Genomic DNA, 144,179 nt, shown 5'->3' with positions numbered 1-144,179 from the left:
ATGCCAGAATTGACTATAATTGGATGAGCTGGTATTGCTAGAGAGCAAGAGGGAATGGCAAATGCCAAATTATCATATCTAAAATGTCAACACTTGTGGCTAATTCATTAGCTGGTAAATGAGCTAGTTAGTCAGAGTTTTTCAAAGTAAGTATACATCTATACATACAAGAGCTGACTGGCGTTGTTTATTCTTTTACCTAAAGTAACTAAAAGTGTTCGTTGAATGAATTGGATTTGAGCCTACTAGCCCAAATCCTGCATACATTTTGCTAAAATATAAATGAAAAAACACTAGATTGGAACTTATGGTAAACGTTTGTGTGCAGACTTCTTGATCTGCCAGTGAGACCACTAAACCCCAAAGAGAGAAATGTCATATTTCAGATTTTTGACATGAAATAATTGGCAAAAGCTACCATGGCAGAGTGGTTAAGTTCAGTAACTGAATTAGTAATATGCACCTCAAACATTCCCTTATCATACACAAAGTTTTAAGACACAATGGGTACTTTAAAAAAAAAAAAAGAAACCTTACAAAGTTGTCATGACTAGAACAATAAGCTATAGAGACCCAAACTGTTGTTTGTAACAGGGTTTAAACATGTTGAATTCTGCTGTAAAGTTTAGCATTTTAAAATGGACCCTAATGGGGATTAGCTAACTTTTGGAGCCAGCCTCAAGTGGCCACTCAGGGAACTGCAGTCTTTGGCACACAAGGATCGGCTCAGTTTTTTTTTTTTGTGTCCCAGAGGTTGCCGTTTGGTAGCATCACAGCAGCTGTCAGGCGGCATGTTTTTCTGGTCAAACAAGTGCTCTGCTGGCTCCCTGTTTACAGGAGAGCCGGTCAACAGGAGTCAAGGAGGTGAATCGGAGGTTGACTGGCGCCCTGCTTCACTGGACAGACTCAGTTTAACAAGGTCTCTGTCAATAGCCATGACAAGCTACAAGCGACGTTTCTGCACTCATGACTGCACCGGGGAAGCCGTATACTGAAGCTCATTGGCCAGGGCATAACACTTACAATTCCCACTGGGCCTACACAGGAGGTTACAGTGTGTCATAAAATACAGAGGTAAAAAATAAGAGGAATGAGGTGAAGGTAAGAGAGGAAATGCATCAATAATGATGGATAAGGGTAAGACAGAGTCAAACAGCTTGACACTCCTCTGAAATAAACAAACTAGCAGGCTTTATGCACTCTGAAAATGATAAAAGCATGCATCAAACAGGATTTCAGTCATTTCAACTGAAGCCCACACAACACGATTCATCACTGTCACATACTGGAGAAAAACAGCAGTAAGCTATTCCCTTCAAATGTGCCCATCCCTGTTGTGAGTGCTTACTGTGTCAAGATTGATGTAAGAAAATTGAATTTAAAAGAATCAATATGCGTTTTGGAGCAGAAACAATTAGTCAGTTAGACCATTAGGGAGTCAACAGGAGGAATAATTGGCAGATATTTTGATTATTAATTAATCATAAATTCATTTTACGAGCCAAATGTCATACATCCCCTGGTTATAGCTTCACGGTTGTTTTCTGTGTCTTATTTAAAACATAATGGAATACTTCGAGTGAAATAAAACGGTGATTTTTCAATCGCTCAATTATAATAATGCAGTTTAAATAATTACATTGAGCTCTTAAACTTAGTGAGTAAATGTTTTGCCTAGAGAGACTGCCATTGATTTAATGTATCCGAGTTTTCCTTTGTGCAGATATGGGAGTCTGTAATTGAAACTACACCTGTCATACTTGTCTGGACAATGTGGCATATATATGAGACTCAAGAGGTGGAATAAATGTTGTTTGGTGTAAAATTCATGTTGACCTTTATGAAGCATGAGTCTTTCTTTTGGCTTTCATTTTTTATTTGTAGAATAAATAGGCACAAGACACCAGTGGGTACATTTTGATCGCCTTCAAATATAAAACAGTCGCCATGATAGAGATTCTTCCCTAACTGTGACATTGGGTTGCATTCGCTGTGTCTGGAACAAAAGCACGTTTGCACGGATAATGATCCCATTCTTCATCTTAAAGCAGACTTATGATTCAGAAATATTGCCTGACAACAGCCTGCATTATGGTCCCCCCCTCCCTCAAGCAACGTCTCTTCAGCTGTGGTTTCTGTCTGATCAATGTGTGATCTTAGCGACTCCATCTCTTTCTAATTAAGATATTTTACTGTGTTCTCCTCATGGATTTTTTTCAGAAAGGTCACGCTGACTGTTTTCCCATTTAGGGGAACCCCAAGGCATTCAAACAGCGCTTGTTTGTCAAGACGACGACTATCCACCCAGTGTCTCTCTATTACATAAAATGTCAGCGACTGATGACATCAGGGGTTTGGAGATTTGAAGATTTTGGCGTTGGCCGCGCTCAACCCTGCTCCAACTCCATCAGACTCACTTACCGGCTTAATCACCTCATGTTTCATCAGAGCTTTCAGACGGGACAAATGGTCGCCATAAAACACAGGGAAACAAATTAACCACTGGTGTCAAGATTTTAATGGTTCCAATTAGTCAACACTTTGGGGAATGTGCATTATTAAGAGCGATCGCGTCCCGCTTCCAATCGCTAAATTCCACCTAGTTTGAAGTTGTTGAAACAAATGTGTCAGACAGTTTTTACACCTGTCCTCCAGGTTTAGCTTCACTGTAACCAGTGTTGATGAAGTACACGATACATGATCTCAGAGCAGGGTACTCAATCAGACAAACATTGCAACTCAAGGAACACACACCTCCATTGCCAAGAAAACCACACAGGCTCATCCTGTTTACATGTCGAAAAGGATGGCAGCTAAATTTCCCAAAAAATATGTATTTTAGTCAAACATATTTTCTTCCTTGTGGTTCTCTCCTCTTATGTGTTGCCCGTTTGTAAACAAACTAACAGAAGCTGAGCCAACTGGATAGCAATACTCCAAACTTAAACTTTTTAGAGCTTTTGGTTTCTTCCAACTTGCTATCAGTACGGAGGGTTGTGTTTTGAATACACATCCTCAGCAGCTCCTGACTGATTTGTTCCCAGATTACATCCTCTTGGAACGTTATTCTTTTGGCACGGTTTCTCTTTCCTGCAGTGGTCGGGTTCCAGACGGAGACAGTAACCAATCAGCCTCCCTTTGCAGGTTTCCACGGAGAGTGAAGCCAGCCAGAACCATCGTGTGTTTCACTGAAATGTAATTGTGACATCACTTTTTAACATGGGTTTTACAGCCACCCTTGCATTTTTTTTTTTAAAGATTAATGGGTCATGGTAAGGACTGTCAGTTGTATGAAGCAACGGACTAGAGAAACTGGTAATAAGATCTTATTATGGCACTAGATCAGGGGCAGAGGACCACCAAAGTTCATGAGAACCATGAAAGTCTCCACATAATTCTATTCACATCCTAAGAGGAGCTCAAACCTCAGTAGGATCTAACCTCTGGGAGCCAGGAATGTGGTAAACAAACATTTGTCCCAAATCCATCTATCAGAAGAGATACTGTTCTGGAAACATGAAAAATTACTCATGCTGGTTAATAAACACTTCAAGGCCTCATCAAAGTCAGATTCATCCTTTTGGGACCAGGAATGATGAAGAAAACTTGTTATTAAAATCCATCCATCTTCTATATAATTCACAGTTTTCAACCTTATTGTGGAGCTGGAGGAAGAGTCCGGGCAGCTTGAATGTCAGAACAAATCAAATAGCTTCGTAGATATTTCAATCTGGACCAAAGTGATGGACTGTTTAATGCCAACAACTTGCCTTCTCGACAGCATCTAGCTGCAGGCGAGGCTATCGATGTCAAAGTAGTAAGCTATGAAAAAGGATGGAAGCAGTTTGTTTCTGTTAGTAAATTTGAAGAAAACACTAACATTATGCCTTCACTGTAAATTATGATATTTATAAAGAAAAGGGAAAGGAAAGAACAGAACAACTTCAAATTATAACCTTGAAGCATTCATAACAAGAATAAGAAAAAGAAAAAAGCAATCTAATACAGTTCATCAGGTAAATAAACTAAATGCATTCACTTCAGAGATCAAATGTTTAGCATAAATAATAGTCACTACTTAATTGCCATCTTATGTAACAACTGATTAAGACCTGTACTGTATTTTTTTTGCAATACATTCTCATACATGGTTAAGCTATCATTGACACGTGTTAGCAGAATACAAAGAACTAAAGCTGCACATGCAATTCAGCAAAATGGCGCTGTAGTAACACAAGAACTGTTCTTTAAATGGCTAAAAAGGCAAGCATCTGACTAAGCCTTCCTTCAGATTGTCAGAAAAGATGTTCACTCACATGTTGTCTTAAGGCTAAATTTAGGCGAAGAGCAACACCTTGCACCTCCATCTGCTCCCCATTCTTTTTCACCTCTGAACACACCACGGCTCATGGAGCTCTACACTGCACGCAAGAGGGGTCAGCTGAGGACCTTTCCTTCCCCTTCTTTCCCCTTCGTTTTTCTATAAGAGGAGGCTTGCCAACTTCCTGTGTCACGTAGAGGGGTGAGGTGCTTCTCTCCATTCCAAAAAACTACCCCCCATCCTATAAGCCCAGTCCAACAACCTTTCTTATTTAAATCTCTCTGCCAAAATGTCAAGAAAATGGGGAATAGACGAAGGGCAGAGGAGACAGTAAGCAAAAGTGTGTGAGCGTCCAATCATGCATATTCGCTGTCTGAGCCCGCATATGAACATTTGTATTTGTGTCTCAGAGTGCTGGCATGTTAGCGTGCCAGCAGGAGACATGGTAAGTGAGATTTAAGTAACACCGCAGAGAGACAGAAGCTGAGGAAGAGACTTAAAAGCACCGCAGACGCCGCTGCTGCTGCTGCTGCTGAAGGTGTTCATCTGTGTGTGAATGATAGAACGCTTGTGTCGCTCATCGTCTTTCTGCTCACGGCCGCGGTTAATTATTCACTGGGGTTGTGCTGCAGAGATGAACTGAGGGGCTCTGGGATAAAGGCACTGGAGGAGGAAGATGAAATTATAAAATCCTAATGACGGAACTCTGGCTGAATGGTAATTTCTTAAATTGATTTTGAAGAGGTGCCCAGACAGAAGTGGCATGGAGAGACATTTAGATGGGGTGAGAGAAAGGACTCCTCTTTCTCTCTTTCTCTCTCTCTCTCTCTCTCTCTCTCTCTGGACATGTTCCAAACCTTTTCACCTCTGGCCTGATCTTTCCTGTTTGTCCCATACTTAAGCTTCACGGCCACACGTCTGTCCTTTCGTTTCAATCTCTTCTACTTAACCTCAACTTCATATCTTCTCGTTCTACCTTTTCTCTTCATTTACCTTCGTGATGTGATTATCTTTTGAAAGACGATCTCATTTCCTTCTGTAATAATATATGTAAAAGGTTTTAAAGGTGACCAGCAAAATGGTTTCTTTAAAATGAGAATATAATGTGGACCAGTAAAGTGAAATGAGCATAAACGCTTAAGGGAAAGGAAATAGAGGTTGACATCTGATGGCCAACGGATTAAAACCAAGGACAAATGTGCAGCAAATGAAAAGTTGTGCAGCTAGAAATGGTAAATCCCATTATGTTTATTCTAATAAGTATTGTGTCATGGGGATTGGGGGTTCGATCCCCAGCTCCTGCAGCCAAATGTCCGATGTATCCTTGGGCAAGACACATAACCCCAAATTGCTCACGCTGCTTCATCGGCGGTGTATGCCTGTGTATGAACGGGATTACTTACTTCTGATGGTCACTTTACATAGCAGCCTCTGCCATCAGTTTGTGAATGTGTAGGTGTGACCTGCGGTGTGAGTAGTCAGAAGACTAGAAAAGCACTATACAAGCTCAGATCCATTAACCATTTACCATGATTTCTTAGATTACTGAAAGCATGTATCCTTTCCTACTTACTCTTAACGTCATAAGAATTAACTGCTTAAATAATTACATATATATACTTTTTAAAGTTATTTTCTGGCCTTTATAGGATAGGACAGCTAAAGAGAGACAGGAAATGTTGGGAGAAGAGAATGAAGGATGACATGCAGCAAAGATCGGAGGTCAGATTGGAACCCACAGCCGATAGGGCGCGCAGTATAACACAGGCTAACAACAAATAGGACCCATAGATATGAATTAATGGAGAGATGTCAGAGTATTGGGGCTGCACAGAGCAGCACCCTGAACAGCTGGGCGCTCGGTACACTGCTCAGGGGCACCTCAGCAGTGCCCAGTAAGTGAACTGGCAACTCTCCAGCAACCATTCCATACGTCCCTACCCAAGTCCCTGAGCTTCTGCTACCAAGAGATGTAAATGTGCTTCCTCTTAAAGTTCTCTCCCAGCAAATTCAAGGGAACCTTAAAAATTCTGTTTGTTCACAAACTATTTATACGAAATGTGAGAAGTGTTGGTGGGTTTGGAAGAACATATGCTAACAGAACCACATCCAAACACCAACATGTACGGACAAAAGTTTGGTGTAAATCTTTTTGTCATAGTCCTGGAAATGAGGCAAACCTTGAAGAACTTTTCTTTTACTAAACAAATGAACTAGAAATATGAAAACTAATGAGGTCGTTTTTTCTATTAAAGAAATTCTCTCTTTGCTTTAACAAATTATTGAACAGAATATGCGTTTTCAATTTTCAGCTAGTTTCTTCAATGGTTTATCCTCTTTGTCACATAAATCAAATAAATGTTGCGTCACCTTTGTATGCTGCAGTATAATAGCATAGCTAAACCAGCTCATATTCTGTGGTTGGTTACACTTGTGGATTCAAATGTTGCATTAAACATGTCTTAGTTCAGACGCCTCTCTGAAACGCTTGTGTGCATCCCTGCATACCAATGCGCTCCGCTTTCTTTCCATTTCAAACCCTATACATTCCACTTTTTATCATTTCAGTTTGAGCACAGCAGTAGCCTCAAGGGTATATGCACAGTCTAACCATCAATAGAATCGGCGAGAAAAAAAGCTGAAAGGAGGGTTCAATGCAAAGTATTCTCCTCTGACTCAAAAGCTACAGTTCTATTGCCACTGAGCAAAGCACTTAACCTTCAGCTGCTCCAGAGGAGCTCTGTGGATCTGTTCTGATGGATCAGAGGAAACTGAGTTTATTTGAATTAATCTGTTTCACTTCCTCTCTTGTTTACCCCACCTATGCAGGTAAAGAACATTCACAAAAATTATGAAACATAAAACAACATTTATTTGATCCTCTCTCTACTCCTTCAAGCCCCTTTTTTAGTGTTTCATACACTCCTCATGCTCTGCCTCTTTCCTCGTCCTCTGTGGACACCACGCCATCATGGTCTGACCTGTTACCCGGTTATCCAAAAGAGAGTGAAAGGCTCAGTGATTGACAGAGATAAGGCCTCTAATTAGAAGCAGTGATTGGGGGCTCTGGAGGGGGCTTAACTTCCTGGCAGGCAGAGACAGAGACGTATCCAGGGCGCGCAACCCCACCACAATTAGATACACACATCTGCTATCAGCGATCAGCTCAGTGTCCCTGGAACGGAGAAGTTCTTGCAGCATGTTGCCTGTCAATGTCATTCATTGTCCCTTTATTTCCTCCCTGGTACAACCCGCCGCCGCCCAAAACCCCCGATGGAGTGTGAAGATACAGAGAGTGCCACGCTGGCACAGTGCAAAAACAAAAGTGTGAGACTGGTCTGGCTATGTGCAGTAACAAACAGACAGACATAGACAGATACACACACACACACACACACACACACACACACACACAGCCTGATGAATATTCATTCAGCGTCTCAAGCAGGAATGAAGGAAGACAGAGAGAGGCACAAACACAGCCATGCATATTGCTTATCGTGCACATACATGTGCAGTCATGACTGGATGCACTGAGGGCTGCACTGTGTTACTTTTTAAAGCTTGAAAAGGATAAAAACAGGAATATGTCATTCTTTGGATACGTGGTTAAAGTAGATAGGGGTGTTTTCCTTCTAATCACACTGCAACTGACTAACTGGATAAGTCAGTTCCTCACTTGAGCCAACCAAGTTAAAAAAAAAAAAGTCTAGATCGCCACCTCCACCCACATCTTCTGTATACACTCACATTTCACATACCATTAGCATGCAACAGCTTGACTCAGTGTTCTTCCTGCAGGAAGAATTTACAGTGCGGAGGTGCGATCAGGCTGCAGAGATTTTACAGCCTGGGCAAAATGTCACATCATCTCAGCACTAAGTTTTATGACCCTAATCTGGACGACTGACACAGACGCATTACCCACTAGCATGTTCAAAGTGGAATAATAGTACATTATGACACATGAGCGCATACATCACCGGGGTTCTTTGCAGCTGGAGTGTGTTGTCGGATAGAGCCAATTTATGAGCCGATACGTCTGCAGACTAATTCCAAATATGAGGGCGCCGTCATTTGAATAATCTACACTGAGGGAGCGGAGGGCTAAGGGATATTTAACTTGATGAATAAGCCGGAGCTGCACAACTTCTGCTATCTGCTGAGGTCTTAAATCTAGAGTGCTATCCAGAGGTAACGGGGTGAGACTGTGGATGGAAGGAGTCCATGTTGGTGCGAGGCTTTTAGAAAGAGAGAAGGGACAAAAGGTCAGACAGTTAAGAGTGAGGAAGAAGTTCAGGAGGGAGGCACAGGGGGCCAGTTATGCATAGACTCCAGCTAAAGAGATGTCTCCACAGAGACGTGCAGTGAAAAGACAAATTAGTCCAAGAACAGGCATAATCCGTGTCTGTGAAACTGGCCACGAGTGTTTTCTCTCCAGGGAGCCAGGTCTTCATTACAGCCCTGTTCTTCAATATCACACCTTAGTCTCTGCCAGGAAACTGGTCTCCTCAGCAACAGAGGAATTTGGTTTTGAAATGCTGTTTAAAAAAAAAAAAAAGTCCTCTGCTCTTTCAGCCTCCTCTGTGCATCCCTATTTTAAGCCATTACAAAACTAGAAATATTGCCCTGCTGGTATTCGCTTCTAGTTCAGATCCACGTCTGTCTGGACTCATTATGTACATGCAGGGAAGAATTTTGAAGGAACTTCATAAAAGATATGGTGTTGGGATTTCTTTTTTACAAGCAAAAGTGTGAATCCAGGGGGAAACCTGCTGCAGTTGCTGAAAGACTTTGTTCTTCTGTCTTGCTCCTAAACTGGAGCCCATTGTAATGAAAGAGTACGGACAGAGGATCTGTTTTTTTTTGTATAGATTGACAGATTGTGACTAATCTTTCATTCATGATGCAAGGCCATTCAAATGAAAATCGATTTGACTTATTTTGATGAGCTTTTTTGTTCCTTCATATATCTCAAGGTGTCATAGGTGAAATAGGGTAAGTAGGGCTGCAGAGGGAGAAAGAAAAAACATTGTTTTATGAAAATGTTGAACTTAGGTTTTAGTTGACTATTCTTTAAATAAGTATAAAAGTGTTTCAGAGTGAGGGTGACAAGGAGAAAGAGAGTGAGAGAGCGAGATAGCTTTTTGAATGAGAAAGAGTGAGAGAGTGTGCCATTACTTTCTTTATAATTATAATAATAAGTATTCCTATAGAACTTTTCAATACTGGTAACAAAGTGCTTCACAGTGTGCAATAAAAGCAAACAGACATAGAGAATTAAAAAATAGAACTAAAGGTACATCAGGAAATAAAATCACAGAGTAAAATCTTTGTGGTAAAAGATTGTCTTGAGTAAAGTAATAAAACGAGGGACTGATTGTGCTGAAGTCTGATCTCCTGAAGTCTGAGAAGTGGAAGAACAAGGAACAAGAAGTTCATCTGATGATCTGTCTTACTGTAACTCCCAGTGAAGTTTGTGCTCAACATTGCAGACTGCAGTCTCTGCTAACAGACTAATGCTGTCTAATAGAAACAGCTCTAACATGCATATCCTCCTGTGACCCTGTATAGAATCAATGTATCCTCACTGTTCATTATTTATAAGCTGCTCATAGGCCACGTCTGTGTGAACGTTCAGTGTGAAGTTGGCTGTCGGTTGAATTGTACAATAATCTCAAAGTGGTATGAGATGCTGTTAATAATTTCAGTCGGCCTTTTAATAATCCTAAATAATCAAATGAATTAATCAAATATGAATTTGCAATTCGTGCAGCAGAGCATGATGTAAATACTAGTGTTGTAGTTCTCGAAATCGTTCTAGGTCTGAAGACCGATTTGAGACCACTTTTTGAAGGTCTCAGTCTCGTCTCTGGTTGTTTTTAAACGCAAACTGAAGACCTGCCTTTTTAATCTGGCTTTAAATTAGGAGTTATTTTACTGCTTTTATTTTTTCCTTCATCATTGTTTTTACATTTCTTTTATCTCTTGTTTTTATTTTGTTTGATTTAAAGTCAGTACTAAAATGTCTATTCTTTGTATTTGACATTCTTTGTGTTTTAATTATGTTCTTTTGTGAAGCACTTCGGGCTGTATGTTTTTATATATGAAAGGTGCTATATGAATAAAGCTGAGTTGAGTTGAGTCTCGAGACTGGGCGGACTCTGGATTTTAAATAAAGACCAGTCACAACCACCAGTGATTGGTTATTTATCCACATCATTACTGTAATAAGAAGGAAAACACACATTTCTAAAATAATTAATAACTTCAATTCATATGAAGTTTGATTTTTGTCCCCCGGTTAACACCTTCCCGGTGTTACGGTCTAAGTAAGTGACACACCCGCTGCACACAAAATGATTCTATTTCTGTGATATTTATAGTCTTGGTCTGTCTTGCCTTGGACTTGGTCTCAAACCCTAAATGTATTGGTCTCGTCGAGCACTCTGGTCTCCTGTACGTCTTGGTCTCGGTTAGTACACTAGTACATAATGACCTCTCTCCACACCCCAAACTATGACTGACTTCCAGCACCCCTGCAAGGTGTGCAAGATTATTAGAGTCAAAGTGAGTCAAAGTTGACCTTTTAGCATTCGATGTGAAATATTGTCCTTTTTATCCTATTGGATATGAATGTGGAATTCTTACATGCAGAGCGTATATATTCTTGTCTTGTGGCCAAAACATTGGTTTTTGAAGTTCACCGTGTCCTTTAGCCATAGAGTTGTAATAATCTCACACCTGAGGATGTTTGTGGCAAATTTAAAGACATTTCCTGAAGGTGTACCTGAGACATCACAATGATGAAAATGTGTGGCACAAGCACAGCAACAAAAAAAAAAACATTTCCCTGTTGAGAAGTTTAAATTGTGAATCAAACCACTTGGCCTTCATCTCTTGCTGTGTAAATATTATCAGTGTGAGCGTAGCCTTGAATAAATGACCTTGAGCGCGGCGCACACTGTGACTGCTCAGAATAATGAGAGGGAGCAGAAGAAGAAGATTGTAGATCTATGTGTGGGGTGAGGAGGGCAGAGTCATATCCCCTCAGTGCAGGTCAGACAAGCTCAGTGAAATAAGGAAGAAATCAGGACAGCAGCAGAGACGTGGAGGCAGAGAGCAAGACAGGAGAGGAGGAGAGGAAGCTGTGTGCTCAGTCAAGGAGAGAAATGAAAAAAATTGGAGCATTTCCCCCTCGTGGATACTCAGCATTTATGACCAGATGGAGAGGAGACATATAGAAGAAAACAGACAGTTTGTGCTCTCTTAATGCTTGTGTTTGTATTTGTCACTCTCCCTGTCTGCTACACTCAGCAGCTTTAGAGTTAGGCTCCTCTCTTTAGCATTTTAGGCTAAATCCCTTCCTCTGCTGCTTTCCAGCTCACACGAGTCATCTGAGTCCAAGTGAGGGAGCACTGAGGGACAGTAAATAAAAAAACAACAGCACACATCCAGACCGCTGATCGGGGAACATAGAACTAGCTCCCAATTAATGGTAAACTTTTATTTTGCCTGAATAGTTATAGAGAGACAAAATCACATCGATTTTGAAAGGCTTGGTGCAGTTCGCTATTGCAAGAAAATGTAACTTTGTATATTTGAAAATTTTAAACATCACACAATAATGTTGTTATTTGTCCTCAGGGTCAATATTTCCAACTAAAGTTGCCAAAAATTAACGTTAATACTGAACGACTCGTGGTGTACAACAAAGGATTACATTAAGTTCCAACCATAGACTGATGGACAACATGACAGCTGCGTATAAGTGAGGCCAAAACATGTGAAGCTCCTCCTACTGACTTGATACAGTATAGGTCATAAAGCCCGCCTACTCTATGTTAACAAATGTGACATGGTTCAAACTATAGAACTAAAAAACCCTTCAAATAAATCATTCTCAAACGCTTCTGTCTTTAAAGTCAGTTTTTGTCATTCGGATTCATGTCCAAGTTTGTCTTTTTCTGTGAATTTTAGTTTTAAGTGATTAGTATGTGATGCTACAGAGAAGGGTTTAAAGCAGGTGGAAGGCAAGAGTCATTCAACTGATCAATTGATAAACGTGAGTGTCTGCTTTAAACCGACAGAAGAATCCGTTCCACTGTAGACTGTACTGTCTGACCCTAACCGTAAGTTAAATGTTTTTAGGAAGACAAAACCATGGCAGAGCCTTCTGTGCAACTCTGGCTCCAAATGATGTCACCAGTCTAATACGGTATGTCAGCACCCGTCATGGCAGCATTTGGGCTTCGCTTTGTTTTACAACGGGGTGAGGTGGAGACACGTCGTCCATCTTCATATACAGTTCTAACATTTTCTTTATTCCTGCTTAACAAGATCTACAAATTACAATTATTATGGGCATGATTGTGGTTATCACAAGTAACCTGTGATTCGGATATTGTTGGGGTTTGGTAAGGTTAGGACAAGATTAATTCACATTAATTCTACAGTTAACAGCCAATGTCAGACTTGTCTCATGATATGTCCTGTGAATGTCAATGTCACAAGTCCTTTAATTACATTAAAACCAATAAGTCTCTGTTGACCTATGCATGCAAATAATGCTTGTCATATTAGACAGAAAAAGAGGAAAAAGAGAGCGAGAGAGAAAGTCCACACAGAAAGGAGGTCAGGGTTGATGGATAGGTAAAGACAACATAAGGTAGTATAACTTATTTACCTAACTTAACTTTTTTCTTTCACCCATTCAAACACCTACTGTTACAGAACATTAACCTTGTGTTATTCTATCTTCCAGTGATAAAAATAGTAACCTGTACCTGTGAATTTTAAGGTCATCAGACACATTAGTAACCCCGATAAGGAAAGTCTGAATTTGTCCCTCCTGCACATCATGAAATGCAACGTTAAATGACACTTTAAGTTCCAACACATGACGTGGGAACTGTCCTCTTCTTAATCCTTACTTTGGATAATGTTGTAAAAGCAGGTGCCACAGGTTAGCCATGCCTTATAACTATGTACAAACACTAAACCTTTTCTCTGTATCTCACTAAAGGGGACAGTATACCTCTGGATTGGCACTAAACTTCAGCATTTGGTGAAAATCAGGAGGTGAAAAGTGCCTTTTCTTTGGGATTGTATCTGTAAAAGCCAGTAAAAAATTTGAGCAGCTCGTGTTTTGACAAATATAAAATAACATTATACTTGTTAGAAACCAGAAATAGAAGTTCTTTTTCCACAGATTTTTAAGCACAAAATAAAGTCAAACCTCACGGGAATGGTAGTTGTTGAATTCAAACATTTTTAAGGCATTTTACTTATACTGCTGAGATTCCTCACGGGGCCTGTTTTCAGGTGTGCCCAAAGAGGAAATGAGGCTTCGATTATTTTGAGGCATTTGTTTTTATCATGTGTACGAGTTATAATTAAATACGAACTTTGCATTTCCGAAATTAACTACATAGAAAGTCTAAAATCTGTACCCTGTAGTCTTCTTTTCTCCCTCCTCATTGGCTCATCCTCTCCGTGTCTCTCTGCCCGTCTGTGTTGACCTCATTAACTCCAAGACAGAGACAGATCTGCACTGCATCACACATGTACAGCCGACGACAGTTTAATAAAAGTTTCAGCACTTGCAGTATTTTGGATCTAAAATTATCCTCCTGCAAAGTGAATAAAGCAGATCTGTGAAGGTCTCATTATTATAATTGGGGAGCTCTAGCACGATCTGAATTAGGAGAGTTACTTCTGTGATGCTTTTTTTTTTTTTTTTAGGCTTTCTACTCCTCTTCTCTTGTCAAGACTCATTTTATATCTCCAACTTTTCGGCTATTGTGATAATTTAAAGCGTTGCATGAGATATGCCGAGGCGCTGGAGTCTCATAGAATCTACAACTGGGAGGAAGAGAGAAGGCGGAGTATTTATGAATGGTCTCTCACAGCGGGGGAGAGATGAACTGTTGGATTTTCCCTGCTCTCATTTCTTCGCCTCCTCTCCGTCTTCTCTGTCTCTCAGCCCCCACCCTGAGTCAGTGTGAGGCATCCTGCTGTACGTGACATTCAGCCTCAGTGTGAAAATCAGCAGATGGGTAATTTTTGTTTGTATGCTTAGCGCGGCTGTGCATGTTTCTGCCTGTGTATGAAAGAGAGAGAGAGTGGGTGAGAGGGAGCTAAGGAGCAGAGAATAATTCATGACCGCTGTACCCTATAATTAGCAAAAACTAAATTGCATGTCAATGTAGGAGGCAGTTAAATCGAGCTCCGCGCCTGTCAGAGGACATTAAAAACCTCAGAAAGAACTACAGTAGCATGGCGAGAGTGTATTTCCTCTGACTCTCACTCCCTCTCAAAAAAGGACCGCTAAAATAGGAGCCTTTGGCCTGAAAGATTTTAGAGACAGTTTTGCCGGGACCAAAAAGCGGCAATAACTCGCTGATGAATTGTTAATTCTCAATTACTTTTTGGCTTTTAATCTGTTAATAAAGGTGACAGCACAGCCCCAAAGGCAGAATCACATTTAGAAACACAGCACTTTCTGAAAAAAGACAGCAGATTGCGGTTTTTAATTCTTCCTCTATTCACTTTGCTGCCTATGAAGGTCCAGGCTACCCCGAGGTCTGTGTGCATGTGTGTGTGTGTGTGTGTGTGTGTGTGTGTGTGTACATCAGTGCAACACTTCCACAGATGGATGCTGTTCTCATTTGCAAAGCCTGACAGCGGTTGGCTGATTGATCAGATTGACTTTTTAGCTGACAACAACCCCCCGGAGCTAAATCTCAGTCTATGAGTAAGGATGGGACAGATTTTTTTTCCCTCCACTGTTCAAATCAATTTTATGATGCAGTGTCCACGATACGACTCAAGCACCATTAGATACAATAAAATTAAACAATGCACAACAACAAAAGAGTCAAAGATTGCTCATCAATTTAGGCACAACAATGAATGATTCTATTGTTGTGACTAAATTGATGAGCAATCTTTGAGTGTTGTTCTCTTTATAAAGACGGGCTTCGTTTTGTACAGCTGGACTGAAGAACATATGAAGTCTTTATATTAAGGGCTGGATCAATGACAGAGAGTAATCCAACAGATCATACATGTACTGAGGCTGAATTGAAAGGTTTTGATTTTGTACATAAATACTTAAAAAAAATATATTTAGTTACATTCAAATCTCACAGGAATACTAATTCACTCCAAGCTACCTCCACGAAACTTGATCCATCATTGTTTGTTGTAAATGCAACTTTGATTTAGCCTGCGTCCAGCCCGAAAAATAAACAATCCAATGAGCACTATGGAGGGGAGGGGGGGGTGTAACGATTCACCAATAAGCACCACAGGTGGGACTAATAACATCGACAAGTTGTTGGCATACGTTATCAAGATTGCTGCTTGGACATCCAAGGTCTGATTAAAAAATTGATTGATTGATTTTATGTGAATTTACTTTTTTAAAAGATGTATTTTTAATCTTTTTATGCCTTTATTTTAGAGTTAGGACACTGGATAGAGTCAGAAACCAGGGAGAGAGAGAGAGAAGGGGAATGATATGCTGGAAAAGAGCCACAGGTTGGATTTGAACCTGGTGTCAGAACTTCTCTGAACATTTGACGCGTGCGCTAACCGCTACTGGTGACCAAGCATTTGATATATATGTAAACAGACATCACACTGTGATTTACATTTTTAACCACACTAAAGGAAGAGTAGGTCACCATAGGGTAAACTGAACCACAAAATTAGTTAAAGAGTTTTTTTTAAGCTGGTTATGAAATTAATACTAATGCCTATTAATGACCTGCAAGAGCAATCCAGACCATCAGTGAGTAGATTGTTAATTTCTATACAGTTATCGTAAATGTCTGAAAGTGCTGCCGCGGGGTAGGTGTCAGAAGAAATACTTCACTGCGTCAAAGCAGTCTATCTTTTTTAATACATTTTCAATGCAGACTTTCTGAATAAGTGATCCATTTAAGTGTTAAAAGAAAGCTGGAGATTTGTTGTTAAAATCACTACTTGTACCTGCATCGACAACTTTGTCCAGAAATCAACACAAACTGTTTGGAAAGATCTGAACATTAGCGTTGAAATGGAAACAATGTCACAAGTTTACATTATTTTTTTGCGATCAGGGAAACTTAAATTTGGATTTTTTATGTTTAAAACACTTAAATGTCTCTCTGATTAGCATGTCACAGTTTATCCCATTAACTTATAATGGCTGAAAGAATCCAAAAATGTCATGTTTTATGTGGGAGATGAGGTAAGCTAATTATTTTTTTGTGATTATTCAATTATACACGTACACACAGAATCAGTGTGTAAAAGTGTTTTTAAGCCCTTTGGTGCAAATAATCACGTTTTTATAATTCAACATGTGAAGTCATGAAGCCAGATCAACACATTTAGATGCTCACCGTGTCTTAAACTCGTTGCATCTTAAGCTTGGGGACAAAAAGGTGACCTTGGCTTGGTCTCCTTCCTGACTGAACATACATTTAATATTCATTTTACAAACTGTCTTTTTTTAAATGTTAGGGTTCGTTGTTTTTGTTTAAAATACATCTCCTCTCTGTATTTTTTGTCTCTAACTGTTCCCTGTCACATAATTAAAACCTCAGATGTGAATCGTCTATCCTAATGGCTTCTCAGCATTGTGGATTATTTGTAAATCAATGCGTAGCCTTGTTTGAAGAGCATGACACAACAGAAGTTTATTAGTGTGCCCCATCTGCTCAGGGGGGGCCTCCGAAGGGCTGTTTGCATCACACATCCTGATGTTCATGTCAAGCACTGACGCGGGGCTTCAAATCTTTCTAATTGATGGGAGGCTGCCTGCATGAAAAGTGGCAGAATATGCTATTAGCTTTAAGTGGATGTCAGTGGTACTCCATGAGTTTATCAAAGACCATTGTGTAAGGTCTTAATGGAGGACTAGTTCTTGGACTGTACAGAATGTTAAATGAATCAATGCAACATTAATATTAATGAATGGTGCAAGTGAGCCATTTAATGACTCAATAAAGGGACATTTACCATGATAATTCATTTTCACTAACATGGTTATTTTCTTTTATTGGACATAAGGAAAAACCAGACTGCTACTGTAATTGTCACTAAGTGTCTGTTATGGATGGATAACTTGACACTCTGGCTCTAAGAACACCCAACACAGATCACACACACTATCATGCACAGCTGATTTGTAGGACAGCTATCTTACAGCGTTGGTGCAGAAAACCTAAGGTGTCTCCAAATTTCTGATGTTGGTGCTTCAGTTTGAGGAATTGTACCAAATAGAAGAAATCAATTTATTACTCCATCGTTCACTTCATAGTTGACTTTACTGAGCAGTTAAGCCCATGCCTCGATAATTGCTCTTTCAATTGCGGGAGGTGTTGAGATTGGATGTGGTGCATAAATTATACAGTAAGAATATAGACATTTAAATGAAGTAGCAGATATTACATCTGAAGCGTTGTATAATAGGGGCTCGGTTCTGACTTTATACATTTTCAAATGAACTGTTCTGTACATGATAAAAGTCTGAGTTGTCCCCCAAAAGATGCAACAAAACTTAAAAAAAAAAAAAAGATGTCAGCAAAGATGTCAATTTGAGTCTCTCACTTGGGGCACAGGTCAGGGGTCTGTTAACTTGGTGCAGAAGCTTGGGGTGAAGAGGGGATGCAAAAATCTGCCAAAGCAGAAGGAATATATCTTCCAACATAACCATGGCTGTATTATTTCCATGTTCTTTGCTGTCTTTCTAGCCACTGGTTAACCTAGTTTCAGAAAACACCTGGGTTTTGTTTGTGTGTGTGGGGGGGGGGGGGGGGGGGGGGTGAATCGCCCACGTCTTCACTGTGAACACTGAAGTTCAAGAGTTCTGCTTGGAGTCACAGAGGCCACACTGGCTGTTTACGGTCAGTAAAAAGCTTCCATAATGTGAGCTTGCTGCTTTTTAAACATAATTATTTGCTCTTTATTCCTACACTTTAAATTCTTCACATGCAAAAGGATGATAATTAGCAGTCTCAGAAACAAAAAGTTGCTCATTAATTGTTGAGCGATGCGTTAAAGAGTGTATTATTTACATATTGTGTCTGTTTGGCTGCTGGTTAGTCACTGGAACGCCTACAGTCAGAAATCAGCACGCAATTGTTTGGAGTTTGTGAGAACCCTGCACCTTCACAGTAACAACAGGATATTTAAATATATCAGTGCAGTCACTTGGGATAAATAAGTAATTAGTCTGAGGTCGCTTATTGTGTTTGGAGTAAGTTGTGGCTCCTGGAGGTGGAGTTCAAGTACCTTGGGATCCTGTCTGCAGGTGAGAAAATATCTAGTGTGTGATTAAATTGGGATTGGTGCAGTGTCAGCTGGAATGAAGGTGTTTTTCTCCTCCGCCTATGTGCAGAAGATGGAGCTAAACAGGAAGTAAAGGCTCTCAATTTACCAGACAATCTTCCATCAACTGTTAAAGGGATTGTTACCAGAAGAAAAATCTCACTGGTGCAAGCAGTCGAGAGTTAGGGCAAGGATTTTAGAAATCAAGAAGAAGCTTGGAGAAGACATGCTTTCCTTTGCCTCAAAAGTAGCCTGCTAAGATGGTTCAGGTATCGGATTAGGATGCCTCCTATAGGTGCCCCCTTTGTGGTTGTTACATGGTCATGTCTAAACAGCAGGAAACCCCTGGGAAGACTTCGTTTGCTTTAGGGATCACAAATCTGAACTGGTCAGTGAAGACCTCAGGGAACCCCAGAGAGGAAGCAGGAACATGCTGCTAGGGAAACAAACACGGACAGACGGGAGGAGGAAATTACAAACAGGCTGATCAATGAACACAAGAATGATTGAATTAATGGATAGAGACATGAATGGATGGATGGATGGAAGGATGGATGGATAGGTGAGTGGATGGATGGAATGGATGGACAGATGGATAGAATGGCTGGATGGATGGATAGAATGGATGGACAGATGGATGGATGGATGGAATGGATAAATGTATGGATGGATGATAGAATGGATGGACAGATGGATGGATGGATGGAATGGATGAATGTATGGATGGATGATAGAATGGATGGACAGATGGATGGATGGATGGAATGGATGAATGTATGGATGGATGATAGAATGGATGAATGTATGGATGGATGGATAGAATGGATGGATGGATAGAATGGATGGACAGATGGATGGATGGATAGAATGGATGAATGTATGGATGGATGGATAGATAGAATGGATGGAATGGATGAATGTATGGATGGATGATAGAATGGATGGACAGATGGATGGATGGATAGAATGGATGAATGTATGGATGGATGGATAGAATGGATGAATGTATGGATGGATGGATAGAATGGATGGATGGATAGATAGAATGGATGGATGGATAGAATGGATGGACAGATGGATGGATGGATAGATAGAATGGATGGATGGATAGATTGAATGGATGGATGGATAGAATGGATGGACAGATGGATGGATGGATAGAATGGATGGACAGATGGATGGATGGATAGAATGGATGAATGTATGGATGGATGGATAGAATGGATGAATGTATGGATGGATGGATGGATAGATAGAATGGATAGAATGGATGAATGTATGGATGGATGGATAGAATGGATGGATGGATAGATAGAATGGATGGATGGATAGAATGGATGGACAGATGGATGGATGGATAGAATGGATGGACAGATGGATGGATGGATGGATAGAATGGATGGACAGATGGATGGATGGATAGAATGGATGGACAGATGGATGGATAGATAGAATGGATGGATGGATAGAATGGATGGATGGATGGATGGATGGATGGATAGAATGGATGGATGAAATGGATGGATGGATAGATAGAATGGATGGACAGATGGATGGATGGATAGAATGGATGGACAGATGGATGGATGGATGGATGGATGAAATGGATGGATGGATAGATAGAATGGATGGACAGATGGATTTACAGATGGATAGATGTAGTAGTTATAAATGGAATATTTTTTCAGTTACATGCTCATCACTGCTGTGGTTGAATGTGTACCTCTAAGAGCTGGACAGCTACTGCCACACACTTACAACACAGACAAATGATTCCATCAACATCCTTCAGCGTTCAAAACTGCACACTGCAGAGCAGCTTAACGACAAGATGCTAAAAGCTCCCACAGTCTGTTCACAATGACACAGCCAATTACTGCCAGTTAAACCTTAGGAGACAATAATTAGGACAAGGCCTAAAGGTCTAACGGAGTATACACATTCTGTTGATGACAACAAACAACCAAGAAGAAAATCATCACAGTCAGATAATTATTCTGGTTTTGGGGGAGTTCCAGTGAGTAAATACAAATTTCATGAATCCTTCTTGAGATTCAAAGCACTTCTAAACTTCAGAGTTACACCCAGCCAAACCTCCACAGAAGCGTTTGCCAAGAAATTCGACACTCCTCAGCGAGTTGAACAGCAAACAATTGTCTAATCCTGAGTGAAATATTGTTTTCCATTTCATTATCATACAAAGCAGGTGTCGCCGTAAGAAAACACCTTGCCCGAGAGACGCATTGAAATTTTTGCGACGTTTTTCTCAAATACCCCGGTTTTATTTCAAAGACGGCGCATGAACAGAATCTGACAAAGACCCTCATTCGCTGGCAAACAGCTCCACTTAAATAAATGATCTGATTCTTTATTTTTTAAAACCCATCATCCTTCAAACGAGGAACATTTCTCACACCATCAATAGAATCTCTGCACTCGCTTTACGGAAAATAACTTTAACACTGGCTGTAAGATGAAATGACTTGTTGAAAGGGACGTTTTTCCCTCAATCCGTCTGTTTTTTTTACTCTCATCATAAATCCCTGGCTGGTAATACTTAAATCTGTTTCCTCTGCAAAGCTTTCCGTTTTTTAACTCCCAGCTCATTAGCGACACTTCAAATCCTCACAGCATCGCATCTCTTTTGCCTTTTATTCAATCACGTGGAACAGCAACCCCTGCTCTCCTGCATCAATCCCTCTCCCTCTCCGTCTTATCTCCTTTCTCTTTTTCTCAAGATGCCTTTCTCTCTGGGGGACCGTGCATGAAGGTGACTGGTGTTGCCCTTTTACCTGCCAGTGCACATCTGTTTTATGCAAATTTGGAACAGTTGGCCGCGTGGGTTTTTAATGACAATATGAAACTAAGTTAATCTTGCTGGATAAACATTACCTGGAAGAACCTGGAGCATTCTTTCTGCCTATTAGTTCATCCCACACCCAGGAAATATTTTTGCAGAAATGATGAATACTGAGTAGGATCTATGAGGTTTTGATGTCTCTGGGAAAATCATTTTACCCTAAAATGGGATGGAAAGTCAACAGAAAGGAGCCGTGACTAGAATGAGGTATTGATGCCACCTCCCATCCTTTAGGGGGGATAGATTAGAAATGGCTACAGCGAGCGATGCAGGGGGAAGTGCAGTGCAGGGCGACAGAGAGAGTTTAGGAAAGAGGATGAGAAGGGGAGAAGGGTTGGTTATTGACAAAAAGATTAAATGGATCTCCCTGTAAAACCAGTGGTGGAAAATCTAACAACTCTAACAACGGTGCATGTGTGAATGGCGAGTTTTCATGACACAGCTGTAAAGATTTGGGGTTATGGTAATCACTTCAGCACTTTAAGCTCTTTTGTGGCCTTCAATTTAAAAAATTAAAGGGGCGTCCAACAATCACCCGGAGGGACATTCCAATTACCAGTGTGAGTTATACTATGTGCTTTAAGGTGTTTTTTTCAACAGAGAGGATTAAAAGAAAGCTTCACTTAACAAGTCAGGACTTTCTAACTGTTGCAACGTGTTTAGGTCACTCAAGTAAAAAGCTGTGGACAAAGAAGCTTAAAGTTTTATTTGGGGCATGTCTCACTAATTCATCTGGGAATTTTGATGAAAGTCAAAAATAAGGAGAGGGTTTTTTCCAGGTTATGTTTGGTTTATCTCAGATGTTGTTGACTTCTGAAATTGTGTCAGGTTTCCTTTTACAGGAGCAGGTTCACACAGATGGCAGCAATGGCAGTGTTCCCTCTTTTTTTCCTCTCAAAAAATATTAAAAAGGAATCTTCATAGCACACCACGAGAGCATGAATCATCTAAACCCTCATATGGAATTGGCAGAACATCATACCTTGAACTTCAAAGCTGCATTAATCTATATTTGTACAAGGAAAATGGCTCCATAAACCCAATGTACACTTCTTGTCCTACACTGAAGAGCAGACAGACACAGTTAGCGTCTAGCTGGTGAATTTAGTGGCGCATTAAGCAGCTAAAGAGCCAAAACATTTCCCTCAGGAGTTGGTGGAAAAGTGAAAAAAAAAAAGTGTTAAAAGGATAGTGAAGTTCTTCATGTGGGAAGAATCATTATTAAAAAATTAAGTCTAATGGTGCTAGAGGTCTGTTGAATGTGGAAAAAGGCAACTAAACTTTTTTTTCTACATGTCTTATTTAAGAATATGTCTGTTTGTTTACAGCTTTCTCCACCCACACATGGCTTAAAATATCTCCTGATGCCACCTTAAAGCCTTCAGAAAGTAATTACAGCTTTCACTTCCTTCCTTCTTTTTTTTTCCCCTTTTCATGCCCGTTTATTAAAACTGCCTGTGCTACACAGACAGCAATAGTGAAATAAAAACTTTCTTTTTTTTTTGGTCCCAAAAACATAGAATCTCATTCAAAGTCACAATGACATTTGAATAACACAAATTAGGAAATAAATAAAAACAGTCCTGGAACGTGACCTTGATCTCTAGAGTATGCCATACGCTTTCATTTGTCTAGAAAGTGAAAGAATGTTTGAAAAGAACATTTAATATTATTGTCGTTTTGAGCAGCCTTTCACAAATAACTTTCCCAGAAGCCCACTGTCCATCGAGTTTAAAGCCACAAGAATATGGCAGAATATGGTCCAATTGTTGGCGGCCTTTAAAGGTGGATCTTGGGGTTGCAGGTATAAAAGTTAGAACTCACTGAAAACGTATGTGAACTACGTTTCTAAGAAACAAAAATAAATCATTTTTCACCCTTGATGAAATCATAAAGGGTTCAAAATTCAATTGCGTGTGCTGTGGCAGATACTCATTGATTCTCACAGAGGTGAGAGATGAAAAGAACCTCTCATCGAGCGATTGCACTGAATTACAGAAGCTAATGGAACAGTTGCGAGATGCCCTCAGTGATGTCAGGAGTCGATGCATTGACTTTATATTTTGATTTCACCCTTTTTTTCAAGCATTGCGAGAAACTTTGAAATGAAATGTAAACTTTTCCATTGCCGCTCGTTGAGGGAGATGTTTGGAAAACGGCGCTTTAAGGGTGAGCGGTCTCATCATGTGTATTTATTTTGCGACTAGTCGTCTTCGCCCCCCTGTGTCACTGACTAACTGCCGGGTTGGGATGTCAGAGGACTGCTCTTCACTTTGATGATGACTCACTGTGGCACGCTGCCTTTGATCCACTCCCCGGCTTTGTGAATAAAGAATACTCTTTGATTGACGCCACGCACATTATGGCCGTTTGAGAGTTGGCAGGGGAGAAAAAGACACGTCTGTCATGTTGAAAAAGGGGGGGGGGGCGCCCTGGTCTCTGCTGCTGAGGGCCAACATGGAGGCGATGCACTCTGTAAGCTCCTTTCAACATCTAACCCAATACGAGGGCCCATTATCCCATCTCCTGCATAGCATCTATGTAGCCCTTGTCGTGTGCTGTGCCGTTTTGTTTGATTTCAGCAGCGTTTGATCAACACCCACGGCTATTTAAAAAGCACAGACTGAGCTGAATGCAGATTGGGTTAGTTACAGTTATGTGCTGAAATGAACCTTCAGTGCTTATCAAGCAGGCGATGTGACAGAGCGCCGGTCTGCCTTAATCAAGCATAATGGGTTATAAAATGCGTTTAAACCTCCTGCTACAAAACACGGCCCGCTTCTTAGTCTCACATTCTCCTCCGCACTCCAACCCTGTGCAACCCTAAAGGCGGCATCCAGTATATTATGCAGGATAACAAGAATAAAGGAATTTAAAAAAAACATAAAGAAACCTGCGTACTTTGTCTAAGAGAAGTGTGTACCTTTGAATCGCAATAAATATGTGAAAGGGACTAAGCCTGTCAGAATGAATGACAAAAAGATGCAAAATCGGCGTGTTTAGAATTCCAACAAGCAGCGCACTGATCCTTTAGATACAGTAGATATGTAGATATGCACTGTGAATAATGCACCGCAGACGAGGCTAAGCCCTACGGGGGCAGCTGAGTCTGGTGGTTTTAATACGTTAAGGAAAATGTGCTGAGCGCCTCGGCAATGTCACACACATTCATCAGTGCGACGAGGGGGAATCAAGCTGACGTCTTTGGATACGGGCAGATTTGTTATGTGAGGGATGTGTGTTAACATGCATTCAGGGGTTTAGGAGAATAATGCAGTGCAATGTTATGATCAGTGCAGGTGGTGTGGAATCAGGAAGTGAAAGACGGGATACAAACGTGACCTGTAGATCCCGTCAGCAGAGTTTCAGGGGAGGAATGAGCTTGTGCCGTTGTGTGTGTGTGTGTGCGAGCTTCTCCAACATGCACATGTGATTTTCCATATGTGAGCGTACAAGTGTTTGTTCGCCTGAGCTGTGCTGAGCTTTACTCCGTGTGCTGGGAGAATTCAAAGCAATCTGCCACCTCTCCTGAAACTAGCCAAGCGCCGACTGTAACACAAAGGGCCGCACGGAACACCTGCCGAGATGATGGAGATGGCGGACAGCCAAGGCGACATACGGCTTTCATCCTGGCCCTAATGAAGACAACCTGACGTAAACATCGGACAAAACGGACCGCTCCGGAGACCGGCGCCGTCCCACCGCAGCGTCGCTGACATTGACGGAAACATTTGATCAAAGCCGGGGCGGTGTTGAGGCAGGAGAAATGAGGGGGAAAAAAAAAAAAAAAGAAGTGTGAAAGGAATGCAGAGTTGGGGCTGTATGGGATACATTTAATGCATAACAATATGGCTTCCCGAAAGCAACAACATTCCAGCGTTCTTTGAAGCTTTTTCGCGGTAACAGAAAGCATTCACAGTTGCCGGATGAAATGATTCCGTTGGTGTAAACAAGTGCGCGCTCAAAGTGTATGAAGTGTCAGAACATCTTAGTGTAAAAGAGAAAGGCTTCTTGAAGCTGAGGAAGACGTAACTCTCCTTAAGCTCTGAGACGGTGTCAAAAAGACAAACATCAGACGCAGGAACAGGAGTAATTAAGATAAGCCCGTGCTTTAAAGGGAACTGTTTTTGTACATATTCTAAAGCTACACCTGGGAACAGCAGTCATTTTACACTTGACTGGAGTTTGTTTGTGGTAGAACGTAGTGCCAGAGTTTTTCACTTTCTTATTCATTGGTCTGAATTATCTCTAAAAGAAGAATCTGCAAAACAAACAAACAAAACTTGCAGAAATGTTACGCGGGCCTCAACCTTCGTCCTCTTGGGGATCCATGTGTGGAGCCCTGTGGCCACTGAGAGAGCCAAACTGTTAATACAACTGTCCGCCAAGGAAGCTGTGGCTGTTTAGAGGGATAATAACTTGGACCGCAGACGCAGTAATAGCCTCCCTCTGAGAAGAAATGTTGCACTGCCAGTTCACAGCCCTCCATGTTGTCTATTTATAGTGCAACATAATTAATATGCTGTAATTGTTGCCAATGAGCAAAAGCCGGAAAAATGTACAGAGGCAATCCAGAGAGGTTCAGTGCTCCTACAGGAACACACACACAAAAAGAGAAAAAGTCAAGCAAAGATGTAAAACGATAGTCGACACGGCTGTCACATCACATATCGGCGGACACTTCTTTTCCTTTCTTTTCTCTTTTTTTTTTTCTGCGGCGACACCGAGGGCTAATCTCCAGCCGGGGGGGGTGATACATTATAAATGCTGAAGCAGAATATGCAAAAACAGAGCGGTGCATTTCTGTCATGATTTCACACTGACAAAGGCACTTTTCTACTCTACATGACAGAGAGGATTAATAATCATCCATTACTGTCAGAGTTCATCAGCTTTCCTTTTTGGTACGGCGGCCCAATCGCACGGCAGATCCGTGTTTCGTTAGCTGATGTCGTATAACTCCTGGGAGGTTCAAACCATCCAATTTAGCCGCTTTCGTATTATCACGCCGGCTGTAATCCGTTCATTAGGGAAACAATCTGAAAGTCTTTTTTGATAATTAATGGCATTTAAATAATGATGTGATGTACTGTATATGTGGGAGCAGCCTCCCTTATAGCATGTTAATGATCCACAGCATTCCGCTAATCAGTCAATTAATCACCATCTTATGAATTTAATCTCTTACTTAGGCTCTGTTCTACATAATGGGGTTTAAACATTCAAATCCATGCTTGGATTACAAATGAGGCTCATTCTGATGCAATGCTCTTCTCTCTATTGACAGGCTTTGATTTGAGATGTTATTAGAGATGTTTCATTTCTTCTTCAAACACACGAGGATGTGTCTGCATGACTTCGGGAAATGCTTCCATTGAACTTTCGAAGAGTTGTTGTTTTTGTCTATCCTTCAGGATGCAAAAAGAGATCATATTCTTCAGGGTGGTATTTTCTGATGAAAAAAAGAAAAAACTCTCCACAATCTCTGGATCGCCTTAAAAAAAAAGCTCCGAAGCCCATTTTTTTCCTTTGATGAATTCACACAGCGCGTTTGAAAACAAACTAATGTTTATTTATCACATACTTAAGAGCTCACTTAGTCGGAAGGGGAGTGAAAAGAAGATTTCGGTTGGGATGAATAAAGAGCGGTGGATTGGTTTTTGGAAATATTCTAATCAATAGCACTCAGGGTGAGCCGTTTATTTGTTAAAAGGATCAGTAAATTGCACAAGCGAATTCAAACCATAGGCATTTAGATTCAGAAAAGGACACTGCTGGGGACAATTTTACAGCTGCAATATTTATTTTTTTGTTGTTTGATCTGAAAAATCTATTTTTTTTTTACAAAGTCCCCCCTTTTAAGAGCAAAAAGTTTTGCTAACTGCAGAAATATATTTTTTTTTCAGTGACCAATATGCTAAAACTTACTTTTAATGGTTGGACTCTGTTAATATATATATCTATATATATATATTTTTTTTTTTAACCAAAAACAATAGCTGACCTTGCACTGCAGGGACCACAACATCTACACCCCCACATGTGTGATTTCTCTTTTAATTCATTTGATCTGTACTGAAATCAAGTTTTGAACTTTTAGAGTGAAAATGGACCAGACCAGATCTGGTTGGCTCCAGTTACTTCCTAAAGATTTTGCTATAGTTGCCCAGCAACAGGTTGCTGCCATTAAACTGTTCAGCACAAAATGTCTAATTTAATGGATATGCAGCCATCTCTTACAATGTGCAGCATCCTCAAACATTAACAGTAATGTTTACAATGTTCCTGTTTGTCACACAGCCGTCATTTGGCCTGTTCAGAACAAAGCGACTAGAGGAAACTCATCAGGATAGACACCTTATTCTGAAATCTGGACTCCACACCAGCTACTTGTTTCCCTTTTTTCTAAACATTTATCATTTCATACATTCATTATTTGGGCACAAGAACAAACCGCTGTAGCCAATTAGCGCAGATACACACTTCAATTTATTTTTATTTTTTACATAGAACAACTATAGAAATGAAGTTAATTCAACGTTAAACATTAGTTACCAACGTTAGTTGGGAAGAAATTTACTGAAGTATTATAAACCATTTTAGCTTCATGAGGAACGTGAAGTAAAAGTTGGTGAGCTTCAATGTAGTCTGCAACATATTCACTTTGACAGATGTCCTTTTGAGCTCATCAGCCGCAATAAAGCCGAAGTCATCTGGAGAAGCTGAACTAGCACATACGTGGATATTTGCTTCAGATTAGAGAAATGTCAGCGTTATGTGGGCTTGGAAAAAAGTCACTGATGTGGAAATCTGCAATGTCAGATTGCTCCCAGATATCATCAGATACTAGCTGGCTGCTGCATTCTGTCGTACCACAAATGCTAGAAACTAGCTGTACAGTCTCAGTACCAGCGTCACGCTCAGCATGAGCTTCACTGCAAAGTTTCTTATTTCCTAAAGCCTTCAAAATGTTCAATTGTTTGAATTTCTCCTTTACTATGCTACTTAAATTATTCCCAACACACACAAAGAACATAGCTAACTTCACAGTGGTGTCAGAAATGTTTTACAGTAACCCTTAACCTTTTCTAACACCAATCATTTGCCTTCAGATGTATTTGTATCATGACATTGGTGAGTGGAAGGGACCATAGACCGCAACTCGAGAACAGAACAGAGGAAAGAAAGTAAAAGAATGAAACACAGGATCTGTCAATAGCATAGTTTTGTTTTCATATAAAGTTATACCACAGTGCATACAGTATTTATGTCAAAAACCTTTCTTGTTTCAGCTGCTCAGTGACTGTACTGAGCTAAAACTCAAAAATATTTGCGCTCCTGTTATCTTATTACATGAACTGAGCAGTTTTATTTGTTAGCTAATTTGTATTGAATGCTAACATTAGCTTAATTAAGCTGTTAATTATTTATTCTCAATAAAAGTGAAATTAACGACCGGGATTTAATTCTGCATAATTATCAAATAGGATATAAACAATGTACAATTTGAATACCCTGAGCAACCCAGAGTTTCTTCTCATAAATGGCTAATTACAGTGATGTTTATTATAACTAAAAGATTTATTAAGTGACTCTAGATTGCCTGTAGGCGTGCATGTGGATATGAGTGTGGCTGGTTGTTTGTCTCTATATGTCAGCCCTGTGATTGGCTGGTGAACAGTCCAGGGTGTACCCCGCCTCTCGCCAAATGACCGCTGGGATCCGCTCCGGCCCCCTGCAACCCGAACGGGAAAAGCGGTAAAGATAATGGATGGATTTCTTTAGCAGTGATAAAGCACTAGATTTCCGTTTTTAGTGATTCGGCTACATTATCAGAAGGCGGTATTATTTTCTTGTCACAGACATTATAACAAAAAGTGAAAGTTATTGTCAAGGAGAGCACTATTCAGCCCACGAAGGATGATGAATTAAGAGCTCTGAAGGGAGCTCTCCAATGTGTGTGTGTGGGGGGGGGGGGGAGACATGACATTGTCACTGTCATTTTGTTCTTTTATGAGATAGAGATTTTCAAGAGATGACAGGAAATGAGAGGGAGAGAGATAAGACTCGACGTGTATCAAAAGGTCCCTTCATGCTCCGTGTATGTTGCTTTGATTTTGTCCCTCTTTTTTTTTAATCTGTCTTTTCTCCGTGCAGCATCTTAATGAAAAAAGGTATGATAAGTCACGGGGGTTCCTCTTTAAGAAGGATTTTTGATTTTTATACATACTGAAGGCTTTTAACTTGTCAGGTTTTTTTGGGTTTTTTTTAGATATTTTCAGACATACTGAAATAATCCTTGGCAAACCAGGCATAACCGTTCTCAGCTTTGTGGGGAGCTAGACTAAACATTATTAATTCCTGTCTGGATCTGTGCGTCAGCTTAGATTACCCTCATTGTTGGAGTGGTAGAATATTTTTGGGATGGCTACATACCTTCGAGGCAGACGTTTCATGGTCACTTGCTTCAGCAGTCCGGTTATTTAAAAAAACACTGCAGTGCTCTCTGAATGCTACTCATATCTGGAATTGAAACGTAGCTCAGCTGACAGAAACACTAATGTGATTTATTTGCGTTCTGCTTGGAGGGCTCAGTGACAGGAGGAGCAGACGGAAACGCACTGAACATCACAGAGTGACGGATAAATTGTAGTTTCTGCAAAAGCTCACTATAACCACACTAAGGGAGCAGCTTTTTCCCCCAATTAACACATGTCCCTTCCTGTTGCCCAGCCTTGATTTCTCTATAAGTTAACATTTTGACATGCTGAGTTATTTATTGATGAGGCCGGTGCACAAGGTGGTGGGGCTCCTGCTGGCGAGTCAAGCGCTCAGCGTCTGTGCAGTTTTTTTTTTTGAATCTTTAATATTTTAGTAAGTGCTGTAAACGTCCCACCAGACTGTTGATGAGATGAACTTTCTGACCCAACCCGTCACACGCTTCAAAACACACACCAGCAGGAACGCTTGAACAGGTCGAAGCAGAAACACCTTGAGACGTTGGACAGAAATAGACCGTAGCTGGAGACTGTGGATTTAGCTTAAACAGCAAAAAAAAACAGGCAGGTTGTGATTATAATCAAAATACACTTTAACAAGTTTTGAATACTGTTAACACCTGAGGGAGACTCAGGTTTTTAACACTTAATTAAAAAGAGCTGCCCTATATTCCTCCTGTAAATATATTGCGTTAATACTGCAATCATAACTTCATTGTTTCAGATTAGAAAGTGTCATATCGAACCAGTAAATGTTCAAGAAGAGAACTATTACCCATTCCAATTTACACTCGCCTGAGAAGAGAAAAGTAGTGCCAAGCAATGCAGAAAAAGGAAAAGGTGCAAGGCAGTTAGCTGCTTTATGACACTTTAAAATTGGATTCTACAATTTCTGGTCATAAATCCTGTATTAATTTAACTCCCTAAATTAAACTACGGGGTGTTATGGCTCCAAATATGCAGAATATAATAACGTTACCACTGGAGCATATTAAGTCGTGAATCCAGATATCTTGTGACACATCTCAGACAACAGAGAGGTAATGACATCCTGAAGCAGTCTTACTCTAACATGTGCAATATGTTCTGCCCTATCAATAGTGCACGAGGCTTTTATTTGAGCCAAGCTGACACATTACTTGGCTCCTCATATGTGAAGGGCCGTTGGCAATGAAAACTGTGTTATATGGCCCAGTAGTGCTGACAGGTTTCTTTCTCCCTCTCATCTGCCCTCCCCCTCCTCTCCCCTCTTTATTTCTCCCTCTTCCAGGCTGTGGAGAGGCCGGCACGTGGCAGGAGGCGAAAGGGGGGGAAGGATGGATCTTCAGCTCGGTGTGAGAGCCTCCCCCCAGGGAAGCCGGCGTCGGACGCAAGGCCTCATGGGCCGTTGACCTGCTGTCTCTGTGATTTATGGCGGCTGGGGGCCTCTGGCCACTGCAGACTGCTCTCCTCTCTCTCCTCCGTTTCCCGTCATACACACCGCAGGAGTGCAAGGAGCCACACACACTGCGCCACTGTCTACAGGACGATCCGAAGAGGGATTCCTCGCACATGCTGAGCTGCAGCGCCGCCGCGGCTTTGGACACCGCCTCGTACAAAAATAAACACCCTCATAAACATTTCTACACTGCAACAGCGTGTCCTGTAATCCCATCACATGTACATTAGACCCGAGCGAGTGTTCTCCAATCTGACTGTGTGTGGATTACTATCAGTTATGGTGTGTCAGCTGTTGAGCCCTCGGTGTGGCTGCTGCTCGTGAGCAGAGGCGGATCAATGGAAGTGCGCTGAGTAACGACGTGATGTTCCTGTTTCCACGTGGTCTGAGAGCAATCAGCAGCTGACTCCACACACTGCTCTGCTTCGACGCAACAACCGGGACTCTCATCGCCGTGACTTTTTGTATTGTTTCTTTATCTGCTGGACAAAATTTCTCGTGGACTGCACAGCTGGCAGCCGGGAAAGTTTTTTTTTTTTGCCTGAGCGAGTTGCTTTGCACACCCTCTGGACTAGTGTTTCTTTTTAAAAGCTGGGGACTGTGAGTGAGAGCCAGACGGTGCCCTCACCATGGTGTTACCGCCCCCAGACAAACGCCACGTGTGCCTCACCACCATCGTCATCATGACCAGCATGGCCTTCATGGATGCCTACCTGGTGGAGCAGAACCAGGGTCCCAGGAAGATCGGGGTTTGTATCATAGTGCTGGTGGGGGATGTCTGCTTCCTCATCGTCTTGCGGTATGTTGCCGTGTGGGTCGGCGCCGAGGTGCGTACGGCCCGGAGAGGATACGCCATGATCCTTTGGTTTCTGTACATCTTCGTCCTGGAGATCAAGCTCTACTTCGTCTTCCAGAATTGCAAGGCCGACAGGAAGAGTTTGGAGACGGTAGCCCGGAAGGCATTGACGTTGTTATTATCTGTGTGTGTACCGGGCTTGTACTTGGTTCTAGTCGCTCTGGATAGTATGGAATATGTGAGAACTTTTCGAAAGAAGGAGGACATGAGAAGTCGTCTCTTCTGGGTGGCACTGGACCTGCTGGATCTGCTGGATATCCAGGCCAACCTGTGGGAGCCCCAGCGGACAGGCCTGCCCATCTGGGCCGAGGGTCTAATGTTCTTCTACTGCTACATCCTGCTGCTTATCCTGCCCTGCGTGTCACTCAGCGAGATCAGCATGCAGGGAGAACACATGACACCCCAAAAGATGATGCTGTACCCAGTCCTGAGCCTGGTCACCATAAACGTGGTCACCATCCTTATACGAGGCGTAAACATGATTCTGTTTCAGGACAGCCGGGTTTCAACTATATTTGTTGGTAAAAACGTGGTCGCCATCGCTACCAAGGCGTCCACCTTCCTGGAGTACCGCAGACAGGTGAAGGAGTTCCCCCACCCGCAGAACGCGATGGCGCTCGAGCTGCAGCAGAACTCTGTGAGCCACACGCAGCCGCTGCCAAATGCCACCAGTTTGCCACATGAACCTTCGCCCGCTCAGGACGTCATCGACACATGACCGCCAGCACTGGACTGAGCCCCATTAGAAAAGTGACTGCTTTTTATGTCAGCTTCAGGAGTGGAGGTAGATAGAGAAATCAGCTGCATGACAGGATGATATTCTGCTCTTGTCATGCCCACATGAACTGCTGTGAAACCATAAAAGAGATTTTCAGCATCACCTGCCTGTCAGAACACACTGTAAACCTACACTTCACTCTCGAGTGCAGCGTGCAGACTGTAGAAAATCAAGTCAAAAGGTTTTTAAGTGTGCTGTTGTGTTTTTAATTGTTTCCAACGTTTTAAAAGTTCAAAATTTTAGTAAGAGACAATCTCCGCACTGCGCAGACTGCTGACATTATGTTTGTGTAAAATGGACAGTTGGTTCCCCCTTGGTGAGTATCTTGTAATTTTTTTAAAGGTCACATTTTTAACAGTGCATCTGTGGCATTTCCTTTGAATTCCAGCACCAAAGGACAGAGCACTCAGCATGAAGCACTGACGGAGACGAGGAGCAGAGAGTGACACGGGTCAGTCATGGGGGGCCTGACTGTGCCGGGCTAGAGCAGGGGTGGTGTCAGAAGAATGCTTATCTGTCTGTGTCTGGGTTCTGCTGAGAAACGAGCTCAGTGGAAGCTGCTGCCTCGGTCAGTGTGGCGCTTTACGACCAAAGGTCTGATTAAAGCACCAGAGCTCAGCACTATACCATCTACTGCAGGCATCCAAGCGTATGTTTTACCGTCTGTGTGTGTGTGTGTGTGTGTGTGTGTGTGTGTGTGTGTGTGTGTGTGTGTGTGTGTGTGTGTGTCTATGTGTGTGTCTCTACGAGCACCCACACTAGTCTTGAGAGAACGAATGCCTACAAAGCGTAGGGGTTCACCACAGGAGGTTTAGGCTATTTCACGTTGTTTTGGAGCAAGCAGGAGTGGTTGATGTGTGTAGTGACTTGCAAATGACAAAAATATATGTTGAAAAAAAAAAAAATCAATATGATGGAGGTAAGATACTTTTTGTTTCCTGTACTGTACATTCCTCTAAAAATAGCTCAAAACCTCGAAGTCAGAGAATGCAGAGATCAGAGTCCAGAGAGCACCTCGCTGAAGAATTGACACAAAAATAAACACATAAAGACAAAAATATACAAACAGAAAATACTTTTTCTGATTATATTCAGTTTATTATTATCATTATTATAATTCTGTATATTCTTTACTTGTTGGAGGCAAATGATGTTTTAATAAAAGTATTATTACAAGAACAACAGAGAGTGGGGGTTCTTTTTTTTTTTTTAAATTGGTCATGGTTGAGTAAATGTCATCTTTAGCTGAATTAAAAAGCATCTGATGCTATTTTTGCAACAACAGCTGCAACATGACAGAAAAGCAGCTTCTGTGATGTTTTGCATAGAAGGTTTCACACAGCACATAAATATTCAGGCTGAGCAGCCTCCTTCTGGACTCCGGCGTTAGTTTTTTTTTGGTTTTTTTACCCCTCAGGCTACCGCTTTTGGGGAAAGCAAGCAGAGAATTTCTGTTTAAAATATGATGAGATGTATGAATCTCTTCTCAGACTGTTTCTCCATTTTTCCTCCCAATTCTTTTTTTTTTATCATCACCACATTTTTTTCTGTGTCACTGCGTATCTTCTCTGCACTTTTCTGTTATCAGTTACCAACTCCAAACACAGCCGCTCCTTTTTTTTTTTTTTTTTTTTTTCACCCCTAGAGAATTCTATGTACCCGTTCAAAGTGATGTGCCGGGGTCAGCCATATGGTTGAAGTCACTTTATTGTCCTCAGGTTAACGAATGTCAACTGCTGATCTCAGCTCACAGACAAGCACCCTCAGACCCTGAACAGCCCGACTCCATTAACAATAACTGTCAGCCGCAGAGTGATGAACAGGCTAAGGATTACAAGCGAGAGATGTTTCCTTTTTTTTTTGCTTTACGTAAGCAGTTTACAAAGATCATCGTGATGTCATTCATGGTTCTTAAAATATGGCAACGCCAATTCTACTTGAAAAACAGCAGCTTCTTCAAACTGAGCGGACTATAAAAAGGCTAGGACAAACCAGAGTGCTCATTTCATTTACATAAAAAGGTAAACATGAGGTCATTCAATAATTTTCTTAAAGCTGTGATTAATGTAAGTTATTCTCATTTGCAGAGGCAAAACTTCTTCTTGCATTGTGCTGCAGTATCCTGACAGCCATGTATGGTGTTGTTATTTTTTTTCATGTAGATTTGGGTAAAATTGTGCTTGGTTGGCGAATTCTTTCAGTCAGAATAAGTTTTTTTGCAAAATGTGCTGAATAAAACGAGAAATACACAAATACTGAGTCAACAAATGAAACTACACATACACATCGAGTTACTGACTTCAGTTCAGTTCCTACACTTTCTCTGGAGTTGCTTCAAGCTCATCAAACAAGCGATCGTTTAACTGGGCGGGTTGGGATCAGTTCAGGGCCTCCAGTATCTGTACAAATCCTTCTCTTGGAATCTCTTCTGTAGAAACATATTGATTGTTCTTGCCAGTGGAGCATTAAATATTTCTGAGGAGGATCTCCGCGGGCATATCCAGTTCATTCTGGTTGGCAGTTTCCAGTTCAGCTCCTGTCTTACAGTAATAGTCCACTATAGACCTAATTATAGAGTTGTACGATAGAAAAATATTGAGTAACTTTGACAGTGTAGTTTCTGTGCGGTTTGCAGGCGATTTCCTGCTGCAGAATTATTTTCCATACTGATAACTATGAGGAACTCCATGACTGTAGAAAGTTGTTATATGGATTTTTTTCATCCAACTACATTTATTTATGTGTTACCTTTACTGTAAACAGTTGAGAGTATGAGAACATCATCAAAGAGGCGAACAGAGAGCATTGATTTTAAATAGTTATTTAAGGGTCATCCTGGTTGAAGGTTATGATTCTTATTAAAAAGTAATGACAATGTACTCACCACATGAATTACTCTTTAAATGGCAGGATCACTGAAAAAGGGTAAGAGGAAAGAGGATGGTCACAACATACACATTTCAGAGAAAACATCACATTGTACTAACAGAGTTTGGTTTTTCTGTGCCTGACTTTTGGTTTCTTTCCTTTCATTTAAAACAGAAAAATGTATAGAATTCTTCCTTTTTGGCTTGTTTACAGCCAGCCTGGTCATCTGAATGTTTTTCTCCGGGCAGAAACAGGAATATATTTACATATGATCAGATTTCTGCTTTAATCTGGTGAGTTTTTCTCATTAAAAATAATAAGAACAAAACTACAGAAATAAAACCAAAGTGACGATAATTTGGTGTAATGAATCGTAAACCAATGGAAAGATGATTGTTGTAGAAATATATACAGTATCATGCTTTGATCCCTGGGCTGCAGGGGCGTTTTCAGAGAGTGTCCAGGGGTGACATGGGCCCCCCTAGAAATATGATTGGCCACCCAAGGTGCCACCCCAAACATCATGAACTGTGATTGGCAATTTGCCCTGTCAGAGGCGGGACTTATGTTAAAATCAACTAGTAAGTAACTTTTTGCAAAGGCTGCCAGTAGTTTTCTTTATATAACAGTATAGCATTTTTTCTTTTGTTTGTACTTTAAATAAAATAAAAATGTGCACATCTATTTCATTAGACAGGTTCATAGGAAAGTAATGCACGCTGTCTTACCTGCAATGAAATAACTGGCAATGTGTCGTGCCCAAAACTTTGCAAGTAATGCCGTGCAAGAGTTTTTTTTAAGTACTTTAAATTGTGAATTGAACATACATCTTCTTTTTGGGGTCATTATAAATTAAGCTAATGTTGCCGTTATATTTTTTTTTAGATATAAGTAGATATAATTGGTGAAGTTAAAAAGGATAAATAATTTACATGTATTTGTGTGTGTTTGTGCACACATCACACTTCAGGGCACCCCTTCAAGTCAGTTCCCCAGTTGGGCCACCCCAGTCAAAAGAAGGTTTGACACGCCCCCGCTGGACTGCAATAGAATTCTGTTCATAAAGCATTACTCTGCCTAAATCCGCTTTTAATTCAAAAATATATATATACATCGTCTTGCTGTCAATCACGAATAAGTATCTCTCCATAAATCACCCCTCAACATTTTGTCACCTTGCTGACTCCCCTGTCACATCCAGGTCTCTATATTTAGAGCCTCCTTGTTAGGTGGGGACAGCAGTTAATCTAGATTCCACTCAACGCAACATAAACAGTAGATTAGAAAAAATCTAATTACACACCTCATGCACCGCAAAAATGATTTGTTAAATGTAAATGGGCAATAACTCGTAAATGTTGAAATGACACTTGGCGTTATGTTTTGACTCTAACAGAACATGGAGGCAGCATTGTGATGTGACACAGAGCGAGTATTTGGAGCCTGTGTTGACAGCTAATGGCCTGGTTGGCTCTCTGCAACATCTCACATTATTAAATCTCTCTTGTGCTGCCCAAACAGGGCACTCAGCAGATTTTTCTTTTCAAAGAATAGGAATAGAGATCCAACATTTAATGAAAAATGCTCCCACTCCCTGTATGAATAACAGCCACAGAATCACTCCTTGGTATTCTTTTAAAATCTTTTTGGCTGAGAAAGGGACCAAATCCCCGTTGTCGTCTGAATCACAGCTCATTGTTAGGCTTACAGCATTAGCCACTATGCTGTGAATAAATCTTGTCAGCCCAAGTGGTTGAAAAGGGGGGGGGGGGGGGGACTAAATGGCTAACTTGGGAACAGAATAAATGACCTGTGGCTGCCTGTGCAACAGATCACCTTTCTGAGACACTGCGAGCGAGGGATTCATCCATAAATCAGCAGAAATGTGAATCAGCTCCCTCTATATGTAATAAGTCGGTAAAAGTTATTTTCCCCTTACTGCCCCAGAGTTACTGTGTATCCATGACTTCCAGGAGCACTTATTGTGAGCATAATTAATTAGAAACAATCAAATGAAGGTGGTGTTTACACTATTACAGACTCCCTTTGCCCACATTTGGATTTGCTGACTTGTAGGAGTTTGTCCACTCAGTTACTGCCTCTGCTTCACACTTGTTAGTAAATGTCTCTGTTCCCTGGCTGTAATCACACTGTTGGCTACACATCATTTCAACTGTACTACCATGGACCGCGCACAGTAATCTATATGGAAATCGCTCTTTGACGGAGCGTCTATCACAAAACCGCAACACATTTGTTCAGCGGATGCCACGGTTTAGAAACAGTATCCTTCCGTCAGAAAAAGTTACATTTCTGCAGCCAAATGTTTCCACTTTCACGGCTCTACGTGACAATTACTTTAGAGCAGAGGTTCAGAGAGAACCAGACATCAAACAAGAAATGTAGTGTTGCAAGAGTGAGTGAGTTAGCTTGCTACAGCTCAAGCCCTGTTATCTTTAACCTACATTAGTTCACAATGCAGCATTTAAAGTATTCAACTGAAACATAAAAAGAACGCTGAATTACCCAACTGCAGTTTCTCATTGCTAAGTTACCATAGCTGTACAGATCACTGAATAACTGACACTGAAGAGAATTTTAAAATATGTAGATTTTTAGGCAGGGTCGAGTCCCAAGAAGGTTTTTTTTTAAGTGTCTTTGAACAGATTGATAAACATTTAATATTAAAACTAGGCGAGGGAAAGTTGTTCTCACATAAAGTTAAGCATTTTGAGATGTTGCAAAATCACAAAATCTTAAAAATGAAGAAATATGTCACGCAAAAGCAGAGGAAGAACAAATTATTCAGCTAATGCATTCATCTTAGTTCAGTAAATGATTCCCTTTATTGTTTGTTTTTTTGCTCTCTCTTATCCTGAGCAGAGGTCATCAACAAGACTTATTGAAAACACCTGTGTGTGTATGTGCTGGGCCTTGCTCCACCAAAAATGGCTAAAGCAGCTAACTTTCAAATAATAATCAAGCAGTGGTGTCTTCGCATTTCTGTGCAGATTGAACAAATGAGAAACATGTATTGACCCCTATGTTTTTTAAATGCTAGTCAGGAGAAATCCAAGCTAGGTGTTGCTTCCTGTTATTCTAGGCTAGCTAAGCTAATTGCAAGCTAGCTCCTACTCCACACACACGCAGACACACACGTCAAGTTGTCAGACAAAGTTAGCTACTATCTCGCTAACAGAATGGAGCACTAGACGCTAAAGGGTCTGATATTTCCCCCTTAGAGTTAAGAGGAAATCCCAGCAAAGCTAAAAGAAAAGTGAATACTGGACTTACATTTGTCAGACGGACAGAAACATGGCTCCACATGAATGCTAATTTTACTTCCTGGTTGCTTCATCTGTACCTAGCATATCAGGTGATAATAAATCCACCTGTGAATATCCTGACAGTCACTGCACCTTAGTGATTATAAAAAATGATGACTGAAGCTTTAAACATCCTTGCAAGTAGTATCAGGTACAAAGACAACAAATCGCACAGTGGTGTAGAGACGTGTCACATTAAGAAAATATACATCAACTTAGAAACATAAAATAATACATAGCAAGAAAAAAAGATTATAAAAAGTATGTATACTGTCTTTAAACAGCAGTGATTCAATGTTGAATCACTGCAAGTTTTACGAAATGTGCTTAACTTACAAAGGACGATGTATGCCATTTTAATTATGAATAAAATTCCACTGAATTATGCTCAAGACACGGACAGGAAACCAAGCAATGTGTCTGAGTCAGCTTTACTGTTTCAATTTAAGATTAGATCTGATTCTAAGTGCAAATCTATATTTCAGGCTATACAATAAATGCAAACCTTGGATTCTTTCCAACACTAATGTGTTCTTCCTTGTGATGATGAATGTCTGTGGAATGGCCCAACAAAAGTCAACACTACGCTCAATGATCTATGGCACACTGCACATCCTCTCTTTAGCCTTGATTAAAGGGCTCCATGCATGAGTCAGTTATCAGAACTATCTGTCTCCATTGCACACTGTTAGCTTCACCAGGATTGACTGCTTATTATTCATACATACAGAAGATAAGAAGGTGTTGTGTTACCTCCATGAACCGGACAGAGTGTGCAGAATGGATTAATCACTGAGCCACAAAGCACAGGGGAGCTGAGTGTCATAAACTTGTATAGGCATAAATGAAAGCTGAGCGTGCATCGTGCTGAAAAGTCCCCCTGTTAGTTGTGAAAACAGCTGACTGTCCTCTGAGTTTTAGACTTCATTTCTAGGCTGTTTTTAAAGAGGCTTCATTATAGCCTAAGGTGCTTAAAAATACCTCTAAACCGCCAGTGACCGCAGGTACCAGCTCTGATAATGTCATGGTCTTCATCATTATTCAGTTTATTTTAATATAATCTAGTTGTAAAAAAAATCCAGAGGTTTTAAATACCAAGAAAAGGTCACAGAGCACTACTACTACTGTTCAGTACGAAACTTTGAATAGACTCAGCCGGTGGATTTGATGGTGAATGACAGATTTGAAATGATCTGCTTAGAAAAGAAAAAGAAATTGAGAAAGATCAAAGGTTAAAGGTCCCATATTATGCTTTTTCTGTTTTTATATGCTCTGTAGTGTGTTTTCCAAGTGTCCTGTGCATGTTTAGGCACATCTATGTGCAAAAATTCAAAGTCCGCGGAAACGTGGCTTCTCCTACCTCCTCCTGTTAGCTGTAGCATTAGCTGCATGTAACGCTCGGTTCTAGCCCCCCTCGATAAAAATGTGTCAGTGCGACGTCATTGTCAGTGTGAGATCACTGATCTAAGCCCATTGGCTCATTGTGGCAAGCCCTGCAGCTCATGTTGAAATTTCCGAGAAGCGGGCTGAGCAACTGACCAATAACGACAGAGCAGATCGGCAGACCAATCAGAGCAGACTTGGCTCACGTGGGGTCTAACAGTGTGGGCTCAACAGAGTGACGGACTCAGAGCGTAGAGGGAGCAAGGAGGAGCAGTACATGAAAACAGACACTTTTTTCTAACTTTAGCTATTGTGAATGTACAAAAGTAGGTACATAGATTAAATATACAAACCCCAAAAATGGCATAATATGGGCTCTTTAAGTTTAGAATCTTGCAAATAAAGATTTCCACATTTCACTTAGCTCTCACTTTGTTTTTTCTTCTTTAGAGGACCTGCCTTATTCAAAATCCCATATACATCCATAGTTATTCAATTAGCTTCAAATCCAACCCCACAATATACTGTTACATGATTAAAAACTTTCATTTAAATCACTTATAATGTCTTGAAAAAATATGGACAATATTTTTAAAGAAGTTAAGTTTGTCTCTTTAGACAAAATGTGTGCTACATGATGGTTGGAAGATATTGCTTCACACAAGCCAAAGCTGTTTTGAAATACTAATTTCACAAAAACTTTTACTCACAAGTCCAAGACCTTTGAGGGAAGCATGTCATCGACTAGACAGACTTTGGCCAACCAAGCATAAAGTTGACTTCAACATGATGTTGACTGCACCAAAGAAAAAGATAGAACAGACTGCAGAATAACTTAGGTAGTAGAAAATTGTCTCATCAATTGATTACTGAAAGAGCCCTAGACTAAAGCCTCTGCTAAAAGGAACTGTTGACATTTATTGTCAAGACTTAGGTGTCACATAATATGCAAGATACACTTAACCATGTTTTTCTAACACTAATATGTTTCCCTAGCCTGTCTACAAACCCACCAATCTCTGTCTTTTGCCTGCACCACTTTTCAGAAAATGTGTGCTCAAAGAGGCCGTTTTGAGATTTCCCTTCATGACATCACAAAGGGCAGTAACCCCTCCCCCAGGTAGTTGACACTCCCCCAGCTAGGTGATATCCTGCCCTCTGAGTCTGCCTTCTCAATGTAAACAATCAGGCATGGGGTGAGAGAGCCATGCCAGAGAGGGGCGTGGTCAGACTCAGCTCATTTACATTTAAAGCTACAGACACAGAAGCGGCCTGTTTTGAGCAGGGCTGATATGGAGGGGTTTATAGGTATTATAAAATAAAGGGTCCGAGTGGGGTTTTGGCAAGAAACGTCACAGACATGTTTTGGGGATCTCTGAGACTTATTTAAACTTGTTGTAAAGGAGGATAATATGTCACCTTTAAAAAAGTCACACATAGATACACAAAAACAGGATGGCAAAGATGTAGAAACAATAACAAAGATAAACAATTTTCAGAAAGACTTTAAAAGAGACACATAACAACTTCAAAGAGGCACATGTGACCATACAAAAGAGACACATAACAACTTCAAGAGGCACATGTGACCATACAAAAGAGACACAGAACAACTTCAAGAGGCACATTTGACCTTACAAAAGAGACACATAACAACTTCAAAGTGACACATATGACCATAAAAAAGTGGCACTGAAATGATATGCAAACATAAAAGGGAAAAGAAAAACAACCACAAAGAGACAGAAGAAAACATGAAGAAACACAACAAATTCAAAGAAATATAAGACAACCATAACTGTATAACAAAAAACAAGGCTTAGTATCAGTAACAAACAATTACAAAGAGACATATATGACTACAAAGACACACAAAACGACAACATATAGATACAAAACAACTACAAAGATAAACAAATCAACAATAATGGGACCCAAAATGGCTGCAGATGATCTGAAGGTCATAAGGGCCTTTTACAATGTGCTCAAAGTACAATCATCTCATCTCATTAACCATCCATAATTTGGTCTTTAGAAAATATTATCCTGGTTTGCCAGGACACAGTCTCAGGGAGGATATTTTGCTGTTTATTTGTTTTTATTTGTTTGATTTGTCCAAAACATATTTGTCATTGCTGTGAGGATTATAATCATTTTCCATTCATTTCCACAGAACTTGGTCTGAGGCAGAAATCTCAGCGAAATAGATCTCAAACACAGTCAGAGTTCACGAGATAATGCCAGACTGCTACAGACGAAGCTAATCCAGACCAGTGGTTAAAGACACAGGGTCAATACACACCTTGTGTTCAGCAGAACAGGATGCCCTTATGAGGCGGGTACAGCAAGAAGCAGCAACCCAGTTCCCACACCATCCATCACTGCAGTGTAGCAATTTACACATACAGCAGACTTACAAAAGAATACTGCAAAGGCACAAACTAGGAAACAAAATGTCCCCAAACTGCATCTGTGGGGGCGGTAGGGCGAACAGATAAACAACTTTTCAAAGCAGGATTACGGTGATGTGTTTGCCGAGGCCAGGATGCGTGGGCCTTGTCTCTATATGTGGCACAACAAACAGTGGAGGAGAATAAGCCGGCGTTCACGAGAGACCCGCAGTAGCTGCCCAAACGGGCTTGTTAGGGGGGCAGAAGAACTCATCAATGAACAAGATCAGGGCTGACAGAGGCGCTTGTTAACTGGTGCACGGCAGCCAAGACAGTGGCTCATTAGGGAGAAGAACCAGTAGCCTGCATGGGCCATGCTGGTCTCACCAGATGGCTTCCTGTCTGCTGTCTGATGGAGGATATGGACGTCCATCATTAACAAATCATGTGCAGTGTGTTTTTTTTGTGTGTGTAGAAAATCTTATAGGAAGCATTTAATCCTGTCCTGGTTTGACTCTGTCACAGTTTGATGTTTGAAACTTTAAATCATACACTGCCCCAGTCTTATTCACATGGGTAAAAGAGCTCCATTTTCATTCCATCCTGAGCTTTAGCAAAGTTTCTCTCTGACACAGGGATATGAATCCTGTTGCAACATTGCCCCCTACTGGTGTTAGTAGCTATACATTTTTTTTTTTTTAAATCCACATGGATGGAGGCTAGATGAAATCACAACATGCATTCTCCAAACACTTCCCCCTCAGTGGACTCTTCACATGTTGCCAGCCGTCACTATAAATAACAAATTGTTTGCAATCACTGTGTCTGGATAAGAAGCCTGCAGCGCTCTCCAGCTTGATTATCACACAAGGCAAGTTTCCACGAAGGACCAATAAATCATTATTCATCATTCTCTGAGGGGGAAGCACACACCATTGCCGCAGAATCATAAGTGGTACTCGTTCATTTTAGATATTCTTTTCAGGGATGCTTCAAACAAACAGCAGATGATTTATTTACCATCTAATTTTGCCCATACCTCCAAAATTAAAAGTATTGTTGCATGGTGTATCTCTGTGAGCATTGACTGAGATTGAAATGCATGATGCAGTAACTTTAATTAAAAATCATTACATCTTTTAATGAAGGAAAATTAGGCTAGCAGAATAAAAAGAAAAGAAAAGGAAGGATGCTATAAAGTAAGTATGATATGGCCAGAGTTTTTAGAGAGGAGATAAAATACTTTTCTTAGAATGCTTTATTCACAGCTGATGCAACAGGGAAGCCTTGAGGAGTACATCAAACTCATTAACTTAACCTTAAGGGTCATTTCACCAAGAACGATTAATTACATATCTTAAACTGCTCATATCAAAACTGTTAAAGCAGCACTTTGTCATTTGGCTCCTGCTTAAAGGGAAGAAACACTTTGAGTCAGCAAAACTGAATTTGTCCTCCAGTGTTTCACTTTGTAAATTAATTCTGACAGTAATGAATTTGAATAAATTACAGATAAGACCATTTTTAGTACATCCTATTTGTGGAAGGTAATTAAACACTGTTGACTTGTTCTTTATATAGAAGTTGAAATAACCCCTAACTACTCTTACCCAACCATAACCTTAATCCCTTCCCCTAACTGTGACCCAAACTCAACCCTAACTCCAGCCCTAAACCTCATTGTCACTCTAAATGGTAAGTCCAACCCTAACACCATAACCCCAACCCCACTTATCCTACCCCTGAACCATTAAAGACAGTGCGAGGAGCTCAGACAGCAGGAGGGAGCTCGGAGTGGAGCCGCTGCTTCACAATGAAAAGGACCAGTTGAGGTGATTCTTTCATCTGATTATGATTCCTCCTTGGAGCTCCCTTAGGAGCTTTTATTTGACCCAGAACTCACTGGAGGGATTTTATATTTAATCTTACCTGGGAACGCCTCGGAATTCCCCAGGAGGGGCAAGAATACGTTGCTGGCGAGAGGGACATCTGGGTCAACTTGCTTAGCCTGCTGCCAAGGGATATACTGGAGAGAAGGGAATAGATAGGATAAACCCAACACAACACTACCCAGAGACCATTACCCCCGGCCCTAACCCCCCTTTAGCCCCGGCCCTAAGCCATTATCCCTAACTGTCAAACCTCACCCAAATCACAAGCCCTGAAAGCTACAACCCACAAATTAAACCATCTCCTATCCACAAGCCTTTGCCCGAACTCCCCTGCATCTCCAGTGTGATGTTGGCCTGTTTATTCAGTAATAAATCTGTTAATGGAAAACCTCTCTGTGACTATCTTTTTCTCTCATCTTAGTTAATTGAGAAAATGGATGCTTGACACCACCCTATTAATAAGACTTCAATCACTCTACACACAAATCGTGTGTGCTCTAATGTGACTTAGATCATCTTTGATGTGTGTGTGTGTGTGTGTGTCACCATGTAATCTGATTTTATTCATTCAGACCTGGACCGCTTTCATAGGTGGTCCGTAATCAGGTACTAGTCTGGCTTTAGCTGAATGACCTCAGCTTGAATAATCGTATTGGAATATGTTCAACTTTTCCATCACTACAGTTCAATATTTGGCTCAACTATGTGCCAAAATACGCCGTGAAAGGTTAGCCTTGACATTACAAAAATGTGTTTGGGTTACAACATTTTAATTATGCACACACACGCCTAAGTACACGAGCAGCAGCAGCCATTGCTATTCACAAGCTATGGTTAAAAAATGGGAAAGGAATGTGAACAGCAGGTTGTCATTTTGATGTTGTCAAAATTAGATTTGCACATCCTTAATAAAACCATGTTCAAGCATGACTGGGAAATGTATACAAAGGTATTTTAACAAGTGTGTAGGCATATTCTGATAGGATTTTATCAGTGAAATGTATGTTAATTTTTAAAAGCAATTAATCACTTTTTTCATGTGGGTCCTGGGAGGGCTCACATTTCTTATACAAGTAGGGGGGGGGGGGCCTCCAAAGAAAATGATGGGAGGTTGGGAACCACTGGCCTAGAGGTTTGGTCGCGCCCCATGTGTGGAGGGTGTGGTCCAACCTGTGGCTTATTTCCCCTCCATATTGTTCCCCATTATCTCTCACCTGTTTCTTACTTTGTCCACCATCCTATCATATCAAATTAAAATCTTAAAATGGGTCTAATACGAGCTAAACAAAAAAGCAGATACGGGTCACTGTTGGGGAGTCTAGATGTAGCCCAAGAATCAGGATCTCCTGTCCTCTGCGCTCCAATTTTGACCACTTTTTGAGAATCTTTCTCAGGCCACACTAAAATAACAAAAAGAAGATGTCAGCAGAATGGTCTGCCTAATTAGTATCCTACTTGTCCTGCGAAAAAATGCAATGTTTAAATAAAATAGAGTCTTAATCTCAAAATGAATCCTACTTTTAATAAATTTAGGGCTGTAAAACTGACATTTTTCTGCTTCTGATACTCTAGTACCACTGGGTATCCTACTGTTAAACTTAAATACAGAGCCAAATGACCCTCATAATCCCTTTCAAACATCAGTAGATGCTGTGAAAAACAAGACGGCACGAGCAACAGATACATGTACAAATGGCTTGATTTAATTTATGTATTTCACAAACAATCCAAGAACTTATGAGACAAGTGTACAGGAATTATTTTGCCATTTTATTTTTTTTCTTCACATTATTGCTTTACAGTAAAATGCATTGGTTGGATATGTCCAGTATAGCAAGACAATACATTCATATACGTTATACAGATGTCCTCAGTAATGTTTTTATAGTAACTAACTTTACATTAAATATATTTTTTAATCATTTATTATTCTTGACAAACAACTCCCACGTCACATTGAGCTCACAGTGCATCAGGTCGCATTCAATCAAGAAATACACACCAGTCTTCTCGTGTTCAATTGCCATTTCTAACTTGTGTTTTCTAAAGTGTGTGCGCTTATTTTGTACACAGGATTTTCCATACAATCTGAATTAATGCAGAGCTACGACAAGTATGGCATCTTTTTTTTTTTCCTCTTTCAAAAAAAGTGTCTTGGTTACAAAGATGCGAGTCAGACAACCGTTGAGAATGTAGTCAAGATGAGGACAAGAAAAAGAGGAGCGGTTGTTTTGTTTCCCCCCCTGCTGCGGTGTTCCCTGTCAAACCTGGCAATCGGGACATGACCACACAGAGCAACAACAAAAGTATACACCGAAATAAATTTAAAACCGTAACACCGCACATTCTGAATCAACTCAGGAGCAGTACAGACCTTCCTCCTTTGACAAAAAAAACAGCATCCAAATGTAGTTTCTGTCCGCACAGAAAGCCCACTGAAAAGGTTCAAAGGGAGGAAGGGTGATGTACAAGGATGTCCCTGTGTGGTCACCTCCATCCAGTAAACACAGCCCTGATAGAGTAGCAGCTTAAGGGGGTCCATCTTTTTTTTCTTTTTTTTTTCTTTTTAATTCCTTGAAGTCTGCTCTCACCCAGGTCCTTTGAAAAAAGTAACAACGTCCCGAGGGCGGTGTATGAAAACCGTCCCTCCATCCGTGTGTTCCCTGCTGCCCCTCTGCGCCATCAGCTCGGGTTGGTGGAGAGTTAATGCCCTTGTGCAAGAGGGGACAAGAGTCGAGAAAGAGGAGAAAAAAGGGAGTGTGTGTGCAGGAGGAGAAATCAGACTTCCCTCAAAGTCACTGTTCCAGAAAAAAAAAAAGTCTGTGCTTTGGGCTCAGTTCCTCAGCTGTCCCAAACACACACACCTGTGAGCTCACACATCAAGTACTACTAGACAAACCGACGTCACATCTCCGCGGGATCCCCCGTCTTTTTATGGCGACCTTGCAGGGGGACCTTCTTTCACATAGAATTCTTTAAATCGAGATTGCATATACAAGTGCCTGCTGCCGACAGCGCGGCAGAGGAATATTTTAAACACGTAAAACACTCCCCACGCAACAGAAAAATGTCCGTTCGTAGTCTCTGCACCTCAGTTGTTGACTCCTCGCAGGCATTTTTGCATGATGTCAAATGTCTGGATTGCAGTGTAGCTCGTAGCTGCCGATTTTTGTAAAAGTGGGCCAGGCGCTTTTTTTCGTGGAGACGCCCTGAAGCCCTCAGCCTTTTTTTTTTTTTTTTTTTTCCCTCTTTTCTTCCCGCTGTGCTGTGGAGGGAGCTGCGTTTAAAAGTCCCAGCATGCACTGCAGACAGAGGCGGGGTGTGCTCATGGTGTTAACGAGGTTCCAGTCTGTTCAAAAAGCCCGGAGTGAGAAATACGAAGCGAGGGGCCCATTCCACACACACACACACACACACACACACAATGTTCTCACTCTGTCCCTCACACACACACACACACACACACATATACACTGAAAATACACACGCACAGAAGGAAGCACTAGTTGATTCAGAATGAGAGGACGGCTGTTAAAGTGCAATATCTACATGTAACTCAAAATCACGAGACCATCACCATCGACACCTCCTGGAGTTGTCCATCTCCGAGTTTCCCTGATAACCGACGGCTGTGGTTGGCACCCCTGGCCTGGGTAGAAAGGCTGCAGTGCCCCCTACCGGCCAGAGAGTGTTATAGCAGACAGTGTTGAGAACCGTCCGGTTTCTTTGCATTTTGTTTGTCAAACAACTTCCTCCGTTCTGCGAGCTGTCTCAAGACGAGAACAGACCACCTGATGATGACAGAAAAAAATCGGATGCGTCCAATAGATCTGGAGCCAGTTTGTTTCTCTTTCTTCTTCTGAAGTTGTGCGAAGGGAAAAGTGGACTGACCCATCACTGAAAAGAAATGCTGGAGTGTAAGTCACCACAACCAGCCAGACACCTCTGAGTGGTCAAATCTCTTTACAGCACAAAGCAAGAAAAAGCATTTCCATGTGCAATTTGTTTCAGTGAAAAAAAAAAACAAACAGGCAATGTCTTATATTTGCAACAAGCTCTCCTCCGTATTTCATACTAGACAAAACCTTGTTTTGAAAAAATAAATACAAAAGAAACAAAAGAAAGGTGTTCACATTGTGCCGTGCTGCATATGCGTAACACCCTCACAGTCGACTGATCCGGACTGTGATACTTCAGACACAAAGTGTCACAAAAGTGTCTTTTTTTTTAAGAAAACAAAGCAGATTTGATCAAGCAGATGAGGGTTGAGAAAGAGGGGGGGGGGGGGGGGGGAGTGAAGAGAAGCGCTAACAGTTTCTGCTCCCTGATGCCAAAGGCCATGCAAGGGGGCGTTGGGTCCAGGCTGGAGAAGGGGAGCTGCCGAGGACAAAACCCTCCTCCAAAATAAACATCAGTGTGTTCTTTTTCTTTGGGTGCTGGGGAACTTTTGGGAATGATTTCAAGGAGAGTTCTCTCTATGTGGAAGTTTTGGTTGGAGTCATGAGATTTTTTTTTCTTCTTCAAAGACTCTGGTTTGGTTTGTGGAAAAAAAGCTTTGGAAAAAAATGGCAGATGGTAATCTACAATGTGAAAACAGTGAAAACACACACCTACACTCAACAGGGGCACTTATGATTCTGGAGGTCCCCGACATCTAAAGGCATGCTAGATGGGTAGAAAGTTAACAGGCCCACAGAGGAAATAAAGACTTTACTGCAATAACAGGCAATGCCCCAAATAGTGGGCATTAAGGACTGGCACTGTGTGACAAGAGGACAAATCAGAGATGTAGAACAGAGTCCACTCTTACAGCCTATACTGCCTCTTGAGAAAATGAGTCATACTCAAGACAAAAAAAAAAGGAATTACAGGAGAGAGAGAGAGAGCGAGCGTAAGGGGGGAGAAAGAGAGTCTCCCAATAGGTCCGGTCTTATTGAAAAAAAATAATATTTGGGGTTTCCTATGGGGGGAGTTGAGGTTTTGGTATCCGAGGCATGCTGCTGTGCTCTAATCTTCCATGCACATGGGCAGGTTGACAAAGGTGAAGACGTTGTACTCGATCATGACGGAGAAGCAGAGGAAGACTGCGTACAGGGTGAGGACGTACACACCCAGCTTACAGTCCAGCCGCCATTTGTTCAGGTGGATTCCCAAAACCTGAAAAAAATATAGATATATTAGAATGGCTTGTGTAGAGTCTACAATATTTCATATGTCAACTTTATGAGCACTGGCTTGAGTTAAAAGAAGAGAGAGGTACACAAACAAAGAAGAATTGAAGGCTGCACCCAATGATTTAAATCACTTGTTTTACTTTTCTGAATTGCAAAGAACTTTTTTACTTCTTTACATCCAAAATACAAATTTTGTACAAATGCTGCCTTACAAAAGAGGCTATTTCATCCCTTCCCCTTCACCGATATCGATATTGAGGGGAGAAAAAAATCCTATACCGATATCTTTCTAAGATCTATGTTCAACCTGTAGAGATGTCTATGTAGAGATAGACATAGATATACACATTTATTGCATTGATTGCTCAAATGTGGATCAAACACTTGTGGAAAAGATATATATAATAAGAAGACGAGACGGGCACTCAACTAGAAAGTAACTGCGCATTTACGTGCATCTCTGGAGAGTGATAATGCTTGGTGTGATACATATAGCACCCTCTGCTGGTGAAATAATTGCCAGTGTAATACAACAATGCCAAAAGTGAAATGCTATTTGACTTGTGAATAAATCGAGTGATTTTGGCGCTTATCCACGATCAAATTAGCCGATGCTGATAGCTGCTAATATATCGGTTGGGCTCTGGTGAATACACAACAGCATTGTGTTCACCTTTTTATGGTGCACTGTCTGTCACTGATCTGTGTGGTTGGTCAAAAAAAAAAAAAGACAAAAAATATGAGCTCCAGGCCCTTAACTGCATGTTGTCAACAAAAAGAAATGCCTTCAACTGGAGTTAAAAAAAACTGATGATAGCAGCCGATATCGATGTTGAACCGATGCGTTGGTGCATGCCTGAAAAAAAAAAGTTCCAACTAGTCTCACTTCTACCATCTGCATGGAAACTTGTGTATTCAAGGGAGTTGTTCCACTTTGACTCCAATAAAAATGTAATTGTCTTTATCTGCTCACATTTTCATCAATTATTAAAAGCAGTAAGGCAAACCAACTCTTGTTCTGTTTATTCTGTAATTAAAAATGTATCACTTCAGAGGAAATTTCGTGCTGAGACTCCCGCTGTTTACAAAACCGAATTTCAACATTTTGATGAACCAATTATATAACTCAGTTCAGTCAGTGTTGCGTAACGGTGCAGCAATCAGTGGCGAGAGCTGACAAACTGAGATGTAAGCACTGCTGGTTTCACTTTCAAGACGTATGGGTACACTTGTAGCAGTGTTATCTTTCCAGTGCAGCGTAAACATCATCGACTTTTTTCCCTCACCGTGAGGGCCACAGAGCCCAGCAGCAGCACCACGGAGTACACCAAACCCCGACTGTTGATCATCACCTGCAACAGACAACACATACAACAATTCCACCTGCAGCTCCACAAACCTTATCGTTCAGGCCCAGAGAGAAAAAAAAAAAAAAAAAGGAGGAACTGGATGTTTCCAACGTGACAAAATCTGATCTCTTGTATAAAAAAAGCTCCCTACCTCCGACCCATAGCTGACGCACATGGTCTGTATCGCCCAGGGAACCCCCAGTCCCACCAGAATATCGAACACATTACTGCCGATAGTGTTGGACACCGCCATGTCTCCCAAACCTGCGAAGAAACACAAGTAGTTATTAGAAATGCAACTGTTCCAGAATAAAGATTAACTTTTTTATAGTTATAGTCTTATGATATCCAAATTGGCGTTCACCTTATTCCACGGGGAAAGCAGTGACACAGGACTACATCGTCTATAAACAGCTCTGTTTATAGTGCTCAGTAGGACATCTCTACAACATGTTAAACTCTTTGCACTTGGGAGATAACATATTTCTACACTGGACTTGGACAACTTTATGAAGTGCACCTTTGTTTATATGAATGTGTTCAGGTTTTATCAATTGTAGCAAAAATGTAGACGATTAAGTGCACATGGCTTACAATGCAACTTTACATATAGACAACATAAATGCATCATCGTATGAAAATCTGTAAACCCACTCAACATCGACTAATTTTACCAGAAACATCCAAACACTGCATCAGTGCTTATAGTGTTGGTTCGATCCATTAATAGAACTGAAGACGTTCTAGTGTAAGTGGTTTAAACCGTGTACCCCCTTGAGCTCTACATTCACAGCAGACTCTCTGATGTGTCATCGATCCAAACAATTGAATCCAAATCCCAAAATATTTCAGAGCAAAGGTTACCTTGCCGAGCCACGATGAGACTGGCTATGCAGTCCGGGACGCTGGTGCCTGCTGCCAGGAAAGTGATGCCCATGATGACGTCAGGGATCCCCAGAGTGTAGCCGATTATAGTCACCTAAGAGAAATGTCACAGATCAAAAATAGCCTACTCCGTGAGAGAGAGAGCATTTAAAAGTCACATTTGTACCAAATGGAAAAGTAAATAATCAACCAAGATTACAAAATTATGTTGTTTATTTCCTGCATTGCATTACCTGCTCACTTACAGGATAGTTAGCTTTAGTTTCTTTTAGAGACAGTGGTTTTTATTTGGCGTCGCTGTTGCCTACAGGCGGTGCTTTGTTAACAAAACCCTTAAGTGGTAAACATATATTTTAAACCATCTTACAAGTTCAACTGTTCATGCTACTCCTAGTTTGGAAACAAAAGAAAATCATAAAGGAAGCAAGAAGGCCACAAGAGGAAGAATAGGTAATGTTGGTGAAAAATCTGAATACAGGGGGCTTGTCGATTGCCTAGTGGTTAATTTGTGCCCCCATGTACAGCGGCTACAGTCCTCAAAAAGCGGCCACTGACCTGTGACTCCTTTGCACGTGTCATTCCCCACACTCTCTCTCTCTGATTTTTTGACTCTAGCCACTGACCTATCTCTCAACAGAGGTATAAAAAGCCCCCAAATGAATCTTTAAAAATGCATTCATTAATAGCATAATAGTTTTAAAAAATTGTTTTTATTAATTTCCTACTATTATCCTCTACATGGATCTTCAAGAGGAAGGTCACATTGGGGGACATTGATAGTATTTTGCCTGTGAGCCTACAGACCCTGTGTATGAACATCCATGAGGAATCACTAAGATTTCTAAGATATTTTTTAATACTGCATCTCTTTATGACAGCACAAATCCTACCTACTACTAATTTAATTCATTTAATTTGACAAGAGACCATGTACATTATTAAACATACATGTCGCATTGTACCAGAGTTAGCTTAAAGAGCTAGTTTACATCTGCAGTTAAATATCTAAATCATTCAACATGAAAAAAGATGTGTCGGAATATAGAAATAGTAACCCTGAATGATTTTTCCAGACACTCTGACTTTCAGGTGTTCCCTTGGACAATCCTTTCAGCACTCTCTGACTCACAAATAAATACTAAGAGGTGTTCTGGTAAATGGTTTCTCTGACAATCTAATAAAAGGATTGCTTTCTGCACACATAAATAACACTCACCATCCAGACCATTAGGTAGGAGAAGACGGCGATCCAGACGGTGGACAGGAGGAAGGAGAACATGAAGTATTTCTCCCAGCGCGGCTTGGCGCAGTTTGGGACGGTAAAGAACAGCAACAGGAGCAGAGGCCACGAGAGGAGCCACTTCAGCTTACTGCCGATCCCCCCTGAGACACAAACACATGTTAGCACCGACTTGCTTAGCCTCTTCAGTTCTTCTTTTCATTACCAGATATCTTTTATTACACATTTCAAACACAGAGTATGCTTGATCTCTAAACAATAATGGGAAAATGTGGAATACTGTGATGACACATTTTAAGTCTAATTTTTGTAGGCTTTTGAACACAACACTGAACCATAGTTTCTGGTCTTTAATCATTATTGTCAGCATATTTTTTCATGACAAACATTCTCTGTAGGCTCTTGTACATGTGAGCGATACAGCAGTATTTTATGCAACTGGATTGCTTTTGTTATTCTCAAGCATCTTTGTGTATAGTAAGAGCCCACTACTTATACATTCATATTTTATGAAGCCATTAAATTATGTAAGCAAGGACTTCAATAACTACAAAGGCTGTGAGTAACAACAGTATACAGAGGGATGTTGGATGCATTTGTATGTTTATCTTTAAGTTGCATGATGTTTCAAAATTAAATATTTTATTGGTAGAGTGTTTTTGCCCTGTATCTATCACTGTGTGCAGAATGACATACAGTCCCCATTTAGTATCACATGACTCGCGTACTTGGAATATGAAAAGGTGAGATGGTGTCGTTCTCCTCCGGCTCGGTGGGTTTGTCCTCTGGCACGTTTCCGTTCTCGATTTCCACCTTCCCGTCAACCACTTGTGTCTCCACTCCGTTGGCGGCTTGGACCAACTTCTGGCGCTTTCAGAAAAAAATAAACTAAGTCAAAGGGCACATGACCAGACGCGTTTTCTAGTGTAGCTGCTGCTGTGTTTTTTTTAAGAATACTTCTTGCTCGTGCAGTCACAAATGAAAAACACAAACAACATGTCTGCTGTGTAGCGGAGATAAGGAGACTCTTATGGGCTCATGAGAACCTCTTCACATACAGCAGTAGCAGTCAAATCCTCTAACTGGAGAAACAACGTACCTCTGTAATGATGAGACGACTGGCCATGCGCAGACGGGTCTTGGGTCCAAAATGGCTGGTGACCATGACGCGGAGGCCGGCTTCTGGGAACCTGAACTTGGAGGGGCTGGCGTTCATGATCTCGTCCACCATCACGACCGATCCGCGGCTGTAAGCTTTGGTGGGCTTGACTGGAGGGTGGCGGGAGATTATACAAATACAAAACATAGAGAGAATAAATGGACTGTGGATCCACCTTCATGATCACTAGACAAAAAAGTAGAACTACATTTTTATTCATTTCTGTTAATGTCATGCATTTAATACAAGTGCACACCCTCTTAATAGTGTTGTAATTTGTTATCAATTTGTGCACCCTGGAGACCCCTTACAGTGCAAAAATAAACTCACCAGGACTAAACAAAGACCATTTTAAAGATGTGTGTAGGCATCAATAGCTCCTCCTTACTCTACAATAAATGTCTCCAGTGTTATTCTGTCTTCCCTAGCGCTACACTTTCAAGGTCCAAGCTCCTTAAGAATACTAATGGAAGCTGAACTAGAGCAATTTGTCACCATGTCAGAGTTAAAGCTGCACCAGGCAATACCTTACGACAACACACACAATTCCCATTACCTCCCCCATCGCCACGAAGCCTCAGTGTGGTCAGTTCATTGACTTCAAAAAGTGAGCAAAAGCATCTCCTGAATGTTTCTTCATAACAAGTCGGAATGCGTTTTTCCATAGCTCCAGATTTGTACACCTTTTGTGTCTTTAAACTCCATGTGACCTGAAAGTTGATGTTGGTTGTTGTCACAGAGATCATCATACAAGTTTAGACCATTTTAACTCCAGTATCTTATAAGATAGTGTCTGGATGTGTCGAGCAAAGATGCTGTCTAGGCCCTGAAAAGGAAAAAAAAAAAAAAAAAAAGGACCCGAAACTTCAAACTTTAATGAGTCAATTATTTCGACTCTACAATTTTTACTTTTGCAGTGAGTTTTCACATTAATGGAAGCTCTTTTTTTTTTTTTTGAAGGTTGAGAAACTCTTCTTCATATCAAATTATCTGAAGCATTCATAAGATTATCACATTTGCCGTTTGTTTTCACTGTACAGGTTTTATGTTTCACTTCAGACATGTACATATTTAAATATCATTTTGAGACAGTCATGGATCTGCTTCAATAAAAAAAAAAAAAACTATCTCGGCTGAAACTCTCTTCGGGGTGAGCAAGTTCAGTCCTTTCTGGAGCAACAATCAGATCATCAAATCATTCATTCTGTTACATCATTTTATCCTCATGTTATGGAAGAAAAGAGGAGTGGAAAATCTTTCTCCGCTGCTGAAATGTTCCCCGTTCTCATCTCTTTGGGGTAAAAACATCACACACCTGCTTTGTTAGATCGAGTGTGTTGGGTGCAGTTACCGACACTACAGGATTTCTGGGTGCTGAACTTCAAAAAGCTTCCTCACATTGCCTGGTGCAGCTTTGAAGTTCTCCTTGTAGTTGTGAATATGTATGGGTGGACGAGGATTTGATTTTCAAAACTTGTGACATGGAGGATATAACACCTTCGGCATCTTTGAACTGACAACTTGGCTGGCTTAGACGTTAAACAAACAGTCTCTACAGATGAAAAAAAGTTTGCTCTAACAGTAAGTTATATCTTAAAGTCTTTTATTGAGAACCTTTAATCCTCATTTCCCTGTGCTTACAATTAGCTATAAGATGCAGTGTGTGGGGAATTACAAAAAAAATTCTACTTATTAGTTTAACTCTGAATTAATTTAACTTATTATGCATGCAAGAATGCACATAAATTAGCAGCGTAAACAGAACCGGCATAAACATTTCCTCTTGTGAAATTCATTACCACTTCAGGAGTGAGTGGGTCTGCGCCCCAGAGACCGGCAGAGGGAGAAAAAAGTAGTTTGCAAGCAGAAAGAATAGGCACACAGCAGCACAAACACTGTAGACAATAAGCAAGAGTAAGTTTAGTAAGGCTAAACAGACAGGCATGTTAACACTAAGGCAGCCAAAGTAGGAAAGGTTTAATATCTCAGAGGGGTTAAAGTTCAAAAAGGCAGGAAAGCAAGAAGTGGAGAACTATGGCTATGCAGAAAATCTCCCCACAAACATGGCATTAAAGAGGTTATTTAGAAAAGGCTTTTTAATAAGTTTGAAACCAAAGACAACAAAGTCCCCTGACATTAAACTGCATTACCGAAAGGAAGATTAAAGAAGATCTTCATTATGCCGTTCCCATTTTAAACAAGAACTTTTCATTTCTTGCCCCCTGCATGCCTCCATAAGCTCCAGTTTCTTATCACCCCAACAAAGACTTACCGGGTTGACAAAATGAATGGAGGGACATAGCTGAAGAAACTTTTTACAATTATCACAAGAAAAAAGGAACAAAGTGGGGAGGAATTTGACACACCATCTTTCTTCAGGTAGTGCAGTTCACTGGAGGTCAAAGAAGCTAAAGTCGTCTTGAGCTTTTTATGGTTCTGCAGTTATATTTAAAAGGAACTGTTTGACAATTTGGAGGAAAAAGTATCTGCTTTCTTGTTGAGAGTTTAGAAGGTCGATACCACTCAGATCTGTACGCTAAATATAAATTTGCAGCCAGCAGCTTGTTAGCTAAACAATCTGAAAAGAAACAGAGGAGTAACACAGCTCAGGACAAAGATAACAAAATCTTCTAGCAAGCACCACTAAAGCTTTCTAATGAATATAATATTGCTTCTTTCATAAAATCATACAAAATTGACAATAACTTTTGTTGACCACTCACACAAAGCTATACAGCTTGTTAGCTTAATCTGTAGCATAACAAAAGTAAGAGGACGCAACTAGCCTAGCATAGTACAAAATCTTCCACCAAGCAACGCTAAAGCTTGTTAATGAACATAATATTGCTTCGCTCATAAATTTTTACAAAAATAAGTTCAGTACACTGAATACAAAGCCATACTGCACGCAGCTTGTTATCTTAAAAAATCTGTAGCATAACAACAAAAACAGGAGGGGAAAACTAGCCTAGAACGGTGCAAAGGTGACTAAACAACCAATTTAGCTGGCTAATAAATGATTTTTATATATAGTTATATTTAGATAATATAAATAATTTTCTCTGTTAAATTCACACGGAAACTGAAACCACTGAATATAAAGCGTTGAGCCTTCTGCTCATTAGCTTAGCAAAAAGGAAAAAGGTAAACAGACGAGTTTACAATTACAATGCTAGCTAGCAGCACCAGGAGTAAATTTTATATTTCCTATCTTTGAAATTAATGTAAAAGCTATGGTGTAAAAACATAATTTAGCTGTTTAGCTGCTGTTATTAACCCAAACTGGCTGATCATTTCAGATGAACAAGCTGTTCTGTGTAAATACACTATATGCTAAATTTGTTGCTAACCAGCTACTGGCTAGCTTTTTTTTAGCGGCAAGATATAAGACTGGTATCAATCTTCTTATGTAACTGTCAGCAAGGCAGAAAATTAGCATAATTTCTAAAATGACAATTTTGACAAAGTAAATGTCAGAATAATCGTAAGCTTCTTAAATTGAGCAGAAAGAAACGAAGGTAAGAGCCACAGACCCTCTAACAGAAGGAAACAATGATGTTACATCAATCAAGTCAATTTGTGAATTCAATATAGGCAACACATCAGAACCAAAATCTTTTTCTAAAAAACAGAATATGTGATTTATTTTTCGGTAGTCTTGTGTATCCAGCCTGTCTGATTAACCTTACCTTTTGCGAGTAAAGGCGATGACGGGTCATCATCAGAAACATAGTCATAACTAGTATTACCGTCCTCCATCTCGCTGCTGGCCGCAGCGTTACCATTGGCCACATTCTTCTTGGACTTGGACCCCATGAAAAATCTCTGCATGCTGGAGTTGAATCTGATAAAGAGGTGGAACATGAACCCTCAATTAGATATACTGAAAACATTAAACCTACAGTCCTAGAGGGAAAAACAAACACACAAGCTAGTTTCAAAATTAATATTTCAACATAAGCCCCAGATGAAAGGCTTCAAGTACTGATAACAAGACACAATATTTTACTCTCCATACACTTCTATCGAATTCATTTACATTTAAGGTGGCCTACTTTTAAAAGATGGTGTCAGCATTATGCTATATAAAGAATGGCTGAAAAAACAAAAAAGAAACAAAAGCTAAAAGAAATGTATCTCGAAGCCAATCACAGGGCTTTTAATCATGATCAGTAAAGACCTTTGAATAAGGCATCCGAGTACCATAACAAAGAAAAAATATAATAAATACTGATCACACTGCTGCTGCATTTGAACAAAGTGCAGAGGAAAACTCTGGAAACATCACAAGAGTTACTTTTCCTTCAGAAGCTGATGCTCAGACTAAAATGTCTTGTAAATCAGTAAATAGTTCTCAAGAAGCAAATCAACTAAATATTTTATTTGATGAGGAGTTTTTTTTATTATCCGAGTGAAATAAAGGTTATTATATTTTGGAGAGATTTAAGTTTTGGGCAAAAATATTTAACAAAATCAGTACAAAAAGCTGCACAAGAAGATACTCATCAGTCCAACATCAGTTTAAATAATCAATAAACAAGAACTCCAAGGACTGAGAACCTACACAGACAAATAAACAAAACGTTTGTGTAGTAATTAAAACAGAATAAAATCAATCACAAAGCTTTAATTTTGCCTTCAACCCCCAGAAGGAAGTGGAAACTGAAGTAGCAGAAAGCTAGCCAGCAAGGACAGTCTATCAAGCCTGAGACAAACACCTGCTGTGTCTCGTTTTCAGCTCAACATAGTTTCATTTTCTATTCAGAGTGTGTTAATAAGTTCACAGACTGACCATTACAGCAGAGTGCAGAGTACCAAGTACTCTGGTTGAATTCTATAATGGTTTCAAACACTGGACACTTCTTACAAACAATGGTGGCTACTCTACACCAGTTGTGATCTTTTTCTCTTTACTGTACACTAAGATTGACAGATCTTTAGATCTTGGGAAAACTGCCTTTCAGAAATCACCAATAATCTGGTTTCGGACCTCACATTTTGTCAATTTTTAACCCAAACACGCTTGACTTTTGCTGACCAAAATGACTTTTTTTTTTACATTTTCTGTGATGAATTCCTGAATTTTTACTCTATTCTGTTTGTTTTACAACTGGCAGCATGTATGCTATTTTAGGAGTGAAAGAAAGAGTCACAGCGGAGGTCACCTCAGAGAGTCTTGATCGCTCTATATAAAACCCCACTCTACTGCATTTTGACTGGAACAGGCCTAAAATTGTCAGCGGATATTTTGGGAGAGGGGAGACATATGACAGCATATCCTACAGTAAGCACTTCTTTCCTCCAAATGAGAAAGGAGAGGAGTGATCTGGTTAAGCCGGTGCTCTTAGCCGCTGCAGAGGGAGAAAGATTAAACTCTTATGGCAGGGAGAGAGCAGGCTGCTGCTGAGTGTTATACAGATTACCAGCTGGACATAGACAGAGGCAGAGGAGCAGGACCATGTGGGTGGTATTACGCAGTTTGGGCTATAAAGACACAAATATGGCATGATTGAGTCCCTTTTTTTGTATGCATGACGCAGTAAAACATGTTTCAGGATGGACTGTAAAATGAAATTTGTTTAGTTTTATACATACCATAGGCAAATAATAAAAACATATCCCATGTAGATCCAATATTCATCAGTCTCAAATTCAAAGACAGAAGTTTTTTTCATGGAGCCAAAGTTTTGTAAAACGAATCACATCTGGAATATTATTTTATCAATCAATCAATCAATTTTTATTTGTATAGCGTCAACTCATAACAAGTGTTATCTCGAGACACTTTACAAAAAGCAGGTAAAAGACCATACTCATTGTTATGTTACAAAAAGCAGGTAAAAGACCTTACTTATTGTTATGTTACAAAGATTCGGCCTATCCATCATGAGCACTTCAGCAAAGCAGCAAAAGTTACAGTGGTAAGAAAAAACTGCCTTATTAAAAGGCAGAAATCTTCGGCCGGATCCCCGGCTCATGACGAAACAGCCTTCACAGGCCTAGACTGCGCCGGGCTTGGAAAGGGATAGGGGGAGAGATGGGATAAAATGCAGGAAGAGGGACAGGGAGCAAGGGAGTGGAGTGTTGTTCAGGCAAGACATCCATTTTAGAGTTTTTTTATGTGTTCAAATCAAACCAGTTTAAACCAAAAATTTTAAACTTAAATCTATCAGTGAAGGAATCATGTGAACTTCAATGTCAAGTGAAATAGTCTAGGATACAGTATATACATTGAAAACTCTAAAATGATGCTCTAACTGTTGTGGAAAAGCATCATGCATTAGAGGAATTCATTAGAGTGGCCATATTTGCAGCAGAAGGCTCCTGGGTTGAATCTTCAGCTAACATCTGGTGAGGGGACATGACTGAGACCCTCCCCTCCAGCTGGAAACCCGCTGCTCTCCTGTGAAGCTACTGAGCGCACAGTTGGTCATATTAATCAGCCCACAGGTACCAGGTGTGGTAGAGTTTAAGCATCTCTTCCCAGACACACAGACACACGCACTCACGATACTGCAGTGGGAATCTCTTGTCAGTAACAGTGGAATGTGATACATGTATGCAAATACTGTATACATTATATTTCAATATATTCAACCTATACTCCTACTGGATGAGATGTACAGTATAAGGGAATTATTGGTCCTTTTAAATTGTTGCATTTGTCTGACAACTAAATATACATGTGAGAACAAATACATTTTAAAGTGTGCAGCAGAGCTTTTTTTTCCCCTTTCTTAGCCAAAAAAATCTTCTTGTGACCCATGAGATGTAGGACCTGATTGATGTGGGATTTTTGGGGCCTATACAGATTTATCGATATTAGGAAGATCCAAAATCTTTCTTACATTTCTACGATCTTTGAAGACAGATCAACACAGAAATACACACATTTCATGTGTTGATCCCTTTAATGCAGTTATCAAACACTTGTGGAAAGATGTATAATAAAGACAAGATGGTCTCTTAACAGGAAACTAACTGCGCATGTATGTGCATCACCACTCTGGAGAGTGATAATGCTCGTTGTAATCCATATAGCGACCTCTGCTGGTGAAATCCAGAAAGACAAATGCTAGTGTAATACAATGACACTCAAATGAAATGCTGTTTGACTGGTGAGTAAATCTAGTCACACGGCGCAAATCAGAGACTAATATAGACTAATAGACCAATACCAATATTCCCTTGATAGGCTAATATCCGCCAGTATTATCGGCCGGCCGATTAATCAGTTGGGCTCTTCTAAGATGTATCGTGTTGCATTTTGAGCAGTTGGACTACTACATTGGGAACCATTTGACTGAACTAGCCAACTCTCAATGACACAGTTAAACCATCACAACCATTATAAGTTTATTTTTAAATTGCACAGTTTAATAAAAGTCTATTTTTAAATTGCACAGTTTAAGTTTGATTCATCTAGGGGTAGTCTTTAAATATTTTTTTCGGGTTAAAATACATGTATGGCGGGGGGGGGGGACATCGGTTTTGTGGTTAATTTGTAACAAATGTTTCATGTCATGTAGGTCTTTGTAACCTGCTACTGGATGCTTTGAATTTCACTCGGGATCAATAAAGTATCTCTCTATTAATTCAGCAACAACAGTAATAGGCTGCTTTTCTGCATTCAAAAACTATCATTGCCATGTATAATAATGAAAGCTAAAAAAGGCAATTTCCAATGTAACAGTACATTTATATGCTCTTCTTTCTGTCCTTTTACAATGCTGGATTTCAAATTCAGGACACCTTTCAGTAAAGAATACCTTTTACATTATATAAATCAATTATTCCAATACTTTTTTCTTTTTGATTAAATATGCAGAACTTACTTCATAACGAGGATGTAGCCAGCATACATGACCACCAGCACCAAACTCTCCCACCTGATGAAGAAAACAAAACGAGATAAGAGAGAGAGAATGGCAACAAATGGATGTTTCCAAACACTTTAAGAAGTCTGCTTATAAAAACTTACACACCAGACCATGTCGAGCTAAATCAGTGAAATCTTTAAGCTTTGAGAATCCAGGACGTTTGTGTGTTATCAAATGCTTATTGACTTAGTTTATCAATGATAACCTGAATAGAACGTTTTGTTTCATCTTTCACATTCAGACTCGTTTACAGTTCAGGATGAGTAACTTACCAAACTATCTTCCCGTCGTAGATGAACTGAAAAACAAAGGAAACGTTTCTTTAGATTGGAGTGAGTAGCATTCAAAGAAAAAAGTCATGACTGGGGTTCATTTGTAAAGTATGTGATGAACCTTTGACAAACTTACTGCAATCAAAGCCAAAACAGACAGGGTGTAGTAGAAGGAATCCCTGAAGACCGCCCACCAGGTTAAAATCACCACCTGAGATTTCACACGTTAGAAGTGCTCAGTTGCATTTGAGATATTGTCTTTAACTGGCTTTAAGTGTCAGAGACTTTTTGTGTTATCAAAAGCACTCAAGAGGTACATTTTCTGTAAAGACAGAGATTTGAAAGGAGAAACAGATTAATGATCCATTTAAGCCCCGAGAGTTCAGCTCCTGGTTTTCCCACTAAAACCAGTTGTGAGAAAAACTAACTGAAGCAGATGGCTTTGTTTTCCCTCGGCACAAACACTTCTGCCACACATGTGCTTCTCTTTAGTACATAAATAAACAGAATGATGCCACTGCAGTAGGAAATCACTTTCTACACACACACACACACACACACACCTGTCCAGCGAAGATCCCGCAGACACCGATGATGCAGAGGATGTTAAAGACGGCTGAGCCAACGATGGTCCCCACCCCCACATCGCCGTGGGTGATGAAGACACCTGCACAGGGAGGGAGGCAGCCAATCAGGATCAACGTGACACCAACCATCTGTGTGTGTACATACTGTGTGTGTGTGTGTGTGTGTGTGTGTGTGTGTGTCTACCAATCACAGAAGCAAAAAGCTCTGGTGCAGAGCTGCCAGCTGCCATGAAGGTGGCTCCTGCAACATCTTCACTCAGGTCTAATTTCTGCAGAAAGGAAGCAAAGAAAGTTTGTTGAGTGTTGTGTAACTGAATTACTGAGACACTTAAAAACTACAACTCCCATGTACCTCACAGATCTTCTCCAGCGATGTCACAAAGTATTCGTCGCATGTAATTGCGAGTGCCAGAAACATGTAGAGTGCCTGGAAACAGAAAGAGAAGAGTTAATTTTGACGAGTGTGTGTGTGTATGTCCCTGTATAGAAATATCCTTAATCAGCAGAAATTAGCTAGGTTAATATTCTCCTGGCAGAGGGCGGGTGAAAGGGAATCTCTAAGCACAGCACCCAATTAAAACATGACCTGCTTTAAATTCAAATGTCAATTCAGCGACGACCCGTTCTCTTTCATAATTTGAAAAATCTACAGCAGCCTTCTTCAGCAGCTGAGGCCAGATCTATAAATTATAGATCAGGTGTGACATCAGCTCCAGCAGCCGTGCTCTGCTCTATGCTATCCACAGGGGGCAGTGCAGGACTGCAGTATGAGTAAAGCAGAGCTCCCTCCAACACACAGACACATTTTATCCTCCTCTCAGCAGTGAGGCCAAGACAGTTTTGACCATATATGATGCAAAATTTAAAATCCCTGCGGTTAACATTTATAAGTTTTACTTTTGAAAATGTCCTACATGTATGATCTTACAAGTAAACCCAAAGTTGGGAAGAACACAAAACCAAGCCGTGATTTTGATGAGGTTGATATGTATTCTGACACATTTAAGGATATTCATGAAAGTACCCTAAGAACCCATTCCTGACTTAAATATCTCTCAGAATTAACAAAACTACTCAGCAGTACATGACAGTACAGCTTAAATCAATAATGGATTTAGAAATATGCAGAAAATTCAATTGCTAGTTGATTTTTGAAGTTTTTTTGTGAGATTGTGAGTCAATTTTAATGCAAATATGCCAAACTGTCACTGGTTCCAGTTTCACAAATGTGGTGGTTCCTCACTCTTCTTTTCAAAAGTTGATTGGAAAACCAAAACTTAAATTTAATAAATTTCCCCATTGTGGGATAAATAAAGGATTATCTTATCTTAAAACTTAAACACGTGTCACTGTGGGTAGTGGGTGAACACTGCAGGAAGTTCTCAGGTGGGTTCTCGTTTTCTTTTTCATCCAATCATTTCAAGAAAAAAAAAAAAATTAGATTAATCATTACTTTAAATGCTCATTAGTTACAGTTAGTAGTTACCTAATGATATTAGATATAGGGTAACAGAGGACGTTTCTCTAAGCCAGCATTTTCTAATTCTATTTTTTTTTTAAACCTTGAAAGATTTTAAATGAAGTTTTCTTACATTTTGGTAAAACTCCTACAACAAGAATCTTTATCTCTCTTGTTTTTTTTATTGCGTAACGACAACAGATCATGACAGGAGATCAGCAAACATGTGTAATCAAATTAAATACACATCTTTGTTAAACTATGGTATTAGCATGAATATATATATATATATATATATAAACACAAACCATCAAAACACACCACAAAATGTGACAAAACCACTGAATGGCGAGAAATTTAATGAATTAATGACTAGATTTTAAAAACAAGGTGGATGAGTAACTGCAATCTGAATAATTCCTCCACCTGTGAAAATGTTTTTGCACCTTTAATGTTTGCACTGACTGTTTAAAGTTTGCGGCTGTTCCTGCTATAGATCAGAATCAGCTCATTAACTGTTCAGTGTTTCTTCTTCTTCTTGGCCTCTTGAATTTTTAACTCATGTATGAAACTTATCCACATTTTAAAATAAGTTTGCATTTTTTTCATGTCTGTCTCCAAATAATAAGTTGGCTTTATATTAATGTAAAAACAGGCAACAAAAACCTCTCTACATTTCAAAAAGTAAGAGCCCTCGCTCTATTCCTAATTGTATCCAAAGCCAATATGTGCAGCAGAGAGACAAATCAAGGGTATATGTCCCAAAGTTGAAGTGTCTGTGTTATGAAATTCCCTCTGTGCTCCACTTGCTTAAAGCAGCAGTGGAGCCAAAGGGACAAAAAGTGTGAGTTTTTCAATTAAAAAAGGATGAAAACTTGGTTTTGGATTGGTGAACCTATCCTTGAACCCAACAAAAATATCCATTATTGAAAGTATCTCTGTCGCAGAATTAAATCCTGAGTGTGGGGAAAGTTTTCTACTGGGAAATATTACACCAGGGTTTGTGTTATTTCCAGTGTCATGGTCAAACTTTCCGGAGCAGGATGGAGGAGTGAGCGTGTGTCAGAGGGGCAGATGCTGACCTCAGTTCTTCTTCTTTTTTTTTTTTCTAAAATCCTGGTTAGAGCCATGGATTAGATTAAACATTTTGAAAGCCAGTTAAATCCAGCATGAAGAGCACTACTTCAACAATACTGAATAACTCCATAGGTGGTTGGTGTCTTTGTATCAAGTCAGTGAGGATTAGCATGACTGAACGTGGACAATGTGGGATTTTCATGTTGGAGAATGAGCTCATACAGTAGAAATAATGGACTGTTCTTGTTTCCAGACGGGAGGGAGGGAGGGGGGGGGGGGGGTCTTTCAGCATTGTTTACATGAATCATACTTAAATTTAAACTGTGCCTGAAGATACAACAACCTAAGAGTAGCACTTCCATATTTATGAAGCTTTCTAAACACTTGCACTGCTGAGTTAAAGCTGCCCTTCGAGAGACATTATCGCTCCACACCACTCAGGACGTACACTCAACACACGGCGTCTGGTGGATGCTCAGCTGATGTCATGTTCAAAAGCCTGAAATTCTGATTTATGAACAATTTCACACATGACAGTTCAACTTAATGAAGGACTTCCGATGGTTTTACTAATAACTATGTACTGTATGTCTATATTAAGCCTCTGGGAATAGTACATAGTAAAATAGTAAAACTCATTTGTATTATCGACATAAAATCAGAATTAAAAGAGTTCATCACTAGAATTAAAACCAGTTCAGATGACTCGTTTTATGGTGTAGAATTTTAAAAAGCTTGAGGCGTGATGCCGTTTCTGATTTTCTTAGTTGCTTCACAAAGAAATCAGTTAAGTCCCCTGAGTCAGAGGAGAAAAAGTCCTGTCATCTAAAATTATTCATATCTCCTGGTCACTAAGTGTTCTTTTACAAAAGGTTTTGCTTTATGTCAGAGTTAGCTGTTAGCATACTCGTTCAACGTTAGCTTAGATGCCCCTATTTGTTCTAACTGAAATGGTAAGTGATGACTGTGTGACAATGGGTAAGGTAGTTGTAATGGCACTAAATTCTCACTGCAATAAATTAGTCATTAAAGGTGCACTATGGAGTTTTGGCAGAGAAATGTGAAAGTTGGAGAAAAATACATATTCTGTGTTATATGTTCATAACTTAATACACAAAGTGTCCTCAGAGGAAAATCTGGTCTCTGGAACACTGAAGATAAGTTGTTACGCGAGAAGTTATGGTGGGGGGCCCGCAACAATGAAACCGTAACTCTCCTGGTAGCTTTTTAGCTCCAAACAGTGTTACAGGGACCCATATTTTCAAATTGAATGAAGTTTGTATAATAAGTTCAGAGAAAAATAGCATAGAATTGTTTCACTTCTCCAACTTTCAAATTTTACTACCAAGTCAGCATAGTGCACCTTTAAAGGCCAGATTAAACTCAACACTTAGACGCTCATATTTACTCAAGAGTGACACTCGTGCTTGTTTTATGAAGCTAAATAGATGCTGTGTGACTGTTCTTGCTGAAACTGTTGTATTAAAATATCAGACCCCAGTACAAACACAAAATCAGGACGGTTGACATAAACTTACTTACACAGCGATATTTGAAAATATTTCAAATGCTTGTCTCTATATGACATGGGTAGACACCTACATGTATTGTAATTATGGGTTGTTGCTGGTGACCATTAATTGTTTGACCTCAAGTGCTACTTCTATATTAGTATAACTAAACTATTCCCATGTTTAGTTCCCCCTCTATACACAGATCCTTCTGAATGAACATGTGTAGATATGTGTGAATCTGCATCAAAGTATAACTATTTTTGTATAAAAATGAGAGCATGTCGATATTTAATCAGCCATAAAAGCCTTAATGTGGCATGTTCAACATCTGGAAAGAAAATAAAACAGCCACCATAACCTCTCGTGTTTTCTTTTTATACCCTGGAGGTAGGTAAGGCCACTTTGTGAAAAGCTTCTAAATCCACCTACAACCGGCTGAGTGCAGCTGATACTGCGAGCTGAGAACTGATGTGAACAGAGTTGTATGTACAGCAGTTTGAAATAAAGAAGTAAAAAGAAAAAAGAAGTCCCCTTACTGCCATGATGTGCAAAAGAACGGCACCACTCTTTCGTTCCGGGTTGGTGAAAAGGTCATGGGGGAACTCGTGTATTGCTGAGGAGAGAGAAAATGTCACAGTTACCACACATCAGCAACAGAACGGCGAGGTTTGTGTCCCTTCATCCTCCTACACGAAGAGGACCACATGACTCAGAGATAAGTGTCGACCTCAGAGAGAAGTCTGGGGTGTCCTCTTTGTTCTTGCACTGAATTCCTTTGTTTGTTGTACCTGTGTAGGTGCTGTTACTTTTCATCTTGTTTCATCTCGTCTCACTCCAGTATCTACAAGAAAATTGTCTTGTTTACCTGAAACGCAGCAACCCCCAACCAGAAAAGATCAAATGCAAATCTAATAGCAGCCTGTGATCATCATCCGAAAAAAAAAAAAAAAAGCTGAAGTCAACATCAAGAGCTTTTGAGTTCCAAAGAACCCAAATGGCTCCAGACACTTTTTGAAAACATCGTCAGCCTGCTGTTTGTCACGCTACTCGGCCACCAGTGACTTCATAACTATTCGAGGAAAAATAAAAACGAAGAATAGTCGAGCATCACATCGCCTCAAAACTGATGCAAAAAGCTCGGGCTATATTAAGAGTGTGAAGTCATGGAGCATTAAGGCATGCAGGCGGAAAAAAAAAAAACCCTCCCCATGCTGAGGACTCATCATACATCATCCAGAGCTCCAGCTGGAGCACAGTGTGATCATGGTACCACCATACGGTTCTCATCTCTGGGAGCACAAATGCCTCGGAGTGCAGCCGGCTGGGCACACAAGCTGGCTGTCTTTCTAACGGGACCCTGCATCTGTAGAGAGCGGCCTCTGTCCTACCTTCTCCCGTTAGGACCAAGCTGCAAGCTCGCTCTCCTCTTCTCTCTCCTGGCACTAAGCCTAAAACATTACAAGCACATTCCCTAAAGAGCTAATACAAGCCTGTAGTATATGGAGAATTAGTGACAAAGAGTTCACATGCTAGCAGATCTGTAATGCTGGATGTTAGCATGTGATGCTCATGAAGCGTGCTAACAGATTTAAGTCGTAAAATAGTTTTTTCTTTACAGTTAGTTTTGCTGTACTAACATTTTCACATGATTTTTTTTGGCTCAGTTTTGTTACTGTGATGTTTTTCTTTTCTATGTTCCGTGTTCGTCATCACTGATCGGTCCATTTTCAAATGGCAGTAAACAAGATGTGTAGCTGATGCTAACGCTTATGATGAGGCTGGGTTAATTGTCACAGCATCACTGGAATTATTCAAAATTTGAATCTAATGTGAAGCGTACCAAAACCAGTCAAACTTAAATACTGTAAGGGCTTTTTCATGTCACAAATATGTGTTTCTATGACACTCTTCAGTAGGCGACAGGAGAGGCTTCAACTAACGTTAGCCTAGCTTGTTTATTAAGTTGAGGATTCCTTTAGAGGCAGAAAAAAAATCAATGACAACCATCATATCACAATCACTCAGGCTTCTTAATATAGCAGACAGCCTTCAAAACTATGGTCTGTATATATTATGTTTAATCACACTTTTGTTGGAGGAGTACTTGGTATTGGCCAACACTCAAGTCAAGGTAACACAATTTTAATCTTGAAGAAAGAAATGAATGAATTTCTCCACGTCATTGGAGTTGAAGCAAAACGTCGCTACAAAAAAGACAATCAAATAAATGTGACTGCTTTGCTTTGGTGCCACTTACACAAGAAAATAAAAACCAAATCCACACAGGCTGCGAGAGGAACACGCTGCAGTCTAAGCCAGAAGAACAATGCTGTTAACAGAAAAAAAAAAAAAACAAGATTTGGGGCCTTGTCACATATGGACTCATGAAGTGGAACAGTGCTCACCTGAGACTTCTCTCTGCATCTGTCCCGACCTCACCGCTGCCTGTTTTTATGATATTCGATGTTGTGCACACATGACTGACTCCGAGGAAGCATTTGGAACACTGCACAGGCAAATCAAATATTCACACAGTATGTAGACAGAGTCCGCTTAATCAACTGCACGCCTCCTGGATTACATTCAGTTACATCACATATATGGAAATGTAGTCGTGCATTTTGTATCTCCGCATGTCATCAAACACGTTATCTTTGTAGCAGAACAAAGAGCCTCCGCATAAAAGAAACTAGCTACCGGCTAAATTATCTCCTGTAGCTTTATGCTACCACACTGCTTCTTGACTCAGTTACACAACATACTAATAATGACTTGCTGACTGTATGAGTTATGTAGATTATGACCTTAAAATGTAATGAGAAACCATAGAACACCTGGATGACATTGGACGCTCACAACAACATTAAACTGTGGCAGGCGGCTTTAGCTCATTTAATTTCCGACAGCTTTATGTGCTGAATGAAACGTGTCGGAAAGCCGGCGGCCACAAAGAAAGGCGCAATCTGTTAGAGGATTTGTCAGCCCTGCCCTCAGAGGTGACTGAAAAACAAACCGATGCCAACACAGGAGGCTAAAGTCCAACTGATACCTCATGGTCAAACAGCCAAGCAACCATACATTAAGCTATCTGCTGAAGGTCGCCCGTTAGCTTCTGAAAAATATAAAACCACAGGGAAAGTATCCTGCTGTCAGAGCAGCTTTTTCAACTCATGTTGTCATGTTAGCAACCGTGAGATTAATCAATAATTAAACGCCTCCACCATCCATGTTCTGTAGTTACCCGTCCAGCCCCTTTGCCACTGTGCACATTCATAACTGTTGAAAGAGGCAGATACAAAAAAAGGTGTTTAAAAGGACGCGGCACTGAGATGGAGAAATGAGAGGCAGGGAGGGGGTCACCTCCTGTCGCTGAAAAACATGTAACCAGACAGCGTCTATCTACAGGGTTCATGGGCGTCTCCTCCCTGTAGAGGTCACAGCAGACACAGACATGCTTCCACAGCTGATTCCCACACAAGGACAGGACAGGATGTACATGCGAGAGATAGACCAACACACCGATTAGCTCAAGTGATGAATATTAAATTAGGGCCCATAAATAGAACCATACCTAATGTGTGGTTCTGTTAAATTGTGTAATATTTGCAGATACTGGGGAAAAAAAAAACATTGTTAACAGCAAATAATGTGAAGCAATGTGGATTTTTTCAAAGTAATTATTGACAATAAATCATCAAAAAAGGCAAGAAAATAGTATTTATAGATTGCCAGTTAATGAAGACTTTGGGAAAGCAACCAGAGAATAATCACTGTATTCATTAGTTTGCAGATGAAACTAAAGATCATTTGTTTGGATAAAATTTATTCGATCACTTTTTTTTACCTACGTTAACCCTAAGTCACTCCCATTTTGATTTATTTTTTAATTGACAATTGTTAAAAAACCCAGAGATATTCCACGTACTACTAAATAAGAAAAACAAAGTAGCATGTTTGTGCTTGTATCGACACACACTCACAGGAGCGCTAATAAGGCAAAGCAAGCTTAAATCTGTTAACAAATCTTAAACAACTTTCATTCATCCTGTAGTTCGCATATGACTGCTGCATTTTAGGAGGAAAAGATGGAGGGCGAGTGTGAACAGGGGACGTCTGTTCTGGTGTGACAGTCAGAAGGGGAGGGGGAGGGGGGGGGGGGGGAGAGGTCCTCTTCAGATGCTAGGCTACAAATCTATAAATAAACCCTGGATTCTCTGTTTGGACACCTGACTGTGGCACTTATGATGCCTGAAATTATTGGCAACACTTTGGTTCATCTGTCTCTCCCAGACCCTCTCCTCCTCCTCCTCCTCTTATCATCCTCAGACGTAATTACAAGTCTTCATAGAGTCCTCATAAGAAGTGTAGTGTGGAGGATTTTATGAGAAGCAGCACTGCTGTTGGAGACTCAATTTTGGTCAGTTAGGGACTGTATGAAAATGACTAGGCTTTGCAGAAAAGGGTCCGAAAAGAGCAGTCAAGACTTTATGAGAGACGAGGAGAAGTAACCGCCTTCCTCTTGTTGGCCTAGATTTGTTTTATTTCTGCCTTCCCAACCAAGATCTAATATATACATATATGCTTTAGTGTGCACAAAGGCCTATAAATAGTACTGTAAAGTCATATTTAACCACATGACCAGGACAGCAAATTCACACGTGTCGGAAAAACTCAAGCCTATGAAATAATTCAAGCTCACCTTGACATGTTGGTCTCCGTTCTGTAGGTTGTGTTTGTAACAATTTGTTCCACATCAGCTCTCAACTATGATAGATTGACGATGTTCACTATGTTCTATTTGCCCCAAATTTGGTAAATTATGAAGTAATTTATTTTATTTAGGTAAAATATTCTTTTAAAAAAGAAAGTGGGTTGATTATTTTAATGATATGCCAATTTCAATTATAGTGATACAAATTGAATACCTTTTTATTGTGTTGAGATATTCATGGGAGTGTTTTAAGATTTTTTTTAAGACAATAAAAGGTTTTAACAAACATTACTTCAGGGTGGACCTCTTTATCTCAAAAAGGAAACACAATTTCCTTTCCCCCCCTCCCTGTAATTTGTACACAGTCCCTTACAGCCAGTTTCACCAGATTCCTGCTATTCCATTTAGTATAAAGGAGGCCTTTTTGGATATGTTGTTGCACTGCTGCATGACTAGTTTTTTTTATTTCCGTGATGTAATAAAAACAATAAATTTAAAAACTCAAGTCTCATACATTATCTCTACACGTGTCTCCACAGCCGTCTCGTGCTACATACTAAAAATCCTCCTGGATAACCTTAATTTATTGACGTATTAAAGCTGGAGCATGCCAGCTATTCTTTACATTTGTGCCATTATAATTCCATAATCTGGTAATATTCCAGATATTATGGTGCCGTTACATAACGGAGCTCAGTATTGGGTGCCGTCTGTTATCCCAGCGATAGGAGGAGTGACGGAACAGTGAGGAAAAACAAACCTGCTTCTCGTGGTCAGAGCAAAAACAATTAAAAAAAAATAATAATGATTTATTACATATACTGGCTGAGATGGAGCAAAGAAAGCACTTCGGAAATTCCTGTGGCAACTAAATCTTAAAATAGAGCCTTCTGACACCAAGCCGTGATGCATTAAACCGCCAAATAAAAACATGATGTGAACAAGATGTTTAGGCCGAGTGCCTGGCGCTACCTTCTGTCACAGCCTGCACACAGAGCACAGACCTGCCAGGTCATTAACAGAGTAACGTTTGACACTCAGGTACAGTCAGTCGAGAGACTCTTCAGAAGACAACCATTCCTCCAGGTCATTATTAGTCCATTAGATAATTAGCTTGCTCCAGCACGCATCAGTGAGTGCAGCATGACTCGACTGCGACTCAGCCATTCTTGCAAACATGACGACAATATCACGAGTCGCCTTGTGGAAAAATCTCTAAAAACGAACGCATTTTTTTTTTTAAATGTTAAAAGCAGCAAGAGGCTTGGTCGAAACAAAACACATAATCCTCTTGAGTCTTGTTGGGTCAATACATTCACATGTTCAAACGTCACATGTACAAGCGCTCACATGTTCATGTAAGCACTTATACACACATGCAATTTCACCTGCATGAGCACACCCACATACCTATACACTTCTACTTTTAGCGTGAATTCCCCTCAGCTTTTATGCTGCGAGAGTGTTTTTCGAGGTTGGAGCGGTGAGGCTGCTGAAAGAGGCCAAAGCAGGTGGACCAGAAAAGGTTTGGTTCAATAACCTAAAGGGGACACCACTGTGAAAGTGTATGCATTCAGCTGTGTACGGGAATAGGTAAACAAGTCCCTCGGGGGGGGGGGGCAGATCTGCAACAACAAAGAGAGAGCAGAGCTACCTGGCTAATGTGAGGGTTTAAAACTGGTGTAATGTCCTTTAAGGGATCAGATGTGTTCAATCAAAAAATCAAAGCAGAATTAAAGTTTGAGACAAAAATGCAGCAAATAGATTATAATGTATGTGATATATTTGCACATTGCACACACATATAGATATAGAGATAAGCAGAAGAAGTACTACTTAAAAAACGGACGCATGAGAAGGAGTAAGAAGAGTCGACGCACATTACCATCTTCCCCCAAACTGTGGTGATCACAGTTGACTGGAATTTTAGAAAAGCAGGACTAGAAAAATGCGTCACAGATAAAAAAGAACAGAATGTGAATAAATATACATAAAGAGGTCATGTTTGTTGGAGCTGCACTGCGCAGAACCAGAGTATCCTATGCAGGTGCTTTAGCCTGCTCTCGCCCCCCTCTCTCGCTCTCTCTCTCTCTCTCTCTCTCTCTCGCTCTCTCTCCGCTGCATTGTTTCAGGCACTGGCATGCAAGCAGGAAGCAAACCGAGGTCAGTTTCCATTATGCACAGCAGCATAATCCCTGCTTGTGTAATTCCCTTTAAAATAGGCTCCTTCTGGTGTTTCCCTGGAGTTGACCAAGCCTGCATTTCCATTTTGGACTGGTCGCTTCATGCTGGCAGATTTACACCTCATTCTGCAGCCAAAGTTCCCCCCCCCAAAAAAAAACAACACCTAAAAGAATTAATCCCCTCCTTTGCCTCAAATCCTGCCCTTTCCCTGAATTTGCTAATAAACATTTACACAGAAATTAAAACACTGCAGCATGTGTAGGATTACCTTCAGTTCCTTAACACCTATATTATGACTCATGCCCAACATGTTCAGCTCCTTGCCTTTGGGCAGGGTTAGAGCCGTATCTACAACTTCTAGAATCAAATCCTGTCAGATTAACACATTGTAGAAACCGTGTTAAAACCTCTTGTTGTTCACGTCTGCTTTCCGCACCCAGGCCAATTAGGTGGGAGGTTTCAATCTATGGCATTAGCCGCATCTTTATTAAAAGCGAATGATTCCTCCTACAGGACATTAGCCACGCCGCGCTGCCCCCTCTCCAATATTCTGTGCTGCATAGTTGGCATCAGTTTGTCCCACATGGGGAGGGGTAACATATGAGGGAGCATAATCTAATATTCTGTGTCCCCGAGTAAACCTCAAGTCTTTCCCTCAGCAGACACGCATCTCCTCGCACAGCCTGCCGGAGCTCGCTCTAAAACATCGGAACACAAATAGAAAACACTGTTGTTCCGGAGGTTTTGTAACTTTGTCAGATTTAGGTGCTAAATTAGAGCACATGTGTCATCCGTCATGGGACCGGGGAAAGCGTCTCAGGGGTGGCATGACTCAAAGTCTGCATGTGACTGCTGAATGAGGAATAATCAGAGGTTATATGAGACTCTTGTGCTGCACTCTTTTGTAAATTACAGGCACGTATTATAGTCGAGCAGGAGCATAAAAAAACAGTTTGGACAGCACCTTGTGCTTCCCCGAGAGTTACGGCCAATAAAAGAGGCACTCGTGATGAATGGTGCCCTCGCAGCACAAGTCTCAGGACAAGCAGCACAACATTAGCACCCAGTGAAGCCCCATGAAGGGCTCCCTTGCTGATCACAGAAATAATGATGAGGGGAAGGCAGGGAGACAAACGCATGCCGAGTGTAATCTATGCAGCCCACAAACAGCGGCTTAATTAAACAGCGCTTCAGATGTTGCACACACTCAGCATAAAACCAAAAGCCTCCCAATAATAATTCTCATCCAATCAAGGCCGGGTCCATCAACGGCAAGAGATTCCCCCCTGAAGGAGCTGCACACCGCCAGTGCCATCACTGCTGGATCTTCAGCTCTGGACAAACAACTGCTCAGAGAATCGGGAAGAACACACAAATGAGAAACTGGGAGACTTCCACGTCCATCAACATGGGAACTTGGGAAATGTGGAGTTTGTCCTTCCACTTTATAAGCTGGTTGACTTCCACCAAGTCAACCAGCTGAAAGTCTTACTCATATTCTCTCTTGAAAAACACACTAAGAAAAACAAAAACATTTTACTAATGCTCACATCTTACATAAAGTGTGATTTTGTTCTGTCTGGATTAAGAATGCTGGCAATCTCCAGCCCCAAAATAAGAAAAGACTATGAACTGATTTTCTCCATTAGATTAAAAAATTTTTTAAAAATGACATTAAAAATATGTCTGTTCCTTTTAATTTTGTTAAGAAGTACATTTGCATACTGATGTAAGGATTGAAGTTTAGCTGTTGAGCCCAAGTGACAGCAGTCTGTAAATATGTGTGTCCCACATTGGGACAGCTTTATGTAATATGTGTTTTTTTGGTAATGCGCCTCATGTACAGAAGTGGACGGCCCAGGTTCAAATTTAGCCTGTGGCTCATTTCCCGCATATCATTCCCCGCTCTCTCTCTCTATTTGATTTCCGTCCTCTCTCTAAAATAAAAAGGCAAAAAATACATCTTTAAAAAAAGACAGCCGGGCTTTGCTCTGGCCTCCTGCGAGGTGTTTTTCTGCCCTTACTTTTCACGTTGTGAAGAGCGGTCAGAGGGAAGGTGTCGGACAAACTGTTTAGACGCATGCTGCCGAAACAGCTTTATTTATATTTTCCAAATAGATAGAAGATTCTTGACAAGTGATACATTCGATGGTTAAAAGAGAGCAGGATGAGATGTTTTGTTTAAAAACACAACTTTCTTGTGTACAGGGCAAAAAAAATCAGCAAAGAGATTAAAAAAAAAGATATGTTTTTTTTGAAAAGGAGGCGGCTAAATCGACACAACCAGAAGTCCCTCTTGGGAGCTTTAAATAAGCCATGTTACTGCGGAAGACGAAACCAAGTCTGTCAACAAGCTGGGTCCCAAAATATTCTCTGACTTTCTGGGGTTTTGTTTTGCGTATGAGGTAGAGCCCGACCGAATAATCGGCCAGCGATATTATCAGCCGATATTAGCTGATCCAGTGTCAGTATCGGCTAATTTATCAGACATGCGCTGATATTCATAGATTTAGTTACCAGTCAAAGAGCATTTGAGTTTCATTGTATTAAACTAGCAGTTCTCTGTCACCAGCAGAGTGTGTTAAATGGATTACAAGTTCCAGAGTGACCATCTTATCTTCCTTATACTGAGTATCTTTTCTACAAGTGTTTGATAACTGCATCTGAAAGGTCAACGCAATAAATGTATACCTATCTCTACAGATCGAATGTAGATCTAAAAAAAATATGTCGGCCGATATATCGGTATCAGATTTTGTTCTCTCCCTAATATCAATATGGGCCCCAAAAAAATCCCATATCGGTCTGGCCCTAGTATGAGGGAATCTCCATGTGACCTTTCCCAGTCTGAAGCATTTTTTTCAGAGTATTCTGATAAGCATGAGAAAACACTGAGTGCATGTTAGCTGTCGAACAGATAAAATAGATCCCTATGACATCATAATCTAGGTTGACAGTTCCGGTTTTTACACACAGTACGGTCAAATAATATATATTTTTTTTTCTCTTTGCAAAGCTTTACACAGCATTTCTTAAATCTCATCATCCAGAGTCTGTGAGTGCAAAGCCATAGTCTGGAAATTCTGAAAACAAAAAAGCACAAACTAAAAATGATAGTTTTCGTTAAATCAAATCCACGAGTCATGTGACGGATAAAGCTCCTTGTGTGACTTTAACTGACCAAAAAATAATCAGCTTATTATGAAACGTTTGCATGAATTGAGTCCAAATGTGTTAATACTTATTGAGTGATTTCTCATATGACTCACATAAAAACTCAGAACACGATCAACCCTCCCGAGAACAAGTACATGTGTCGTACACATGGGGAGAACAGGTGCAAATAAATAAAAAAGAGAATATGTTTTCAGGTTTAAATTATTTGTTGAAGTATTTTTTTTATTGTAAATGCAAATAGTAAAAAAAATAAAAATAAATCCTTTGCCTCTTCATAACAGTCTTTAATAATGGCCAGTGTCAGCTGACATGTCTGAAGTCTTAAACTACAACAGGATTATTCACGAGACCCAAGAACTAAAGAGTCATATGACCAGCTCCCACTGACCAGCAGCACAGAGGGGGTGATACAAAGGAGGACCAGAGCCGCTGAGGAATGTGTTGAAGGTGAAGTACAGCCTGGAGCCTTCACTGACAAAGACATTTGAATGGAAAAAAAAAAAAAGAAAAAGAAGGTAATCCTGGAGGATAAGAGGGAAAACTTTCAGCACATAATCTTGTCATTTGGTGCTCATTTTCAAAAAGGACTGGGACTCCGGAGAAGTTTGCATTTGAAATGGCCACAATGCTGAATTACTCATAGTAGCTCAACAATCATCCATTTGTCCGCTCTTTTTCTTTAAATGACAAAGCAGTTGACAGCAGCAGTGAGTCAGTGGACCCTGAGGGAATCTGTCACTTGTGTTGCTGCTAAAAATAAATAAAAAATGTACATGTTCAAATGACTTCTTCAATGATCTGCCCCCCTGGTGTCGTCCTCCGTGTGCTAGTCAACACAAACACTAATACATATCCCAATGTTGAGCTGCATCACACTTAGCCAAATGATTACTCCACCCAGTAAAGACAGAAAATCGACATTTAAGTCCTGATAAATTTCCACTTTATGACTTCGGATTTGGAGGTTGTTTTTTTTTTTTTTTTAATTCAAAACGATTTTTCCCTAAAAGTCTGTACAATCAAGGAGTAAAGCCAAAATTAAAAAAGGAGTAAAACACTATGAATTTGGAAAAATGACCACTTGCTGAACAGTGGGATGAAGAAAACCACACAAAACATATAATAGCTCTCATGTTATCTTCATTATTTGAATACCTCAGATAAGAGATCATGATTATTTTATTCTGTTACTGAGTCTTTTTTAATCAACTTATATTTGTCTGTAGCGGCGCCGGATAGCCTAGCGGTTATGTCTATCGCCCCATGTGCAGAGAGGCTATGTCGCAGCAGCCATAGGTTCAAATCAGACCTCGGCCCTTTGCTGGACATCATCCCCCCCACCCCACCCCCAAAATTTAAAAAAAATGGCAAAAATGGCCCAAAAAATATCTTTACAACTTGTATTTGTCTGCTATATTGCTTTTCACCCAGATTCTTGTGAGTATATATTTTCCTTTCATGATTACCGTTTCTGCGTGATATATTTGCATGTACTTCACAGCAGTAGGCCGTACACGTATGTATCCTGAAATGGCCTCACGGGACTAAACCCCTGACCCCGGCAGCTCTTCCTTCTTTCCCACAGGGTCACGCCGCAGGAACACTCAGAGCTGGAGTCAAGCCGGAGGAAATTCAAATTAAATGCAAATGTAAAACAAAGACACACAAATGCTTTGTCCATGTGCTTGTGCACCTTCTCAAATCAGTTCTCTCCGGAGAAAGTCAGCTTTGATGTTTCTGGTAGGAGGTGCGGATGTCAGCAGTGTGAGTGGATCCGTCAGCATACAGTCCAGAATAACTAATTATAGAGAACGCTGCTTTCCTTTCGAGATGCTGTAACATAATCAATACTGCAGCCTTTTAATAGCTCTCTCAGTGCTTATTACAGAGGAGTGATCCAAACTGAGTCAGAACAATAGAGGCCCGACCAGGAGGTGAATTAAAGCGGCATCAATCCAAAAAGCTTCACAACTAATGGCTGTTACTTTGACTTTTTCCTGCATTTTAATTAAAGTTCTGTTGTTGTTGTTTCTTAGTCAGAGTTGACCCAAAGTCATCTATTGATCTTCAGACTGTTATCGCCGTGCCGTGTGCATTAATTGGCAGATTCTGAGCTTCGCGCGCAAAGATCAAGATAATCAAATCTTTAAGAATCTAAATTGTATTTGAAAAGATTTTCCCGTCTTAAAGACGGACTTCATTTGTCTTTGTCTCCTTTTACTCGCACACTAACAAGATCTGGACTGCATAGCGTCAGTGTCAAATTACTTATTTGATGTGGAGTTAATTGGTTTCATTGTCACCTCATAGTGTTGTTGTGGCTAACGTGTTAGCTAACAGTAGCTGCTTTTCATCTCCAGCAGACATCAAACAACATGAGAATTTAATTGTGGTTGTTTTTTCTGTCCTCTTCAGAGAGTTATGTCCGATATTAACTCCGCCTTTAAGTTATTTTTGTTCCCTAAACAGAACTTTTCAAAGGAACTATCTGGACTTTGTGCTTCAAATGCTGCGCTAAGCTAGTGCTAAAATTACCAGCTGCCATTGAGTGACAGGGGGTTGGCATGCAGTGGCTTTTTAGGACTTTTAACTTGGATAAAAACACTGTTGTTGCCGCCTTTCTATGTGGCAATTCAACTGGTCAGAGCAGTGACGGTGAAAATTACAAAAAAAAAAAAGTTGCGTAAGGGAACCAAAACAACGCACCAAAAGATACTAAAGCGCTTTTTGGAACAGAAGTGAGCTGCAGAATCCATTTAAAACTCTTGTGTTGGTTCATCACTATGAGCAAACCATTTCAAACGACAGTCATTTAATGCATTGTAGTTAATAAAAAAAATTTAAAAAAGGGTGAATGGAGAAACAGCAATGTCATATTAGCATACCTGGCGATGAACAGTTCTTAGGCTCCGTTTCGTTCTCTAGTGCCGAGGCCATTAGCCGTCTTCCCCAGTGCTCAGGATCCGGATATCCCTCCACTATCATGCCATGGCCTGCAAAAGAACACAAAAACAGCTTTGCTCATACACATTCATCAAATAAAAATATCTTTGATACAGCATACATAATTCCAGAGGTTAATGCTGAAGATCAGCTGCAGCAAATCTAAAAGCTTTTTTTTTTTGCTGCAGGGAAACCTGGAAACTCCATTTTCAACGATTATTGTCGCTCTTGCACCCAAAATAAAATAATGATCACAGTCATTCCTGTAGATTAGTTTCCCTCTCTGTGATCCTGTAGAGAGGAACTTTTTTATGTTTAAGACATCAAACATACATCAACATACAGCTGCTGATGTGCAATTATGGTTTTTTTTGTGTTTTTTTTTTGGGGGGGAAGCGAACAAGTTTCAATTTTCATTAAACTGCTCTTAAGCCTCCGTAATGAGGACATTAAAAAAACTGCAGTCCCAAATCTCTTACATAAAATCGGTGAAAACGAGCAGTGCACCACTTTTTTAAAAAAAAGCATCTCAATATCGACTCGTGTTTGAATCCAGAGGCTGTCTTGTTCATCGGCAGACAAACTGTCTGCCTTTTCATCCTTACGTAACAGCGGCGGAAGACATTCATGCAGCAGTTGACTCACATGATCTCAGCGTTGGTTCATGTCACCCTCACCATGTGAGTGAGTGTCTCCCTATGAGCACTCCTAATTTCCATTCTGGTGACAACTTTGAGGAAGTGATGGTTGACAACAAAAGGAGGTCAACACATCAATTTAAGGGTTACAAATTGAACCATATCTTTCTCTTAACAGTGCAAAGACATTAAGGGACATTTCCGGGCATAAATCATCTATACATATATATATCGAATATAAAAGACCTTGAGTAAGGAATACACCAATATTATTTTACTTAAACTGGTATGTTTCAATGCAGACGTGCTCACCCCTCATATTTAGGTTAGAAACTTTTTTGATCTGAAGTTGTCGGTTAGAGTCTAAAAAATGACAGGAAGTACTTTTAAATGCCCTACAATTTGTGAATTAAGGCCATAGGGGGGCTTGCTTTGGTGTTATGTGGAAGTCCAAAAGAACTGCAGATCCTCGAGTGTCCAATTGAGACTGGCTCTAAAAGCCCCCCGAAGTCCCATTCACAGCGAAGGCAAGAAGTTGTGCATAATTAGTCGTGTGACTGTACATTGTAGCCGTTTGCCACGAGGATCAAGGCTTCCCTCTACTCTACCTCTTTCCCCCGTTACTATGGCCAAAAGTGAAAATTGTGACAGCCTTTTCAATATGGCGACCGCCATCGTTCAATTTCAACACCCTGTTTCAGAAACCAAAAGGGTGACATCACACACTAGTTCCATGTTTTATGCAGTCTATGGTTTCATACAACCAATCGTCAGAATAATATCAGAGTCACCAAAGAAAACCAGAAAAGGCCCACATGTTCACATTCACTAATTGTAATGATTAAAAGACTCCTCAAGAAATGACAGAATATTTCATTAATTTACTGATTATTAAGTTATAATTTATTGACTTAATTTCAGACAAGTTACATATTCCTTTGGCTCTAATTCTAAGCAGTCATTTCTCATTTCTTTGATTGCCTGAGGAAAGCAAACACACGGTATCACATTATCAGCCTGAACGTTGTTTTGATGGATCAGTTACCAAGCAGCAGGCTGTTTACACAAACAGCCGACACGGACCGTCCAACAAACTGAAGCAGACCATTCACTTTGCTTTTAGCTGTGTTTAAATGTCAGCCTGTTAATCTGCTAAAATCCTCCACAGCTGTACTTGTTGCTTTCTTTTTTCTTTTTTTTTGTCTCAGGCTGTATTGTGTGACTGGGAACAATGATGTTGAGAGAAATGGGACTAATTGAGGTATTTAAATGATGGGAAATTAAATTGTGCTGAATGACACCTAAATGATCTCTACAGCCAACAGGGGATGTAAAGTCTGTTGTGGGTTACATACTTCAAGAAGCAATATTTAAGATCTACTCAATTAAATCATAAAATGACCTTATTATATCATCCGACATTGAGGAAACATGCTCAGTTAAAGTGCTAGCTTCTCTGACAGAAATGCAGCCAGTATGTCCTCCTACGTTTTGATTCCGGTCCGTAATGGTTTGGTTTGATTTTGTTTTGACCAGGAAAGTAGACGATTTTAAGGCACTTCAACACGGCCGTTTGAACACCTCTCAGCTGCCAGTCAATCGGCAAACCAACCGGGTGTTGCAGTGATGTAGGCTGGCAAGCGAACTGGTTCACATAACTGATTCTACCCGACCAATAAGACCTCTGGATTTTCTTAAAGGCTCCACGAGCAGAAACGCGGTAAAACTAGGATCAATATTGGAGACGCTTTTGCAAAATTGAGGGAGGTTAGAATGCAGATAGGTTTTCAAGACTGATGCAGAGCTGGCTAAACACTGAAGCTTCTGTGTCTGCAACATGGCAACCTGCGTGCACTCTAAGGAGGTGGAGGAGCCGGGGGAGACAGCGCTCGTCAATGTTTTTAATTTAAACTGCAATACCCATTTTAAACCTGGGATGGGAAATAATAAAACATAACACAGGAGATAGGGTTCTGAGTGCCAGAGAAACCAAAGGTCAAGGTCGACTTACAGTCCCAAGGTCACTTTGTGTCGTGTACGTGACATAACTCACATACGTAACTTTACTGATGTAACAAGCAAGCCGATTTTACCCCTAACAACAATTATATTCCAAATATTTCTGGTGCCTTCACCTGAACAAACTGAACATTTCACAACATCACCCACATCTGGTATTAATGTGTCAGTTTAAAGATTTATTGCCTGCTATCGGTAGGTGTTAATTTTGGACACATGTGGGCAGTACATGGTAACCCTAATCAATGGGGGGGGGGTCCTATGATTTCATTTGGCACTGCACATACTCTCCCATGTTCCTGTTTGCCATTTCCTGGAGACATCCACCTGTACCTGATGGTACTTTTGATGCTCATGACACAGAAAGGTCTTCATTAAATGCCTTTCAATCCTGTACGGTCGGACAGCCTGACGATCAGCAGGCGCTGGACCAACAGACTGTTCGTGAGGCAACTGCAGCTGCTTCCCACAGCTCTCCAATCCACGACACACAGGCCTGCAGTCATCGCTCCAACCTGTTTATCCTCACTAACCAGCTATCTTTCACTCCTCTGCTGCCTCTGGTCTCCAATTTTCTGTGTGTCATTTAGTGACACAATAAAACACTGTCCAATCTAATTGCAGGGGAAAGACACGGATGCCAATTTATTTACTTTTTAAACACCAACATGTGGACACTTTGCCAGGAGATGATCACTGTGGTCACACAGCGCAATAATAAAAAGAGTCATGTGTTGGGAACAGGGGCTCATATTTCATATTAACACAACAAACTGGTTGGACAGAGCGGGTTATTGCGATGTTTTGGAAAATAGTCCCTGACTTCATAAAAGAGCTAAATCAAAGAGCTACACCGAGGCCTAATTGAAATTTCTTCAACTAGTTATGTGTGGAATCATTTGACCACAGCTATGAAATTCTGTGTTTTCCAAACAGGATCTTTTTTGTCTCCTGGACAATCAAACAAACCAGGACGAGTATGTTCGTCTTCATGCATATAACTGGGCTGTTTGTTGTACTGTGCGCTTCCCCCCCCACCCCCCCCCCACCCCCGCTGCCAAGCATGTGAAAGGGAAAAAATTAGGACATGATTGTGTCAGTGGACTTCCAGGCAGGCTGGAGGTAAAATAAGGGCTGCAGTCGTCTGTGGCCATGACTCACTTTGATTAAGCATCTTATTCCCCATGTTTAATGACCGCAGTGTTTCGAGTTCACAAAGAATTTGGTTGTTTTTAAATAACCCTATAGTTCACCTCAGGTTGTTTATCGGTAAGAAATCTGCTATGTGGATGAATATCAGAGGAGTTTTGTGGATTTAAACCTGCCAAGGATCCCGTGATTTAACTTTGTGTTTATTTGGATTTTTTCGATTTCAAGGGTGATGAATTTCTAGAGCCACAGCAATATGGGAATTTTTTGAGATCGATACTGATTTAAAGAGGGCTAAAACTCACATTACGGAAACTGTAGCCAATGAGGAGGAGTTTCTGATCTGGAATGAAAAGTAAGACTTTCTCTGAAGATTGCGCACCAACTGGAAATTTCAAAGATACAGCTAAAGAAAAACCAAAAATATTCAAAGGCTACTTCCTTGAATGAGTTCAAGATAATATCATTATGTGATTCTTTTGTTTTTTTAATATGCCAAAGCCAGATTTACAAGAATTAAGTCATAAATTAACAAGATTAATTTTGTTATTTTAGTCTATAGTTTTCATGTTCGAAAACGACAAACGTGGAGCATCTTGTGAAGTTATACTTCAGTAAAGGTTTCACTAATAAGGAAATAAACTACTTCCTTGTGTAGTCTGTAAAAAACAGTTGTGTTGTGTTGGGGCTTTCAACCTCTCATAATAATTGACATAACCTACTTCAAATTGATTTACGAATTTAATCTTGTAAATTTACAAGTTTGATCTTGAAAGTTTGATTTTTTTTTTCTTTAAGATGATCCGACATCTCTGTCGTACCTCCCCATTTCATATGTTAATGAATGTAAAACTTCAGGCTGGGCTGCTCGTAATATATTAACAATTGGGGTCACTTAAAGGGTTGAAAACTTGTATAGCATGATATTTGTTTTAACATGTAACAGTTTGAGTGACACTATGTTTATTTCATAGTAAATAAGCTTTTGAGGCCAGGTTCTTCTTCCTATGTTTGCTGTAAGTCACAAAATCAGTGCAACTCGAGAGAACACTTGTTTATGAATTGGCGCTATACAAATAATGATTTTTTTGCATGATCTCTGAAAGTGGCTCGCACAACAACCGCAACATTTAGTTTGTTAATCGTTGTTTTGATCAAGAAATAATCAGTTGTCAACTACTCTTCCATGTTCAGATTTTAAAACTTTGACAACGAACATCTGAAGTAAAAATGATATGTTGTATTTTCTGATGTTTTGTGGGCCAAGTTGTGAATCAAAAAAAGGAAAACGGGCAGATTTAAGTTAGGATGTGAAAAATCATTCATCATAAGCTACAGCCAATATAAAAAGAAAACATTCAACATTAGTGTTTTAGCCGTAGTTGAAGTTTACATGTGTGCCTCAAGCTTTCTTACATCTGACAGTGTTTACATTGTTTGATACACACATGGCATAAAGCCAACATGGAAATATATTCCATAACTGAAGTGCAAAGAAATGCAACATTATAGGCACTACATCGCCTGTAAACAAATAAATGACTAATGGGATAAAAGGGTTGCGAGTAGATCTCTATACTGAGCGGCAGAGGGAGGGAGGAATGTGTGAGCAACAACAGCACAGAGGTAATGCCATCCTCCTGGTCTGCTCAGCAGGAGGATGGACCAAGGACAAGCGTTCATCAATCCTCCTGTGCGGTGAGCATGGCTCTCCTTAGAATAGTATTCACCTTTCTGCTGCCAAAAACATCTCCAGCCCCTCCTCCTCCTCCTCCTCCTCCTCCCCGTTTCGTCAGCCTGCTGCAGCTACCTGTCAGAGCCGAGCCCTGCCCTGCTTCTCAAAGACACCTGTTCTTCTCCCTCATGCAAAGCTCCATCTCACACACACACACACGCACATACAAACTTAGCCCGATCAGCATGCATGACAGCATGTCATGCCCCACCCCTCTTTATGGAGATGTAACCCAGGAGTAGTACATCAAATCCCATCCATCTGGGCTGTTCAGCACATCAACACACCCACACACTGCTATCAATCAAATCGGTTCTGCACACAGGGCGCAGGTTGTTGTTTTTTTTTTTTTACACTGACATGACAAATGCTTGTTCCTGTAGTGATGGCTGAACGATGAGAAGGCCACGGCTATTCAATTAGGTAGATCTGATTATGGTTGAGAGCTTTTGGTTCTTATGGATTCGCACAGATTTCTTTTTTTCCCTCCCTCTCGTGCGTGTCACCTTGAACTCCCACTATAAACACCACAACCACCACCACTGCTCCCCGCACATGGTCAAAGAGGCTCTGAAGCTCACGAGAAACAGCTTCTGTCAAATTCCCTCACATGACAATCACTGCATGAGTCAGGCAAACTTGATTAAATGTGGAAAAAAAAAAAAAAAAAGGCAAGCCATTAGTAACCAGTGGTGGGTGGGTGTGAGTTGGAAGGGGATGTGGGTTACTTTGGCTCCCAGTGGGTGCTTTTGGAGATAACAGATTTGCACTGGCATGTATGATATCACTCCAGGATAATCTTTTAAGCCTCTTGTTGTTTTTAATGTAATTAATAAAAGTCCTGATACATGTGTTGGCATCCTGACAGTCCCCAGAGCTAAATAATTCAACGCAGCTATACTAAGTGTTTGCAGATGGATGGATCCCAGGTCAGGGTCCGGGTCTTGGGTTCAGGGTTAGAGGTATTAAGAAGGGGGGGGGGGGGGGGGGGGGGGGGGATAACAGAGCCCCTCTTCTGCAGCCAAAACTGGTTTGTATACGCATGCAGCAAAATGTTTCCAAAAATCCATGTTGACACTGTCTTATTGTTCCCTTCACATGAACTCCCCTGAGGCTGTGTTTCGTCTAGTTAACCTCTGATCCCGCTGCTGTGTCAGATATCATTCTTCACCAGCAAAATGTCAAGGTTGGTCGTTAGATTACATAACTGTGTGTGAGGCTGTGTGGGATGCTCTGCGTGTGTTGGCACGGGCCCGAGGTAAGAGTTTGGACGTGCGTGCGTGTGTATGTGTGTGTGTATGCGCGTGGAAGGGTATGTTGTCTGGAGTGTGAGTGTGCGCGCGTGCCAGCATGCGGGCATCACGCATGATCAGCCATCTGAGTCGTTTGCTCAGCGCACACCTCGGGCATCAGCTACGAATCTTGCAATATTCAGCGGGGTAAAGCATCAACCAATGTTTACCCCCACACCACCTCCTCCTCCTCCACCCCAATTTAAATTGATCATGAGTGGCCTCTGCGTAAAAACATCAACATCCCTCGATGACCATGCGCAACCTGGAAGCGTGATGATGCTGCTGCTGCTGCTGCTCGGGTGTGATTAAGGTGATCCAGTGTGCGCGATGGTGTGTGTGAAGCCCTGGGCCAGCAGCAGCGATCAAGCCAGCATTAAAAAAGCACGAGTCTGAGCTCCAGTGTGCTCTTACTGACGATGCGTCTGCTCCAAAAGCTAAAATAATGGGACAGATTTAGGGGGGGGGGGGGGGGAGCCAGACAAAACCATGAACAGAATTGCATTCGTCTGGGGTTGGCTGGCTGGTTGGTGTGTGTGCATGTGGAGCATGAAGTGTGCGTGCATCCGTGATTATGAGCCTGCCTCTCAAATTAAAAACGTGCCGCTGCCACGGCGCGCACACTGCGGCATACACTGACAAACAGACGCATGTGTGCTCCAATATTTAGATAACAAAAAAAAAAAAAAAACGACCTGATCTTAACATGTGCATGTGAATTTACGACATCTCACACAGAGTTATTTGCTACATTTGGATTGCAAACTGCACACTTCCATCTAAAAAAAGAAAAAGAGCTGGGCACCCCCAATCGGAGGCATCGCATGCATTTCGGACAGGACGATGGACCCTGTTTCTGCATGTAAACGACTAAAACGGTTTGCTACGATGCCCTTGACATTAAAGCGTATTTCCGCTACCAGTGCAAGCTACAGCTCTATACATTCTAAATTATATTGGCGGTGGTGCATGATTTGACTGCAGATTTCTTTCCCCGTCTTCAGCTCCCCGTGCCCCGGTGCATCTCTCCCTCTCTCCCTCCCTCCCCTCCACACACACTCACTCACCTGTCTTGGTCAACAGCGCAGACATGCTCCACGCCACGAAGAGGACACTGCAGATGAAGCACACCTGCACGAAAAGCATCTCCCTCCTCTTGCGAACTTTAAATATCTTGGCGATGATTGTCTTTTTGGACGCGCTCACGGTGTCGGTGTCGGTGTCGTCCCGCTCCATGTTCGCAGCTCGGCCCGGCGGCCACTTTTGTTTTTTTGCGCCCTTGAGAGTCGAAAGAAAAGAGAGAGAGAGAAAAAAAAAATTAAAAAAAATTACTGCCGCCCCGCTTCTGCCTCTTCTTCACACGGAGCACAGCCGGGATGTGGTCCCCATTTCAAGCCGTCCAGGGCGCCTATATGAAGAGTAGTGAAGCGGACAGTTTCTCCCCCTCCTTCTTGTCTCCGCCGCTAAGAAGACAAACTGGTACGCTGGGCAATGACACGGCGGTCAAATTCCGATATGCCGTCTCCAAATCAATTCAATGCTCCTGAATTCGAAAGGTAAGTAGCTGACAGGCTCCCATGGCAATGTGCGCCCCGTCCCGTGAGGAAGAAAAAATAATAATCAGCTGCAATATCCTCAATCCATGTAGTTTCTGTGTTTGGCATCAAATGCGTCAGTGTCCGGTCGTAAACATGGGATGGCTCAGCTGCGCCGTATCGCCAAATCCTCCACGCACCTGCGCCTGATAAGTGAAACCAATCTGTGTTCATCAAGGTTAATTGTTGGATTCGGGCAGCAGTCGTGCCGCTCGCTTGGCTCGGGCGCCTCCCCCCCGCCCCCTTCACGTGAATGCCTCCTCTGTGCAGAAGGGAAAAAAAAAAAAAAGAGCCGAGCTGGTTGGTGAGAGATCAGCTCCCTCTTTGCATCCAGCTGCTCTCTTACTATGCGTCCAATGAGACCGGGCCCCTTTAACTTTCCCGAGGAGCAAACAGCCAGTAAGAAAAACGTGCCTTTTTTTTTCTTCTTCTTCTTTGGTTTCTCTGCTGTCCACTGTGAAAACCCCCAGGACATGCTGAAAATCTTCCACGTTATTTATGCGTGGGATCAAATGTTGAAAAGGTTGGAGTTGTACGCCGAGGCAAGCCCCCATGACTCTATCAGAACACTCGAGTCCCACCACCATCACAGCTGCTATGTGTTATGAAACCAAATCCAATATCTCTCTTGGTCCCTTTAATAACTCACCTGCTTTCCTCATACCATGCTCAATAATTGAGGTTATAGATCTTCAGGCTTGCGGGCAACAATCTGCGACAATGAAAATGATTTCTGAGTGTCTAGAAGGTTTCTTTGTTGAGTTTTTTTTTTTTTTAATGGCTTTTCATGAAAAACAGCTTCACACAAACACAGCTGTTTGACCATACTGCATAATGAGAGGGGACCTTTTATGTGAGTGTGGCAGTAGTGAAATAAATGTGGGTAAAATATGCCCTGCAGAGAGTGTGACTATAACGGGCCAAACAATTACCATAATAAGGAAAAAAAAAAAAAAAATCGTGCTGTAAATCAAGAAACGCATTTAACCTCACTTTTTAAGTGCTATGAATTTCCTACCAATGTACATGTCAGATTAAAATGCTGAGTGAGCTGGATTTAGCCCCAGCTACACTCGTAATTGTTGTTTGATAGTTGGCAGCCGTAAAAATGTGTCGACTCTCAATCTTTGGTGTTAGCTGTAGTCACCTGGTACTTTGTGTCACAGGAAATATTTGGACAGTTTCATTCCCTGGATGTCATCATGTATAGAAAGATCAATATGTCAATAGCTGTAGACTTTTCTGTAAGTAGCCATGTGTTTAACTACACTCTCAAGTTATCGTCTAGGTTATTCATCTTTCTTGTACTGACCACTAACTCTGACCACTAGATTCAATGTTGCAGCAGTGTTGGTGAGAATAGCCCTGGTACCCCGCCGTTTTCTCTAATGCAGATCTAAACTGGTATTAACCAGCTAATGTTGAACATGTAATGATTGGTCCGTTTAGTTAAATGTTGCTTCCTTTAAGAAAAATGTAGCCCTCCAGTTTTTTTTTTGTTTTTTTATCCTTTTTTGTTCAAAACAACAAGACAATAGCTTGTGAGATTGTTGGGTTTTGTAACATTGATGTATTTGTGGCTGCTTGTGCATGGGAGGCAGGATTGTTGTTGGCATTTCAGCAAAGACTGTAGACTGTAGAGGTGAGCTTGTCTGCCGGTTCGTTCCATTGACCTCTCATTTGTTCTCTCACTGGAGACGGGGGCAAGCTAGCAAAGAATTAGCTAAGTTCGAGTGACTGTCTTAGCTAACAAATAAATAACTCCAGTCGACTACCACAACACAGACTTACAAGTCTTAAAAGGCCACCTTACACTGACATAACTTTAACTAAACTTGTATAGTTTTAGTGACTTAGCGTTTTACAATCTCTTGCTCTTCTCCAATTCCAACATCTCGTCAAATGATTCTCACTTCAACACGCAAACAAGATGGCGACCACATTAAAGGCAAAGTCGAGGTTAACAGAGGAAAACAACAGTTCACAAACCAAACCAACGCTTCTGTGTAACCTTCCAAAACCCAAAGTGTATAAAATTCAATGTTGTATTGATGGAGTTTTGGGCTGAAATATCTTTTGGCAGGTTGGGTATAATGTTTGGACATTTGGACAAAGCCAGCCTTGCTGTTTCCGGCCTTAACGCTATCTGTAACTTCTTATTCAACGGGCAGACATGGGAGGGGGGGGTTGATATTTTTGTCTAATTTTGGGGCAAAAAAAAGCAAATGAACATCAATCCAAAATGACTCACTTTATTTAACCTTTAACACTTTACTGAAATATTTTCTTGAAAATGACAACCGTGTCTCTGGGACTCGCGAGGCTGCTTCTGCTGCTTCTGCTGCTTCTGCTGCTTCTGCTGCTTCTGCTGCTTCTGCTGCCTCCGGGGGGGGGGGGGGGGGGCCTGCTTGCGGGTCACCTTTGCTGCCAAGATAACAGACAGGAAAGCTGCCGCGCCCTTAGAGCAATCTACGCTCACAGATTGACAAGGCTGAAGCAGCATGTCAACTTTCTCAGCCACCACTGCTGCCCACTCGAGCAAAACCCCAGCTACATATAAGGGTCAAAGGCCAAACGCTCAGAAGAAATCTCTAGCAGACCAAGGTTATGTAAGATCAGGACTGTCCCTGTCTGTACAGTAGGAGGCAGACCAAGAAAAAAAAAAAAACACTACCAAGCATCCAAGACTTTATGTGAAGGCTGCTAGTTAAGAGACGGCGCTGCAGGTTATAAGTCAGCGCTCTCAGAATCTGTCGTCTTGTCTTTGCCCTGCAGCTTGGATTTTTTTTTTTTTTTTTTTTTTTTGCATGAAAACACATAAACACATACACACATAGACATCAACATGTGTGACCTATGACCATGCCAAGGGATTAGTCCCCTCCAGGCCCCTGCCCGCACAGCAGGCAGGCAATTGGGGAGCAATGCCAGGGCCTGCTTACAGAGATTTAGCCACTGCTGTACACTCCCTGGCTTGGTGAAACATACACACATGGCCTCCTTTGCCGTCTGCAGGACCCAGAGAACGGCCGGGGATCAGCAGCGGAGATAACATCCAGTGTGAAATGTGTTTTTTAGCTGCGGGGACACAGCGAGAGATCTGCTCTGTAGGAGTGTTTTAATGTGGGCAGGATGTCAAAAGGAGCAGTCAGTGTAATGTAAATGTGTTGTTTGATATAAATGCCAAGCATGTGTCACGTCCTTGCACAAACAGATCACTAATGACTCGATGGCATGGGTGTTAACGATGAACTGTGTGAGTGTTGCACAACAATTTGCCGTTTTGACTAAGCGTTGTTCATTTCGGCTCGAACACCATTATTACTGCGATGATTCATGTGGTTTATTCACTGTTTCAATGCTGTGATAAAGATCTACGCTTGCAGGGCCATACGACCAAACAATGGCAATCTTTAAACAATGTATTGGACACATAAAAATCAACATGTAGGGATTTGTATATTCTCACTTGAACAATTCACTGTATTTGGATTCTCTTAATTCTTAAGATAATTAACAAGGCTTTGTGTCCGTACAGTCAATAGTTATAAACTGCTACTGTTTTGGTGGGTTTATTTGGCAGATAAAAGTATAAAACCTTATTTGCCCTGTTGGTAAATCGGTTTGAAGCACTCTCACAAGACATTTCAACACATCAACACAACAGGTATAAAAAACAATACAGACACTATTCAGCAAATAAGCTGTTAAGAAAAACTCAATGGTTTGTGTATCAGGTAAAAGCATGGATCTATTTTTAGTTCATGGAGGTTGGCAATATTGTTGCCAACATGGCAACAGTTCAAATGCAGAGGTCAGGAGGTGGCATTTGATCTCTAACCAGTTCATTTTTGTGCTTCAACATGACCAAACATTAACCATAAAGCATTTCAACATACTTGTGTGACTTGTTTTTCAACCGTCGTCTGTAACACTTTTGGGATGCACAGAAAAATAAATACTGTGCACATATGTGTTATTGGCAGTTGCAAAAGTCCCAACTTGATACCTTAAATGACAATTAAATCAGAACATCAGCTAGGAGATTGAGAATTTACAAAGTTGGGTTTTTAATGGCGGCTACTGGGTCGGATTTCCATAAAGGAATTCATAACCTCCAATTTGGGAACCAATCGAAGACAATCTAGCCTCTGGGAGCGATGGCCAACTGCTTGTGTATCTCTCTGTCCCTTCCTCTTCCCTGCAGGTTGTTGTTTACAGTCCTGCTCACAACTTGAGAAGCGATAATGGAGCTGGAGTTTAGAGGGGACGTCTAAGCGCAGATAATTGATGCTAAATCCACGTGCAATGATCGCCAATAAATGGTTCCAATATGACCGATGTGTTTTCCAGCGTGCAATCGAAGCCTGCTGCAATGCTGCTGGACACTTATTTACAGAAACCAGATCACTTTTGACACCCAACATTGAGTCCTACATGTAGAATCTGAAAATAGAGATTAAAAAAAAAAAAAAACATGCAAACAAAAAGACCTTTGTTTACATTTCCCCCCAGAACAGTAGTTAGTTAAAAGGATGCAGGTCGAGTTTTTTTTGCTAGAGGAATTATGAACATGCATGCACAGGACAAGATCAGCAAAGAGATAAGATGTACAGGGGGACTGTGAGGGTATGAGTCACCACAAATAAAGGTCTCTGGGGCTGCTTTAAGCTGGAAGAATTGTTTTATGTGAACCTTGTGTTGATGTTTTTTTCCCCGCCGAGTCTCGTCTGTTCTCTTTTAACATCAGAAAGAAAAGTTAACACCTTTGGGATCTTTGTAATTAAAATAATATTTGATAAAAAAAAACAAAAAACTCTTGAGTGTAGCCTTAAGGTCTGCGTTTCTGTGTTCAGATGGTACAAAGGGAGAAAAGGACAGATGGAATACAGTATGTCCTTTCACAGTAGCCACACAGTGCTGGGATATCCCGTGTAAGTATAAGTGGGGCTGATTCTGCTGACGTGTGTTTGTGGTGGGTCGAGATGACAAGGTGACACCGAGCCAAAGAAGGAGGTGTGACACCGTCCATTAACGCACTGCTGGCAATGTAGCTAATATTTGACCAATTATCCAAAGCAAGTAAACAGATGGAGGGGGAAAAAAAATGCTCTGAACTCTTCTCCCCCACCCCCCTCTCAATCTGCCAACTTTTGCTGAGCCCATTTTAGCCAACGGCTGGTACTGACAGTACTGTACCAGCTCGGTCTACATGCACACGCACAGGAAGTGTCTCTGGAGACCTGCTGATTTTGCTCCTTGCATAAGCTTCTCAGTCAGCTGCGGGAAAAAAATCTAATATTAATCACGAGTGTTGAGCATTCTGTGGCAGCACTGCAGGTTTATTTGTATGCCTGCTCAGGTGTGAAGAGTAAACAGGGCAGAGAGGAGCAACATCGAGTCTAATCTGTGTATTCTGGAGGCAGCAGCCATCTCCTGCTCTCTCTTCACCTTCCAGGACATGAAAAATTACCCGCACAGCTGTCGACAACAAAAGTCGACTCAGTCAGCCCGAGACAGCCAACATCAGCACCTAATGTTAAGATTCATATGGTGCCTTCTATACTGTAAGTACAAGAGAAACAGGGTTAGGGTCTCCAGAAAACAGCAAGTTGATGATTTAAGTATGTTTGACTCCTCCTGACTGTGAGCTCCCATGAATTAGCTTAGAGATTCTAGTTGATAATGGGGGCAGGACATTCAAATTCAACAGTGTTTCATTGTGGCAGTAATAAAGGACGCCAACAAAAGGGGGATTTGTCGTCAGCATACTTAGATGTTTCCAGGAAATGTAAATCTCTTAAACTTTATGATAATCCCCTTCCCCTAGAATTTATTACTGTAAATATTATTTATCTTATTTTTACCTCATTTTATTTTACCTTATCTTATTTTACCTTATTTTGGTTGTATTGCACCACGGGTCGGAGACAAACGAAATTTCGATTCCACTGTATGTCTGGCATATTTTGAAATTGACAATAAAGTTGACTTTGACTTTGACTTCACGGTGATTATGATGTTTTTGTTCTGATATTGTTGGATCAGGTATGTAGATGGAAATCAGTTCCAGATATATGCTTTATCAAGGGTTAAAAAAAAGAAAAAAAGCACAACACCAAGGAAGCCAAAAGATTTAAAGCTCTCCCAACTGACTGGCTGCATTAAAGTCATAAACCCCGCCTCCTCCATCTTCACAGACGGGACATGATAAAAACTATAAAATCTGTGGTGATAGTTAATTATTATTGGGGCTGATTTGTGTTCCAACCTTTTTTTCTCTGAGACGCTTCTTCTCGTTTAGTGATTTAATGCTACAGAAAGGTATAAAATGTCATGATTGACCGCTCAGTTGACAAATGCGGCTACTGTTGCGTTGTGTGCATTGAAGTAGCAGAGCAGAGCAGAAACAGAGAGATGGAAAGGTAACAAACAATAACACCAGTCGTTGAAATCTCCATAAGATCTCTTCCAGCTGATCCCTACTGAGCAGGTCAAGCCAGCTACCCCCATAGTTAATTTTGGCTTTATCTTTGTTCAACGGGAGGAGTTTGGGGCATATTGTCCATCGTTATATACAGTTTTTTGTTATTACCACTAGCTAGATTTTTTAAAATTAAATACAATGGACACTTATTCATAATTAAATCAAATTTGTTAGCCGTAAAGACACTTTTCAAATAATATCTTTTTTTTTTTTTGCTGAGTCAGAGATTGGTCATTTACCACTGCCTTCTTATTTGTTGCTGCCGTGGCATACCTTGAGATGCATTTAGAAGTAGACCCCAACCCAAACTATGGGTTTAGAGATTGAAACCAATGATGAAATTAAAGGAGCAAAATTCTCCAACGTGGAGATTCGTCACCAATATGAATATTCGTCACCAATATGAATATGATAAGGCATAATGACAGTTTATTCTTTAACAAAAAAACATTATCAAAGAATATCTAACATTAGCATACAATGCCAACCAACACTGGTCCGCTATATGTGCTGCGTGTTGTAAACTATGGGGTCCAATCTCACTCAACACAATATAAATCACCCAAACAAGCTTCATATCCACATATCTGAAAACATATATGGATACCGCTACAATGAAAGGCCCATATTGGCAGACTGATACATGGGTTGAGTTCTGGTGGAAAGCTCGTGGTGTTTTTAGTCTATTGTTTTAGGGCAAGAGTGTTCGTTCATACTCATTGATTTTGTCCACTCCCTGTCACTTAACACATGTTAATGTAGGCCCAAATTAAAGTAAATGTTATTCTGTTATTGTAGGAGAACGGTCTCTTCAACGCTTCCGCTGAAAAATCTCAACACTTATTATGCTAATTAGGCCTCAAGCTGTTACTGCTTTTCATTATTCTGATGACAAACTCCACAAACAGTTCTCCTAACTCTTCTTTTTTTAACTATCTAACCTTCCTCCTTCAAACTGCCACTCCTCCATCAAAACATCACCTTCATCCCCCTGGGCATGAGACATCCATTTGACTCTTTGTGATGGTTTTATTCATTTGAGCATGAGCATCAGGGCTGTGTGAAATTGGATGATGGTTTCACTGTTCAGGGACTGCTCTGCTGCATAACAACAGACAGGCTGGAGGGGGAAAAAAAAGGACCATATCTGAGAGAGACTTACCCTTTTGTAATGAGCTGCAGACAAATAACTTCATTATTCTTTTGTCTGCAGAGAAGAAAAATTGAAGGGTTAGGCAGGCAAAAGCAACCCTTTCCTCTTTCAAAAAAAAAGAAAAGAAAAACAGTTAAGAATCCTGTTTAAGGCGACCACAGAGGTTATTCCCCGCAGAAACATGCAGCCAATTCATTCTGGGATGATAGCATCAGAGTTTTAGAGACAAGGCTACAAAGTCTGTATTAACGCAGGCTGCAGTGCTCTGAAAACAGAGGGCGAGTTGAGGGTGAGTTCTTTCTCTTCATTCACTGTGAGCTGCAGTTGGAGGGGTGTGCAATAAAGTCAATGAGCCCGTAGATTTCCCTGCAGCGTGATTCGTTCACACCTCCATACTGGACACAAAAGTTATAGGCACAGTGTAGTAGGAGGCTGAGTAGGAGTTGTTAATGTCACAGTGTTTTTATTCATGAGCAGGCACGAGGACTGGGAATGTGATTTTTGACGAACAAGTCAGTAGAAGTGGGGATGGTGGTGTTTTTTTTTGTTTTTGTTTTTTCAGGCGTAGAACGTCATCAATATTCAGACATGAAGATCAGTGAGCTGGTCATGAAAGTGCTGCTGCAGCCTGTGAAAATGTTGTATGATTTAATTCGTGTGGCATTTGAGGGGGATTGTTAAAAGTCTGATCAGACATCCGTGATGATAATGCTATTTCAGATTGCGTGTCATGAACTTTGGGGTAGAATTTAATATTTAATAACTTTAATATTTTATGGAATTTAAATGGGTGAGTTATTGTACAAATTAGAACCCAATGAGCGTTTCATTGAATGTGGAAGAGAGCAGAAGAGAACAGACTGAAAGGATATTTACTTCTGCTGTAAAGTGGATGGATTTTGAGGGATTGACTCGCCCTCTGAGCCAGCCTCAAGTGGCCACTTGAAGAACTGCAGTTTCTACGGCACATCGACAAAGGCTTCTTTTTGGTCAACACGCAGTGGCGATTCTTGAGTTCATTGGGGCCCTTGGCAAAATTAATTGGGGGCCCCTCCCACCACCATTATGTCAGCCTGTGTCCAGACGCACTTCTTATTCTTTTTTTTCACTCCCAGACATTTAATTCCCCTTCATTTTCCTTCTGTGTCTTTCATTGACAAACATTTGGTTTTCCCAGGAATAATGTATAAGATGCAGACAGCAGGGCAATGAGAGTGAGGGCTGTCAGATGGGGCCCCATTGGGGAGGTTTCCTACTGTCATGGCAAAATTTGCACATTTTGAGCTACTTCTGCTTTTTTTTTTAAGTTTGTCAGCCTTCAAGAGCCCCTTACTAGCCTGGGGCCCCCAAGCAGTTGCCTTCCCTTCCTGTTGACAAGCAGCGCCTCTGTCAACATGGAGGTATCTACTTGGTCACATAACAACAAGTAGGAATATACAATAGGTGGAAGATCAGAGAAACTGTATAGGTTCACCATTTAACAATTTGAAAAAGTTAATAAGTAAGTTTGAATTATCAAATTAAATGGTAAATACATTTTTTATGAAAGGTCCTAAGCAATGTTGGGTCTTCAGGCAGCCAAGTCTCAGATAAGTTAACTCTTGCACAAAGAACAAAGTTTTGAAGTCACCAATTTTGTGACATAAATCTGGCTCAAGACTTGTCGGTGACACAACGCAATTCGAATACTCGGAAAACACATTCAGCATTCTTCCTGGACACTATCTGAAGAGGTCTGAAGTAGCTCACTTATATGGTGCTACGTAGTGTTAAAGCAAGCAGAATAATTTGGACATACTGTTTGACTGAGGTCTGCAGGCCACCTCTCAGAGTGCTGGCATCTAAACTGAACTGCACGAAGATAAACAGTCCCAGTGCTGAGTCACTTCTCCGGATTCACACTCCTCGGTCTGGCCTCGACTAGTTTTCACATCGACATCATTCTCTGCTGATGATTCAGCCTTATTACACAGGCCCTTGTCATGCCATAGACTTGTCCTGAGTTTAGGAGAGACGTCTGCAGGGGTAAACACAGAGCGAGCTAATCCTCATCATGTTTCCCGAGCTTGAATTAATCATCGGCAGGGTCTCCTCGCAGCTCTCAAGGCGGTGTCAGCCACGCCATGTCAGATGAGGCCGGTTACCTCTGATGTGCTGAGCGGAAAGAGCAGGCCAGCCAGGTTGCATTTTGCTGACTGGCTGGAACCACATGTCAGCCTGAATGCAGTTTCCTTAAGAGGCTGATACTGCCCTCATCAAGGAACGTGTTCCCTGATCCTATTGCCTGCATCTCCTCAAATTGTGGGCTACCACATGGTCAGGTCGTGTTTTGCTCTGGGAGGGGAAGAATGTCCTGTTTGTACACAAGCCAAGCAAAACAATCTCATGTGATCTGTCCTAAATATCCACTCACACACATATGATCGCTAAGTCATCCACATGTCTCTGCCAGCGAACAGAACAGGATCAGTCCCAGCCATGAATGCACCCAACAAAACACATTGTTCCATCAAAAAGGAAAAAGAGCAGCTGCACCATTGTGGATGGTGGATAATCTGGCAGCCAGTGCCTTCATGGATTTGTGCTCATGAGTATTCCTGCTTTGTGGACGGGCGTGAACAACAGTTTGCATAAGAGGATCACATCCGTATTGGTGTAATTCAGAATTCTTGCACAACATCTTCAAGAGTGGGTGGGCTAAAGTGGTCCCTTAACTAGAGGACCATCACTTCAGGAAGGTGCCAGCACAGAGGGATTACCAACAGGAGCAGGAATTAGGGACGAGATGGAGGAAAAGGAAAACAAGGACCTAGAGGAGAATAAAAGTGTGTGAGCAGTGGAGGATATGAAAAGACTGAAAAATATGAATCCAGTCAAAGAGTTTCCAGTCGCTAAAAAGTATAAAAAGCATTCCCTGGGGCGCCGGTAGCTAAGTGGTTAGTGCACACGCACAATGTACAGAGGCTTAAATCCTTGAGAGCGTGCATCCCAGGTTAAAATTCAACCTGTGACTTTTTCGCATATCATTCCCCACTCTCTCTCTCTCTCCCGCCAGTTTTTGACTCTATCCACTGTCCCATCTCTAAAATAAAGGCCTGAAAATCTTAAAATGACAAACCCCTCACAAACTTAGGTTTAAGGTTTTGAGGTTTAAGTTGACAATTACACTTTGGGAAATAACTGTTTTTCTCTTCCTGGCCGTGGTCTTCATGAAAAGATCAATCCCAAGCTAAAAAAATTAGCTCAACTTCAAACATATTGCATCTAGTCACGTTAAAAAAAAAAAAAAAAAAAAAAGATACAACTTGGCAGCCATGTTTTCACTTTGGAGAGAGGAAGGCTATTTGCCCCATAATTACATGCTAAGCTAAGCTAAGATAATCAATTAGGTTGTAGTTAGAAAATGCTTCAGAACGGAAGTGAAAAACTCAATAATATTTCTAAGTGTGTGTTTGCACTGAATATTGCTAGGTTAGGTTTGAATATTGTGAGGTTTCATAGAAATCCTTCCCCTTTTCACATTATTACATTGATGTCATTGGCATTAAGTGGTCTGCTTAGTGAGTACACCGGGAATTCAAAGGGGATTAAACTCATTCATCCTCCAATCCACACAAATGAATGAAAACACACCACCAAGGTGCTGCTTTCTGAGTGCCACTTCGTGCCAATGAGTACAGTACGAGCGGCAGAGTGAGGGGTGCGCACCCCGGAGCCAGGTTATGGACTGATGCTTCGACATAAATCGCTCTGACAGATTGGCAGGGCACTTGTTGAGTTGAGAGCAAATCTCTCGCTGGGCCTCTAGGGGGCAGAGCTGCCTCGATGCCCCGGGCAGACTCGGCCCCGCGCTGTGGGCTTAGCTGCTCGTTACATTAAAACAGGGGCTTCTGTGACAGAGTCAGCATTATGAAGGCTAAGAGGATTAGCTGATGGACATTTCTGGCGTCCATGGTCAATTATCAAAATGAAAAGCAGTGACTGGGCAGGGCTGGCATGCTCTGTGGCACTGAAGAGCTCCTCTACTCCTCCTCCTCCTCTTCTCTGCTCGAGCTCTCTATCTCTCACTCCGCTTGTTGTCACAGGTTACTGAGGGAGGGAGGGAGGGAGGGGGGAAGAAATAAAGGCATCATTTCTGAACATGAAAGTTTTGAGTGTGTCTCTCTTTCTCTCTCTCTCTCTCTGTGTGAGCCACGGATTAAAAGAGAGCATTTAAATTTTAATGTTTCTAAAGTGCAAAACTGTATGTTATGCAACTGTATGAAAACAGGCCGGCACGTCAGCCTGCCATCCGTGCTCAAGTCTAACTCCTCCAACCATGTGCATGATGAACATCCCTCCACATAAACACACTCTCCCACTTCTCTGTGTGTGTGTGTGTGTGTGTGTGTGTGCACCCCCTTATGACTGCTTACCAGGCTATCAATGTAGGAGGAGTCTCCCCCACTATGATGCACAACATGTGATGTTGGGGAGTTTGGGATGATGAAGAGGAGTTGTAAAAGAGGCAGAGAAAGAAGAGGGGGGTTTGTTTCGGTGTATCCATAAAAGTAGCATTCTGCAGCTGCCCGTGTTAAGGATCTACCCCGGGGATTCACACAACGCTGCAAACGTAATCAACTGAGTCAATGTGCCACCTCGGCTGCAGAGGACACATCGCTCCAGCAAAAAAAAAAATTAAAAAAAAATGACACCCCCCCAACCTCAGCTCCATCCATGAACCGCCACCAACATCCCCGCTTATCGCCCGACTTTCTAATACACCGGTTAGACCTCAGTGGAGCACAGCGGAGGTGAGGCTGTATATCCATGTGTGCCAGAAAAAGATAAGAAAACACTACTGAAGCGTTTCTTCTTCTTTTTTTTTTTTTTTTACCCTAGAACAAACAGCCAGAGAGGTAAACAGTTTTTTTTTTTTTTTTTTGCGTTGAGAGACAGTTGCCTAAAATAAAAAGCGATGGATGTTAATCCTCGCTTGCTCCACACCTATCCGGCTGAACAATATCCAATCCCAGTTATCACTTCAGGGACAATGTCATCTCACTGCTGTATTACTGATGGTCCTGCTGCATGGGCAGACTTGATATGGGTTATTCAGAGGCAGGTTAGATACAGCTGAAAAATGTCTCCATCTGGTGTTAACTCAGTTACTAGTTGACTAGTCGGTAGGAGAAATGTGTGGTAATAAACAGAGTGAAACATGTTTCAGTACCTTAGTTTGAGCAGTATTTTTAGTTTAAGATAACACGCCTAAAATAATGCATCAAAATTAAAAAGACTACCTCCATGATGTCATCAGGGTTATCTCAGTTCAGACATTGAATGTATGACATGATGTCTCCTGCTTTACAAGCTGCTTTTGTTATCAGACAGGGGAATGTTGAATAAAAGTTCATGAAAGATGCTATCAAAATTGCATCATGGGAAACGTAGTATAACGGTGGTTTTGTAACGACCTCAACATGTGAGACTTTGTATATGTTTTGATTTCAGTGTTAGGTGTGTTCATTTTACAAGCCATCAGGGGGTTATTTTATGTTTATTTCTGTCTTGTTTATTTTGCACATATAAAGAACCGAGAACTAAATAACTGAGAGGTTTTACTCAGGATACTTTGAATTTGCTGCTTTGAGTTTGAACTAGCCTGACTCAAAAAGAAAAAGATACTTCACTTTTATGTTGTCTGTGTCAGTTTGTATGAATTTATGTCCAGTGTCCAAACTCTGTTCAAAATATATACACTTGAGTTCACCTTCAAATTTGCACCTACAAAAGGACAATCTTATATTTGACTGAAAAAACTATGGTGTGAACAACAGAAATTGAAAAATAAGGAAGGGAATCAGACTGAGCTTAAGATTTGGGACATGGCTTTGATGCCAACGAGTTTTACCTACTGAAGTGTTGACGTTCAATACTCAGATCTATCAGTGGATCTCTGAGACAAACTTGAACAGTGATTCAAATTTTGAAAAAAAAAAATGGTTTTAATGACAGAATTGGAGGGGAGACGCATCACTTACGATGTTTCTGTACAGTGGGCTGAATTGAGTAATGAACCTTACGATTGTTCGTACAGAGAGGTCAGTCACCTGCCTCTCACATGATGAAAACAAACTAACAATAAAAAAGTTACCTTGAACAAAATTATAAAAAGGGGAAAATTTACAACAAGGTTTGCAGTGAAACAGCAAGAGCAGCCCGTGAGTGTGTTTTACTCTTCTCCTCTCAGTAAAGTCCTCTGTGAGGATTGTCTCTGTATTGCTGTGGTTAACTCTCTGCGGCGTGTCCTCCTCCTCCTCCTGATGCTGCTGCTATACCACAGCATACTGCTGATACAGCAGCTCCCGGATCTTATAGTAGTCGTCACACAGGCAGCCTTCCAGGCCAATGCGTCCGGCCTCCGTCTGGACAAAGAGTATAGAGATGCAGGGTGTCATAGGGGTCCACACATCACACTCATTTACACTTTGTTCAACATGGTTTCACCTTTAAACGCAGATGTACTGTGATGCTGTAGCGCTCGCTCTGACCTTTACAAAAAAGGGATTCTCGTTTGTTTCCCACAGATGTTCACAGATTTTGAGATTTGAATGTCTAATGAGTCAATCCACTTCAAAGATTTTAAATAGCACACAGACACACACCCCTTTAAAAAGTCTCACTTCTCTTTGATTCCACTTTCTGGGTTGCTCCTATTTTAAGTTCTTCTCAATTATGCATTTTGTTGTTGGTGTCCTGGCTCACTTCTACTTTTTTTCCTTCACTTCTTAAGTTCTGCCTGTGATTTTTTTTCTCTCTGTCTCCTGAAGAGAGATGTTCTCATGTGCCTCTGGGGTTTTTCATCCCACTTAGGCAAGCTGCGTTTGTTTACTCTTTGTGTTTAATGATCCAGTTTGTGTTAAGAGCTGATATTTTATTTTGCAATATAAAGTAATTACATTGACCTTTAATAAAGATTCATCACGTTTAAAACTTGTGGGCAAAGGTCAGCCCTTAAAACAACCTCAATGTGGCCCTTTAACTATTTATAAAAAGGTAAAAATGTAATCTTAGAAAAACAATGAATCTCCTGCTCCTGACACAGGCCGTAGTTTGCTACAGGTCAGTTTACTGGTCGGCACATTGTTTGAATATTTCACACAAATCCACGTTATGAGTCAGCCCATTCATTTGTTATGCCTGCTGTCAGTACAGGTATGAATATATTTTCAGAAGATGTAGCCCAAGCTACAGAAGGCATCGTTATTTTACAGATTCACAGTTGATCACTGCAGATCTCTTAAAGTATTATATTAAAATGTTCCTTCAAATAAGCGTGTGTCTGATCTTAATCTGTGAGCGCCTGCTGCTCTGTTTTTAGTTGAAAAAACTAGCACTTGTCCTGTCTGAATCAAACAACCAATCAGGGTACGCTTTCACATAACCAGCCAATCATAGCAACTCTGCACAAACTAGCATCATCAAGCTTCAACGTGACTTGCGTTGGCAGCTCTCTCTCTTTCTCACTCAACAGCTACTGCATATGGTACGGAAGCCCTAAGAGGACACGCAACCATACATTTGAATTTACTTTAATTTGTCGTCATGGCAATAACTTGTCACTTGTTTCCTTGAGAAGTCGCAGAGAAGTGTTTGAGAAGTTTGTTAGCAAACACAAATCATTCTTAATGCTTCCAGTCATCAAACTGCAGTAACTACAGTTTAATGTTTTTGTAAACAACATCACTCAAAGCCAGCTACAATGAAATGCTGACATTTTGATGCATTGCCAATACATCCTAAAAATGACATTGAAATACTAAATCTACAACTTGTATTGCTTCTGCCGTGTTTCCATAAATTCCAGACTAAGCTGCTATATTTCTTAAAGCACTGACTGTTCAGGATGCATAATTCATTCATCCAACTTAAGGGAGAATGTTTACACTTGTTCACAGCACTTTTTCCTACGATTAATGGGAACTATTTCCACTTCCTGTTGTGGCTCAGTCAACATAAACTAAGGCAATAAATACTCAGATCACTGGAAATGTATAAAGTCTGCACCTATGTGTGGCAGTGATAAATCTCTGCAAGTTCTTTCTTTCCATTGTACATGCAGATAATAGATAGAGAAAGATGTATCCTTTCTGATAAGCCTTCTTGTTCTCTTCTCTTGTACTCTTCCTTCTGTTATGTGTTTTGTAAAAGGTCCTTCAATTCTTCTTTCTTTCAATTTCCCTCAAACACTGGCTACGAATCAAAGATCTAAATATGAATCACTATGGAGTTCTTTGATTGCGGGGTTTTGGCTGAAACACAAGGCTGTGCCATATGTCTTCCACGCTGGCTTGGTTACAATTTTTTTTTCAAGCGTCGCAGGGAACCGATGGATATCACGCTCGCTTAGCCCGTGGGAAGGACACTCACCCTGCGGACAGCCACCATGTTGTTGCACACCAGCACTCCTCCTACGAACTCGGCCTGGATGCCCTCTCTCAGCAGGACCTGCTTGAAGTCAGACAGGCGCGGCTCGTTGATGAACACCGACTGATGCCCTGAAATCTGCAGGGAGAAAAGAAGAGAGCGGCGGTCAGACTGACGGCTGTCTCGATTGCTTGTTTGCCCTTGTGGACACATCGTACAGGAAACACATTACAAACTGTGAAGTCTTCGTGCGCAAGAACACGACTTTTTATCCGCTGGAATTGGTTGTCTGACTTTCACTGTGCAAATGATGTACATGCAGAGTTTGACACCAGACGGCAGTTTTCTCATTAATCTGCTGCAGGGGGGAACGTTTCTTCGAGCTCACCTTGAATCTCAAATTAAAGTGTGTTTGCACATGCATGATTAGTTACTTAACAACTAATACAGGAGCCAATTATGATCCCATTTACAACCAACACAAGTGTGATGAGGACAAGTGAAGCCATTAGCACACAGAATGTGCTTCTCTGTAATAAGAGAAACATCTTTTTTTATAGCAGCACTTAAAGCTTCTGTGAGGACTTTCAAGCTGGATATGAAGCAGACTGAAATTAATCCTGAGGCCTGTTACTGACCTATAAATGCAAACAAGAAGATCGATTATTTCTTTATAGTTATTTATAACTCCTGCTGTCGCTGCCACAAAGTAGGTGTCAGACCAGGCAATTAACAGTTTGCTGCTAATATGACCTCTCTTGCATTTTCCCCCAAGCAAAGAATCATGAATGGAGTCGGCATGAGAGTAATACTGTTTCTGACTGTAAAAATGAAGCTGGATGAGAATTCTCATCAGAAAATATTTCTTGTACATGTACAGGACAACATAAGTAACCAAGAACCAACGAGCGCTGGTGAGAAATGTTCTGAAACTACGGTTATTGAGGGCTGCCAGTGGAAAAAAAAATATTCTTAGTGGACACATTCAGCAATTTTTTAAACGAAGTGGTTAGATTTTTCAGAGTGACAAAATAAGGCACTAAATATTCTGAGGATGGAACAGAAAATCAGTAACAATGACAACAACTTTGTTTGACAGTGTCCCCCCCGCCTGACCTCAGTGTGAGGCAGAGGCTCCAGCGTGGGAATGACGTCGCTCTCCTCAGAAACCTCCTTCTCATCCTCCCCGAACAGGCTCTTCATGGCTCGCTGGGCTGCCACCGCTGCAGCGCTGTGGTCGATGCCAAGATCTGGGACCACTTCCATGGCCATTTCGCCTTCCTCGGACTCCTCTTTCGCCCCCTCCTCCAGCATCACTCCCATGTCCACCTTCACCACCCGCATGTCCAGCACGCCATCGATCCAGGCCAGCTCAGTGTCTTTGGCTTTGCAGAACTGAAGCGAGCTCACCAAGGAGTCTTTCAACCGCACCTTTGGCATGATGAATGAGACAAGATGATGCATTAGCCTGACATTTAGGATGGATTTTATGCTTTAATCTTATATTAAAGAAACAACGTAATACCTCAATCTTCAAAGGGTTAGAAAAATAGAAATTTTGAAAAAAAATTCAACCGTCCTTACCGTGTAGATTTTAAAATCTACAAAACATATTTAAGGGATCATTTATTCTAAACCACTGCTGACCTGGTAGATGTGTGTTTCACTGGTGGCGTCCACAGTCTCCTGCAGTTTGGGCGTGTACACTTTGATGTCCTTGCTGAAAGCTCTGCAGGAATCAGCCAGGTCCAGGCTGGCCTCTGGCGGCCCATGAACGATCACCAGCTGTCTGGGCTTCATCTGGTTAATAATCTTCTTGATGGAGTCGCCATCAGACCGACCTTCGTAGTCAATGTAGGACACCCGTGCTCTGCATAAGAATAAAAAGAACAGAAGAACGCTTTGTCAATACCAGAAAAGTAAAACATTCAATGATAGATTTGTTATTTATGCATTTAAGGTTTGCAGAGTACTCATTTACAGCAGCTGGCTACCCAACAGGATGCTGTAATATTGGACACTGATCAGCTGCAGTGAGTTTATAAGGGCAATAACTAAGAATTAGATGGCATGTAAATTTAAATCTCTACTAGTTGATAAATCAAAAGTAAGGAAATCATTCAGAGAACAGTCAGAAATTAGCACAATTGATCCAACACAGCTACAATGTCTGATTAGTTTGCAGTGTGTTAACAATGCCAGCCTTCAGTCCTCCTTGTAGGTTAACGTCCACATGCCTGTGTTGTTAACGTATTCCTCCAGTTGAGTGGTTATATGATAGTTTAACCTGACACAGCCTACATACAACTTTATCTCTGTCTTCTCGATCAAAATACAGCCAAACCGTTCCGCGCTAAAGCGGAGCACAGAGCTGGTTTACATCCAGATTGTAGAGCAGGGAGTGACGCAGCTGCTGCCCCCTAGTGGCAGGGAGTTGTGTTACAGCTTAGACACAACACTTAACCTGCATGATGTGCCTGAATTTATAAAAACTGTAATTATTTAAATAATGATTCTGGTCGCGACTATGGGAGATGACAATGTTTAATCGTTTAGTCCACTAATTTCGCACATCCCGAGAAGGAAAATGAAACCAGACAGTTTAAAGACTAACTGACCTGATTTCCAGATTTTCTATGCTTGAGATGCATTTCGTAGGAACAACAGATAAATCCTGGTCCATGGGTTCATCACCGTTCGTCAACCCAGATTCCAACTTGTTTTTCTCCTCCTCTGTGGCTTGTAGTTCAGGAACCAGAAACTCTTCTAGCCTGTAACAGAACAATAACAATCCATTAAAGATGCCTGATAATCTAGATCAGTGTACGTTTCTGTATCTTTCTATAATCGGTGTTCAGAGATTGTACTACCTGATGATTTCCCCGTACTCGTCCCACTTAATTCTCTCTTCATGTGTGGGGAACATCGGATACGATTTTTTGGCTTGCTTGAAGAAACTGCCCTTGCGGCTCCCCTCAGCCTTCATCATCAGGTCATGGTGTTTGGTTTTCACTGCCGCTGGCTGATCCAGATCATCGTCCATGTCGCTCTCGTCGCTGGAGTCAACATCCACTCTGCAGGTGCAAGAAATATAATTAATTCTTCAGACAACATTGCAGAGTTTAACTGTGTGTTTAAGTGTCAAAACTCCTCTCCATTTTACAGATTTACATTTTAACTACTCGTTTTAAATGTGTAGTTAAACCATTATTTCCATGTATGTGCGCTTTTTACATAATTTGCTTTTTTTTGTGCTGTTAACAGGCCCTGAAAATAAATCAATGAAATGTATTGTTTCACCAACAGACATAAAATAAGAGACATTTAGCTCTAAAACACCAAGTAACTGTTCCTGCATGAACTTACTCTTTTTCTTGTTCCAGCTTTTTAGCCGCTTCTTTCTTTATTTTATCTTTCTCAAGGAATTCTTCGAGATCCTTGCCTTCAAGCTTCACTCTTTTCCTCACCTGTCATAATGAGGAGAGAGAGAGAGAGAAATATGAATATAGAGCAAATGATAGAATTACACATTCTGTTGTAACCTTGGCTGGGTCTTTGTGTGAGAAACATGAGCTATTTTAAAAAGAATAATTTGATATTCCTTTTTTTTTTTCAAGTCTTAAAGTCCCCATGAAATGAAAAACACATTTCCCAGTTTGCATTCAGTGTTCCTGTGTTGAATGTTCATTATCTGACAAATATGTTTCAATGAAGTATTATCCGAGTATTTTTCAACCAAGTAACTGTATTTTCTCTTCCTGTCATACGTTTCTAATGTCTGACTCCTCCTATGCTCAGGGGCATTTGCTAATTTTGTACCCCAAAAAAAAAAATGTTATGTCCCGCCTTCTTTCTTGTGATTGGTTGTATGTGTTTTCAGTTGGAAATACAGCTCGACACGGCAGCTAGATACTACAGAAGTTCTGTTTCAGAGGGAATTTAAGCTATGGGTACTTCTGGGATAAAAACCTGCTTTTATTTTGAAAGGCAATTACGAACTTCCAGTAGATCAAAGGTTACAACATTAACTTAACCACGTAAAAATAAACTCGTCACAGATCGAAAAAGTAAATGAAAGCAGCTAATGGGAATGGTGAAAAAGTAAGATATTTGAAGTCACAAGGTGAATATTACTTTTGACTTGACAACATAGTGTTCTAGGAGGTTTTTAAAGGGAAGTAATTCAAAAGATGCAGCATGGTCGTTATTTTCCATCACTGGGACTACAGGGAGACGCTGTGGTGGCTTACCTACAGCGCGCATAAAGGGACAAAATAGCACATGCGTTAATATCAGAGATTATTCGCATCACAATTAACGCGTTAACGCAGACAACTCTACTAAAAAACTCTTCTTGTTAAAGTCAATCAGCAGCATTATTGTTACTGTCACCTCCAGATCCAGCATCTTCTCTCCGGGGTTGTCGATGAGGTAGCGAGCGAGGGTTCCAGGGGTTGTGCGGTAAGTCAGGATCACAGAGTTTTTGGCGTCTTGGCACCACTGGATGAAGAGTTCTCTGGAAAAGCCAGACTCAAGGTCGGGCTGGCTGCAGAGTACCACTTTAGGGCTGGGCACTCGGGCCAGGTCTGTCAGACTGTGGCAGAGCGTCAGGTGACGAAACTGGAACGGGTTGTTTCTTTTGTCTTCAAAACATCTCATGAGCTTATCACTCATCCACTCCACCTACAGAAAGACAGTAGAACAACAATGAATACTGGCGAAATGCAGTTGAATAAATACTGTGAAAGAATTTGATGCTACATCTGTGCACCGATGTTACCAAGAAAAGTTAAAGTAATGTACATTATTTGGATTAATTTGATTTTTTTTCAACAATCTAAACAACCATCATGCTACATCATCAACTCAAGAATAGAACACAATCATCTGTATCATACCTGAGACTTGGAGAACTCCACCACGTTATAGCTGACATTGTTCAGCAGCGCGAGTGGGTAAACTCCCAGCCCAGCATCCTTTGTCCTCCAAATCTGATCCAGCAGCTGAGCCAGCTCCAGCACGCGTCCAGCTGTATCCACGGCAATAAGGACATTGCCGTCACCACGCAGAGTCTCCATGACGTTAGCTGAGAAGTAAAAATGAGAATAGTTTTTAATATACACAACAATTTGATCTATTACGATGTTTTTTTTTATTAAGCAGTTTTACAGAAAAGGAGGAAGGGCTGACAGAAAAATCAAATATGAATGGGATAAATTAAGGAAGTTGTATTTAATGTAAACTCTTTCCAATGGCAAGGATCTTAAACAACTTAAAGAATTGTTACTGTTTCAGGCAGTATTTAAAAATACAAACACCATTATAAAGAAAAGCAGGAGATAACTTAAACATACTAAATAAGGATCTCTATCCTCATTTATTAAATGATTGCAAATATGCTAAATAGTTATTCTACTGTATTAAATGTACCATTGAATGCATTGAGATGAGGCTTGTAAAATCACTTACTTAGCAGCATCTCATCTCTTTGTTTACGACGGGGCTGCACATATGTAGCATTGAAGGAGTCTGTGATAAGTAAAGAAGGACGACTGATGCTCTCCAGTGTGCAGCCGTTGAGGTGGCTGGAATAGAGAAACAGGAAAGAAGGGCAAATTAAATACTTTGCTCAACCTTAACAAAAACAAAATGCATTACACATTAAGTTTTATTCTGTGCTCACATCTCTCTCTTGTGGTTAAAGTCCACAGCATACACAATCTCCTCTTCCCCGTCCTTAACAATTTTCCAAATAGTGCCTCCGATCATGTGACCGGCGGGAAGAGGCGTGATGGAGAGACCGTGCCCTTTTCCTGGCAGGTAGAAATAAAAATATTAAACACTTTGTTATCTGCGATACATGAATACAGGTTCCTCTTGTTTTTACCTTGAAGAATCTGTGATCAACTTACCTTTAAGATTGACAATCTGAGAATATTTCAGCTGCTGAATTTTATCAAAAGCACAGTCCACATCATCGAGGGTGAAGAGTTTGAAATCTTCACTGTTGTTTCGAGACTAGATGAAAAGAAGAATGAGATTTCGATAAACATGGGTAATCACAGTGTTTCCCCTACCATTATATTCTTTTTAAGCTTTATTTTTGGGCTTTTTGTTCCTTTATTGTAGGGATAGGATAGTGGATAGAGTCGGAAATCAGGGAAAGAAGTCATTTAAGGATACCGTTCCGATAGAAAAGGACATCTGTCATTAAAAGTAACACATGAACACCAAGATTCCTTCAAGTGTTTGTGTCGGCATGACGGCTTGTCCCCACCCCCCCAACGCTTTAAACCTAGGGGAAACACTGAATCATGAAGTCAAGCGCTTTGATAAATAACTTGGATGATATTTCTTACCTGGTAAAGATCGTACATGAACATCTGACCCATCTTGTAAACAGGGATTGTAGCATAGATAGTACAGTTTAGACCCAGTTTCCCCACAGCATACGGCAGGGCTCCAAGGTGTATGGGGTCAGGGTGGGAGAGGAGCACAGCATCGACCTGATGAACATATCTGCAGGGAAAACGGACATTACAGCTCTTATAAGATAATTCTTTAAGATAAGATGAGATATACTTTATTCATCCCAGCAGGGAAATTTAGGTGTTCCAGCAGCCAGCATACATACAAACACACAACACAACACATATATACATACATATCCCACCCACACAAAAAACATGAGCCCACAATACAGAGCCAGGATAAAAAAGTGGTATGGATGGTCCATGTGCATAAGTAGCTGTTACTCATAGATAACAGTACAAAATACTAAAACTGCCAGTGCATAGTATGATAGATAAATAAAGAATTATTATTTTAAAAAAAGCAGAATATACAGGTGCAAAATACAGTTTGATATATGCAGCTCAGGTTAAAGTTTAAAAGTTTAAATGTCTTCTGTCCTCACTTAAAGCGGAGTCGTTATAAAGTGCAACTGCAGTAGGTAAAAAAGTATTTTTAAATCTGTATTTTTTGCAGTAAAAAAAAAAACACTCTTTTGTTCACACACGAGATTGTGTAAGGGATGCATGTTATTGTCCATAATGTTCAACAGTTTCTGTATCATAAAATCACCGTTTCATAGCATCAATGATGTCCATGGAGAAGTTCTCATCCCAGCCACAGTCCAGCAGGAAGCGGAATTCATCCACCTGCAGAAGGTAACAGAGAGCCGACTCCTCCTGAACACCTGACACAGCCGTCAGCTTGATAATGGACGTCATGTTTCTTCAGGTGTCACACTGAAACAAACAGTAAACAGCACAACACCTCACAATTAAACCAACAAATGATTCAAAAAGCAACAACAATGTTAAAATTGAACAATATTACAGAATGATATTGCTGTGCACGGTTCAGGTGGTAGCTGGCTTGTCGAGCAGAAAATGAATGAAAGGTAAACAGTTAGCTTGTTAGCTAAAGCTAGTTCGCTTAGGCTAAAACAAATCACCCGGCAAAATCTTTTGTTTTTCACATGCGAGCAACATTTGAGATCGCTTTTAAAGACGAATTGGGTCGAAGTGACATACCATAAATGACTATATGATCAATTTCCTCCTGTCGGGAATAGAAACGCAGTTTGAGGAGTATCTATAAAGCCAACATTAAGACATTTTTTGCCGTCGTTTTTTTTTTTTACATACACACTTGACTAGCAGGCATGTTAGCCACAGCGTCATGAGTCAAAGGGCGGGGAGCGTACCAAGTGTAGGGATGTTAAATTATCAAACAAAAAAAATACTTCATTTCATTTCATACGATTTTCACAGTTATAATTGTACATTGCGATTCCACATGTTTGAATTGATAAGAAAATCTCACCAAAAAGCAGATGGGGACGTGAAAGCGTTTTTATTTTTTTAATAGTTCAAATAAGACCCGTCCTCTTTTCAGAGTTGGTACAGTCCAGTGTCCTCTGCCTTGCTGAGTGAAGAGCTGAAGGCCACGGCTAGGAGTAAACACAAGGTAATATTGTAGGTATTTCTACGCTGTGTCTCTATTTTTTTCCCAGTATTGTAACACATGTTAAGTGTGCTTTAATTTAACTTACTTCTAACAGAGACACCTTTCTCAACGAAGATCTGAGACCTATTTGCTAATGATAGTCAGCTAACAGTGAAGCTAGCTGGTACGTGCAGACTTGGGGGCACTTTGTGTTAAAGAAATAAGAAGGTGTAGTCAACACTTCAGAGCTTATTTTGTGGGTGGATAACATGTAAATAGCTGTAGATATTCAGCAGTTGTGTGGTGTGCTATAGTGCATTTTATAAGACTTGTTAAGGTTTAGAAATGAAACTCTTATGTAACCAATTTACGAGGATCTGTGTCACAAAACAATTCATTAAATATCTAAACAAGTCAAGGTCTTTGTCTGCAGAGTGACCACAATGACAAGCTCGGCCAAAGGTTAAAAACATAGCTTCAGTCATGCGGTGTTATATGTAGGCTGTACAGAGATTTAGATACATAGATCACATCAAAACAATGTTTAATTTGTGCAGTTTTATGGGGTTCCTGTATGTAGAGATGAACAGTTATTATTGTCACCCTGTCTGGTAATCTTTCTCCAATAATCCTTTTTTTCTTTTTTTTTACTAAAGTTTATTGTGAAATAAATACAAGTGCAGAACATAGTGAGGGAGGACAGTGAATACAGTTGTGCAGTAATCAAACAGCAGGGTGTTAAACAAATGAGCAAAAACACTGTAAGAAAGACAGGACGATAAATAAAATGTGATGGCCTTGAAGAAGGTAGGTAGTAAGGATGAGAGGGGAATGTATGAATAAGAATCTGTGAATGGGTCGGTGTGTGAAAGGGGATGGGTGAGGTTGAGGATGAGAGGTTGGTCACTATTATAAGGGTTTAGGTCTGAAGCTTGGTTGCTGATTGCATGATGGTAGAATGATGAACCTGATAATGTGTCTGGCACAGGAACATTAGGAAGGAACCTGCCAGCTGCAGGGTCCAGCCAGTTGTAGTAGGGCTGGGCGATATGGACCAAAACTCATATCTTGATATTGTTTAGCTGAATGGCGATACTCGATATATATCGATATGTATTTTATTAACAGTGAAAACACATGGAAAATAAACTACCTGGTTGTGAATTTAAAAAGTAATATTATATAATAAAAGCGAGAGAGAGAGGAGGAGCAGGGTTAAGAGGGACAGACAGTCAGTCATCATCAGTGAGATGAGAAAAAGGTGACCTGGCACCTCTGTAACGTTATTTTAATGCAACATAAACTATATTCATATTAACGATATTGTCTTATCATATATCTTGTTTGAATAAAATATAGTGATATATCTTAAAAACTTGATATATTTCCCAGCCCTAAGTTGTAGGTGTGTACATGTTGGTGGGGGGACACCAGACCCCAAGGAGAAGGAGCCCCCCCTCCTAAAAGGCAAAACAGATTTGTTGTCAGGACAAGGTTTCGTATGTTGCCAAAAACAATCTTCAATAGTCCTTCAAAGCAGACCAGTAAGATACTTTCCTTTGCTAAGAATTGATGTGCATGACCTTTACTGGTAAGAATTTTGTTCAGGTCAACTAAAAGATTTTTGTAGATTTCAACCGTGGTAGAAATCCATGAGGCAGCATCAGTCCCTCTAACTGAAATATTTAGATTAACTGTGTTCCAACCATGTATAAAATCAATTAGTGTTTATAATTTGTGTTTGTCTCCACAGGCACCATGGTCAACTACGCAGCTTTCGTGCGGACGCATTGGGTGAACGTATTCCTACCCATCGGTGTGTTTTTGGGGATGTACTTAGACAGTCTACAGGAACAGAAGCTGACAGGCTTCAGGAACAAAAGTGCTTTGTACAGCAGGTAAGGATGAAAACAAACCAAATTTACAACCATGTTCTCGTAAAATGCGTCACTATAGTTTATCAGTTATTGAAAAAAAAAAAAAAGAGGAATTTCCCCACTGCATTCCCCATCTACCCATATTGCTCTTCTCAATGTTCAGAGCTCCACTTGACCTATTTTGGTCAACAAATAGTTCAAACCAAAGACCACCCTTCTATTTCAGGGGCTTAAACCAGAAGATATTTAACATGTTTGTTGAAAATTGACCAAAAATCAATAATCAAAATATTTTTGACTAAATATTCTCTAGATTGTTGTAACTCTAGTTGAACTCTTTTTTTTTTCCATGCATTTATCTGAATACCTTGTAATCAAAGCAAAACATGGGATAACAGGAGCAAGACTCAAATGTTAATATATTATGACTCAACTTCGGTAAACCCAAATATTCATGAGATGGCATCATTTTCTGTTTGGTACCAAAAAACAAGCGTCAGCCGATGATAGCAGAGACACCTCCCACCCCCACCAAGGATTGTTTTCGCTGCTGAACTCTGGAAAAAGGTTCTGCAGCCTCCGAAGCAGAACTTCCAGGTTCTGTAACAGCTTCTTCCCACAGGCCATAAGACTTTTGAACACTAAAAAATAATCCCTCCATTCCCCCTCAAACCCCCACACAGGACTACCTCACTGGACTGTAAAATACAATATAACATACATCAAACGTGCAATATATTGATCTGTATAGTAATTTTATACATAGCTTTTGTTTTTATATCTATTTATATCTGCACCTTATTTTTCTACGTAAATACTTACTATTTTTTTCCTGCACTACAACGAGCCAAATGCAACGAAATTTTGTTCTTATCTGCACTGTAAAGTACAAGTTTGAATGACAATAAAGAAAGTCTAAAGCCAGAAATGTCGATACAATTTGCTCGCATCTAAAGAAAAACTTGCCTGACATTGAGGTCATCCAGTGTAGTTCGGGGATGTTTGCTCATGAAACTTTCTGACTTATGTTCTCTTTAGGGAGCTGAAGCCAGGTGAGGAGACAACCTGGAAGTAGACCACCCAGACCTGAACGGAGTCCTTTCATCTGTGTTGCAATGACTGATGGGCGGCCCCTCAAATCAGCATATTTAAGACTCTTCTATTTCCTTTAATGAGTTGTATCAACCAATAAAAACATGTACTTTCCCATCAAACCACACGCTGGTGATCCTCATTATATAAAACACATCATTTATGTTTTTTTAAAAACCTGGTTTATTTGATGCTTTATGCAGTACACTCATGTATGAAGGCTGTTCAGTGTGAGTGTGTGAGTTAATGAAGACTACATGGGACAAGGACATTTCACATTCCGGATCTTATTCTGTTCAAAGACAGTTAGAATCTATTCATGTAGTCGGCTTGACTGAAGAGTCTGTGGCCACTACAGAGGCTCTGCTGTGCGGATTATCCCCCTCTCAAAGAGCAGCTCAGCCAAAGAGATCTGGAGGGGAAAAAGAACCACATTAGAGAGAAGTTTAACCTTTCAAAACAAAATGTTAATCAGTTTACTAAAATATCTCAAACTTTTTTTTTTTTTTAAAGGTTTATTTTTGGACTTTTTATGCCTTTATTTAGAGAAAGGACAGTGGATAGAGTGGGAAACCCCGGAGAGAGAGAGAGTGGAGAATGACGTGCGGGAACGGAGCCACAGGTCGGATTTCAAACGCGGGGTCGCCTTGTTGGAGGGTTATAGCCTCCGTACATGGAACACATGTATTAAACACTAGGCTACTGGCGCTCCCAATAACAAATAACTTAATAACCCTACCGAATAGTTATCCTTCTGTCTGAAACATGACAGTACAAAGAAGGGAAAAGATAACTGAATAAACAGTATCACATGTCAGCAGAGGTTGTATGAACTATCGGCAGCCTACCTTGTCCTCTGCAGAATCACACGGGAGACTTCCTACAGTCACAAATTTGGGATATGAATGGATCAGAAACTCCATGGCATCAGTGTGCTGAAAGATTAAAATAATTAAATAAGGCAGTGACAAAATCCTTCAGAGAACCATGTACAACTCGTATAATCACAACAGATCGTCCATGTACCTCTGCGTTCATTTCAAAACTCTTGGGCTCCTCTTTGTGGTAAACTCTGGAGTTGTCTGTTGTGTGGTAAAGATGAACAGCTTCTCCATCGCTGCACAACCTGAGAGGAGAGAAAGCCACAGTTTGAAGTTTCTGCTTTTAAAAAAGGATCTACGACATCTGTTCTTCATTCTGAATTCAACACAGTCACTACTTTTATACGGCCGATTGCAAACCTGCTTGGATGCAATTAAAAAAAAAAAAAAAGTACCTGGCACATCCGGCACGGAGAAGCCTGACTCTGGTCTGGGTAGTGACTTGTTTACCTACATCCACAACCTGACCTCGCTCCCACCTAGCAGGTGCTCCCTGCACACTGCTGGCCAATTCCTCTGAGGGAGATCCAATAAAAAATAATGAATTCAAAGCTTTACTGCACCAAGACTCCTTTCTTAAAAATGGATAATAACCATCAATACCTGGAGTGAGCATGGGAGGGAGGCAGTCGTGCAGGAAGCCTCTAGCTTTCTGATCCACTGCGGCATCAACGGGGGCGTAGCTTGTAAGCTTCTTCATCAGACTCTCGATTCTCGAGAAGAATTTTGTCCTGCGTGGGTCGTCCTACAAACCGCGAGGAGGACCAGGGTCATTAGTGACGGGCCAAGAGGTCACGATGCTGACAAAAGAAAGTTACGAGTAAATGTGACATAACTGTTTACCTTGTCAGAGTTTTGTACTCCCATGTATGTCAGGTAGTCTAGAGGTAAGCCCTGTCTGAACTCCACATCCTCCTCCGTCGCCACTTCCAACGCAGCAGGAACCAACTAAAAAAAAAAGACGGTTAAACAGTTAAACTGGCAGTAAGCAACATGAACAGTACTTCAATGGAATGCAGCCACTGTTTTTGTAACCTGCCTGCAACCCCCAAAAAATCTCCTCATAGAGTCACTGTTTGGCTGTTTGATTTTATTTATGGGGCCTTTTTGCCTTTATCAGATCAGGGAGAGTTCAAGAGAGTCAGGAAATGTTGTGAGGAGAGAGAATGTGGGATGACATGCAAAGGGTCGAGGTCGGATTCGAACCCACGGCGCTGCCATGAGGACTACAGTCTCCATACATGGTGCGCATGGAAAACTATAATTTCCTTGGATTATCTCCTGATTAAACGTCTTTCTTTTCTCTGCTTCATCACCCTTTCATGTGTTCCCAAACAAACTTCCGACCAGGAGAAAGTCATCCATGCCTTCATATCGTCACGCCTTGATTACTGCAGCTCGTTAGACTTGGTTATATCACACAGTCTCGTTTAGCTCGTCTCCAGCTGGGGCTCAACGCAGCAGCAGGAGTTTTGACGAGGTCAGAAATAGAGGGAGCACATCCATTCTTTCCTCCCTTCACTGGCTGCCCGTTAGCTACAGAGTTAACTTTACAATCCTCTTGTTTGTCTACAAGGCACTTAATAGTTTAGTCCCCTCCTACATCACAGAACTCCTTTCCACATATCACACCATCAAGAGAATTAACATCGTCTGACCAAAGACTTCTGTCTGTCCAGGGATCCAGGACTAAGTGTTATGAGGACAAGGAATTTTCTATCTCTCAAGAGTCATTTGTCATTTGTTACTTTATATGATAAAATGTCAGAGTATGTATATGATGCTTTATCAATCAGTGTTAACGAGACAGAAATCTGCTGATGAATCGTCATGATGAGGCCTTTCATCACACGTGTAGGATAGTGATGAGTGCGTCACCTTCTGTAGCAGATCCCCCCAGCTGTTCTTCTGGTAGGACGAGACGGTGATGTGGAGGGAGTGAGCGTCTGGGAGGCAGTCGCCCTGGTGGATGAACCCTCGGGGGAAGTAGAGGAGATCCCCGGGCTCTAGCACCACCTCCAGGATCGGCTTTCCGATGTCTGCCTGGTTGAAGTTTGCTTTAAAAAAAAAAAGAAAAGAGGCAAGTTTATCAGAAATTCATTCCACTGAATAGAGAGACAGTTTTTACTACAAAAAAAGAAGCTATAAAAGAATGTATTTTAACTCACGACTTGAAAGCACAGGTAGGATCTCATCTTCTGTCCTGAAAAGAAGTCAGAAAAAAAGAACTTTCAGAGTTTGTTTCTCAGTACAAATGTCTCATTATATCAAACAAGTAAGAGAAAACATTCTCTGGTGTTTCATGAGCCATAAATGGAAACATGTAGTGTATAAAAAATCTCTTGTAAATATATAAATATATATATATATATATATATCTGCTTGAACTTGTTCTTTAACCACAACTTGATCAGCTGATAGTTGCTAAAGATGTGTACCCATGACATGCAGTTTCTTCCAAAGTGTTCATATGAACTTTTAAAAATATATATTTAGGCTTTTTTGTTGGAGAGACAGGACTGTGACTATAGTAAGAAATGAGGACGAGAGAGAGAGAGTGGGGAATCACACGCGGGAAAGGATTCGAACCTGGGATATCCACTTCAAGGGACACAGCCTCTGTACATGGTGTGCACGAAATGACCACTTGGCCACCCGCGCCCCGTTAGTATGACCTTTTGATGTTTTTTTCTGCCTCTTCAAAAATCAGTTTAAAAGGTCACATATTATGCAAAAATGCACTTTACCAAGGTTTTCTAACATTAATATGTGTCTCTAGTCTGTCTACAAACCCCCCCAATTATAAGAAAAGTCAATCCTCTCCATCTTTTGCCTGCTCTACTTTTCAAAACGTGTGTGCTCAAACAGGCTGTTTGGAGATTTTCCCTTTGTGACATCACAGAGGGCAGTAACCCCTCCCCCAGGTGGGTGACGCTCACACAGCTAGGTGTTTGTTCTGCCCTCTGAGTCTGGGCTTAGAGCAAGAAAGCCCAAGCCACTTCACCTTCTAGAGGGGCGTGGTCAGACACAGCTCATTTGCATTTAAAGCTACAGACACAGAAACAGCCTGTTCTGAGCTGGACTGAAATAAAGGGGTGTATAGACATGATCAAATACAGGATCAGAGGGGATTTTGGCAAAGTAACAGCACAGACATGTTTTGGGGGCCTCTGAGACTTATTTAAAAGGAGGATAACATGTGAAGTTTAATTACTGCAACTGACCTCGGGTTGTACACTCTCCAGTGTTTCTTCCCCTCCAGCTGAACTACGAACGCCTCGATGTCGTCATAATGTGGAGCAAAGCCTTGTGTTCCAGGTGGTGTCAAGTATCTGGTTAAAGGAACAGGACACAGATTCAATAAATAATCAATTCAAAAGAGGTTTTTTTTAAATATAATAACCATGTTAAAACGTACACGTTGGCTCCTGCCATGCTGCCAAACTGCTCCTGGAGGATGGAGAGCACGTTCCACACATTGGAGGAGAAAGCCTGAGGGTTCAGCATGCGGAGCGAGCAGCCACTCTGGGAAATGGAGACACAAAGATGATGATGATTGCTATCAGTGCAGATGGTGCACTTAACACAAAATGCCTCCTAGCTTGCAACACAGGCACATACTTCTAACTGCTTTTTAATGAAGGCGGTGCGGAAAGTTTGGAAATGAGAATAAACTTAAATGACCCTCAAACAGAAAAAAGGAGCTGGTTCAGCCGAGTCCCAGCAAAGAGCCCACTTATAAGGAATGTTAAAGAAAGTGTGTACACACACACGCACACGCACACGTAGGAACCCTGTGGCTTTACCTCGTAGAAATCCCACACAGTGAAGGGCAGAGCTCTCCCTGGAGGATTGTGCGTCTCCCTCTTGCCATTTGTGTAGCTGGTCACATCCAGGTTCACTCCATACTGTACGTCCTCCTTCAATCAGACAATGCAGACGTATAGTTCAGTGTCAAGATCTTTGTCTCGACTCAACCTTTACATACCAATGGACATAAGGCAATACACTACAAAATACAAAAAAAAGGAACAAACACAACAAATGACATGCTCGTAGCTTTTAAAGAATTAAAAGAAGATTGAGGAAACAGAAGTACAAATGACATACAACACGATGCTACTAATAAAGTAATATCTGTTACCATGTATCTTAATTAATAGAAATGAGAAAATAAGGAAACACTCTTGATTATTACATTTTAAAAGAACAAATGACTAATTCATTTCAGCCAAATAAGGATGTTTAACTCTTCCTAAGACACAGAACAAAACAAAAGGTGCCAACAAAGTCTGCACTTGCATATGGGCGGGGGGGGGACACACTAAACGAGACTAATTCCTTCGGCTGTAGGGACTTGGGTTGGGGACCGGCGGGTCACTGTTGTTGGATCAATCAAATTAAACTGCTGTATGCTGATGTCGGGATCATTTTTCAGTATATACATTTTAAAGAAATCTAACAATGTGGAGGGGATTGTAGATACATGTAAAATAGCTGCAGTTTGGTGTTGTGTGCTTACCTGTCTTAATATGCGGTCAAACTCCGCCGTGGAGAAAAGTCCCTTGTAGTAATGTGGATTTTTACGTTGAACCAGAATGGGCTTCTTTTCCCAGGTTTCCCTTAAGAAAGAGGAAAATGTTAGCGGGTGAATTATACAAGTAAAATACCACACCCTGTACACGGTTTGTGAATAAGCAAAGTCATTATTTATATATATATTTCTCTAATTTTGGGATGATAGAACAATATGCAATTTCATGTCCCAGAATAATGGAGATTCTAAGAATTACAGCGATAATCAACAGAAAATAAACTCTTTAAACAATATTAACCTATGGAAGCGGGACATGACACAAGAGCGTTTCAGCTGTTTTCTTAAGATAGTGACTTATTCATCGTGTCATCTCTGGATAACGACGCTGATTTTTCACGATAACGATTTATTTCTCGCTTTGTTGTCTTGAGATCTCAGTCATTATCACAGGAAAACCAGCGTTGTTACCCCGAGTTAACGAGAACAATAGAATAATAATCTTGAGGAAACAACCAAAATGTGCTTCTTATTCCATAAAACGGACTTAAACAAAATGTATTGATGCATGTCTGCATAGGCCTTCTGTACTTCAGCACAGTGGAATGATGAAATCAGGTTACCACAGATAAAAAGGCTCTTCTTTATCATTAAAGGATAAAAACATTTTTAGAAATGAATCAACACAGCGCTGTACGTGAGCTCCAGAGTTCAGGCATTATTCAAACTAAACACACATGATCTGACAGACATAAACACCGTGATCACACTCGTCCTTACTTAAAGAAGGTCTTAGCAGGGATGGGGTTGATGAGCCACTGGAACAGCTTGCTCGCTCTCTCTCGGCTGTTGTTGATTTTTGAAATGTCGGCCAGCAAAGCGTTTAGATCCTCACCGTCTCCGTTGACACACTCCTCCTCTTCCCGCTGCAACTGAGGCATGAACACTCACACATGGACCATCGCAGAGGAGGACAATCATTTCAATACGGAGAGAAATACTACTTCAGGGGCAGAGCAGTGTCTACAATAGAGATGATACCCCATAGCCATCTAACACACTCACCTCTGTGGGTTCCTCAAATCTCTCCTCTCTTTGAGGTGCATTCAGGGGCTTCTTTCGTTTTTTCTTCACCTCAGGGTTAAACTGAGGTTTGTTGATCTTACTGACCCCGTTCTCCTTCTTCTTTTTCTTCTTCTGTGCCACCTGAAACATCGAACCATTGAAACACAAGTTGTAACACAGTCAATCTACAGAGCTAGGCTTGAGAAATAAAGAGAAATGAACATTATTGTTGTAATCTGACTCCACATCATGAGGTCTGTGCTGGTTTGAGCACTGAAGCTGTGACAGACACGTTTGTCACAGAGCAAAGGGACCAGCTCTGGATCAGCGTTTATCACTTATTCTTATCAAGGGTTACCTGCAGGGAAGGCTTCTTTGCAGGAGGTGGCGTTTCTGGAGAAATAGTTTGATACAAGGCAAAAGCTGACATGTGTTTTCTCTCCATTTTCCAGTAAGCTCGTCATCACACTGCGACTGCTGGAACCTCTTCTTCAAGGGCTTTCTTTTTGTATGTTTGCGCTTCAATGGACTCACTACTGCCACCCATAGAGTTGTAAGACAAATCACAGCCAACAATTCACCTATTCTGAACTTTTTTTTTTTTTTTTCCAGAATAGCTTAAAAAAATGTGTACAAAATGAAAAGACAACATGATCGAGCTACAGAAAATGAAAATAGAATAGAAAAAAATACGTGCACATCAAGAAAGTTATAGGAAGATTTCTTCCCTTCATCGACAATTATTCTCAATAATTGTAGTCACAACTATAGACCTAACTTTTTACATCAAAGGTCAAAAGTTATGCACATTACTATGGAAGCCCATTTCCGCCAGTTAAAAAAATAAAAATGAAAATAATAAACTCAAAATTATGAGATAAAAAGTAGAAATTATGAGATATAAAGTCGAAATTATGAGATATAAAGTCGAAATTATGAGATAAGTCAAAATAATGAGATAAGTCAAAATAATGAGATAAAAAGTTGAAATTCTGAGACTTTATTATTTTCATTTTTATTTTTTTTACTGGCAGAAATGGGCTTCCATACATTACTAATTATTTACTTCAGTGTAAAGTGTATGGACCTTTTGGGGTTTGTGCAAAATGTGTGTATTCTGTCTGTGCAGGTTCTCAGTCATCCAGGTCATGGTCAATTCAAAGCTTGATCCAAAGGCAACTGGACTGGTTGAAGATCTTGAAGGTTTGTTGTGCTTTTTCAGCAAAACTTATCAGCAAAACATTGGTTGTGCATTTCCTGTTAACGGGAGCCTTGTTTATGTTTTTGGTTGCACTTTTTTGTTCATTTGAAAGTAACATAAAGAGATGATTAATGATACAGTACTGAAGGCATAACAGAGACAAAACATGGAGAAAACGTTTTTTTTTGCTTACCAGAAGCGAAAACGGAAAAAATGACATGAACAAATTATTGTTATTTCATCCTTTAAGTTACTGTATTTAAAGATCCAGTCAAACTTAAGTTAAAACAACTGCAAACATATAAGATAAAACATTGCAATGTATAAAAACTAGTCAAATTAATCATCTCTGAAAAATGAAGTTTGATTTTCGTTACTAACAGTTTAACTTTTCTTTTCTTTTTATGTGTTTTAATGTTTTGCTCAATTCCTTGAATAATATTTAGTTGTGCTGTTTGTATGTTGGTTCGTATCGTAAATAATTGTAAATAAATATGACTTTTTATTTGTAAGTAAAATATATACTCATGAAAACCATTAATCTAAACTATTATTAATTAATTACGACTGTATCTCTTTTTGAGTTTCACTAAATAAAACAAAAATTGACCACTAGGTGGAGCATTCCGCCTAATATTTTGTGTGTTACAAAAAAAAGCCACAGCTAATGAACAACATTTCCCACAATGCATCGCGGCGTGCTGTCGGTGCTGTTTGTCCATCCGTCGCTCCAACAATGCAGCTTTTAATGGTGCTGTGAGCGGTGCGAAGTGAAAACGCAGCCGCACCACAGGCTCGTCCCGAGACTGTACTCGTTGCAAATTCAACACTGCGAGCTTTTCACGCTTTGACAAACCCCACCGGCGCGATTTGGACTCACATTTTTGGACATTTCTGGACCCTGCTGGGGTGAGTAGCTAATGAAGCTAACGGTTGGTGTGCCAGTGTAGTGGAGAGCAAATGCAATTTTGTTGTGACCACTGCTGCTGGCTAGCAGGCTAGCTAATTGGCCAGATGAGACATATGGCCCCTTGTGTGTTCCCCCTGCAGGACCACCTTTATTACAATATCCTCGAGTCCTCTTGTTCCCCTTTTGGTGTCTTACTTGTTGATTAATGACAGGTGTGAATGTAAAACGTCAGTAGTTTTTGCATGAAGACTTTGTGGAGTTGTCCCATTAAGACGCTCTTCAAGTCGTGAGTGTGTTTTGCTTTGATCTCGGCTGAAGCACACGTCAACCAAGCCGGTGTAGTCCATGTTTCTACAGTCTGGTTAGGACTGCTCTCAGGGCAAGACAAGAAATCATGTTGAGGCTTGAGCACATTTAAAATGTTGAAGCCCCTTCATACGAGTGTCAAAGCCCACAACAACCCCAGAAGGTGCCACGCCAAACTCCAATTAAAGAAGATGCATTTAATTGTCTACATGCATAATGACAGGCATATAAAGGCATGATCATGACTCTAAATGTGAGAGAACTAACCAGATTCCCTTCATTAATACAGCTAAAGTCTCTCTAGTTGCATGACTGACATTTCTTTTTTTTGTGACTAATTGTCCAATTATAAAACTACATTTGGATGTATAAGTTGTATAAGAAACATGTCTGCCAATGAGCAAAGAGCCATTACTTTAATTCCCTATCCACAATGTATTTTAAAGGCAACAAAAGTCAGCAAAGTTTATGTTCTCATGTTTGATAAACTCAAAGTTAATATCACTCAATTTATTCCAGATTTAAAGAAATATAAATCTCAGTGTAACACAGTCCAGTTCAACAGCACCATAAACTACAGCCTCCTTAAGGACCAGGGAACTGAATCAATACTTTGCTGAAACACTTTACATTATATGACAATCGACAGGATGGTAGTGTTTATTCTAGAGATGTTTTGTTGAACTGACTGCATGCCTTGTAGCTAGGTTGTGCCTAATAAACTGGAACTTTGTAAGGTGGCAATCAACCAAAGCTGTTATGCTGCTGAAGTCCTTTTTTTGTAACTTGGGTAAAGTAGCTGCTATTAAAGACCAGCTTTGGCGTGTTTGAAGGAACAATGAGGTTACGACAAAGGGCATTAATTTAACAAAATGTTTCAGTGACCAGTAAATCCCTTTCACCCAGCGTTGAGCACTTAATAGCAGCCCTACCAGAGTTGTCTTCAAAGGCTTTGTGGTCAGTCCGTCTGTGGCTGAGAGGCATTGAAGAGCATGCCTTTGTGCATTTTGACTCAACCCATGCTTTCTTAAAATGTCTTGATGATGCATTATAAATAAGAGTGAATCAAATGTGAACTGTTATTAAAACCTGGGACATGGTGGAAAACATAATTGCCTAGCAGGAACATTCGCACGGTGTGTCCTGAATCTGATAATGCAGAGGACACCGAGAAGGGCATGCTGGAAAATCAGTGGTGGAAAAGTTTCACCTCGTGTATGTATGGAGGCACAGGAAGATCAGGTTGTTGTGAGTTTACCATCACGTTTAATCAGACTTTATATATTTGATTGGGCAGCAGTAATCACAGACAAGTTTCATGATCACATTGTTTTCCTTTTGGATCAAGTCTTGGTTTCTTCAGAGGACTACTTTGGTTATATCCATTTTTTGGTTCTTGGAAATAATGGAGGCAGTAGTTGTTTTGACAAGTTAACTTTGAATTTATCAAAATTGGTTTGTGTTGTGAGTTTTGGAATAACACACAAATGTAATTTCAAACATGTCGAACCAACACAATCACCTAGTTTTGATTGACAAACTCCTTTTTGAAATAGATCATTTGGTAGCCAGCTGTATGTTTTTAACACACCTCTTGATATGTTAAGATTGGACCACATCATGCATTAATATGGACCCTGTGTGTCCCACTGTGGACAAGGCTATTGATCTCTTTCACTCGGGGGGCCTGATTGCCATGCTGTAGTTGAATGATTTTTTTTTTTTTCCCCTCCCGTGGTCACATACTAATGAACAAATGCCACAATGCAGAAAAATAGCAATATCAGGGCTTCATTACGTGTCAAGGTGCTTGTAGATGTGCTGCCCTCATTAAACCCTCTGACACTTGCCTGCTGCTGCAATTTCCAGAGTGCTCATGTGAGTAGAGGCCATTCGAGTGGCATCATTAGTGGGGTTTGGCCTCATCCGATGGCAGATAATTGGAAGGGTGGTTGTCGAAATTAATTTTCATTCCAATTTTAGCCGCTGATGATCATTTCCAAAAAGTTCATGTTGCAAATTAATTTAACACCTTACTAAACGCTCCTGTGAGTCGTTTTTTCTGTATGAAAAAGACTTAAATTATTACGACTAATGCTTTTTATGACCTACAAAATCATCAGCATGGAGTTAATTTTTTCTATCCAGTTATTTTTGAAACTGTTTCCCTTGCTGCAGGGCGCTGTCAGACAGCCGATTTAACAACACAAGGCAGAAACAGAGTTTTTAAAATTATATTCATTGTGTTGTGCGGGATAGATAACTGAAATAAGAATGAGATTCCTGGTCAGAAAACCCAACCTGCACATGTACGGGCCAAAACAGTAACAAGATCAATTTTCACACTTTATCCAGAAGGGGCGCCACATCATCAAGTTCCCCACAGGAGCTTTAAATGGTAAATTGGCTGCACTTTTACACAACACAGTAACCATATTCACCCACACATTCATACACTTCTAATGTAACTACTGTATCACATTCACACTGACTCACACACATCCATTCCACAGCCTTCAAGGAGCACTTCACTGTTAAGCGACTTTCCCAAGGACACTTTGACATGTACCATCGTATCATTATGCATATTGATGGAGAAGGGGATCGAACCGCCGATAATCTGATTAATTGACGACCCTCATGAACCCTCTCCTGAGACGATGCCAAGCAAGTCCAGCTTTATCAAGCATTGATAGTGTTTGTTCCTCATCCGCAAATCCATTTTCTTTGATTAAAAAAAAAAGAAATGCAACATTTAAACCATCTGTTGACTGTATGGCTCATTCATGTTTTTTAAACTGTAGTTAGCGTCATGTAAAAAAAACATATATATATTTTTTATAACCAATATAAGTTCCGGCAGGATTTGGTGGGGACTAAAAACAGAGCTAAAATGTGCAGTTGGACTTGCATATAATAGAAATGGGAATAAAAAAATGAGGTGGCTCGATGTGTAAATAAGCAAATGTTTTCAGACAACAGGTTATAAGGCTGTTTTGGTGCAGGTTTAAAAGAACTGCAGCTTTATTAAATATTACTAATTACACCTTTTATAGGTCTAGTATGCTACAATGCTGCTTAAAGGGCCTAAATGACTCATCAAGAGCCCCACCCGACTGTAAAAGCCCTATCTCTCGGCAGGAAAAAGCAGTGATGTAACTGGTCACAATATTGATGGCAGCCTCCATTGAATTGTCCCATTGACCATGCCAGTGAACTAGCTTGCGGAACACCAATACACTTGGACTCTGACATCGTTTTCCATCATGACGTGCCAACATGCCTGCTGTTAAAAAGGTTTACTGTAAAGTTGATGTTGAAATATTTGTAAGAATAATTGTTGTTTAACAGCCTGAAGGCCTTGTTTGTTAGAGGCATGTGGCAGCTGAGACATAAACTAGCTGTGCAAGGACAGTCAAGGTGAATACTGGATTCTGATTGGCTGTAGGCTGTAAATTATTTCCTGAACATAGAATGAATGAACTAAAAGTAGTTCTGTTAAAACCAATGCGGAAGTGCAGAATCCTGCAGTTCGTTTATACCTTGCTACCAGCGCAAGCCCGCTGACTCTATGCACTTGACCGGTACAATTTCCATTCACGTAAAAAAACAAACTTCTTCTTTATGTTTGCTGTTCTTCTCTGCTCTTTTATTAATATTGTGAACGTGGCATACTACAGGTAGCATTGACATAAAAGCAAGACTTCTCATTTTAGCATCATGGAGCAGGCTTCGTTGCTTCTTCCACTACTTCAGCGTGGTGCTTACGCATTTTCAGGACTGCAATGTGTGAAAACACCTATAGCTTTCTTTCTAATGGCTGAGCCCAATGTATCAGCCTAGAAATATCTGCTGCTGTTGTCAAGTTTATATCTGAGAGTACTCAGAGTTATTAGTCAAAAGCGCAGGTGTTACCAGGGAAACTGAGTACTATTCATTGCAAAACACATAGAAACATAAATTAACTGACCATGGCATTAGTGTACTTGTGCTCTTTGAGATGGCCATAATCAAGGATTTATGGACTCCACTTAAGCTATCGTCTGACGCACACATCATCCATAAACTTCGAATAGTTGACACTGATATCCAGGATGGAGTACTTCTTTATTGCAGCCCTGATATTTGATTTTAGTCTGATAGAATTTTCCAGGCCCGTGAGTGGGAGGTTTTAAGCCGCGGTGTTGAACTCAGAGGCCGGGGCATTAATTGCAGTGTCCTTGTAATGCGAGTCCGGATGAATCACAGAGGGGAGCCGCTGCCTGTTTGGCTTGCGCGCTGTCAAACTGTCCAGGTCTCGCCTGAGAAAGTGCAGAGGTTTCGCTCTACTTGAATAGCTGAGTGTTCCCTGGTGTGGAGGCACGAGCGCTTCTACTCTAATGAACATCTTCTTTTTAAGAGGCAAGGAGAGCGAGGCTGCATTAACCTGGGACAGACTGTTCTGTGAGTTTATTGAATAACAGCAGGACTTTTGGGATAAATGAGAAGCATTGATAAAAGTTTTGAAAGGACAGATACAGCAGAGGTGAAGTTTGGAGAAAGTAAAGAGATGGACTGGTTTTATTTTTAACAGAGTAAGTCAATAGAAGCCCTCCATGCCATGTCTGCTAGTTAAGCTGTAGGGTATCTCAGCTAATGCAGTTTCCAAGCAGTCATAATTTCTCAGATTGAAGCATACCTTTTGCTTTCCTACAGTGTGGACCTTAGTTAATGGATGTCAGTGTCAAGTTAACTGCTGTACTGTATTTCAGAGAAGCAGGTAAAAATAACCTTTTTGTTGCGAGGCAAGAGTGAAAATGTGATTGTCAGTCTTTTCTTTAGAGAAACTCTCACAACTATAAGTTGCCCTGGATCTTCTGGGCGACAATTTGATGACATCGTCCCCCCACTTGTTGCGGCTGACATGCCGAGTTCAAGCCGGGTCCATTTATAAGGCCGGGTGGACATTAACAACATGACATAAAGCAGTGTGAATGCCTTGTGGTGACACTCAGGTTCGGTCTCTTTCAGGGGGGGGTTCACTGCAATAATTTCTCCCATGTCATGAGGCTAATCACCCTGGCTCCCCTCCCACAATCCATCAGTGTCTGGAGGACGGGGCTTGCGGGGTTCTGGCAGCTGTTGTCGGGCTGAGTCAATCTGTTATGGCCGATGCCAGCCCGCGCAGGAGGGGGAGAGGAAGAGCTCTCCGGAGGACACAGCGAGCGGGCTGCTGCCGCTGCTACGGCGAGATAACAAGAGGATTTATTTGTTGGGAAGGCAGGATTTCAGGGACTGTGTGTTAATTTTGCTCCGTTACCCACTAACTGTTCGCAGCCCACAATAATTGCAGGGTAACACCACACTGACGAGGGACAGTTTTTATATTTTAGAAATAGATTTTTTGTATATTATAATCAAACAGAACTTAAACACATAATTATTGTTGATCTTAGCTTTTGGTGTTTCTTATTGTTGCAGCTTTCCACCTTGGGAATGAACTCCCCCACTCCATTTCATATCTTTATAGCCATATTTTATTTGTATCCAAACTAAATATCTGTGTTTTTTGATTGCTTGTCAGACAAAAGAAGACATTTGGAAATTTCACCTTGAATGCAGCCAGGGAGCATGTGATGGATGTGTGAAAGAGTTTTGTCAGTCGAATATGTTTTGAAGGAAGGACATGCAAACAGACAGTTGTGTGAGAAATAGTCGTTACAAAACCTTTAAATGTACTCTTATCTTTGACGCTAAGGCACAAGTAGTTACTTCTGATTTGGGATCGAGACTATATGAGTCGTGTTTAGCCTTGTATCAATTATAGTCGTTGTGATTCAAATTGAATGAACAATATACAATGAATGAATCCCAACCTAGACACATGCTTACCATAGCTCAGTTCCCAGCCTCTCCTGATGTGCTGTGGCTTAGCGAAGAGAAACTGTGTTTTTTTTTTTTTTTAAATCATTGGGGCCGTTTGTTCTGGAGAGGAAGAGACATCTGTGAAATAAAGCGACTCATGCACATGAACAATGAAGCATAATTCGGAGATTTGCTGTTTGCATCCTTAAGTGCTGCAGCTCTGCGTTACTCTGTGTTAATGACAACTAGAACCAAAGTACAAAATTGCAAAGACTGGACTGACAAAATGTGAGTGTTTTACGGGTTGTCTTGATTTGAAGTGTAAGCCCAATGACAGACTACATTATGAAACAGATCATGTAAAAAGCTATCACTCAGTTGAAAAGATAATACAAAATAATTTCTAGTTGCAGCTGTTAATGATGTAACATGGATGTCTAATGCAATATGCCATCAATAATATCCAATTAATATAACAGCATAAGCCCTTCACATCCCTGGCTCATTTAGTCCATTCTAAGCTATTCTGTTGATATGTGACCAAAAAGCTTAAACAGCCGCCTCTATTTTGCAAGTAATTTCAAGTTTTGACCTCGGTTATGGTATGTATTTTCCAAAAATAGACAGGAAATGCCAATGTTGGTGGAGTTATTTATGGTAGTTTTGTACCCAAATACATCTTATTTAGAGAACGAGGACAGTACTCTGTGGATTCAAATCACTCTTGAGTTATAGCCAAACATCGGCTACTTTTCTACGTGATTATCATGGCTTACAAACTGGTCCTGTTTTTGGATTTAACCAAACTGCTGATCGCGCGGAGCTTGCACAGATTGAGGCTGCTGCTGCTGCTGCTGCTGCTGGGAGAGAAAACTGGCACAGACCTCATGATTGGATTCAGTCGTCAAAGCAAATATTTGGAGTCATACTTCCATTTGTGGACCGTTCAGAGTGCACAGCTGTTCGAAAGTTTTCGAGGGTAGACGGAGGAGAAAGGCCCAATAACTCATTTTTTCTGATTCACATTCCTGTGACAGTTGTGGATGTATACTGAGAAAAAGTTCAACTTGACACTGTCAAAACTTTCCCTTCAAAATGGGCTCTTTTACAGTAAAGTTTTTGAGTTTTTATAGCATGAAATAGAGGTAAATACCATTTCTGATTGGTCTGTTTGGTGCGATGTGTTTAACCATCTAAATGAGCTATTGTACAAATGACACTTTATTATTTGACACCTGTGACTGACAGCAGAGCATCTGCTGTGTAAAAAAAACATTTATCTATCATGGCCTAATTTAAATCCATGACATAATAGAGATGGTGAGTGTAGATTGTGTGTGATAACAGCTGTTAACATCAGAGGTGTCACTGTCAACGCTGCTATAAATCTGTCTCATAGACAGTTGTTCATCGAGATCTCATCTTTCCCCAATGATGTTGTGTGTGCCAGTTGGTGGTATATGATACAAAAGTATTTTTGAAGCTCCACTGTAAGTCAGGCCCCCCCCCCCAAAAAAAAATAAAATAATTATAATAAAATAAAAATGGCCTTAATAAGAAAATCAAAACAAAAATCAAATAGACTCTCCTGTAAATTTCTCTTTATTGTGTTTTATTTTGTAAACATTCAAAATTTGATTCTTCTGTTAAACTTCCTGTTTTATTTGGGGAGTTTCATTTGAAAACACAGAATTGGCGAAACGGTTTGACACAACTTGATATAATTCTAGTGTAATCATTAGCAGTCACTCACATAATTGAGGGTGTAACATGCTGAGGCATCTGGAGGTGGGTGACCAAAGTCTGGTCCCTCTTCAGAGTCCCAAGTTCAGAGTCCTGGTTGGAGCCTATGTGAATACTCTTCCTGTCTCTGCAAGCGTCAGGCCAAAAGGGCTGATTTTTGGACAATGTTGGATTTTGATTAGATTTTATGCCCCAATGCGGAGGAGCTTCCTTATTTTGCAGCCGCGCAGAGCTGGTTATTTTACCCATCGTCAATTTCTCAATTGATTGTCCACATCATTTCCTGTGTGGATAAAGTTATATAAAATAATCCCACCATAGAGGATGGTATCAATCCATATCCATCATTTGCATGGTTGCCAAAGAAGGAGTCCAGAATGGAAAAAAAATGGGATTAAAACTCTTAAAGTAAGGACAATAGAGGGAATTACAGAAAAAGTTCTGGGTTGCCTGCACAAAAATGCAATTTCATTATTAATGCAATTTGAGAATTTGTAAAAAAAAACAAAAAAAAAAAAACATGGCAAAATGAACATAGGTATAAGGCCTGGCTATAAAAGCTATGTGTTCATACCATTTTGATACAGTCAGATGAAGCTCAACCTAGCAGTCAGCTCGACGAAGATGTAAAAAAAGAAGAAGATTTTTCTTTTTTAATCAGGAGTGACAAATGAGCAGGACATGCAGCACCCAGACATAGAAACTGACTTTTACACTCTTTAATCCCATATATTTTCTCATACTGCGCAGGCCTAATAATGAGGTTCAGTTGCTGCATCTACGATCCTCCATTCCCCGGGCACGTCCCCTTTTTAATGTGTAACCAACTTGCATAAAGAAAGACGAGATCTGACGGACATTTTTGAACTTCACATTAGATGCTGTCACGGTCAGAGAGAGGAAGACAGAGGTTTCCTTTGACACACGAGAGACTGCCGCTGTGAACTTGACATGAATTCAATCACGACGGCAGCCACTACTCGGGGAATACAAACAGATTCTTCATCTTTTTTTTTTCCCCTGCCCTCATTCTTCTTCCTGTCTCTGACTTACTGTTTAAGTTCTTGTAGTTGTGACAGCAAGCTTTCAGTCTTTGCTCCACATAAAGCATGATTACAGCACAGGCCACTGATAAAGGATGACCCTGCCCCGTGAAGTACCCCGAGATCTTTATTTCTCAAACAGATTTAACAATGCGTAGCTGTAGCACGCCCTTTGTCAATGTGATGAAAGTAGAAGAAAGACACATTGGTATATGAGTGTAGGAAATGACATCTAACACATGTTCCAACACTCTTCACGTGGTTCTTCCAAGGTGTTCAGTGTGTGCCGAGCCTGTTTGTAGCCTCAGACTTCTTTGCACCCTTTTGATCTCTGACTAAAGTAATTATGTCGACGCAAATGGTTAAATGAGTACCATGTGGCAGCCTGTAATTAGATTTTTGGTAATGAATGGGTCAAATACCAGTTGAAGGAATTCCCTCTGAAGAAGGGGCTTGACAATGTATTTGGTGCTGCTGTGTCACACGGGACATGCACATGCCCGATCACAGGACGTGATTAGAAGCTTGTTTGAACTTTGTTGGTGTTCCACATTCAAGAAACTCAAATATGACAAAATATTCAACTTGTAATACGGTAAATATTGGCCTGTCAGTTCAGCTCAGAAGCGAAGAGTTGATTTTACAAAAAAACACCCTTTAAGTGTTGTTTCCCCCAAGTGGTATTTCAAAAGAAACAATGGCGGATAAGTCAATGACAGGCTACAGTTTAAACAGAGCAGACCGATATGACTCATAGGATTATGGATTGCTGTATTGAAGCCAAGAGTTAAGAAATTCTGATTTTGTTTTCTTTAGATTTGGTTGTGAAAGTTGATAAACATTGCTGTTTCTCTGGTTGACGCATTTTCAATCACAGTTGGGGCGATGGATGTGGCGGGACTGGTTGCCTAGGTAACTAAGAAAACAGACTCTAGTCAGATGATCAAAAAAGAGAAAGTGAATTTTTGCAGAAACAGATCACCTTAATGTTGCTGCTGAGTGTTTGAGAGAAAGTAAGAAAAAGAAATGGAAGATAACAATAACAAAGACTGATTGACCAACATGTGATGTGCATTGATTCTCATAATTCAGAATCGCAAAATTGGCACCCAAGAGCTGTGACAAAATCGAATCTTCACAAAAGCTCAACGTCCCAGCCCTGATGTCAACTTTGTTTTGCTCACTCTGAAGTCCGGACCTTTGGGGAGTCTGATGAATTATTTAACCTTGCATCTTTCCTTCCTACTCCAGCAGCGACATCATTTGTATCTTCATGTTTATGTCATTTCTCTCCGTAATCAGTCGAACAATATCAGCACTAACATCACTGATTAATTCAGGAAGCTCATCAGCGACAACTATTTAGGCAAATCAAGAAAGCTAGGTCAGATCATTCATCCGTGGCACCAGAAAGCAATCTACAAAACAAGACAAACAACATTTGCACTCTGGCTTATTACAGATTCTGTCCGTTACCGCACAACGGATAAAGATTAGAGTTTATTTTTCATCTCCGTGCAGATGTGATGTTTCCCCTGTCTTTTTATTCGCTCCTTCTTTCACACTGTCAGGAGCTTTCTGCACTGTTTGATAATGTGAGAATGATTGAAAAGTCAGTCAATATTGGGTCCTGTCATGTATTCAGGCTCAGTCTCTTCATAGTCTGTCAAGCTTAAGAGCTATTCCTCTTTCCAGAGGAGGACGATGTTATAGACAAAAATAGGAAAGACTCTCAGACACACAATCCTGCTCATATATTTAATCCCAAATGCTAATTTTACAGCCAGGCAATGCAGAGAAGAGGAAACGCAGCAGAGGAAATGGTGGAATGCTTCCTTTTCTTTCACACTTATTTAAGAACAATTAGCCATGCATGACCAGAATCACCTCAAACATCTGTGTTTGAACAAAGCAGATTCAGTCTACATTCTCTTTACTGCCTTCCTCTATACACTTCTATTTTAACCATCATTTAAGGGCAACTACATTTACGTAGAGAAAGATTTGAGTGCACTTTGTTTTAAAAACATTCAGCAGCATCCTGTAAATATTTGACTTGAAGAAAGAGAATTATAATTGAAGGCCGATAAAGTATTAGCTGCAAGCTGCTAACTCGGTCCTTTTTGTTTTTGAGAGAAAAAGCACGGTCACAATGCAGTCTAACCATGTTTGGGAAACCGAAAGGAACACAATTAAATTTCCGCCTGCTGTGAGCGTTGCTGGCAAAGAAAAGGCAAGTGAAAATTAAAAATGTCAGAGTGGGTTTGCAGAAGTTTGAGCTCATTAGAAAGATGTGCGAGCAGTTGTGCTCCGAAAAACAGGGGCATGTTTGTGCGTCTGTGCGTCTGCTCCGACTCTAATTGGCTGTCGCATTCTCAATTCTCACCAAAACAGTGCGAGTCTCTGTGCGTCTCAGCGCTGTAGGGTCCGCTCGTGCCACAGCAGTTTTACAGCTGAGGCTTCAGTGACAGATTAGCACGCGCTCAAAAAGCCAGTGTGATGCATTTTGTTCATCACTCTTTCAGCACATGCACAAGAAGTTCACTGCTGAAAGATGCGTCCAGGTTGCCAGAACCGTATCAGTATCCATCTATGCAAACATTTTTTATTTGTTCCATAATTCTTCACTATGTGCATCCCGTCAGTAGACTTTTTTTTTTGGATTGCTCTCTGGTGTAATCTTTGTCATATTGCAGGAGCTTCTCTGGGTTGGAAAACACCCAAGCCCATCTGTCATTATGAACTCATTCCTTCTCTCTCTCTCTCTCTCTCCCTCCCTCCCTCTCTCCCTCTTTCTTGGGTAATCTCTCCCTCTCTCTCTTTTACTGTTTATCTCTGTCTCTCTTGTCTCTCCCCGTGCGAAATAGCATTCAGCAAAGTCATAAATACACACCACCAGACAGGTCGTGTGTGATGTTTGTCTCCGAACAACAAGGCTGTGTGATGGGTGGCTTCTCTGTCTCCCCCCGTTAGTCTTCGTCTTCTCTGCCTAATGCACACGCTGAGAGATAAAAGTCAACACACTCGTATATTTTGCACTGAGTAGGAGTTGGTCCGTGCGGAGGACGATCTTAATTGCTTCTGTGCTGGGTCATCACCACACTGATACTCCTGATGATCATAACGGCCTCACTGTCATCTCCTCAGCGTTATTAGATAATAAAAGGAAAAGCAGAGAAAAGCACCCACAAGCATCTCTGGAAAGTTTTCACAGGGTGTGTTAATCTAAAGTCTGATACTGTTATTGAAACTTCAATTAAAAAAAACAACTTTAATAAGACCTGTATGTCAAAGTTTCTCATTTTTATTGACCACATTAGGGTTGGGCTAATGGCTGATTATGTAGCACTTATGATACGGAAGTGAATAATTTAAAAAATATGAGAACGCAATTGTCACGTTTACTTTACTGAATTTGAGAAACAGACCTAATGAAGATAGAACCTTTCTTGCACATCTAGTAGATGTCGCCCTTGAGCATCAGCATGAAACCAAAACAAACTGCTGCTTGGCAAAACTTCCGCCACACTAAAGCCTTCAATCTCGACGCGACACATCTCCACCCCCCTCCCCTCGCATTCGCACGAAGGAGTTATCAAACGGAACTCACCACCATTAAGCACAATTACGTGCAAGCGGCGGACAATTCCTTGACTTGAGCTGCAATGACCTGTGTCCTGCATTGTTGTGTTAGCGGGCTAATGTTAGCACGCTTTTGTTAACTCATAGCTTCACATTGCACATAAAAACGCTTACATGACATTCAAATAAGCAGTGAGTGTGTTATTCTAAAGATCTCTAGCCCTTGACTAAAACAGATTAGCGCAAGGGGAGGAGTCAGCTGACCCGTCCAGCGGGTACAAGTTCAAGTACAGGTACAAGTACAAGTGTAAACACAGCTCCGACAACAACACAGCCAGTGGGACTCACACTTCTCACTCATTGTAGACGGTCATGAATCAGAGACACATTTACATAGAACATACTTTATTTCTGCTTTATTAATGTTTAAAATGTCGCACATTCTTCCTTTTAAGATCCACTAATGAACATCAAAAGCACTCTAACACTTTCCTGAAAGCTAAAGAATCCATAAGTGTATAAGATGTAAGCTTCAAACACAGAGAGCTTTTCACACGAAGAACACTCTCTGTTGCTTTTGAGACACATTTGGATTATTAATTTGTGTCAGTTAATAAGATGATTTATTCTGCACTCGATCAGATAACATCAGTAATTTTGCCTAATAAAGTACCCAACAAGAGGTAAATGTGATACTTGTAATGTAAAAAGTCTCTCATTTCCTGTCCTTTCACTACCTCTCTGAGCACCACTCCACAGCTCTACAGTTACCTCTGTAATTCAGCAGTGAAAAAAAAAAAAAAAAGGTCCTTGAGAAGGCTCAGTCAGCCGTCTGCAGATGAGCTGTGAACCATGGCTACAACAGCTGCTCCACTCACACAGCCCTGTGGCTCTAACTTCCCCTGCAGCTGCCTCCATCTTTTTTTCTTTTTCTTTTTTTTTTTTTCCTTCCACCACCTCCACAGGGAATGCTTCACCTCGATTCTCTCCATGAAATCACAATTAATAATGGGAAGAGTTTACTTCAAGCACAATGAGCCAGGGACCCTTAAGGGGGGGAAAAATGCATCGGGGTAACCTGGAGTCCCACAGGGCATGATGAGATTCTAAAGTGCAGCACTATCACCTCCAGTAAGCTATAATTGTGTGTGATTGCATTAGCAACACTTGAGTGAATCTGTTTCACTAGTATCTTTGTTTTCTTGAAGTACAGCTCAAGGCTACAACTAAGTTTTTTTTTTTTTGTTTTTTTTTAATATTCTGCAGATTAATTACTCTATTGACTGTTTCGTCCTTAAAATGACTGCAAATATTAAGAAATGGCGATCACTTCTGCACATGGTGATATCTACGAGTCTTCAAATGCCAGAAACCCTGACATACTCAGTTTACATTCATAGAAAATATTGACAAGTTGTAGGGTGCTGCTGGGCTAGTGCTGGGCTAGTGGTTAGTGTGCACACGCTATGTACAGAGGCTGTTCTCCTTGAAGGCGAGCAGCCCCGGTTCGAATCCGATCTGTGGCTCCTTTCCAGCATGTCATTCCCCACTCTCTCTCTCTTTCTCTCTCCCTGATTTCCAATTCAATCTACTGTCCTGTCTTTAAAATAAAGGCATCGAAAGCCCAAAAATAAATCTCTAAAAAAAAAGGTACAAATCCATTCAAGGGAATAGAAAAGCCAATGAATGCAAGTAAAACAAAAAAAAGCTACCACTTAAAGTGTTGTTCCTTGCACCTTTTGTAAGGAAATACATGTGCAGAACATTAATTTATGGGGACAGAATAAACTTCAAGTTAAGTGTTGTTGTCATTGATTTTTCTGCATTTAGGGAGAGTTGTCCCATGAAACTGAACTACAGTGCATATTGTATAACCTTCCTTCTGCAGCAGAGGAAATTCTCAGAAGCAGCACGACAGAATGAGTCCTGCTTTCGTCCTTGAACAGTTTTGTTCCTGGCAGGATTTGTTTTGATTTACTGTAAGCTGGGGAGAACTATTGTTACATGAATGAATCAGCATGTTTCCATGGGAAGCGGTGATGGGTGTATGGTTGGTTTTTTGGCTGGTCCTTCCAGACTGACACATTTTAATCTCTGTGAAATTTGTCATGAATTGTCCTGCATATCTTCATAGCCCTCAGAGGATGAATCCACCTGACTTTGGTGTTCCCGTGACTTGTCCTGTAGCACCTCCATGAGGATAATGATTTAGTTTTTTTATTGAATTGAATAGCAATTAGTGTACAAAAAGACACGTCTTTCTTGTCCAAGCTGTTCCTTTTTTCACACATTTTATCCGTCCCAGATATTTGTAAAGCACCATGGAGCCTTCCATTAAACAAAGTAGTATGTTTTCAACAGTTGATAAACTAGAATTGTTTTTTAATCTACTTTTTTGCTGTATAGACATTCAGGTTTCTCTCAGGATAAATCACTTTGATCTGCAGACTGTTCATATAAGACCACATCCAGGTTACCATTACAGGCCTTCTTGAGGGCTTAAATACCTGTAAATGAAACTACATTAATGAATATCAGTCTAACACACCAAGTGATGCTGGCTTGATTCTGAAACATATTTGTGATTTAAGCCCATAATGAATCGGAGGACTACTATTTTTTGTTAGTGCTTTTCACAAAGAGATGCATTGGGATCGGAGGGGTGAATCAGACTGAGATCTATCAGCATAAAGCCCCCACACCCCCCCCGTGTTGAAGTACAGCCTCAAGATTCAGTATTTTCACTTCAGACCAGACACCCAGCCGGATTAATTATGATGTAAACTGTCTCACAAATTACAGATTAAATTGATATTGTGTCTGTTTTTTATTATTTATTTTCAGATAGAATTAGCAGTGAGACATGGGTAAATCAGCAGAAGAGAGCGTTTGAAGTGTTGTGGGAACTCGGTGTCAGTCTTATCATTAGATGTTTGCTTTAGACATTAAAAGGAAAAATCAAAGATCCATCTTCTTAATATTTCAACCCTTGCGGAAGCTACCGCTCTCAGAGCCTTTGCTATCCTGGGCCTTATTAAAAATACAAGCTGAGTGATCTCCCTGTCGGCCCCTCGAATCCGTCAATTCACTTCACTGTCTGTCAAAAAAAGCTCCCTGGCATGCATCAGAGAGGAGCCGAAAAACACAATTCCCCCACGCTCAACTTTTTGGGCGGAATATGTCAGAAACTAAAGCTGGAGATGACTTGATTGTGGTCGAGTTGAAATCTATTATATTTTGATGTCAGGGCCGTCTGTGCTTCCTGTTCGTTCAGATAGGAATTTCAGGACTGTCTCAGAAAGCTCAGCCAGTGTACGGAGAGACTGTTCAAACATTTATACAAGCGCTCGCCTTCAAATGTCTGGGAACTTGTACAGCAGTGTTCCAATTTCTTCATCCAAACTCTGAGCTCTGCACCTGCTGCTGTCATTCTTTGGTCTTATACTGAAGATGTTTTGCCCAGACATGCATGGTATCAATCACAACATGGTGCATCTCTGCAAACACTACATACTTGTCACGCTCCTGTGACCCGGCACAAGCTCAGAACATGATCTTGATTGAGGTTAAGTCTTGTGTTAAATGCGTCTCATCACTTTTTGTCCCTCTGAATCAAATTAGCAGACCGCTACACTTATGCAGTCTGCGTTATTTAAAGGCTTGGCCAGCGTTTTGCTGACTAAGTCATTGCTTGCTCTGTGCTCACCATGTGGAGCAAAAGGTTTTTCTATCTGGGTCATCATCAGCACGGTAGTGGCTGTGCTTTGGCTTCTCCTCTCCATGAGAAGACTACAGAACAGAAGATTTGAACTTGATGCAGTTTTTAGCATCTGAGAAGAGGCTCAATGATCTTATTAAATCAGCACTGATAAAACAATAAATAGAGATTGGACATCATGTAGGAAGGAGGAATTTAAGTATCACATGTTTTATAATATGTTCTATCTCTCTGTAGCTATACAGAAGTGATCATCAACTGGTGGTCCACGGGCCACTTCCAGCCCCTCCAAAGCTTCCCATCCGGCCCCCAGAATTTAAATTTTTGTCGGATGATTAAACAATAAACATAAAAAAATAAAATCTCAAGGCTAAAATAGTCCCATTTTTGTGACACCAGCGTCTTCACATCTGGCTTGACAGCTGTCAGGCTTGTGTGCAAGCGCATTTTAAAGTCTGGCCCCCACAGTGTCTTTCAAGAAAAAAGCTGGCCCTGCTATACAGTGACGAAAGACCAAAGAGTGCTGCATAAATGAGTCCTAAAACCAGGGAATCTGTCAACCGATAGTTTTGAAGTCACTTCTTTTTAGTTTCAAAACTGTGCCTGAAATGAGGTCTTCGGTTAACATTAGTTTATGAGATTCACAGGAAAAGAAACGTCTTCCCCCACCCGTGATTATTTTGATGATGCTGCCAAATATTAAATGGCTATCATTTAAACTATTTAATGGCATTGACCAACAGGTTATTATTGATGCCAATCACATGCATGAGTTTAGAATAGCAGCGCATGAATACATGACGAAAAGTAACTTTGTGGTATCAGAATTTGAGATGAGCATGCTCTCCCAACTCTACTAAACGAGACCACAGCGGGTGATGTCTTCGAACTTCCTGGGTTCTTTCCTGTTTGCCTCCTAAATATGCCCTGCTGAACTTTATTAACAAGTATCTTAAAGTAATATTGCATGTATAGAGGTTGTGTTCTTTGAGGTCATGTCGGTGTATTTTTATAGCGCACTCTGAAATCTGTGCTGCCTTGTATGCCTAAAGCTTACAAGTGATAATGGCTACAAAAGCAGCTATTCAGGTACTTAACACCAAACCTCCTCACAGGCAGCTCAGCGGTAGGTAATGATGGCATTATCATCGATCCCCGCAGAATAAGTCCAGACTGATCGTCATCGATGCTTTCCCATGTGTTCCCCGTGCAGAAAGCAGTCAGATTAAGCCCAATGTGGCGGAGAGAAGGAAGCACTCTGCAGATTAGAAAGCTACGACTGCAGAGATTGAGATTGAGTTGGTTCTCTCAGTGAGTGTGTGTGTGTGTGTGTGTGTGTGCGCACTGCTCTGTTTGCAACAAGCAGCCACAGGCAAAGCTTTTAAACCAGCATGTTTTTTGGCTCCAGATTAGGTTTAGCTGCAGCGTTTGTCAACATCTGTCTGCCATTACCCCTGTGACACTGGCAGTCATGCAGCAATTAATCAGAGCGTCGTGATAGTTGCCTGTCGGTCACTCTGCACCTCAGGCACATGGCTGAGCAGCAGGGGGAGGGTCAGTGTTCAAAGGTTCACCTGTCTGGGGAGGGGTTGACTGTACAGAGTCCTTCTTAAGTACACCAGAAACCTTTAGTATTAGTAGTAGAGCTTCTTGTTTAATATTCACCTCCAGTTCTCCATTTCTTCATTTGACTGTGGCTGCTCTTTTGAAGCTGATAATGAACTGACTTCAGCATCCAATGCATGCTGATTCTCTCTTACTGGTAGTTCAAATATTTAAATAAGCTACTTTTAGAAAGCCGGATTTGGTTGTTGTATTTAATGCAGAAGTATCCAGGTGTATATTTAAACTGCCAGATAACAGAACTCCACCCTAAGGCTATAAAGTGTTACACTTCCATGAGGTAGTAAGATGTTTTCAAATGACTTTGTCACTTTACTTTAAATATTTGATTTTACACGTGTCATTTTTGTCTTCGTCTGAGGAAATGTAAACACAAGATGACACATCCAAGTGTTTACATAAGCTTTTTACAACCACATGATGACTTAACAAGAATCAACATGACAAAGTACTAGTTGGAAAAAAAAAATTCAATGCAATACCTCTACTGTAAAATCATTTCATTATATAGATTGTCATGAGCAATAGTGATTCATTTAGAGAGAAGAAACCCCTCTATACCCTCTGACATCATCAAACTGTGATTTCTGTTATTGTGGCAGATATCATATGCTGTGCCTTTTAAAGGACAGAACACTTTAAAAGTTTTGGACACTTAAAATGCAAGATTTTCACTTATTCAGGTTGGTTTTGGACATTTGCGGTGTCCCAGAAGTTGTGATGAGGATTCGTTCATCAGATAATGAAAAAAAAAATCAGAAAAATTCTCATTTGCAATATTGGATGAAAACTTCTATCGTCAATGGTACCAACTACTATTGATTTAAACTATTCACTTCAGTGTTTTTTTTTTTCAGGCAGATGTGCGACTCAGTCTGATCTCAACAGTAAAGATTTCCTTTATTTCTTTTATACATGTACAAGTAATCCTTTGGTTTTTCCACATAGGTCTAACCAAACACAGAATGACAGGGTGCTTTTCTGGGATGTGACAAATAAAATACTTCATTTTTTTGTATTTTCTGAAGACAACAAATATGTTCATGTGAATAATCAGAAAAGTAATATCTGATAAAAAAAATTATCTTTAGCCACATTCCGTATGTAAACTTCTTCAACAAACTTTTTAAGGTAAAACATAAAAGTATGGACAGAGGGGAATAATTTAAAGTCATAATATTTTATTTGTCAGGGGGAAAACAAGTTTGACATCCTGCAGTCGGATACTATGAGAGGTATAGTGTTCATGCAGACATGCAATTACAAAGAGACAAGTAGAAGCATGATGTCGGTCATTTTAGGCGAGATGAAATCACATGCCAGTCATGTGATTGGCAAGTACAGTTCCTCATTCCTCTCTTTGACAGATACACACACACATACACGCTCACACATGCGACAGCTGTAGTATAGGATGCAGTTTTTTCAGTAATCCTGGGTGTACTAATCTTTAAACATCTGAAATGCCAGTCACATGGAGGCAGCAGGGGGAAGTGATTACTTGTCTTAGACTTTTCTACGTTTGTTTTCTGAGATGGTATCTGTCTAGATTGTGATGTAACCAGGCTGTAATGAAAGAGGTACAACCACAGAGGCTTGGATTTAGTAGCACAGGGAAAAGTTTCCTTATCAAGAGGAACTGTTGGAAGGTAAACACCACCTCATTCCTCCTCGCCTCCGGCCTCTGCCACTGTGTCACCTTGAGTTGCACTGGCTTCATCAAAGCCCCCTCTCACTGTTGTGGGCTCAGTTATGTGTTAGATAAGGACTGTTTGGCACTTGGCCTA

General features: G+C 40.7%; 5 protein-coding genes across 8 annotated transcripts in view; 2 read left to right on the top strand and 3 right to left on the bottom strand.

Moving 5' to 3' along the window:
• tmem121ab (transmembrane protein 121Ab) overlaps window positions 1-35,393 on the top strand; it is a 50,437-nt gene extending 15,044 nt beyond the window's left edge. The window contains exon 2 of the mRNA XM_061051821.1: window positions 31,272-35,393. Coding sequence (XP_060907804.1) covers window positions 32,069-33,013 — 945 coding nt within the window. The 5' untranslated portion in view covers window positions 31,272-32,068 and the 3' untranslated portion in view covers window positions 33,014-35,393. The remainder of the gene's footprint in view (window positions 1-31,271) is intronic.
• An 11,288-nt stretch (window positions 35,394-46,681) lies between these two features.
• On the bottom strand, window positions 46,682-89,255 carry slc24a4b (solute carrier family 24 member 4b). 3 transcript variants are annotated; one of them, XM_061051818.1, is made up of 17 exons: window positions 88,444-89,255; window positions 80,486-80,593; window positions 68,065-68,141; window positions 63,831-63,905; window positions 63,663-63,747; window positions 63,455-63,558; window positions 63,028-63,102; window positions 62,892-62,917; window positions 62,575-62,628; window positions 58,429-58,583; window positions 54,680-54,849; window positions 54,309-54,444; window positions 53,557-53,723; window positions 52,320-52,434; window positions 51,607-51,719; window positions 51,393-51,458; window positions 46,682-50,089 (listed from the first exon to the last, which is right to left on the bottom strand). In XM_061051818.1, the coding sequence occupies exons 1-17, from the start codon at window positions 88,610-88,612 to the stop codon at window positions 49,940-49,942; spliced, it is 1,845 nt and encodes a 614-aa protein (XP_060907801.1). In that variant the 5' UTR covers window positions 88,613-89,255; the 3' UTR covers window positions 46,682-49,939. The 3 variants fall into 3 exon arrangements, with proteins under 3 accessions (XP_060907801.1, XP_060907800.1, XP_060907803.1); XM_061051817.1 differs by having other exon boundaries at window positions 54,309-54,450; window positions 88,444-89,251; XM_061051820.1 differs by having other exon boundaries at window positions 54,309-54,450; window positions 58,489-58,583; window positions 88,444-89,241.
• A 13,322-nt stretch (window positions 89,256-102,577) lies between these two features.
• cpsf2 (cleavage and polyadenylation specific factor 2) lies at window positions 102,578-112,705 on the bottom strand. Its single transcript, XM_061051836.1, has 15 exons — window positions 112,559-112,705; window positions 112,104-112,270; window positions 111,380-111,539; window positions 110,933-111,038; window positions 110,704-110,833; window positions 110,490-110,605; window positions 109,919-110,106; window positions 109,413-109,703; window positions 108,387-108,487; window positions 107,891-108,094; window positions 107,639-107,791; window positions 106,668-106,890; window positions 106,137-106,451; window positions 105,024-105,158; window positions 102,578-103,018 (listed from the first exon to the last, which is right to left on the bottom strand). The coding sequence occupies exons 2-15, from the start codon at window positions 112,250-112,252 to the stop codon at window positions 102,926-102,928; spliced, it is 2,364 nt and encodes a 787-aa protein (XP_060907819.1). The 5' UTR covers window positions 112,253-112,270; window positions 112,559-112,705; the 3' UTR covers window positions 102,578-102,925.
• A 144-nt stretch (window positions 112,706-112,849) lies between these two features.
• On the top strand, window positions 112,850-116,067 carry LOC132984822 (NADH dehydrogenase [ubiquinone] 1 beta subcomplex subunit 1-like). 2 transcript variants are annotated; one of them, XM_061051815.1, is made up of 3 exons: window positions 112,850-112,994; window positions 114,727-114,871; window positions 115,889-116,067. In XM_061051815.1, the coding sequence occupies exons 2-3, from the start codon at window positions 114,732-114,734 to the stop codon at window positions 115,923-115,925; spliced, it is 177 nt and encodes a 58-aa protein (XP_060907798.1). In that variant the 5' UTR covers window positions 112,850-112,994; window positions 114,727-114,731; the 3' UTR covers window positions 115,926-116,067. The 2 variants fall into 2 exon arrangements, with proteins under 2 accessions (XP_060907798.1, XP_060907799.1); XM_061051816.1 differs by having other exon boundaries at window positions 112,925-113,002.
• Window positions 116,068-116,108: 41 nt separating this feature from the next.
• Window positions 116,109-122,600, bottom strand: riox1 (ribosomal oxygenase 1). Its single transcript, XM_061051814.1, has 14 exons — window positions 122,423-122,600; window positions 122,138-122,289; window positions 121,346-121,445; window positions 120,630-120,743; window positions 120,242-120,348; window positions 120,048-120,155; window positions 118,992-119,026; window positions 118,702-118,880; window positions 117,667-117,771; window positions 117,427-117,568; window positions 117,219-117,339; window positions 116,969-117,068; window positions 116,791-116,877; window positions 116,109-116,354 (listed from the first exon to the last, which is right to left on the bottom strand). The coding sequence occupies exons 1-14, from the start codon at window positions 122,570-122,572 to the stop codon at window positions 116,295-116,297; spliced, it is 1,560 nt and encodes a 519-aa protein (XP_060907797.1). The 5' UTR covers window positions 122,573-122,600; the 3' UTR covers window positions 116,109-116,294.
• Between the last annotated feature and the right edge of the window lie 21,579 nt (window positions 122,601-144,179).

This window comes from Labrus mixtus, chromosome 12 (assembly GCF_963584025.1).
Source record: "Labrus mixtus chromosome 12, fLabMix1.1, whole genome shotgun sequence".
Taxonomy (NCBI): domain Eukaryota; kingdom Metazoa; phylum Chordata; class Actinopteri; order Labriformes; family Labridae; genus Labrus; species Labrus mixtus.
The sequence above is the reverse complement of the archived record's forward strand: the minus strand, read 5'-3'. Positions and strand labels throughout refer to the sequence as shown.

Excerpts from the sequence above, each read along its gene's own strand:
- slc24a4b (XM_061051817.1), bottom strand. The coding sequence starts at position 88,612 with ATGGAGCGGGACGACACCGACACCGACACCGTGAGCGCGTCCAAAAAG. Across the intron at positions 68,142-80,485 it reads TAAGAACTGTTCATCGCCAG|CAATACACGAGTTCCCCCAT; the intron begins GTATGCTAATAT and ends CTCTCTCCTCAG. Across the intron at positions 63,748-63,830 it reads CGCTGGAGAAGATCTGTGAG|AAATTAGACCTGAGTGAAGA; the intron begins GTACATGGGAGT and ends TCCTTTCTGCAG.
- cpsf2 (XM_061051836.1), bottom strand. The coding sequence starts at position 112,252 with ATGACGTCCATTATCAAGCTGACGGCTGTGTCAGGTGTTCAGGAGGAG. Across the intron at positions 108,095-108,386 it reads AAGCTGGAACAAGAAAAAGA|AGTGGATGTTGACTCCAGCG; the intron begins GTAAGTTCATGC and ends TTGCACCTGCAG. Across the intron at positions 105,159-106,136 it reads AGCCTCTGCCTCACACTGAG|ATTTCAGGGCATCAGTCGGT; the intron begins GTCAGGCGGGGG and ends TTCTCCCTGCAG.
- LOC132984822 (XM_061051815.1), top strand. The coding sequence starts at position 114,732 with ATGGTCAACTACGCAGCTTTCGTGCGGACGCATTGGGTGAACGTATTC. Across the intron at positions 114,872-115,888 it reads AAAAGTGCTTTGTACAGCAG|GGAGCTGAAGCCAGGTGAGG; the intron begins GTAAGGATGAAA and ends TGTTCTCTTTAG.
- riox1 (XM_061051814.1), bottom strand. The coding sequence starts at position 122,572 with ATGTTTCAGGTGGCACAGAAGAAGAAAAAGAAGAAGGAGAACGGGGTC. Across the intron at positions 118,881-118,991 it reads CCTACCTGTGCTTTCAAGTC|CAAACTTCAACCAGGCAGAC; the intron begins GTGAGTTAAAAT and ends TTTTTTTTAAAG. Across the intron at positions 116,355-116,790 it reads GTGATTCTGCAGAGGACAAG|ATCTCTTTGGCTGAGCTGCT; the intron begins GTAGGCTGCCGA and ends TTTCCCCTCCAG.